Source organism: Phyllostomus discolor, chromosome 13 (genome assembly GCF_004126475.2).
Source record: "Phyllostomus discolor isolate MPI-MPIP mPhyDis1 chromosome 13, mPhyDis1.pri.v3, whole genome shotgun sequence".
Taxonomy (NCBI): domain Eukaryota; kingdom Metazoa; phylum Chordata; class Mammalia; order Chiroptera; family Phyllostomidae; genus Phyllostomus; species Phyllostomus discolor.
The window spans coordinates 22,016,193-22,159,060 of NC_040915.2; the positions used below are offsets into that span (position 1 = coordinate 22,016,193).

The following is a 142,868-nucleotide window of genomic DNA, read 5'->3' on the forward strand; positions in this document are numbered from 1 at the left end:
GGAGTCCTAGATCAGCTCGTAAAAGTAACGTGAAGCGCCTTCAGAGAGATGACTAGTCTGCCTGAGGTTCGGCCCCGGAAGCCAGAGCTGGTGAAGGTTGGGAGGTGGGGGAAGGAAGGAGCCACGTCTTACACGCTCACCCAGGGCCTTCGGCCTAGTCAGTTGGCACTCCTGGGTTTTCTCTGTCTCCTTAGAGCTCTCCATGCCCACCGCCACCAGGGCTCTTTGTCTAGGGATGCTGACAGCGCCCCCCAGGGACGGGTGTGCTACTAGCTGTCAGAGAGCTGTTGGGTATCCTAATGTGTTAATAGCTGAAACTCAGCTGTAATTTTCTCCTGAATCTGTCAGCATTTACATTCTGTACATTGTGGTGCTTTTTCCACCTTGTATTGTTATAACTGTAAGCTCCTAAGGGGCAGCCATCTGGTCTTAGGCATGTACCCTGCTCAGTGCCTGGCAGTGCCATGTAGTCTCAGGGTCCTAACCTTCCTTTCCAGTGATTTCTCCCATTCTTCGTGGAGGCGATGCTCCGGCCATTCTGCACTACTTCTGGTTCCTCTCGTAAGCCAGCATTGCTGACTCCGTGGCTCCAAGTGCCTCTCTTCCCTGAAGACAGACTTGCACCTGCTTTGCCCCTGTACAGATTCCTTGCCATCCAAGTCATTTTTTTGAAGACCCGGTTCAATAACTAATTTTTTCCCCCTAAGAGAAAAGAGATTGCAACAGGAGTGGGGAACTCGATTTGGCGGTTGATCTGGCCAGAATTCGAAGTGAGGACCAATTCATTCCCCTCCTATTCCCTTTCACATTGTCCCTCCTGTCGGGTAGTCTGTCCCAGTCTGGACTGCTAAGAAAACATGTGTTCCTGGGAGTACTCTATGCCTTCTCCTAGCTAAAAACTTCCACCCAGAGTTAGTGTGACTGGCATCTGTTCTACTACTGCATGAGGAGAACGCCAGCTCCTAGAGGACAAGGGCTGAGGAGTCGACCCCTGGGCCCCACCGGAAGGCACGGGCCGTGCACGAGCGGCCGTACAGGGTGACTGCTGTGGTCGGGTGAATCAGTGCACTCCGGTTGTCACTCTCCCGAGGGGCGCATGCCTAGAGGTAGGACCTAACCGAGCAGGTTTCGATGTTGGGACACTTCATGGTGGTGAGAATTGTTGGGAAAGGGGTGGGCAGAGGAGGGAGGAAGTCACCGGTCACTGGAGGCGCTCCCGTCCCGGTCTGAGTGATGAGTCATTTCTTTCTGACGGCGCCCAGTGTGTCCAGGGGGCTTGTGTCCGTGCGGGAGGATTTGGTGTGCCAATGTTTATTTCCGCTCACGGACCCACTCCGCCGTTCCGCAGCTCGTGCTGTTGCCCCGCCCCACGTCCATGCCGTGTGCTCCCCTCTCCCCACTCCCCGCACCCAGTGTCCAGCTGAGTCCTGTCAGTCTACCTCAGCCATCTTTCACATCTCTCCTCCCCACCTGGGTGATTTCGGTGGCCTCTCAGCTTCCTCGACCCCTCCTCACCCCTGCCTTCTGTGTACCCAGTGCCAGACCCATCCCACTGTGACGTGGCTCTGACTGCGCGTCCCGTGTGTGTGTCCTCTCTCCCTCCTAGACTGTAAGCTCCGACGGGCAGGATCTGTGTCTGAAACATCCTTGTATCTCCCGTAGTGCACATATCAATAAATACTTCCTGAATGAATGACATAAAGCCTTGTCTGAAGTGAAATGCTGTCTCCCAGATTATACGTAGTTTTCTTTCTAGGGGAATTGCAAAACATCAAAAGTTGTACGTATAAAGTTGGTTGAGTAACAACAACTATGGATTAACCACAGAGAAAATTACAGAAAACTTTAATTTTTTTTCCATTGAATCAGCATGGATATGTGTGTATGGATGGTTCAATAAATATATTTTTATATACATGTATCACAGAAATTTTACATTCCATCTTCAAACTGCAGAAATAGGTTTTTTTTACAAGCCAAAAAATAACTGCCATAACTTTTATGACTTCATGCAAAAAAGGGAAGAGTAAGGGGCAAAGGGGAGTTGGTTAGTCCAGGTTAAGAGTCCCATCAGAAGTAAAAATGTTACATTAAGGAAGCGATTGCTTAACACGCTGCTTAAGGTGGCAGCCAAACAAATCCTTAACTGCAGCATTAAGGCCATACCAAGTCTATACATATGTACAAAGATTTCCATATAAAAGACACACTGTCACATACTCTTCCGGGAAAGGATGAGGAGCTTCATGAGTAATTCTGACCCAGTTTTCCAGGCCAATTAATTAAGATTTCCCCAGGCTACTTCGAGCTCTCTTTTACTTTGGCTAGCTGTCAGTTACTGCTCTGTGGGCTTGTGACTTGGGTAGGCTGTAACGCAGAAGTGTGCATGATCTTGAACCTCTTCCATTACAGGTGATCAAGCACTTCTTAGCTTCACTAGTTCTCCCTGCCCAGCCCAGCATACGTTTCACATCTCCCTAAAGTGCTGGAATCACAGAACTTGAACTTCCCATTGTCTTACCTGTAACGGACTCCACAGCCAGTGCTGGCATTGTGAGCCGCAGAGTTACATGGTACCCTTCTGCTCTTTGGGGTTAAAAAACAATTTCTTGAATAGTTACAGTGAAATGAAGCAAAATGTGAAGTTTCAGGCAACATCCCCTGGAGCTGATGGAGGTTAACCTTGAACTTTCACCCCCTGTGTGTCATGACATTAAGTTGGCAGCTACCTTTTTGGAAAAAAGAAAGTGTACAATCATTTGTAGAAGAATCATAGCATGGGATTTACTTTTCTGCCTAAACATCAAATCGGGTCACTTTGGAGACAACGGATAGGTCTTTTGTGCAAATATCCAAATGGATGAAGTGGGGACAACCTGGGGGGGGGGGAGTCCTTTGGAGGTGACAGCCTGTTACGCAGAAGTCATTTACTTTGTCAAGTTAGGGTTGAGACTTGAGATTGGACGCTGGTTCTGTTGGTAGAAACTAGCATAAAAGGATAATCTTGGGTCCAAAAGAAAGTGACTAAGTTTGTGATAAATCAAAGACCCTTCTCCCAGCGACTGACTGAGCCTCTATTTGACAATGTTGTAATTCATTTTGAATTGTTTTAAATCTCTCTAATACTGCTTTTCATTAATGCTGTCTTAGCTCTGAGTTGGTTATCACCAGGAGCCCCGCTCATCCCCAGTTCTCCCTGGGCCAGGTTCCAGGTGTGGCTCCAGCGTGTTCCCAACTATGGCTGCAGGATAGTTTGGTCTCCTCCCATGGGTTCCCGGGGCCAGTCCAGTGTGAGAATGAGGTCTCTGGAGATGGCCTTCCTAGGGGAGGGGACCCAATAGTGATTTGGAAGCACTTCAGTATGTTTCAACACTTAGAAAGGGAGCAATCACGGTTCGTTCCTTCCAATCACGCACCAGCTGCTCTTTGCCCAAATGACACTAGTCATTTACACTGAAGTAATTCTCATCAGTTCTAGACAAGTGAGTTTGGCCAACAGGCTGACTGGGACACTGAGACCCAGACAAAGAGACATGGACACACTTGGGCAACATTACCTAGAGGGCTGGAAAGCATTACGGGTTTTGTCTTGGTTCATTTTCAAGTCTAATTACAGAAGTTGAAGATGTGTATTCAGTTCAGTTTTTCAAACTTCAGTTGGAGGCGGCTGAGGTCCCTTCTGTGTTTGACTTGAAAGTAGAATTTGGTTCTTCAGCTGGCTTGGTTTTTTCGTTCTGAGACCTCTGCACTGTTGGACATGCACGAGAATTGCACGGGGTGGGCCTCGTCTCTGCCCACTGGGCTCGGGACCAAGAGAAGCCCCTTCACTCATTTTAAGTGTCATTCGTGCTGAAAATGCTGTGATGGACTAAGTGTTGGAAAATTGAACCATTAAAATATGTAACAGTATGAATTTTAAATTCATGGGATAAGTTTTAAATTCAATGCTCTAAAGTGCATAATGGGAACACCCAAATTTTTAGCTTACAGACTATCCCCAGGACACCCTTACACACCCTGAGAGCATGGTGTGGACACCTTTGAATGAGGTAGGAATAATGTGGAGCATGTGGAAAAAAATTTTGAGTTAAGCAAACTACTTATTTCATATGTAAGCACTACATTAAAAAAATATTTGGGCCGATCGTTTACTAGGGTAGGTAATACTAATCTCTTTCCCCAGAAATATTTTTTCTAAAGAGTTTACCCAAGAAAGGTAACTTTCTGAAAGAAACTTCATTTTACCTACTAGCAGTGACTTGATTAAAGTCATATTGTCTTTTATTAAAAAATCATTTGGCTTTTTTACTCTTCATATCTCTTGTTCTCTATGGACATAATTTCGTGTTTTGAATAGAGAGAGACTCCCTAGGCCAATGGAGACGCAGCCGAAAACAAAAAGGGCATATGCGAGACTATGTTTTCTTCCGGGTCAGCCCTGTGTGGTGACTCTGTTCAACCCCGGGCAGTAAGGGCACTCGCACCGCCAGCTCCCCTGCAGTGACACCTCGCTGTGCCAGCTGTGGGCTTGCTGGTAGACCGCAGATAAGGCTCTGGGAGCTTTTCAGAATCACTGTCGACCAGCAGCCTCAACGTGGAGGCGCGACTCAAGCGTCCCTCTGTCGTCCCCTTTCCAGTGCCTGCCTAGCACAACCTAAAAACTTAACGTGTTGGGTTGAATTGGGGCCCTTGAAGATGGGAGTTTCTAGTGGGTACTGTACTCCTCTAAGACAAAGGAAAAGGTAAGTTATCCCCCCCCACCCTCCTCCCCGCCCCCAAATAAGCACAGGAAATTCGGACTCGGGCTGGGGGGTGTCAGCTGAGGGGAAGCGGGCAGAGCGAGCTGCTCTCCCACGAAGGAGGAACCTGTATTGATTGGTCTGTCTGAGAACTGCCGTACTGGGTCCCGCCCCCCTTGGTCTGCATCTAAGGCTATGACGGACTCCGAGTCCCTCGCTCCAGCCGTGCCTGCTGTCCATTGGACTTGAACCACGTGGAAAACCACTGTGCCCGTGCGTGCCCCTGGTTTTTTGCCTCCGTGTTTTCACTCACGTCGTTCCCTCTGCTGGAATGCTCTTTTCCCATCTGTCAAGACCTGGTGTGTTCCTTGAGGTACTACTCACTGCCCAAGTGGCCCTTGTGCCTTGAGACGTCCCATGGCTTATTTTCTGCCCACTTCATGGCACCCTCCTTTCTCTTCTGCGCTCCTCTCGTTAGTCACCAGTTTGGAATGTCTGTTGTTCCCAGGTCGTGCTTTATCCTACTGCCCTGCTGCTAGAGCACACTGTCTTGCCACAATTAATGCACAGCAGGTGATGGCTGGCAGGCAGGTGCAGGGAGATTAAAAACAAAGCTGATACAAAGAGTGGAAAGAATATATATGTATATTCTAGTCCTGGCTGTGCCGCTAACTATTGAGACCACCTCCCTGAGCCTCTACTGACTTGAACCCTGAAAGGCTGAGCTGCTTTCTGCATGCCGAGCATTTCGAAAAATCATGTAAAAGCAAGTGCGGAGCAGTTCCCTGGAAACCCACGGACCCTGACTCGAGGTCACTCACCAGACCCTGCAGAAAGAGCGCCTTTGTCTCACCAGCGTGTGGCGCTGTGCGGAGGGCCGGGCCCTCAGAGCAGCGGCTGAGAGACACCCTGGCGTCCCTGCTGTCGCTTGTGGTGCTGTCACACCCAAGGCCAGGCTTCTGGAGGCAGGTGACAAGACAAGGATGAGGCCAAGGAGGAGCTGCCGTACGCAGAGGCCTTGTCACGTGAACGGGCTGGCAGCCCGTACACGTCAAGTTACCTAGGGGATTGTTAGGAACGAAAGGACTGGGTGACAAGCAGCAGCTTCTACTTCACTTTTCTTTGGTGGAGGAGGGTAGGTCCATGCATTTCCCTGAAACTCCGTTTTCCCACTTCACGTCAAGAGCCGCTAGAAGGCCCCCCTTTACTGGAACTTGGGTTGTGCCGCCCATTGTGATAGGTTCACTTCTATGGGGTCTCCTGAGCAGGTGCCCCCTCTGTACCCGAACACCTGCTTGGGGGACATCGTTCCTTGCATTTAACCCTTTGAAGGATGAGTGAGACCACAATTCCATACACCCAGGTAGTCAACTGTGGGGGAATTACCTGTGAGACTGAATTCTCTCTCGCATCTTCCCATGTCTTCCCTGGAATTAGGGAAGTCGCTAGTTAGGGACAGTGCTTATCTTTGGTTCCCGTGCCTTGCATTGTGTGTAGTGGGTTCTTTGTCTTAGTTGAGTGAATGTTTTCAAGGGATTCCAGGCTGAGGAAAGACTTCCAGAGAAGGTCTAGCCCTTGCTCTTCATTCCGGCCAAGTCGGCGCCGCTCCAGCCACACCGTGATCTCCTCCGCAGGACGGCTCCCGGGGAGTGTGTTCCGGGCTCCTGCCCGCCCTGCTGCGCACCCGTTTCCCTCTCTCCCATGGTTCTGTAGCCGGAATGTCACCCTGCATCAGCTCCAAGTCCTTCAGGTGCCAAAAACCCGGGTAGCAGGCTCTCAACGTTTTAAGATGGTCGGATGGGTTCGTTTGTTCGTGACCAAGTGGTGAGAAGGGGAGGACGAAGGACTGTTCAGTTTGGTGCTTGATCAAGAGGATGTTTGATTTCTCATCTAGCACGAGAAAGTGTTCCTTGGCATTTCACAGATTGTAGCAGTTAAGGTTTTGTACACTGGAATGTACCTAGGCAAAAGGCTCCATACTTTTTATTAGCAGTTATAAGATTCCTTTAAGCTAAAAGGACTGACAGACTACATCGAGTACTTGTTTTTGTATTCAATTTGGGAGACAAGAGCTTTACAGGAGGGTAACCAGGGTCACAGGGCGAAATAGTTTGTCGAAGGTCAAAAGCAGGTAAGTGGAAGAGGTGATCACATCACACCTCTTTCCAGTCCTCCCATTGCTCATAGAGTCGTGTCCAAACTTCGGCAAGGCGTTGCCGTGGGCCGGTAAAAGAAACTTTCAGAGCCGTAAGTGCCCCCAACCATCAAATGAGAAGTAAGATCTGGGCCACTGTGGGTCTTAAATGACTTAATTTTGAGAGACTGACATAGAATAGGTGTCCAGTAGCAGTGCTGTGATGTTCACAATTCACGAGGTTTATTCACAGTCCGCTCCTAGTGCACGTGTGAGTGACGACTGTTTGTAGAGCTTGGTGTGGTGCCTCCTATTCAGCCGGTGCTCACATACCTGGGCAAAGGGGGTGCAGGCGCTTGGTCGGTGTAGTCAGGACTGGAATTGAGGTCAGAGCGTGTGCAAGCTCGGCGGGGAGTGTGGAGTGATTCACCAGTGAGAGAATCCTTGAGCGCGTCGTAAAATGTCACTGTCAGCTGCTCCGAAGGGCGGGTGGATTTGGCTTTGGGAAGCCTGTCTCAATTCTAAAAGGAAGCTCTTTGGTGACCTCTTCTGGTGAGCAGGAAGAAGTGATTAGGATTTCAGAGAGCCTGAGATGATGAGAAGGCTTTATTTACAGCCAGGGGTGGGGTTAGCATTCATGCTGTCATTTCACCTAGACATGGGGCTGGTGAGGTGGATATTATTGCCCCCAAACACAGAACGACCCTGAGGGTCAGAGAGGTGACGGTCTGGCTCAGGATGACGTGCTGTTCTTTGGTAGTCCAGGGGAGCCTCCTGGGCTGCGCCAGGACAACTGTGAGTGGACTAGAGGGAAGCTGAGAGGGTGGGACGGGGCGCAGGGCCGCTGTAGGGTCTGTGGGAGGTCCTGTTTCCTCCTCCAGTTAAAAGACAACAGAGAAGTGGCTCTAAAAAAGGAAGCACAGCCAACTTTGCAGCTAGGAAAGCCCTCCAAGCCCCACTAATCCAATACTCCCATTTTACAGACAGAAAAATTGAGGCTCAGAGGAAACAGAGAGGAAAATGGGAGAATTTTGCGGCGACTGTCTCTATTAACCACCCAGAACACGCAGTTACCACTTCACTCTTTGTTTTACTGTCTATCCATCCGAGGCCTTTTGAAAATGTCCCAGATTTCAGTCTTGTCGGGGCAAAGAAGAGGTGGCCAGTTATATGGTGATGGCACAGGACGCTGGTTTACAGTGTGGTTTCCATTTCCTTATGGGAAGTTTGAAACCTTCTACAGTATTTAAGTCTTGATTTTTAACTCCGGGAACAAGAACAAAGCTTCAGTCTGCGACATTCTCACGGATTCCGGGGCCAGGTGAAGGGAGAGGGGAGCACGTTTCTCATGTCACCCCGTAAACATTTTGAAGGGACTCCATTGATACAAAGCATAAATGCACCCCTGTTGGGAGAGACAGGAGCAGTGTTTCCCGGTCATAAAGAGTGTTTGTCGGAGCTGCAGGGCTGGGGAAGCAGTTTCAGGAACTCCATTGCCAGGGGGAGGTTTGGTTGGGGCGGGGGTGGGGCGGGAGCTGGCTCAGCTCCCGCCCCACACCTGCCGTAATATTTTTTTCTTTTTATTAGTGTAGCCCAGCTAACGGGATGAATTTAGATGAACCTCCCTAATGGTCTGGAGCGGTGCCACGCTTTCTGCCTGTAACCACGGCTAAATTAACAGGGACAAACAGGAAACTATTCTCCCGTCTTGCTGGCAGTTTGCTGTTCTGTTTAAATTCTGTCAGTGGGGGTGACGGCACAGGCCGGGAGGGGCTTGCAGGCACTGCAGGTCTTCCCTGGGGCCTCGGCCCTGACGGGTTTCTCTCTGATTCTTCCAGAGGCTCTGGCAGAGGGTGCCACACGCCTGCCCTGGAAGGTGGGTTCCAGCCTTCACAGGACGACACACAGGCTGAGGCACCAGAGCGGAATGCCCTGGTGTCGGACGGGACGCTCAGGTGAGCAGCTAGACTGACAGGCAAGTCCACCAGTGCCGGGAAGTGCCTTGACCTTGGCGGCAGAAAAGTTAAGATCATAATCTCCTTGCGGGCCAAGACTCCTGTTGCTTAACCTCTCCCTACCCGCCCACTGGCTGGCCGGGGTCGGGGTCTGAGTCAGACAAGGACATGGGGAGGCAGTGAAGCATTTCAGGGCATGTGCCCTTTCTTCTCCTTCAACCCATGCAAGTGTCCTATCCGGAGTTTGGCTGTGAAGATACTCCGTCAGCCCCGTTTTCACAGGGGTGTAAGCAGGCTAAGAAAGGCGGAGTAGCGTACCTATGTTTCACCGTGAGCCTGAGCCGGCCCCAGAACAAGGACCCACTTCTCATTGGCCTCCAGAAGGCAGGTGTGTTTGCGCAGGGCGCTGGGTTTCCGAGGCTGCATAAGAAAGCAGGCGAATCTGAGGAAAGGGGGCCGGACACAAGGCAATGCAGGTGTGGGATCGGGAGACCCCTTCTGTCTGGAACCTGCGTGCAGCCAGGGGGTCCATCCTCCCAGGGTCAGTGAGCTGGCGCTGCTCTGGAGCCCTGTGCACGATGCAGTCGTCTTGGCCGGGCCCTCTGGAGGGCGTGCTATTGCCTGGCCACTCTCTGCACTCTGCCTTCCAGCCCAGCGTGGCAGCGGGCGTTCTCCAGGGCAGCGAAGTTTCAGAATGCACAGGCAAGAGGAAGAGGAGGGACAGAAATCGCAGCTGCAGATGAGCCAGGAGCTCCCCGGTCTGTGTTAGTGCCCCTGCATCTCCCGCCCCCTCAGGAGTAAACCAGCATCTTCTGGCAGAGTTTAGTTTCACGAAATGAGACATAAAACTGATGAAACAGGAAACGCAGACGGAGGGAGGCAGGGGGAGCGGGGGTGGGGGGAGAGCAGAGGAGGGAGGAGGGACGGTCTGCATGTTAGCTGAGGCCTTAATGATCCTAAAAATCAGTGGGCAATAATTTCTACTTTGGAATTCATTTTGCTGTTCCAAAGAATGATAAAGCACCTTAATTATTGCTTTAAATAAACACATGGCTCTTTCGAAACAGCATGAACAAGCGCCCACGTATGAGCAGACCTGTCTCCCAACACTTGGCAGCTTGAGAAATCCTGAAGGAAGAGACAGCACGAAAAGCCAGTGGAAGCGTCACGGAGCCCGGGCCCTGGGGGTTCCAGACCACTGGGGCGGGGAGAGAGGTCTGCAGGGCGCTCCTTGGTGCCCCGAGGCCAGTGGGGACAGGCAGAAGGAAGTCGCTGCTTTCCTTCTCTTGGTACCGGGCTGGGGTGGGGAGGGCAGCGTTTCAGCGTTTTTTAAAAGTTCTTTGTATCTACAGGGGTTTCAAGCTTTCCAGGGATGTTCCTTCTATCCACTGGCATTTCAGGGAATGGAGACCAAGGCCTTTCCAACACCCACTCTTCCTTACACTGACACCAAGCGTGAAAAGCAAGCCTGTTCAATCAGAACAAGGCCTGTGGCTTTTATGCCGTCCTTTGGCCGGGATGAGCTCCTGTTTCCAGCTTCACAGAGCTGCAGAAAAATGGGAGGATCCTTATTTCAAACTTCTAAATGGGTTTCTGAGAGAGGGGGCTTCATGGAGGGGGGGGGGAAGCTAAATTGAACTTTAAGAGCATGTTTCCTGCTTGCCCGTTTAGAGAATTTTTGGCCCAGTTGGTTCATGAATAAAGATGCTTCCTATCAGGGGTGGAGATCCATTCACCCCTTCTCAACAGACCCGACCTGCCCCTCCGAGCACACGCTTTCTGCTTCACCTTAGGCCGGTAGGCTGCAGGGGAAACCAGTCTGCCTGCCTCCTCAGAGCCGCCTGCAGAGCGTGCAGACGGTGCTCCCTGACCGAATCGGGGAGCTGCCAGAGAGCGCTCGCTGGTCGTGCCAGCTCTGGGCTTCCAGCCGGACTGGCGAGCAGCTGCAGGTCCCAGGTTTCGACCCCAGTCCTGACGCTGAGACAGGCTGGACCGCCACTGAGCCCTCCGAGTGCCAGCTCTTCCCGCGGAGGAGGCAGTCACTGCAGACCGTGACAATTCAATTTCCTTCCGTTTCAGTGTGCTGCAATTAACCGAGGAATCTAATTTTCACAACAGGCTGACTTAGTGATGATGGCACCAGCTTGGCTGGGGCACCAGTCTGCCTGCGGTCTAACAACACAGGGCCTCACGAAGCCGTCTCTTTTTAATGAACGATGCTCATGAAAGTGGGAACTTCGAAGGAAAGGAACCATCTCTCGTCTTATTTTCTCCCCAGTATGAAAAAAACTAGCCTATGAAGAATATTGGTGAGCTTCTTAGAGGGATGCATTTCTTATTTATGGGTAGCTTAGAAGAAGAGATTCTTTGGTTCAAATGACCTTTTTGTCTTTCTAGACTTGAGCTAGAGTTATGCTCCAGGCACCACTCATAGGCACGCGTGCAAGTTCAACTTCCTTTCCGTTCCCGCCGTCCTTGGTCCCTCCCTAAAGCCTCAGCTAAGAACGGACTCTGGCGTGTGTGGAAGGACCAGAGGGTGGCAGAACTGAGCCATTTATTGTGGCTGCTCTGGAAACAAATGAGACACATTATAACCTAATAGGTGGGAAGTTGCTGGGATTATCTGTCTGCTTAATTGCTGTCCCCTAAATGTGGCTCCTGTGTCTCCTGAGAAGAGCTGCAGTGTGGGAGGCGGGGCAATCACCAGCCCCTCTATGCCGGGATCAGCTCTCTCTCCAGCACAACCACCGGTCTCTGCGTGTGCAGGTGCGAAACCAGTCGACCAGTCACCACACCTAAATCGTTGCCCCCCACAGTAGCACTGGGCATGCGTTTTCCTGAGGCATGGTATTTGCTGTGCTCAAACAGAACAGGAAATAAAGAGAGTTTTGTCTGTCCTCTCTGTTGGAGCCTCCTAACACATATTTGGCCTAAATTATCTAGTTTGATTTCTTATAATGATGAAGTCCATGTGACTGACGGCTGAACACTTGACATTGGACACGAATGGTAATGTCTTCCTGAGCACGTTCCATTCCTAATGCATGATGGTACCTTTGACTTCATAATGATGGATGTTTTTCCCACTGCTGTTCCTCGTCGATGAAGCAGAACAAGAGGAAAAATGAATCTGCAAATTTTGCAAAGAAGAAAGGCGACGAGAGCCGTGTGGGCCCGTGTACGTGCGCATGTTTACGTGCGTGTCTGCCTGGGAGGGTCAGAAACCAGAGCGACATGAGGCTTCTCACTGCATGACTCCCCGCTGACCAGCTTCAGCACACAGGACAGTCGGAGTGGGGAGGGCTAGAGGCCACCTGTACCACTGTCCCCGCTGTGTGTTTAGAGAAGCTAAAGCTTGGTCATTTAATCGCTCCCCCAGCACATTAGCAGTGGGCTGAAAATTCAGATTCGCCTCACTGCCAGAATGCATACGGTCACATTTTTTCCCCTCGAGGGACACTGAGTTAGGAGTAGCCTGAGAGCAGACTTCAGTGACACCCTCCTCTGTGTCTTAAAGAGATGATCCTGTTGTCTGTTGGATCCCATCAGCTAGACCTGGCAGCTCCTGGTGGGCCCGCAAGCTGAGTGTGGTGACTGAGGCTCAGGGACCCAGCAGAGGTTGGGCGAGTGGCCCCATGATTTCTCTGTCCTGGAGAGACGCCAGACCCCTCCTCCGAGGGGCCGGGTCTGAGATCTGCAGATCTGGCTGTTTGAGAGGAGGCAGGGCGTCAGAGCTGCTGGCTCTGGCTCCAGTCCCCGGTGGAGACCTGTGCCCTTGTCGCCTGACTTCCCTGGACTTCAGGCTTTCCGGATGCACACCAGCAGAGTAGGGTAGAGAGAAGGGCTTCTTTAATTTTTTTCCTGAAAAAATGATTTTTCCTTTAAGCAGAGTGAATAAAGTGCTAGTGAAGGGGCTATCAGCCTCTCCAGGGGCTCTTGCTCCACTTTAGAACTGTGGCTTCCTCCTCCCTTAAATAAAGTAAATGCAGTGCGATGAAAGGTGCCGAAGCAGCTCGGAGATGGAGGCTCTGGTCTTGAACTGGCAGTAGTTCAAGTCCCTCTCTGTAACTCTTCCTCCTTTAGGTGTGTGTGTGCGGTGGGGAAAAGGGTGGTGTTAGACGGGAGGCTCCTGCCCACCTGGCTCCTACCTGCAAATGCTTCTTAGGAAAAAGGAGTCCAGTGTCTGCCCCACACCATCCGAGGCTAGGATACAGCTTGGCTTCCTGGGCTGCACGGGCCAAGAGAATGGAAGGCCATCGACCTTGGAAACACAATGTAAACAGCTCTATCCTCAAGCCCAAAGCCGAATCCTTATTGGCTGCATAGTGCATTTTCTTGACCTAAGTCACTCTAGATCCCCGTCTTGGCCTGCTCTGTTGGCCTCTGGAGACATCGGCTATTGTGCATCAGGAGTGGGAGAAAGCTCCCTGTGGGAAGGTGCTTGAGGAAGGAGCGAGGCTCCCCGTGGCTCATCTCTGGTCCTGGCCCACGTTGGGGATGCTAAAGACACAAGCGAAACCCTAAGCCGCAGTACAAACTGATTGTCAGCTCTGTCTCACTGTCTAACTACTGCAATCCGAAGCCACAACACTGACGTTCAAAGGAAGAAGTGCGACCCCAGTCGCTGACCGGAGCAGGGAGAGTGCCAAAGACAGTGGTGCCAGCGTTGGGGGCAGAGTGGGATCCGCAGTGAGCGGGCCGAGGCCGCTGGACACAGCCCGCCTCGCAGCCTTCCTGCCTGAGGACAGCTGGGTCCCTCTGCGCATCTCCCTCCAACCCACAGCCCATTTCCTAGGCTCTCTTCCTCCTTCTGGGGGTGCCCTAGCTATCCGGGGATAGATCTGGCACTTCAGAGTTAGAAGGAAAGAGAAATACTTGTCACATGTTAAAGCTAAACAAAGCACCAAAAAGGAAAAAAAAAGACTTATAAAAATATAATGGGGTCATCTCCCCAAGCTTCCCACATTATTTGCAGTCTGTGAAATGTCAAAATATAATGAACAGACTCTCCACGCATCACCGTTTCCCTCCACCCGTATGTGTCTGAGCTGAGGAGCGTCGGCAGCACCCTCTCGCCCTGTGCGGTTCCACTCTGCAGGACCGCTCCGCCTCAGCTCCGTTCACCCTGCGGACCCCACCTCCCCAGGATGCCACCACTTGCAATTCCAAAGAGACATTCCAAAAAAATAGACATTTGAAAAAAGTGCATCTGTTCACAGTCTATGCATATTATTTCTTGAGATTATTACTTTTTTTTCTTTTTAACGGTAAAAAAGATTGCATATTGGCAATAGGATGAGAAAACCATGGTGGCCCCCTCTGGGTGGAGGACAGAGGGGCGGGTGTGGAAGCACAGAAGCGAGAGGACTCAGAGAGGGGCGGCGCGGTCCTGAGCCTTGAGACAGGAGGATCGAGGCGGGCTCGTCTGGATTCTCAATCCATGGGCCTCCGAAACGTCCCCTCTTTTTAGTCCTTTCTCTCTTCTCCACCCTTCCCGCTTCCTCACGGCATGCTCTGGCCGCCCAGCCCTCTGGAGGCAGAGGCGGAATGGCAACAGCGTTTTGGCACGTGTCCCCCTGGGCCAGATGGAAGACAGGCATGGCGTTTGGAGGGGCATGATGTGGGACACACCAGAGCAAGCTTATTTGTGACTGTTTCCACTCAGGGAAAAACTGTCCATTACTTCTGTGACTTTAAAAATTTAAGCAGTTACTAGGCGGATAGGTTAAGAAAAATCTTTTGTTCTCATGGTTTCGCATTAATATTAAGCGTGAATAGATATATATTACATTGCTCTCCTGCAGCTCTGGGGCAGACTGCACTCTCCTTCCAAACAGGAGAACCGCACAGGCCGGTGACTCCGGTGTTTGAAAGCTCTTCTCCCCCCACTCCGGCCCCCACCCTGCCCTTCCCCGGCCCCTCAATTCCTGCATTGGAAAAGCCCCCCGCCCCCACCAGCTCACCCGTGCGCAGATAGATAGTGCCGCATTCGAAGACTCATGCACCACTGCCTTTTGCTGTGCACAGGTAGCAGAGAAAGAGGGAGCTGTGTACGCTGGACCCTCCCGCTCCTCCCCTTCTCTTCCTGTGCTCGCCCCTCTCCGCCCTCTCCCAGCGCCCCCATCGCAGACCCGTCACTGGTTGTGGACGTCCTCCCTGCGGACAATCTTGTAGATGATCCAGTAGAACATGTTGAAGATGAGGAAGGCCATGGGGAAGCCGATGCGGGATATTTTGTCGATCTTCTTGGCCCTCTGGATGAAGAGTTTCCGCATCTCCTCCGGGGACTTGGATGGCGCGGGAGGGGGGTTGGTGGTGTTGTTGTTGTTGGCGCCCTTGACCGAGATGCCATCCTTGGCCTGCAGGCAGGCCGGGCCCATCCCGTAGGCGGAGAAGTTGAAGCGGCCCTCTCCGGCCTCGTCCTCCTGGAACAGATTCAGCATGGGGCTCTACTTAAAATAAGACAGGGGCTGGGCACCCTCCCTGCAAGGCACTCCCGGGGGGCCAGGCCATGCCCATCTGGCTCTCCCTGCCGCCCTGCACCACCATTCCAGGTTTCCGAGGGCTTTTGGCTGGCTGGGGAGTCATGCCTTATAGAGGGGCGCCTCTCGCCTGCCGAAACAGATGCAAACCAGGGGATGGAAACGTGGTGTGCAGTCTCGAGACCCCTGTTCAAGGGTTGCCTCTGTTACCTCGTGGCTGCACGACCTTAGGAAAGTCTTCTGTGAGTCTCAGGGTTTCTTTTATTTCATTTCTATCTGTAAGTGGGGGTAAGAGTCACCCTGCTATCTCAGAAGGTTCTTCTGCCCATCAGAGGTTTGAGAATGGCACGTACTCTGAGTGCATCATTATCAGAAATCCAGGGGGCAATTTGGAGAGATCCCCTGCTTTGCTTCTGTTGCCTCCTTGCTCCCTTCCCCCACCCCCTGCCCCAGTTCAGGTCTTCTCATTTGTGGGTTGCGGGGAGGGGGTGAATGCTCGGCGAGGGAGCAAGAGCTGTGGGCCTCATGTCCGTTGCTGAAGCCAGGGAAGCCACAGTTTCTTCCTACCTCCACGTTCCCACGCCCCTGGTGTCTGTGACCTCAGACCTACCTCCAGACTTGTATCAAGTCATCATTCAAGGCCATTCGTTGTTTGGCTCCAACTTACCTCGACAGGCCTCTCTCCCTCCCACTGTTTGCTTTGCTCCCCACCAGTATCATTGCACTTTATGTGCTGACCCCGCGCACCCCACTCCCTGCCTCACACCAGCTCCCGAGGTGGCCGCTTCCCCCGCCTTTCTCAGCCCCCCTTTCCCAGCCATGCTGACCGGGCCCTGATCGGAGACCTGGAGGCCCTATTACTGTCTGCTCTCGAGTTCCACTTTGTGTTTGTTCCGCGAGAGATCTGAGGTGGCCCCCAGGTCTCAGCTGAGGTTCTGATTCCGTGCGTGGCTCTGGGGAAGTTTTGTCAGCTCACGTTGCCCTTCCAGACAGTGGGAGCCCTCAGAGGGGCAGCCCTGTCTCCTGCTGGTCCCCATGCACAACGGGGCCAACCGAGCCACTGGGGCCTCTCCAGCTCGACTCCTGCCACCCCGTTTTGGGCCGCCATCTGGGCTTGTGACGACTTTCAGCCTAGTCTTCCTACTTCTCCCAGGTGGCCCCCACCCCAACCCTTCAGGGTTGTTATAACACAGATCTTACTGGGCAGCTTTTGCCTAGAACTTTACATAAGTTAACACTGACCTCAGGATAATTAAAAGCCTTATGTGGTAGACGGGGCCTTAGATTACCTGGACCCTGTGTACCTCTCGGGTCTCATCTGGTGCCTTCGTCTATCTGGTGTTCTGTGCTCCCATCGCCTGGCACATTTCTGTGCATTCAGAAGTGCCACGCACCCTCTCTTTAACTCCAGGCCTCTGTTCAAGTCCTCCTCCGCCTGGAGTGCACTCGACTCCAGCCCTGCTTCCAGCTCCTTCCCTTTCACTCAAGGAATTCCTACTCAGAAGCCGTCCCTGAACCCAGTGATAGGCTAGGTGTTCCTGCTCTTTGTCATGAGGTCCCCGTGCAGCCATGCCCACTGAAAGCTCTGAACACATTGCCTTCTGTGATTGACATCTGCCTCTCTCACTAGACTGTCAGCCCTGTGAATGCACAGGTGCAGTCTCTCATGGGCATCAACCTCTCAACACTAAGTGAATACAGGAGCAGGGCAAGATCACTGTATGCTCAGAAAGGGAGAAACTAGAAGGAGGAGGGCAGCAAGCTGGGTCTGATGGTTGCTTGTCACTAGGAATCTGCCCTTGCTGTAGGCTGCCATGTCGGGAGGTGTTTTTGCTGGGCTCTGGCTGTATAGGGGAGGCACCAAGTTAATTGTCTTTGTATTGGGTTGGCCAAAAAGTCCGTTCTGTTTTTTCTGTAAAATAAAAGACACTTGTTTCATTTTCACCAATAACTTTGTTGATTTGGGTGTTTTGAGTATGTCGGCTCTCTCCCACTACTGGTTTCTAGTGGGCAGAGGCCAGGGGCGCTGCTGATGTAGAGACAGCCCCACCACACAGAGTTCTTTGGCCACACAGTCAGTAGTACCGGGAGCCAGGCCACTTTTGACACGTTTGATCAGTCACAGCACCTTCTCCACACACGGCTCAAATCTTTTTTTGCGTTTCAGCTGTATTTTTACCTTTGTTGAAATAATAAGCCATAATGCACTGAAAATGTTGCTTATCTTCTTTCATCTTTAATATTAAAGTGGCTGCACAAAAATTCACCAATTTGATAGGTTTTTAAAAAATGCACACTGATATGATGGCTGTCACAGTACAACCTAACAAAGGTGTTTTGAATGAAGTTAAAGACAACTAAGCACTACTAGAGCCATCATATGGAAGAAACATAACAGACTTTTTGGCCAACCCAATAATTTTGGGTAAATTATTGTCTGCCTCATTTGCTGAGCATGGTAGTGGAATGGGTGGGTGAGAACTGTAGGCCCCATCTCGTTAGATGACTATCCATTTCACTTTGTAGCCAGGAGAGGGGCAATTCTCTGGACACAACCGAACGAAGCCTTCTATTCCTGTTATAACCAGCAGGTGGCAGGAAACGAGTGCCCAGCAGCATCTGGAGCTGCTTGGGGACCAGGCAGGGGAAATCCTGTCATCCTCTCTGGAGCCCAGGGAGGCTGGGACTGTGCCTGCCCAGTCCAGCTCACAGAGGCTTCCTAATACTCTGACTAATGAGGCCCTCCAGGAATTCGAGAACCAGATGCTTTCTGCCCAGCAAATGAGGTAGCTTGGGAGGATGGCGGGAGTTGAGGAGCCTGGCCAGGATCTCAGGCTCTGAGAAACTCAGGCACGCAGCTAGTTCCTCCCCATTCACCATCTGGGGATTAAAGTCCCCTCTGCCGCACTTCCTGCAGCCCCAGCCTGTGCACTGCCAGTGCCCAAGCCCCGCCAGAGTGGCCAACTCCAGTGGAAGCTCTTTCTGGTGAGTCTAACTCTGCGTCCTTGTAGGTCCTGACATGTGTGCCAAGTTCAGAGCTCTTAGGAACAAGGTCAGACTAATGTGAACACCTGCAGGGGACTGGGCAGGAGAAATGTGAACGATGAGGTGAGCCGGGCTGAAGAGCCTGTCCAGGTAGAGGGGCCTGCGGTCAACTGCGCAGGGCACCCCCACCTTGAAGGCACGTCCAGTGCGCCAGCACCATGTGGGATGGGCATCCTGTGGGGCGGCAGGCTGTGATTTTTTGAGAGATATTAGAAGTGTGGTTTTTAAGTGCTGGCACCTTATTCCAGATTTTTAAGACACTGCTCGTGAAATGAATGATATTTCCATGTTGAATTTGACTTTCCGGCTACTAGTTGTTGACCTCCACCTTACTATAGTTCTTATTTAAGATCCAATAATTGCAGGACTATTTTTACCCGCTTCAGTATGGAAACACTGATGGGTTGGTCGCAATGGACGCTGTATGGCTAGTGTGTGGGAGGAGCTGTGGGTCCTTGAGCCCCACCCCTGCCTTTGCGTCAGGGTCTCTGTGGTCCTGGTGACTGGCTCCTCCCCCCTGCCATCCTTGGCCCAGGAGGAGTGGCTGGGATGCTCTTTGAGAGCTCTTCCAGCATTGCAGGCTGTGAGAGAGCCAGTGCGGAACTGCATGGCAGAATCTGATGAAATCTGGGCAGCAGCCTTATCCACACTTTACCTGCCAGAGTGAATGCATCTGTTTTCCTCTAGTGTGTCACACCGGCAGGGATTTGGCAAGGGAGGAGGCAGCCTTTGGAAGTACCACAGGTCCACCCTCTCACACTTCTGCAAGAGGCTCCCTTCACATTGTAGCCTATGCAAATAGCGCCCCCTGGAATTGTGAAGTGCACAATCTAGGGGTCTGGTATTAATTATCTTTCAGCAAAAAGCCACTAGCCCACGGGGAAAAAGAAAAGTAAAAAGTAAATCTCAGAGACAGTTGTGTTTGGTCAGTTTCCCACTTAGACTGTTTTGGGAGTCAGAGGCTAGAAACCCAATGGAAGGGTAATGGAAGGACTAAAACTAGGGGTCATGTAAGAAGCGCTTTCTGGCTTCTGAAACAGTGTCCTCTCCCAATGCAGGACGTATCTCCCCTCCCAGGGGCACCTTCTGTCCTGGAATGTCTGCCTTCTGCCTGCGGTACACCATTAGAAGTTAATTAAGTCAGATTGCGAATGTTTAAGAAACATGGATGGAGAGTTATGCCTGCGTAATCATTCTAATCCCTGGCACTTGTGGCGGGAACGAAACTTAAAGCCACTCTGGAATCTGGTTTGATCCGTACCACAGCCCCCCTAATGCCAGCTTTAGTCCATTTCACCGAGGGGAAAGCTGGGCCTCGGGCGAGGCCAGCTGCAAGTCCCATACCAGACAGAGCTGAGGAGACAGGGTCCTTTGTCACAGCGCGGGGCCCTTCGGTGCAGCAGCACGGAATAGGCCAGTCTGAACCGTGTGGCGCCTTGGTGTGCGGCAGGCGTGTGGGGCGGCCCTGACAGGTCACAGCGTATGGGTTCTTGGTTGCCCTAATCTGCTGCTGGAAAAACTTCCGGCAGGCTGTCAGCCCGAGCCTTGGTTCCTTTGCTCCTCTGTCTACGTGCTCTACAGACGGCTCTTACGCATTCACTACGTATCAGGCCTGGTGTTGGGCACTAGGCATGTACCACTGAACAAGAGCAGACATGGCCTCTGTCCTTATGGAGGTTACAACTCCATGAAAGAGATGAGCATTGAGCAATCACATCACTGAATGTATAACTACGAGTCAAGGTGAATGTTCAGAAGGAAAGAAACTGGGTATGAGCAGAACACGGCCTTTGCTAGTGCACATAGCCTTTGTGCAAATCAGGGGCCGGCCTGCCCCTTGGGGGCTTGTGATTGGAAGCTTTTCCTCTGGCTGGCACAGCCCATGCCAGGGCACGGCTTACAGGGGAGGGCCTCGCTGGCTGGGGGCCCTTGTAGGACACAAGCTGTATGGCCACACTCGGCGGCCTTGTAAAGGACCCCAGTACAGGCCTGGGACCCTGGCCGAAGTATCAGGGAAAGTTGGCTCAGTGGAGGGCTGGACAATGAGCGGGCTGAGCCCAAGCGGAGTGCCCTGGGGAGCAACCCAGGAAGGGAGGAGCCAGCTTCCTGAAGGCCCGTGTGTGTGTTTGAGGAGCTGGGGAGACAGCTAGTGTGGATGGTGTCCCGAGAGCACAGGAGAGGGTGACGGGAAGCGAGGCCAGAGAGAAGCGTAGGCTCTCTGACCCTCGGGGAAGTGGTATGGACCAGGGTGCGGAGTCTGTGTGCTGCCTCAGCCGCACACTCCCAGGGGCGTTTGCTGGTTGGACCACAACCTCTGAGGTAGTTAGAAGAGGCTGGTGACTGTTCAGAGAAAATAGTCCTCTATTCAGTCCGTCAGGGAGAGAATCTGCACTGGGGGAGGATCTTGCTTGATGCCCCTTCCTTGGAGGTAGGGAGCAAAGGCCTGGAAAGTGGACACATTACCCGAACACCTCACCCTCTGTGGTGCAATTCCTGCCTGGAACCAAGCCCCCTGAAATAATGCGGCCCTGCAGAAAACACCAATAGATAGCCCCCAGCCTGCCATGCGCTGGGTTTCTAATGAGCCATTAGCTTGGCCCCGCCGGCATTTGTGCCATCAGCTCTGACTTCAGGCACACCCTGGTCATTTCTGTAGTGTTAGTACCGCTGAATGAGTGACTGCCTGCAGACCCAGTCGGGGCGTCATTTATGGGAGCGGAAGCTGGGACTTCTGTGACTCTCATTCCCATTTCCTGCCTGCCTCGCCCACTGAGAAGGATGGTCCAGTGAAACAAGCATCACCAGACAAGGCTGCCTGCTGGGAGCTCTTCCATGTACCGCCAGCTGTCCCTCCCTGGGTGGGGACCCAAAGGCCTACCTTGTGGTGTCTTCGCTTCCTGCGGAACCGGAGCAGCTCTTTGTGCTGCCGAGACACAAAGTTGACAGCAGCGTACTCGAGCAAGGCAGAGAACACGAAGAGCAGGCACACCGCCATCCAGATGTCAATGGCTTTCACGTAGGACACCTGGGCGGGGTGGGGGAAGAACACAGGGCGGTGAGTGCAGAGGAGAGGAGTGCTGACTGGTGGGATGGAACTCCCCTGCCCCCTCCCCAGCTGGGGCGTTAGGGAGGAGGGCACAGAGGAAAACAGAAGAAAAAGGCACCAAGAAGGCCAGACAGAGAAACCGGAGGAGCACTGGAGAGGGGAGGACAGAGTGCCCAGCACTGTTATTCAGGGGAGCAGAAGTGTTTACTCTGAGGGTGACAGGCAGGACGCTGCGCCTATGTCAATGTGGGGAATGCCAGTGAGAATCGGGGTGTGAGAACTTCAGAACTCACCCCCTATGAGAGCAACGAGAGCACCAGCAAAAATGGTCAGAATAAACTTTTCTCAGAACTCTGGTAAAGAGCCAAAGGCCAACAACAACCCTGTGAGCATTTATTTAAGAAAGACAGCCTGATCTTAGTAAGAACAAGCTTTGTAGTGTTTCAAAAAACAGCTTTGTTGAGATGTAATTCACATACCATATAATTCACACATGTAAAGTGTACGATTGAGTGATTTTTATACATTCACAGATCATGTGCAACCATCATCAAAGTCAATTTTAGAATTTTTAACACCTCAAAAAAAAGCCCCCTAGCAACTTCTAGCTGTCATCCCGTAGTGCCCCAGCCCCCCACCCCCAGTCCCAAGTAACTAGTAATCGGCTTTCTGCCTCTGTGAAGTGACCTGTCCTGGACACTTCCTGTGAGTGGGAGAATAAGTAGGACTGACTTCTTTCACTTAGTGCAATATTTTCAAGGTTTAGCTTAGTACGTTGTAGCTGGTGTCAGTATTTCATTTTTAATGGCCAAGTAATATTCCATCATGTGTATATATGACATTTTGTTGATCCATTCACCAGTCGATGGGCATTTGGGTTGTTTCTACCTTTTGGTTATTCTGAATAAAGCTGCTACAAACATTTGTGCACAGGTTTTTGTGTGGACATATGTTTCAATTTCCCTTGGGGCTTGGTGGCATTTTACATTGCCCCATTTCTGTCCTCCCTCCCCCAGCTCCACACAAACCTTGAAAACCAACAGCTTGCAAGCTCAGTGAAAACCAGTACTGTGGCAGCCACTGATGGGGCTTCTTCAGAGTGCCACTCCCAGAGAACTGTCATTATTTACGTAACCTGTGGTTTACTGAAAGACCTCTCTCACAAACCAGGCTGTCTCGTCTTGGCCTGACTTGTTGCTGGCCCACATGAATAGCCATTTTCCCAGGGGTGTTTGTTGAAAACAGTGACAATTATTGAACATCTGGTCAGTCTGAGGCTGGTAAGAGTTGAGGCAAACAATAGGTTGAGCCAAAGCTGAAGAGGAAGAGCTAGGGAATGAGGTGTCCACAGGAGGCTTGAGAAAACTCTGACATATTTCTGGAAGTCTATGTGCGTGCCCAGGGGAGGCCCGAGAAGGCCCTTAGGGTTCAACTCTGGCTAACCTCGATGTACTGAGCAAGCAGGAAGAAAGCTGCCCAGCTGGGTGCTGAAGTTGTGTCCTAATACACAGAGCCCCTAAACAAAGGCTGGGGAGTTTATAGGTTCAAGACATTCAAGAAAATCTCTGTTTAATTTTTAGCTAACCACCAAACTCACTTAGCGGAGACTTCAAGTGTCTCTACTTCCGCAGCTAAGAAAGAATACAGACATTTCAGAATTAGTTTAGAAAAGTTACTAAACAAACAATAGCAACAACCGATCACTAGGAAGAAAATCTGATTTTCAGAGACAGCACATTCAATTTTGTAAAATGTGTAATTTTCAACAACAAAAAATTATATGCAAAGAAACAAGAAATGGCCCTGTAATGGCCGAATGTTTGTGCCCTCCCCTCAATTCATATATGGAAATCCCAGTTCCAGTGTGATGGTATTTGGAGGTGGGGGCTTTGGGAAGTAATGATGCCACGAGGAGTGGACCCCTCGTGAATGGAATTGGTGCCTTATAAGAAGAGTCCAGAGAATTAGCTAGCTCTCCTTCAATCATGTGAGGATACAGTAATAAGTCAGCAGTTTGCAGCTGGAAGAGGGTCCTCATCAGAACCTGACTATGCTGGCACCCTGATCAGACAGACTCCCAGGCCTCAGAGCTGTGAGAAATAAATTTCAGTTGTTTATGAGCTGTCCAGTTTTTGGTTCTTTTTTTTTTTTTTAAGATTTTATTTATTTATTTTTAGAGAGGGAAGGGAGGGAGAAAGAGAGTGAGAAACATCAATGTGCGGTTGCTGGGGGCCGTGGCCTGTAGCCCAGGCATGTACCCTGACTGGGAATCGAGCCTGCAACACTTTGGTTTGCAGCCCGAGCTCAATCCACTGAGCTGCGCCAGCCAGGGCCAGTTTTTGGTTCTTTATTATAGAAGTCCAAATTGACTAAGACTGGCCCATTCATAGGAAAAACGCAGTCAAAAGACGCTTCCCCTGAGAGAGCCCAGATGTTGGACTTAATTGATAAAGACTTTAAATCAGTTGTTTTAAATATGTTCAAAGAACTAAAGGAGACCATGTCTAAACAACTAAAGAAAAGTATGAGAACAACGTCTCATCAAGTAGAACATGAGAGAGAAATTACAAAAAAAAAAAAACCAAATAGAAATGTTGGAGTTGAAAAGTAAAATAAGTAAAAATCCCACTGGAGAGGATCAACATATTTGAACAGACAGAAGAATCAGTGAACTTTGAAAAGAAACAGTGAAGTTTGGGTTATCCTGTCTGAGGAACAGAATAAAGAAAAATGAACAGAGCCTCAGAGACCGATGGGGAACCATCATGTGCACTCAAGTCTGTTTAAAGCAGGGGTCCCCAACCTCCAGGCCATGGATCGGTACTGGTCTGGGCCCATGAGGAACCAGGCCTCCCATCAGGAGGTGAGCTTGAATGTAATATGCTTGAATCATCCTGAAACCATCCTGTCTCACCCCCAGTTCATGGCAAAATTGTCTTCCATGAAACCGCTCCCTGGTGCCCAAAACATTGAGGACTGCTGGCTTATAGGATAGGAGACAGAAAGAGGCAGAAAGAATATTTAAAGAAACAATAGCCAAAATTTTCCCCAAATTTGATGAAAAACACCACACATCTAGGAAGCTCAATGAACTCCAAGCAGGTTAAGTGCAAAGAGATCCACCATGATCAAACAGTCAGGAGCCAAAGACACAGGGTCTTGAAGGAAGTGAAGGAGAAGCAACTCATCACATACGAAGGCTCATCAGTAAGAGTATCAGCTGATTTCTCATAGAAACTATGGGGTCTGGAAGGCAGGTGACATGAAAGACAGCCTAAATAAATGGCACGACATCCCATGTTCATGAATTGAAAGACTTAATGTTAAGATGGCAATGCTCCCCAAATTCACCTAGAGACTCAAAGCATTTTTATTCAAAATTCCTTTTTTGTTGTGCAGAAGTTGACAAGCTTATCTTAAAATTCATAATCATGTTCACATGGAAATGTTAGAACCCAGAATAGCCAAAACAATCTTTAAAAAGAAGAAAGTGGGAGGACTCACATGTCCCAATTTCAAAACTACTACAAAGCTATGGTAATCAGCATTGCAGTATTGGCATAAGGATAAACATATAGATCAATGGAATAGAACTGAGAGTCCAGAAATAAAACCATACATCTACACTCAGTTATTTATGACAAGAATGTAAATTCAGTGGAAGGAAAGAAATAGTTGTAACTAATGGGGCTGGAACATCTGAATATTTACATGGGAAAGTGTTATATTCCTTCCTCATACAACCTGCAAAAATCTAAATGCATCAAAATCTAGATTAAACTGTAAAACTCTTAGAATAAAATGTAGGTGTAAACCTTTGTGACCTTGGGTTACACATTAGTGTCTTAAATAGGATACCCAAAGCACAAGCAGCAAAAGAAAATAGATGAACTTGACTTCGCCATAATTAAAATTTTTGTGTATAAAGGCCACTGCAAATCAAGTGAAGAAACAACCCACAGATGGCAGAAAATATTTGCATATCTTATATCTGACAAGGGTTTAAAATCCATGATGCACAGAGAACTATGACAACTCAGCAATAAAAAGAGAATTACTCCAATTAAAAAGTGGGTAAAGGATTTGAGTAGACAATTCTCCAAAGAAGATACATAAATGGTCAATAAGCACCTGAAAAGAATGTCCAACATTATTAGTCATGAGGAAAATGCAGATCAAAACCACAGTAAGGTACCACCTTGTATCAACTAAAATGTCTATAATCAAAAAGACATAATGACAAGCATTGGAGAAGAAGTGGAGAAATTGGAACTCTGGTAGGATTATAAAATTGTATAGCCACTTTGGCAATAGTTTGGCAGTTCCTAAAAAATTAAGCATATAGTTACTATTCACCTCCAAGTTTTGTGTGTGTGTGTGTGTGTGTGTGTGTATGTGCCATATATATACATATATATGAGATGTATGATATATATATATGTGTATATACATATACAGAGACAAAAACATGTCCACACAATAACTTGCACACATATGTTCGTGGCATAGCCCGAATGTCTCCCGACTGAGGAACGGATAAACAAATTGTGGTGTATTTACATGATGGAGTATTATTCTGCTGTCAGCAGAGCGAACAGCTGATACCTGCTGTGACATGAATGAGCCTTGAGGGCACTATGCATGTATCATACGATTCCATTTCCTTGAGATGTCCAGAATAGGTAAATCCATAGAGCTAGAGAGTAGATCAGTGGTTGCCAGAGGCTGAGGAAGGGGGAGTAACTGGTGATAAGTATGGGGTTTCTTTTGGGGTGATGAAAAATCGATAGTGGCGAAGGTAAACAATTTTGCAAATATAGTAACTGCCAGTAGATTTTATGCTTAAAAAATAAAAGCAAATGGAGAAGACTGTGAGGTTGAATGTTAATAGCAAACGGAGTCAAATAGTGAGTCTAGTGTTCACAATGAGTGGAACATTTTTTGATAATTCAGAAATTTTAAATGAAGGTTTTCTATTAGATGCAATTATGGCATTATTTCTTTTTTTTTTTAAAGATATTATTTATTTATTTTTAGAGAGGGAAGGGAGGGAGATAGAGAGAGAACATCAATATGTGGTTGCTGGGGCTTATGGCCTGCAACCCAGGCATGTACCCTGGCTGGGAATCGAACCTGGGACACTTTGGTTCCCAGCCCGCACTCAAGCCACTGAGCTATGCCAGCCAGAGCTCGGCATTATTTCTAATTCAATAATAATTATTCAATGAATGTTAATTTTTTAGATGTGATAATATCACTGTGATCCTTATTCTTTACTGTCACAATGTCTGTAGCTTTCAAACGCTTGAGCAGAAGCTGCACCTGTCTGCCTCCTTACCCACCTACCTCTCTGTACACAGAGAGACGGAGATAAAGCAAACGAGGCAAAATGGTAACAACTGGAATCCAAGGGTACTGTGGTGTTCATCGTGGGTTATGTCAAGCTTTCTGTAATGAAGCAGAATGTGAAGTGTGGCACTAACTAACTGGACACTGTGCAGCGTGTCGCATTTGGCGTGAGGCTGGAGGGAATGTGGTGTGGGGTTCGGTGTTCACAGCAGAGCCAAACGTTGTGTTAAGTGCTGAGGGAATAAACAGGATGGGTCTGCAATGACAGCAGGGGAGGTGGGAGAAGGCAGTGCCTGCCTAGCATTAGAAGGAGCCCAGCAGAACGAGGCACCCAGCGTTCACAGAGAAGGGGGCAGAATGTGGGATCTCAGGTGTGGGCGAACGGAGGAGTATGAGGTGTTTGGCATTAATAGTAAATGAAGCAGAACATTATGTCTGATGTTAAAAGTGAATTGAGCAGAAGCTGAGGTCTAGTGTTAACAGTGAGAGGAACAGGATGGTATGTTTCTCTGAGGGTGACTGGAGGAGAATTAGCATTTGCTGTCGGTAATGAATGAAGTGGAGTGCCGTGCCTGGCGTCGGAGGAACGGAACAGGATGATGCTGTGTCTAGCGTGGAATGAAGGAAGCAGAATGCGTCATCTGGCATTACTAGTAAACAGAGTGAAATGGGGTGTCTCGGGTTAACAGTAAATGGAGCAGCCTATGGCTTAATAGTTAAATGGTGAATGTGGTGTTCAGCATTAGAAATATAAGCATCGGATTGTGGTATGTGCAGAAAAGCATAACAGGCATGAGGCTGCTATCCTATGAAGGACCTGCTTGCAAGGCTGGCCCTTGGATGACATTTGGGAACTTGGATTTGCGGGGGGGGGTGTGTTCCCACTTTCTCTAACTGATCAGTGTGCCTTGATTCCTTGTACAAACAACACGGTTTATGCTGATCATCTGCTGTCCTTCCGGGACTCTGGAATTCTGGTTTGTGCCAGGCACCCAGCACCCAGTAAAAACCTTTGATACTAAATCTTAAATGAGCCTCAAAACCATTTCTCTTTCTGTCTCTCTGGGCAGAAACATCTCAACTTGAGTTGCCTTTCGTTGCTGGGGTAAGAGGGTATTCTACGTGGTCCTCACGGGCGGGAGGGAGCGGGCAGAAAAGCCTGCCCTTGGGTCCCGCTGGCCACTGCGTGTGTCTGTTTCCCGTGCCGTCCAGCTGTGCGTCCTGAGTCTTCACTGTGGGGAGCCTCAGCCTCGAGCACAACTGTGTGTGGAGACCGTGAGTCCAATCACATCTCCGAACATGCGGGTGGACTTGGAGACCCCAACACAAAGTATCTCTCGTTACTGGTGAAAGGGGTGGAATGTGGTACTCAACGTTACAGTGAATGGAGGAGGTGACTGTTAATAGTAAATGAAGCGGAATGTGTGTTTCATGTTGGCAGAGAATGGAGCAAAACCTGTGCTGGTGACTATCTCCTTCACTTTTTCTCATCTTTTTTTTTTTATGTGTGTGTGTTTATGTTGAATATAATGTCAAATCTGGAGGAAAGGTTCGAGGGATCATAGTGCTGGATCCTACCAAGTGTGGCTGATGGAGACATAGTGGCCAGCTTCTCGTGCTGGCCTATCTCAGGCAGGGGAGGGAGAAGAGCATCCTCCCCACCTGTGCAGGTGTTCTGTGCACCCGGGAAGTGGCACTCACCTTGGGCAGGGAGGCTCGAGAGCCAGAGCTCTGGGTGGTCATGGTGAGCACAGTGGTGATGCCCAGGCCCACACGGGCAGGTGCGGCATCCATGTTGATCCAGAAGGAAATCCATGAGAGGATGACAATGAGCAGGCTGGGGATGTACATCTGGATCAGGTAGTAGCCCATCTGTCGCTCCAGGTGGAACCGGGCCTCGATGCAGGTGAATTTACCTGGAAGACATCACGGTGTGAAGGCAAAACGGCCTAGTGGGTAGGACTAAGATTCTGGGGTCAGAACAATCTCAGCTGTGGTCCTGGTTCAGTGCAAATCCTAGCTGTGTCCTTACACAAATGTTTGAATCTCTCTTTGTCTCACTTGTCTTGTCTATGGTAAATTGGGGAGGATGACGATGACAATAATAATAATAGCAATAGTAATAATAATAAGCCTACCTTACATGTTTACTGGTATGGTTACCATGGTTACTGTGATGTGGGAATGAGATGGTGCCTATAAAGAATGTTGCACAACCTCACACCTCGTTAGTGCTCAGGAATGCCAGTTGCCATCATCCCCATCGTCACAATTTTGTTGCAAAGAGTGGGCAGAAGTGCACCGTCCACTCCCCTTCTGCCACTTCTCTTCCCCAAACATGACTTGATCCTGTTCCTTCCCTTTGCAAAACCTGTCTTTCCTTCCTTCCTTCTCTCCTCATCCAAGAAGGTCCCCCTTACCTGCAGGGAAAGTTCAGACTCTTCATTCTGCCCCTGGGGATGGAGGGTGGAGCACTACCTGTTTTCCATCCCATTTCCCTTCTTTCTTCAACTTAGTCGCCACCACCTACACTCCATCCCTTGCCTGGAGCCTGTGTCCACACTTGATCATGCCAATCCCTCCGCCTGGAATGCCCTAATTCCCACCCCCACAGGCAGCCCAGGAAACCCTCCTCCTCCTCCCCCGGAGTTTTACACGTGGAGTCTCCCCCAGAACAATGCCTTTCCCCCTGTGTGTTCCTTCAGCCCCGAGGTGGAGAGCTGAGCTAGAGAGAGGTGGTGCCCCCCTCCCCCTTGTCACTGACACTATAGTGGTTGTTTCCCAGCTTCACTGCTCGCTGACTTCCCTGCAGCCTCCCGGCCTCCCCCTGCTGAGGTCTGACGTGAGCGCTCTCTGTGCCTGGGCCCTATCCACAATGCCAGCCCCTCGGGGACAGAGACAGCTTGATGTCCTCCTCATGGCGGCTCTTCCTTCTGCCCGAGGAATCGGGTCCATTTGAGTTAGGGGCACTGCTGCCTGGAACGAAGACTGTATCTCCCGGCTTTCTTTGTGATGAGTTGTGGGCTAAGCCCATGCTCCTTGCCCCGGGACTCTCAGGAAGAAAGTGCCAGAGCCACTTTTGGGTTTCAGAGAATATTCTCTTTACCACTGGTCATAAACACACAGTTATGCCCACTGAGACCACCTCATATGATCTGTTGAAGCAATGGTTGAGTGAATGTTTGCAATGGCCTTTGGCCCCGGGGAGGGTGTGGGTGGGACCCGAGGGGCGGTGCCTCGCACCCACCTGTGTTGTAATGCTTGGTGCAGTATCTCAAGTCCTTCTCCTCCTTCAGGATGAACTGGGGCAGGGTCAGTCCATCTGCCACCTGCACCGCTCCCTGCTCCTGCCACTCAAAGATGAGGTCGTTCATGGTGTATCCAACTGGGATGGGACCAGAAGAAGGAGCAGTCACCACCCAGGGGCACTTACGTGGGGCGTGTCAGGGTTGGTTGGGGTACAGACAGAGGCATCAAATGCTCAACAGATTCATGAAACCATGTTGCTCTCCCTCCCCACAAAGGGGGTTAAACCTGGTTTAGTTGTTTACATTTACCCCACTACCCTTCTCCCTCTCTTCCTACCGCTCCCAGTGCCCTACCTTAGCTTGCCCTGTTGCCCCCTTCCCCTCACCTCCATGGTCAAGTTCAGCTGACATCTGCCATTTGTGCCTGTGCACTATCCTTGCAAGCTCCCTCTTCTGCCCACAGCAGACTCTCCTCAGGGGAGTGACTCTGTGGTTTGCTTTTGTGGTGGGACTGTCACTTGGGGGTGGAAGCGTGGGATGGTGGCTCAGCAAGACCCGGTAGACTCTTTGCCCCAGGACTTTGACCCTCGAGTGGAGTCAGGAAAGGTTTCAGGGTTGGCCTGTGCTGATTCCCGTCAGAGGCGGTGCTCCAAGGGGCGCGTTTGTTAGCTTCTGCTGCCTGAGTGCTCTGCCCTGGCTTCTGCACTTTTGGTTTCTCCTACAAGTCCGGGAGGGACCTCCATGTCCTTCCATTTAATTATACTTTAAAAATTAGATTGCTCTCTGGGTTTACCAGCAAAGAATCCAGCTACCTGTGTCCCCGCACCGCCACCCCCCCGCCCCGGCCTCGTCAGCATCCGGGTTCACTGTCTGTCCACCCAGCCTTCTCCAACGATGCCCCTCCCTCCCAGTCAGAAAGAAGCCCTCCTTCTGCCCTGAGGCCACCATGCTTGGTGCTTCTAATAGCACCCATCCCTCTTGCTGCCCTGTGCTAGCCAGTCATCTCTCTGCCCTGCGGGGCTGAGCGTGCCCATGACCTCCAGGACCATGGCTCATTAAAGCGATTTCTCCTGCCCTGCTGGAGAGCGTGCTAACGAGGGACACAGACCAGCCCCTCCTTGGAGAATGCTGCTGGTTCCTGAGCAGGGCCTCAGCCTGTATGAGGGGAGCTACACTTCCAAAGCATCTTCCAAGAGCTAAGCCCCTCATCTGATAGGTTGAGCTGCTACAGGAATCTCCTGGGGGCCCAAGGTCAGGAGCTGCTGTGTGGGGATGTCTGCCAGTCCCGAGGGTAAACGGGGGCCTGATCCGTTCTTGGGGCCTCAGGCAAGGGACTCACAGCTTTCCAGTTGCATGATGCACGTCTGGACATCCATGGGGAAGTTCTTCAAGTCCATGGGGCAGGCCAAGGTCAGGGTGATTCTGGGAAGAGAAGGGAGTCGAATGAGCAGGGCCAACAGACCAGGGAAGCTGTGCCTCCATTCTTATGACCAGAAACCAGTCACTAGGAGAGGTCAAGGGGTCAAGGAGGCCCGGGGGAACTAGGGTTTTTGGAACCAATGTTTGTATATTCCCACCCTTCAGTTATGTAAATGGAGATCAGTAGGTTGCCTAAGGTCACACAGAGTCAGGGGAACTTCTGTGTTTCCTTGGAGTCTGTCTGGCTTTGGGAGGCCTGCCTTATCTAGGTGCCCAAAGCTCTGGAGGCCAGGCCTCCCCTCCTCAAATCCCTGCTCTTCTTTGGAGACTCAGGTAGGAGCAGAACCTGAATTTTTCGCTGAGTAGCACCAGGCCTCAGGCATTCTCAGGGGCACCGGCAGCAGGTGCCGTGAGTGGTTCTTGGCTGCCTCCCTGCATGCCCTAGGCTCATCAAAAGTTATGTGCAAAGGTCTCCTGCCTTCTGAGTGTCCAAACACAGCTGGCTCACACCTGCGGGCTCATGCTGGGGTCAGCTGGAAAGTGGTGGGCACCCCAGGCTCCTGGGCTAGCTGTTGACTTTGGGTTGTTCCACCCTTGCAGAGGGCCGCAGCCTCAGACCCGGAGGAAGTCCCCTCGGCAGAACATGAGTCCTCTGGAGAGGCTTCCCCAGTGTCCCAGCACCTGCTGCAGGGACTGGAGGGGAAAGGCTCTCAGAGCCTTCGATCGTAAGGCCCACTCCCTCACTTGACAGGTGAGAAAACCGAGGCTCAGAGCAGGGTAGGCAGGGACTCCTGTAAGGTCCCACAGCAAGCTGATGGCTCAGGCAGGATTTAATACCGTGTCGCCCAGCCTTGGGAAGCTGGGCCATGTGTTGTCTGGCAGGCTTTCCAGCACTGCTTTCCTGAAAGGCGCCGGGTTGGCCGCGATCTAGTGGCACTCAGTGCTGGCACCTCGGCTGTACACGGAGAGGCCCCAGCCCATGTGGACTTCCTCCCTCCAGCTCACACCCACGGCTCTGGGTGTGGGTCCCTTTAGGCACCAAGTAGGAGCAGGAGGGGGAAGGGGAGGCAGAAGAAGGGTGGTGGAAAGTGAACACAGTTGATTTCTGAAGAGAAAAGCTCCCAAGTGGGGCAGCTGTCACACTGGGTTAATTTCCTGAAGTCGAAGGACCTTGGGAATACCACTTTCTGCTGATTTGTCCTTGCGTCAGGCTGCATGGGGGCTTAGCCTCACGAAACTAGCCTAGCAGCTGCAAAATCCAACCAGGGTGACCTCCCCTCACAGACCTCCGCTGGCCACCACCCAACCCAGCCAGCCAGACATGGCGGTGGTCTCCCAGGTGAGGAAGGTGAGCTGCCTCTGGTTCCTCCCAGGCTGCCCCTCGGTGGAGCTTCCATTCCCTGTGGAGATTTCTCAGCACCCTCTCCCACTGTCTGCCCCGCAGTCACATCTGGGGATCAGGGCCTGTGCGCCCTTTCCCACGGGCCTGGGCATTTAAAGCTCGTCTCCTAAGGGAAATTGAAAGATTTATTCCCCCCCAGGAGCTGGAGTGGGAGGGGGAATCATTTAGGACCAGCACTCCCCTTTAAGCTCTTTCAAATAAAAGCGTCTCCATTCATTGGTCACATAGCTGCATGGCTATTAAACCCCATGTGCTTGCTCTTTGAGGTGCTGAGTGGGCGTCAGATTAGCTGTGGGAACTTTGGTAAGTTACTTAAACTTTCTGATCCTTACTCGTCTAATCTGCACAATAAAACCTACTTTGTGGGGCTGTTAGGAGGATTAGACATCCTCTGTGTAAAGTACCCAGCCTGGTAAGTCTGTTCTCAGGGAACGGTCATCTGTGAGAATCACGTGGACATTGGTCATATTCTTCCTGTCCTGGGGGAGTAGGCTGGGAGTTAGGTGGCGTGGGGTAGCAGGGGACTGACCGTGTCTGCGGGGAGCTGGGGACGGAGGACCCAGCTCCCTGGACTCAGTGGCAGGCAGAGAGGCTGGAAAGCACCTCCGGAAGAGGCACAGCCGCCTCGGCTGACATGGGTGAGCAGTGCCTCCGCCGGGCAGGCCCAGTTTTGGGGAGGTTGCTGGGACTTTTCAGGTTTTGTGCCTTTGCTCCTGATATTTTTTTTAACAAAGGTGGTAAGAACATTTCACTCGAGCTCAGCCCTGGTAACAATCACTGGAGTGTGCATGTGTGCTGCTGACGGCCGCCCCGAGTGACAACGCAGGCCGCCAGGGCCCGTTCTGTTCGTGCGTCTGCCCGGTCTTGCTGTGGGCCATCGCCCGGGAATCCTCTTTCCCCACCTCGTCTTACTGAAACTCTGGGTGAGCTAGGGGCCTAACCCACCCCCCCTTCTCCCAGATGCTTCCTTGATCTCCCTACTTACAATAAACCACTTGCTCCTAGGACCTCCCACGGTATTCTGTTCTCACTTGCTGAGTGTGAGCTGCAGAGCTGGCTCTGCCTGTTTGGCAAAGGTGTCGGGTTCCCAGGGCCCCTTCGCCTCTGTTTGACCCCTCCCTTCGTGCGTGCACCCAGAAGGCAAGGGGCAAGGAGCTCCCCAGGGCCGGGGTGACAGGCCTCCCGGGAGCTCACCTGATGCTGTAGAGGACGTTGCCGTTCCGGGAGATCCTCAGCAGCTTGTTGTCCGTGGTGATCTCGTGGAAGTGCGCCCCCTTCTCATTGGCAAAGAACAGGTCAGGCTTCCAGATGGAATCCAGCATGGAGGGGTCCAGGTCCAGAGAGTCGTCTGGGTATTCGTTGTAGGCCAGCCGGGGGTCGTTCCACTGCTGCCGCAGGAAGATGTTGACCCGATAGTCCTGCGGGCAGGAGGCAGGGCGGTGGGGTCAGCGCTGGGCCTGGGAGGTCCATCCTCCGAGGCCCACGTGCCTTCAGCCAGTGCCCCCCCCAGGCCCCTCTGGGGGCTCTAATTAAAGTGGGGCTGCAGCGTATGTGGGAGTGAGACAGAAAAGTGGGTGTACCAGGCCGAGTCCACGGGATGACGAGTCAGCATCATCCTAGGACATTCGCTAGCCGCCCCATGAGTGTATTCACCTCTGAACTGAGATGATTTCAACCTTATTCTGTCTTTTGAGAAGTTAAAAAAAAATAAAAGGTTCAGGCTGATGTCATAAACACCTGTGTTCATCCTGTCAACATTTTCATCCTGTGGTCATTGTTTTTTAGGTGAGAAAGGTAATACGTCACAGATAAAGTTCAAGCCTCCTTTTATCGTGAACCCCACCAGTGGGGCAATTTTCGGGGGCACTCAGTGGGGACAGCCACGGGCCTGGACAGATTGGGGGGACACAAGGACAGACTAGAAGCTGATGCCTGGGCGTTCAAACTATTTTGCCTAAAGAGGACAATTTTCAAGCAGTGAAGGGAGGGTGAGTAAAAATTCTACAGTGTTCTTGCTGGTCCCAGGGTCCCCCCACTCTGTTTTCACGCCAGCCTTCTGTGACCTTCTGTGTGGTGTGTTGACCTGTGTGGGGAGAAGTAACCCGAGACGCACTGTGGAGCCACGTCTATCTGGGTCCCAAACTCAACGCTGCGTGAGATGCTTCTGTGGGGCTACAGGGTAGCTACTCCGCTGATAAAAAGAATTCACGATGCCCTGGCTGGTGTAGCTCAGTGGATCGAGCTCGGGCTGTGAAACAAAGCATTGCAGGTTCGATTCCCAGTCAGGGCACATGCCTGGGTTACAGGCCACGGCCTCCAGCAACTGCACATTGATGTTTCTCTCCCTCTCTCTCTTTCTCCCTCCCTTCCCTCTCTGAAAAAATAAAAAAATAAATAAATAAAATCTTAAAAAAAAAAGAATTCATGGATCAAACAGTTAAGGGGAAGGTTGGGCTAACACAAATGCAACAGAGTTCTTCATCGTAGGATTTCCCAGAAGTCAGCTCAATGTGCTAATGACCTGTGTGTCTCCCAGGAGGGGACTAGGCTATGCAACACTTCTCTGGTTTATGATGGCCACAGAACTCTCTAGTTTGCGCACGGTGCGTGTCTTCCACAGAACATAGGTTAGGAATTGCTCGCTCAATCAAGACTCCTCCCTGCTCCCGTTTTCCAGTTGGAGAAACTTAAGTTCAGAGAGAACTGTGACTGGCGCAGGGTCACCCTGGAAAGTCAGAGCCCAGCTGGTCCTGGCACCAAAGTCCCCACTTCTAGTGAGGGGTCGTTTGAGCCCTCGAGAAACTGGGAGTCCGTTTAGGCCTCCAAGGCTGGAAACTGAGTCACGAAATTAAGAAACAGTTGCAAAGACAAGTTTTTAATTTTGTGAGTTAGTTTTAATTTTCTAATTTTAGGGCATTAGAAACCTGGGTTCCATGAATATCGTGATACCTCGCAAGTAGGATTTAGGGGATATCTGAGTTTTCCCAGGAACAAGAGCATGGCTCTCTGTTGGAGTCCCAGAAGAATTTAAAGTTCCCAAAGACGAATACCCTCAGCTCAGACCCAACGTGAAATGCTCTCCTTCAGGAAAGAAGCTCCAGTCGTGAGCACCTGCTCTGTGTGCCCCCCCCGCCCCCCCCCCCCCCCCCCCCCCCCGCCCCGAAGGTGCCTGGTAAATGGGATCACGCTGTATTTTCATTGGGGTGCTGCTGCTAAATGCTAATCACTCCTAATCTGTCACCTGCAGGGCTGAACCGAAACAAACAACCCTCCCCACCCTCTCTCTCACCCCCCCTCCCGCGCCCCCGCGCCCCCGCAATCTCCTCCCACAGCACACGCCTCGTTCTGTTTGCCCACGGAAGCAGCGACAGCTTCCTAAGTGTGCCAAGGTATTTTCCAGAAGGGCTCTATAATTTAACTGAGGCGTCTCCCTGCAGCCCCATAGACAATGATGTTTGGTCTCATCATCTCCTAAGTCCCACTGGAGGGAGTGTGGAGGGAGAACTTCAGACCAGCTTGGAGGTGACTCTTCGGGGTTTTGGGCTGTTGTTGTCGACGGTCACAGCCAGCTTCCGGTTGGGCCCCGTCGGACCGCGAGTCAGAAACAGCCCCCTCCCTGGGATCTCACAGGGAAGCGCGTGCGTGTATGCGCGTGCGTGTGTGCGCTTGCGTGTGTGCGCTTGCGTGATGAAGCAGGGGCCGGCCATGTCCGAGTAAACGGACTATAGATGGCCGGGCAGAGAAAGCCTTCGGACCCTAAACCCCGGTGGCACTTCTGATGTTCTTGCCAGCGACATGTCAAGCCTGTTTATGTAACTGGTGGGAAGGAAAGAAAGTGGCATTTCTTACAACGGTCTGTGAGGCAGCAGGTGCTGCTCTGGATACTGCCACATACACTTAATCGTCAGCAAAGCCCCGGACGTCAGACGTTCAGAGCCCCATGGTAAGGGTAGGGGAAACGGAGGCTTCGAAGGCTTGAGGAACGTGTTGGAGGCCCGGAGCTGGTAAGCGGCAGCGCTGGGATATGGACCCACGTCCGCCTGACCCTCAGGGAGCGAGCACCTGTTTCAGACGGACGGACCACGCGTGCAGGGAGCCCGTCCCGTGTGAGGGTGCTCTCTCACCCTCACGGCTCAGGTAAATTCCGCCCGCTCGGCTTAAGCCTCATCCCCTGCAGGAGTCTGGGTGCCCTCAGGCTTCCCTGATCTCTTCCTTTTCTGATCTCCTGGCAAAAGGGAATCTCGGGGAACATTTCATTTAGCACTTCCTCTCTGTGCGTGTCTCCTCTCCTAAACTTGATTGGCAACATTTGAGAGGATAAATTTGAGTTTACCTTTCTCCTGCACCGTCCCACTGACTCCCCCCATCAATGCACCTAGGAGCTACCCAGCACCCAGGAGGAGGAGGAGGAGGAGGGGAAGGGACAGGGGCAGGGGGAAGGACTGAGGAGGAAGAGGAGGGGGAGGCAAAGGTAGGAGAAGTTGGAGCAGGAAGAGCTTCCATCATTTTATAGCTGGAAAGACTGAGACTCGGAGAGGGAAGGCATTTTCTAAGGTCACGCAGCAAATCAGTGAAGGGCCAGGGATTAGAACCTGAATCACTTCTCTGGTAAAAGAAGGAGTTAGGCTAGGTGGTCTCTAAGAACCCTTCCAAATCTAATAGCTAATAGTTTTAACTAGTAGCTAGTCGTTATTAATTTGCTTTTTCAAGAAGACTTAACTGAGCATCTAGTCAGTGCCAGACACTGTTCTAGGCACTGGAGAATGTCCTGGGAACCAGAAGAACATATCCGTGCAGTCCCAGACCTGCAGAACCGAGTCCACAGTACCCCGAGGCTCAGGTAGGGACCAAGCCCAGGGTGCTAGGCAGACAGAGGAGACAGCTCCCCCATCCAGACTTGGGGTGGTAGTCAAGGAAGGCTCCAGGAAGACACGGTATTTAAGGTGAGGCCAGATATGGTTGAGTCAAAGCAGAAAAGCATTTTGGGTAGCTGCCACAACATATGCGAAGGCCTAGAGACAAAACAAGCGTGCCGGTGCCGTGCTTCGGAGAGGACAGCGAGTGAATGTGGGGGTGGGGAGGGGCGGGAGGGGGAGCAGGCAGGGCCCCTCATGCCATCTGAGGAGGGTAGACCTCATCCTGGGAGTAATGTGCAGCTCTGAGGAGTTTTAGCTAGGGAAGGACACTGTTTACATTTGCATTTTATTTCTGATATTTTATTTCATTTTGTAATAGAAGAAGGACTGCATTTGTTGATTGTAAACATCTATTAGTCTGGTATACAGTGGATACTTTAACATGCTATACATCATTCGACACTCACAGCATCACTAAAATTAGCTTATTATCTCCATGTTGCAGTTCTTCCCATCTTACAGTTGAAGTCATTTAGGCTCAGGATAATTAGGTAATTTTCATAACGTCACAAAGAAAATAAGTGGCTGGGTTCTTGTCCGTACTGCCACTGAAGAAATGCATCGTGAAGAGTGCTTTCACACCAAGTACATGTGTGCAAACACACGGTGTTCTTTCGTGGACATACACAGCCTCTGTTTTGTTATCACTGCTATTGTGAAAATGTTTAATTTTTTCTTATTATAGAAGTAATGCATGCTGATTGCAAAAATATAAACATACCTCACCGCACAGAAGGAAAAACCCTGCAGGGTCTCATAGTGAAATGACTAACGGCAGGTGAGGGCGGGGCCTCGAGCAGGTGCCTGGGCCTTCAGGCAGCCCCACTTCCCCGGGGCAGCCACTGCCTGAACAAGCTGGGCCATCGACTGCTCCCTCCTCCCCAGTGAGCAGCGGCGGGCACTGCAGTGCGGAAGGGATCGATGTGATTGGTGTAATAGCCCGAGAGCTAAATGCTGTTTTGCTTACTTAGCCGTTTACTCATGCAGCAAAGGTGTTCGACACGGTGGGGTCCATGTTCAGGTTCACGGCCCCAGGCAGCAACACTGGAACCCTCTGCCAGATAATCTCAGGTTCTACCTCTGGTAATTGGTTTCTAGGTCTCAACCTCTCAAGGGTGGCCCACCTAAGTCTGAGGTGGAAGGGATTTCCGGAGTTCTGGTTCAACAGTTTTTAGCATTAGCTCACTGATCTTGCCTCTGAGATTCCCTCGTGGTCTGCCTTCTGGAAACTGGACAATGGTCATGCTTGTCTGACCAAGGTGGAGAGTTCATTCATCCATTATGTTATTCTACAAATATTTATTGAGGGCTTCCTGCGTGCCCCCCCTGCCCCAGCCACAGAGTGTCTAATTTCAGATTCTAACCCTGCCCGGTAAACTTCTCTAAACTCAGTATTGTCTTGAAATAGCATGAGGTGCTTTAGTGTGAAAGAGCTAAGAGCCTGGTGAGTGTGTTGGTGGGAAGGGGCTGGGGAAGGCAAGATGTGTGCCCACTGCAGTCAGAATCAAGAGACACTGCCCAAGAGGTGACCAAAGAACAAGGTGTTTATACTTTCCTTAGCTTCAGCACGCCAGCTCTCGAAGGGGTGTGTCTCCTCTAAACTCAATTCAGCTCTACAAACATTAGGCCCAGAGGGAGTACAATCATGGTGGGGGCACACAGTCTTGATTCGTACCCCCGCAGAGCTCAAAGTATCTAGCAGGCAAGGTCAGCTGCGGACAAAACCATCTACCGTACTCACCGCCAGTGATAAGCGTCCTAAGAGGTTGTAACAAATAGCCATTAGATATCGTTCCCAAGTCACCGAGAGACTTCCAGCCAGGCTGGGTGACTCTGGGAAAGCTTCTGAGAGCCCGTGGTGTTTGAAGTGGCCCTGTCAGTCTGTTTCGTCCTCCTGCAGTGAGCTTCTCTAGATCTGGCGTTGTTCTGAGACGTGAGTGAGAGCTCGTTCCAGCTGGAAAGGAGGCCAGCGAAGTGTGAAGAGGAAGGACTGGGGAGGAGTACAGGCTCAGAGCAGAACGGGACACAAGGACCAGGGTGCAGTCTCTGTGCTTTTAGGGCCAGGATGTGTGGAGTTGAAGGTCGAAGGACTCTCATGCAGGAGGCAGAGCACCAGCACAGGTGTGTGGGAAGGGGCGTTCAAACAGTTTAGCTTAGCTCAACTGTTACCATAAAAGGCCCCCCTTACTGAGGACCTGCTGTGTACCAGGCAACAAAGTGCTGCACAGTTCAGCTCCTTTTACCTTTAAAACAATCCTACGACGTTGGTATTTTCAACCGAATTTCACGGATGAAGAAGGCTCAGGGAGGTTATGTAATTGGTCCAAATTCACAGTTGGTCAGCAGTGGGGTTGGAATTTGGATCTGGTCTGTCTGAGTATACAACATTTGCTTTCTCAGCCCCTCCACGGAGATGATGCTGTGACATGGATGTGAGACTGGCCATCCTCCACCACCAAACTGGGGGCTTCGGGCTTTATCCTGTGGCCCGTTGGGCACCGCCAAAGTCTTAAGCAGCAGGGCTTATCCCAGTTTAACTTCAGAAGGTCAATGCAGTAGGAATGGCTGTGCCGTGCTGGAAGTGAGCAAAAGCAGGCGGGGAGACCTGGTGTGGGCTGTTGGGAAGCAGTTCAGTCGGGAGACCGGGAGGAGCTAAACCAAGGCAATAGGAATGGAGAGTGGGGTGGATGAGCAAGTCACAGTTCTTTGTGATCATCATCATCTTCATCATCACTGCTAGAGAGAACCTTGGAGACCTCTGCCGCAGCTTCTCCATTTCACCCATGGCCCCGAGAGGGAAAGGGATTTTCTCTGGCCGCATAGCAGTTCAGTGGCTGAGGTGGGGCTTGCATACAGAAGAAATCTGGACCGCTACCCCACCTCTTTTCCTATCCACTTGCATGCCTTTGAGGGCAGAGGGGAGAGCCAGCTGAATCTGCCTCCAGGCAAGCGCTGCTGTCCTTGGAGAAGCTCTAACCTAGACTCAGCTCTGACAGGTTTGGGATTCAGATGCATGAGAGCAGATTCATCTGTGAAAGCCAGGGGCTGGGGGCAAGCGGAGTGGAGGGTGCCCAGGCTTGGGTCAGGAGCTGCTGCCTCCTCTCCCTCCTGCTGCCCTCTTCTCAAGCACTGTCCCAAACGTCTGAGAGCCAGAGGTGTTGCCTCTAAATGTGGGCAGAGTCAGCCCCATTCTCCGCACAGCCCTGCGAGGGGACGGACTCACGGACACGTGCCAGCTACTACACTAAGTGCTTTAGCGACCCCCTCTCAAAGTTCTCACAGTGACACTATTCCACAGATAAATGGAGGCTTTGGGGTATTTAGTGCTTTGTCTAAAGTTAGTGAAAGAGCTGAGGCTGGAATCCACAACTGGCTGATTCCAAAGTCCTATGCTTATACATGTGTGCTGCATTCTACTTTTCAAATCACCTTTACATTAATTTTTTCTCTGCAGTTTGACATAGAAGAGAAGATTCTCAGAACCCTTTGGACAAATGTTGAAACTAAGGCCCTAAAAGTTCAAGTTCCCATGATGAATTACTTACTGGTAGATCCAGAATTGGTAATAACAGTGCAAATAATACTAATAGACTGAGACTTTACCGCATGCAAGGAATGATGCTAAGAGCTTTATGTATGTTATTTTATCTTTACAATAATCCTGGGATCTAGGTTCTATTATCATTCAAGTTACTCAGAGGTTAAAGAACTGTTTCTAACATCACACAGCTATAAGTGGCAAAGCTGGGATTTGAACCCAAGATGTTAATGCCAGAGACCAAACACTTAACCACTAGATCACATTACCCAGGGTCTCTAAGAATTGCACCGAGGGATGGTTTTATGACACCTTGGGGCCATTGGATAATGCCTTTGGCTGCTGTTATATACCTGTGGGTTGGTAGAGACCCACATCGAGCAGGAAGTATTAAAAAAAGCAAAGCACAAAAAGCCTCTGCCCCAGACCCGGCAGTCCACTGACACTCCTGCCTCAGTCCCGCTCTGACCCTCAGCTCTGACCCCTTGTCTGCTGTGCACTCAAGTCCAGTGCTGGCGGCTCCCCAGAGCCTGACTCACTGCCTCCCTGGCTCCAGATGCCAGCTCTGCACCTCGGTCCTCCCCTCAGCCACCACCCTGCCTGGTGCATTCTCATTTGGGTCTCACGCAATCAGAGCTGTATTTGTTGTAAAGAACGGTAGATGGTTTGGACCAGTGGAGCTGAGCATCTCTGTTTGTCTCCAGGGGATCACTGAAACCCAGCATGAGTCTAATAATTACACGAACATGCTAATAGCAGCAAGTTTTATTGGATGCCTGACATTTGCTTGAACTTTATATGCATTGTATCTCTCAACCTTTCATCAACCCAGCGCCCTGGCTATTACTATGCTCGTTTTAGCAGGAAACGGAAACTCAGAGAGGTTAGACCGAGGTGAAGTGTCCTGTTTAAAGTTCCAGAGCTGGGAGGTGCTAGAGCAGGGGTACGAATCCAGGACTGCCTGGTGCCCAATTTAGCCTTCTTGTGACAACTGCCTCCCTATCCCCACCCTGAGTCCTTTTTGAAAACCAAGTTCTGGGTGAGTGGGTTAAAGAAGTGTAGTAGCTGTTGACACCCCACTGAACCCGTGTGACAGGTTGGCTCATGCAGATCCTGATAGTATCAGGTGGAGAACTTTGGGTGAGGAAATTGAACAGTAGGGTGGGTTCACACTGGTTGCCAAAGGTTACAGGTTGAAGGGCGAATATTAACCTGGAAAGGGGACAGAGGACAGTGCCGGCAGTCCAGGGCACAGTGGCGAGATGCTAACTAACCTGGACCTGTGGGAAACAAGCCCGCCCTCCGGGAGTGGAACTGGCGGCAGAGATGAATAGGTGGCAGAGGAGCTGGGCGAGGCCCCGTGTCCATTGTAGTGACCGATGTGCAGCCCCGATGATTCAGGACAGGCACGTGCTTGTAATCGAGTAAGTGGAATCTTAATTTATTTTATCGTGTCTTGTTCAGAGACTGTCTTACAAACACGTGGGAGGCATTCATTCAGTAGTATAAGAACGGGCAGTTTGAGGAGCAGGAATTTGGCAGCTGGTAATCTGGCGTCACCTGGGGGAGAGGGCACCCTGTCTGGGGGACGCCAGCTTTCCTGTCACTGGGATGAGGGCTCCGGTGTGGTGAGGCTGGCACCGCTTCTTAGGCGTCGCTTTAAAATGGCCTGGATGGGCTTTCCTTCCAGACTGTCGTGTTCCTCCCGTTCCAGGTGTGTCAAAAGCAACTTTTGACTGGCTTCCCTGATATGCAGGGAGTGGCAAGGGAGCGCTTCCACGGGGGGCAAGAGCATCACTCTTACTAGATCGGAAAGATCCATCATAAGTTAAAATAGCTTGGCAGCCCTGGTCACCCCCTTCAGTCTTTTGTGGGTTTGATTATCACAAGTCAGCCTTCCTGGATGTGACCTGATGGAGAGCCAACTCTGGGCTGTCACAAATCCACCGTGGTGACGTCCCCCTTGGTGGTGTATTGGGAGAGGGTCATCCAGCAGATGTCCCAAGACAGCCTGTAATTTCGTTTTCTCTCTGAACAGACTCCAGCGGCATTTCTGAGAGCTCTGGCCTTGGCCTTCTCGTCGTCTGCAGTTTAATAGGGCTGTGTGGGGTGTCGATCCACATGTAACCGGGTGACTTTTAAGAGGCCTTCTCGTGGATCCCCCAACCCACGAGTGTAAGAAGTGACCTAGCATTAGCCGTGTAGACCGACCGAAGGTGTAGCAGAAAATGCAACAACAACAAAGAATCTCTTAGATTCTTTGCAATCTCAACTGCAAAGAATCTCAATAGCAACCAATCCCCCCAAGAATCTAAAAATAAGCCTAACAAAGAATGTATGAGGTTTTTTTTTTAAGTTTTTTGGTTAAACTCTAAAACTTTACTGAAAAGCATAAGGGCATACTTAAGTAAATGGAGAGACGCACACACCATGTTTATAAAATATTGTACAGATATCACTTCTTCCCAAATTAATCTGTAAATTAATCTGTAAATGGTCTATAAGTTCTGAGGCAATTTTTATAGGTGTCCACAAGCTGGTCCTAAAGGTCTTGTGGAAGAGCAAATGGGCTGAAAGAGTCAAGAAAACCTTGTAAAGAACAGAGGACTATCTCCACCAAACTTAGAAAGACACCTCGAAGCTGCCCTGATTGACACAGTGAGGTATTGTTGCAGAACCAAACACCCAGAGCAACGGATGGGTCGGTATACTGAGACTGGACACAGATTAGACACACACGGGGGTTCAGTCTATGGAGAAATTAGCATATCAAGTCAGTGGGGACATAATGGCTACTTAAGAATGGTGTTGGAAATAATCAGAGAAAAGTAAACCACCACCAGATATTTTACAGAAAACTAAACCAAATGGATTAAGGAAGTACATGGAGAACAAAGAGCCTATAATATTGTTCCAACTGCCCAATGCAAATATGCAAAAATGCTCAAGTTCACTAGAAATCTGGAGTGAAAACTAAAAACGACAATGAAAAACCATTAAAAAAAAATCTCATCTGGTAAAATAAAAAGTAAGTGCAGCACCTCGGGTGGCCAGGACAAAGAGAAGCACGCTGTTCTAAGGAGAGCAAATCACTGAGCTTCTTTGGAAGTAACCTGGGCAGTGACACCTGTGAAAATACTACAATGAAGTGTGTGTTGTTTTGGTAAAGTAACTACACTTCTGGAATATATCCTAAGGAAATGGGCAAAGAGTCCCACAGATGAATAGTCATTTGTAAATGAAAAGCTGCCTAACCCTAAAGGTCTGTCAGAAGGGTGGTTAAATGCCACGAGGGGGCGTCCAGGCCACAGAAGTTTACAGGTGGGCCCTCCAGTCTGGGAACTTCTATCGAACATGCAGGAATGATAATGACCCATTATGCCCCCAAATTTGGCGGTGAGCGGAGAGTTAGGAATGAGGTGGACCTATCTGCAGTGGTGCGGACAGAGGCCAAGGTGGTGGAAGTGAGAAAGCCAGCTGTGCTGTGCGATCCTGTCTCTGCAGAGGTGCGTGTGTCCACAGGTGAAGGTGTGGTCACAGAGAGGGCTGAGGAGGATGTACACGAGGTTGATTATCTGCTCTCCTATTCCTCTTGTCTTTTTATTGGCCTTATTACAAAGCTTGTTTCCATCTATCACTCATACACTTCAAAAATGCGCAGAGTTCTGCTGTCCATGAGCACACCCTGGAGAGGCTGTCACTAACCCTGGTGTCCTGGCCACAGTGTGCCCGTCTCGGTGCCAGGCTGGCCTGATCCTGGGTGAGAGAGGCTGCAGCTTCTGACCTGGTAATGGAAACGCTGGGATTCCTGCCCAGAGGATGCCAGCACACACGCACAGGCACACACTCTCTCTCATTTGTTTGCGTATAGTTCCACATAAATTGCCGCGACACACATGACCCTATATGCACACACTCGCCTGTATACCTGCACACGTGTACAAACAGACTCACACTCACATTATTGGCTCATATGTGCACACTCTTTCACTCATTCACATATATTTGCATGCACATGTACACATAAAAATATGCTGACTCATGCTGATGCATACTTAACCAGGTGCTTATATATTCACAGATATCCATCCATACACGATTAAATACATGAAAATAGGTACACTCACTCTGAACTACTTTAGCATGTTTTTACATATATATATATATATACACACACACACACACACACACACTCACACAGATACATGCACATTCACACTTAAACATATTCACTTGTACATTTATAACCAGGAATACACATACTTATCCCTATACATAGTCATACACATTTCCCTTTGAGGTTACATGTCCAAACATGTTCGAACTAGCATACACATATACACATGACTATGTGCACATTTGCATAAACAACCCCACAACACACACATATGCATCATACTGCACAGACACACAGCTGTTGCGGTACACACTCATGCACACTCATTAATACACATGTCCAGACAAGCTGGGTGGTTCCCTGCAAGTTCTGCCAGAGAGGCTGCCCTAGGGCAGGAGCCTCTTCCTGCCTTTTCCTCATGCATTCCTGCTCCACCTTCAAGTGGTGACCTTTGTCTGGCTGCCTAGACTCCAAGAAAGTCCCTGGAAAGTTCGGATGAAGGACAGGCAGCCTCTGCCCTCCCCAGGTCTGGAATGGATCGAGAGCCCCGCTGCTTTGCTGGCTGCCTGTCTCTGCTCTCAGGTCTGGTGAAGAAGGCCAGGCCCCGGGAAGCAGACAGGCAAATGCAGGGCCTCCAGCTGTTACGGAGCTGCTAGGCACTGCTGCTGCTCCTGCAGAGCGAGCGCAGCCTGGGAGGGTTCTGACACTGGGGCTGTATCCACATTACTGGGTAGGGTCCAGGGGAGAGAGCTGAAGGGAGTGGAGCCCTCGGCCACTGTGTGGAGCACCTGTCCCGTGCTCCGTGACCTTGCTCCAGCGGTGCCCCCGCTCCAGTCGTCAGGTTCCCTTTCTATAGAACGAAGAACTGGCTGAGACCGTTTAAGGTGTTTGCCAGCTATGAGATTTTGAATTTTTCTTCTCCCCCTAAATCATCTACAAAGCAAATTAAACACATGTAGATAATTAAGGACCCAGTGGGGGAAAAATCACGGTACTGTGGGTGCGCAAGCAGGAGAAGGGCAACTCCTACTTTCTAGGCTGAGGTTAATGAGTAAGGAGAAGCCCGTCAGCTGCAGGCCACGCCCGAGACAGCACCTCATCCCCAACCCTTCACTTCCTGTCTAAAGACAATTGCTTCCCCCCCTTCTCTGACCCCAGGGGGCCTTCTGCTCTGCACTCCACTGGCTGGTTGTCCCTGTCATCACTGTTTGCCATTTCCCCCTGAGGTGTGCTGAGCCTGGCATGATGAGACTGGGTTTCCACTTTGGGTAGCACTTAGGTTATTGTGAAAGTGTGCTTCGTGGGCTGGTGGGCCTCCAACTTCCCGAGCCTGCTCTTTGGTGTGCCGGTGGCATGATGCAGAAGGAACAGTTGTCTGTGGTTTAATCCCTGCTCCGTCACTCACTGCTCTGTGACAGGTTGTCTACAAACCCCATGTTCCTTGGCTGCCTAGTGGAGAACGTAGGGTCTGCCACGTCTGCTTCACAGAGCAAGACCCAGTGTTTGGTGAAGGAATCGGTGAGAGAGCGAGGGTAAGGTGTGTTGGAAATTCTCAGTGCGTCTCATAGCAATAGCTGATGTTCACTGTGTGCGTGCTTTGTGTCAGGCCCTGCACTTGGTACTTGCTATGCAGCAGGTCGCATGGTGGATGCTATCAGTATCCCATTTTACAGGTGAGGAAGCTGAGTTAGGTCCCCACCTTGCCCAGGTTGCAGAGCTTAGCCTCAGATCTTGTCTGGGTGTGGAAAAGTGTCCCAGTTGCTACACTGAGCAGGAAGCCAAACACAGCAGCAGAGTCTGGGTGGGTAGACAGAGACCTGGGAGAGGAGCAAGCTAAGAGAAGTCTCTGCCGAGAGCTCACAGCTAATCAGTGGTAGCTTTGAGTCTTCAGTGTCCAGAGTCTCTATCGTCATCATGTCATCATCCTCATCTTCCTCCTCAAAACATTTAGAGCATTTCCAAAGCATTTACTGTGATAGACACTGTCCTGTACATAATAACTTGATGAGATCAGTATGTTCATCACTGCTGGGATTTTGCAGATGAAGAAACTGAGGCATAAAGGCATGAAGCAAATCAGCTCCTACATTTAGTGAGCTCAGGTCTATGTGAATCCAGAGCCTGGGCTTTTAATCACCACACCAAATAAGGGCAAACTGCCATTCTTTCCAGAATCATGTCAAGGAAATAGATTTGTGTGGCTGTTTCAGGGAACCAAGTGGGAGTGGTGGGGGAGCCCAGATATGCACACCTGTCCTCAGCTAACCGAGTTCTTTACCTGCTGGTCCCTGATAGGGTTTGATAACTATTCACCATTTTGGAAGAACGGAGGGGCTAACGCTCATTGCACAAAGACTGTGAGGAATACAAATGTCAGTGCACCTCTGATTTGGGAGGGAGAAGAAGAGCAAGGGCTCATTAGGAGCTTTTACAAGCTATCCATTCAAAGTGCATAAAAACATGGCGGGTTGACCTGGATGCCCAGTGAAAAGCAGCCATGTTTGTCCCTAGTCGACAGGTAGGATCGTCTCCATTTGGAGATAAGGGGCCTCATTTTTGGGGTGTTTGATCCATTGCCCATTGGATGTGGGTAGGGTTTACTTGGCTCTATGCAGACACAGATGACTGTGTGGTGATTCCTGAGGGTAAGCGGGGAGGGGGAAGGCAGAAGAGGGATAAAGGGGGGAGAAATGGTGATGGGAGGAGACTTGACTTGGGGTGGTGAACACACAGCCTACTATACAAAGGATATATTTATAGAATTGTACACCAGAAACCTGTATAATTTTATTAACCAATGTTGACCCAATAAATTCAATAAAAGAGCAAAAAAAAGGGTCTCTTTGAAAAAGGATGGATTTTGGACCATTTGCCTGTGACCTACAGAGCTCAGTGACTTTTGCCCGTCTGGGACTGAAAGGTTCGATGTCATCTAATGCTTAGGACCAAATGATGGTTTGAATTGACAGGCAAGATATCTGATTTGGTTGACTTTAAAAGTTATTGAGAACCTGTTATGAAATCACTGCGCTAGCTGCCTGAGGTTACCACAGGAAACGAGTGGAGGTTCTGGACTGCAGCGCACTTGCATTATAGTGAGAGACAGGAGGGACCAATGAGCAGACTGTGACGGGGGAAGTGCTATTATGGAACTGTAGGGAGTGTCATGAGAACAGGAGGAGGGGACCCATCCTAGTCTTGGGTCAAGGCCATAGGTGAACTCACACATACATGTACACACATGTTAGAGTGTGAAGTCTTCCTGTGGAGGTGATTTGAAGCAGAAACTTAGAGGAGAAGAGGACGGGGTGAGGGAAAGGAGGCTGCGTGGCTGTTCCAGGCACCGTGTAGAACCACCACCTGTGTGGGGAACTCGAAACAGTTACCTTTGTTCTGAGTAGGCGGTGAGAGAGGAGAGATGGAGCCAGGCAGAATCGGGAAGGGCCTTCTCAGCTTTGCAAAGGGATTTGGGCTTAATGCTGAAGGTGAGGGGGGGAGTCCTGGGGAAGTGTTAGAGCCAGGGCGGGGCGTGGTTAGTTTGTCTTGTTGAAAAGCCATTCTTTTTGTAAGAAAGAATGGATGGGAATGGGGGGCAGGATGAAAGCTGAGAACTTTGCAGTATGTGAACAAGCCACGTTGGGAGCCAGAACTAGACCAGGGGCAGGGGGTGTCCAGAAATGGATGGTTCAGAGGACTTCAAGGATGTGGCCTCTGCAGGACTTGGTGACTGGCTTCTTCTTTTTTCTTTTAAAAAATTTTTTTAAAGATTTTATTTATTTCTTTTTAGAGAGGGAAGGGAGGGAGAAAGAGAGAGAGAGAGAGAGAAACATCAATGTGCAGTTGCTGGGGGTCATGGCCTGCAACCCAGGCATGTACCCTGACTGGGAATCGAACCTGTGACACTTTGGTTCGCAGCCCACACTCAATCCACTGAGCTACGCCAGCCAGGGCAACTGGCTTCTTCTTACTCCACTCATAAAGAGAGGCCTTAGTTATTTTCTCACAGGTCACTCCCTTACGGACAGGCAGAACTCATTATTTTTGTTTTCAAGGACTGAGAAAAATATTTTAAAGTATCATTGTATTTATTTATAATTACTAATATCATATTTTTTCCTTTTGGAAGTTTGAAAAATATAGAAACACTGAAAGAAAGAAAATAAATTTATCCATCAATTTATGATATAGGAGTAATGGCTATTAGCATTTTAGTATTTTTCCTTTCAGCCTTTTTTGTGGTGTTATTGGTTTGTTTTAAACTTTTCACTATGGGACTTTTTAAATACACGCAGAAGTGCAGAGTAGAGTAGAATCAACTCAATATACCTCTTTCAGCCTCTGTAACCAGTCTTCTGGTATTCCGTAGTTGAACTTGAACCTTAAAATTCAAGGAGGTCTTTACATTTTCTTTTCATCTAAACTTTAACCCACTGATAGGGTTTTGTTTCTGGAATCCTGGGTGTTTGGCATATGTGGGCCCTGCCAGCTCTTTGGCCATTTTCAGATGAAGGTCCTCACCTAAAACATCCATGAGGACAGTAAAAATGTCCAATCGCTAGACCACCGCAGACCTGAGAACAGATTCCCCACCTCCTTGGGGAAGACCAAAGCAGAGGGTAAACATTTCAGGGAGAGAGACATCCCCAGCAGGAAGGAGCAGCTTGTGTTTTGACTCACTTACCATAGTTGTCTCAGCAATGGAGCCAAAGCTGTTGATGAAAATGTTGCAGCTCACGTTCACCGGGGGACCTGCCAATCAAGAGAGATCCCCCGCTTAGCTCTGTAGTCATGAAGAACCCCACAGGACAGGACTCGTTCTCGGAACACTGACTTCAGGGTTGGAGACTCCTTGGCGAGGAGGCTCCCATTTGCCCTCCACCCCACCCCCGAGCATCTGGGACTCCCAGCCACATCACTGAGCCAGATTCCCTGGTCCCCAAGTGAGCACCAGGTACAGAGCACCGGAGTCTGAGCTGAGATGTACTATCATTAACACGGGATGATTCATCATCCTGCCATATGGTTGAAATCCCTTCCCCAAAGCCCATCGGCCGCCTTCTGATTTTCGGCTGGAAAGTATTTACGGCTACATTTGGAGGCCATCTTGGGAATCACAAGGAACAGCAAGTTCCTTGCCTTGAACTCATGAACGAGGAATGATCTCCGGAAAGGGTGTTGATGGGAATTACCGGCTGAGGCATCCAGAGGGAACCTCAGGCAGGTTTTTTGCAACCTACTGCAAAGGTTAGGAGAGAAGTGGAAGAATTTTTGCTCTTTGGAATCATTGCTAGAGGGACCTCTGTCCAATTGAAGCTAAATATCTTCATTTTATGCTATTAATTATAGCAGTTAGAATTTATTGAGCATTACAGGGTTTGCTGCTGGGCTGAGAGTTTTACTAACATGATCTCATTTCGTCCTCTCTCAACGTGGTTATTACAGATGAGGAAATGGGCTCAGAGAGGTTATTTACCCTCAGCCACGTGGCTAGTGAGTAGACAAGCCTGAGTTTGAATTTGGACTTATTTAATTCCAGAGCTGGTGGTCTTAATGGCTGTACTTGTAGAAGAGAGGTTCAGAGGAAGGATGCCGCAGGCTCAAGGTCACACAGTGCTAGAATCCAGGGTTTTAAGCCCTGGGCCTCCACACGAGCTGACAAGAGGGCTAGCCTCAAATAATCAGAGCAGAGTGGGCAAGAGCGATACAAACAGTAGGAGCCCAGGTACAAGAGAAGTTCCAGAGAGTGAGGTATTAGGGAAGACCTCATGAAGGTGATGACCTTGAGCTGACCTTGACAGTGGGTCAGACTTGGATAAGGGGTCATAATCCTGTACATGAATATTGCAACGTGCAGTTTGTGAATTTTTCAGGCCCACTTCCTTGTTGATCCCCATTGAGGTTGAGGTGAGCAGGGCAACTGATTTAGCCAGCAAGCCGTAGAGCCAGGACTTGGACCCAAGTTTTCTGATTGGGGAAAGAAGAAAGCAGATGTCCTTGTGTTCCGTGACCAGATCTTCTGTGTCCCTCATGAAAGAGTAGCCCAAGCATGTCACCCAAACTCAGCCAGGATTTCCTTCTTTTCAGAAATCAGGGCAGGGCTTGGTCTTGTGGTGAGAACACAGGACCCTGGGTTTTAGACACAGCTCCAGTGCTCGCCGGCTCTCTCACCTCAGGCACGCCCCTTTCCTGCTCTGGGCCGCAATTTCCCTGTCAGTCTGGGGGGTAGCTCTTCATCTGGGCATCCCTCTGAGCTCCAGTGGTTTGGAACTCCCTTGGGAAGCTATTCATTCAAATCACAAGGTTATAGGACTTCAGGGCTGGAAGGTTTCTTAAAGGTCACCTGAACCTATGCACAGACAGGGCTGTCTGCAGCAGAGTCACCCGGGGAACGAGTTAGAGTGCAGAGTCCTCGGCCCAGCCCTAGAGCCGGCGAACCCACATCCCTGGAGGTTAGCCCAGAATCTCTATTTTAACGAGCTCCCTGGTGGTTCTTGTGCGCAGCCGGGTTTGGGAACCACTGCTGTAGACCAGCCGCCATTCGAGCTCAGCGCCGGAACAGCTCCAGCAGTGGGGAACTTCCTGTAGTGTGCCGGGCGTAACGCGCACCCCTGTGTGATGTGCACCCCTGTTTCTGGCCTGAACTTTCAGGAAAGAAATCTTCTGTTTAAATTTTTTAGTTCAATGATTGATTCACTTATTTATATTTAGAAACGAAACCGGTTATATTTAAAACCAGGGTGTTATTTTGCATACGGATGTTGTTATTACTTTCGAGAGTTACACTTTTAACTCATAAGCATATGTAAAAGACTTAAAAACATATAGGTATGGAATTAGTACTGCCCATGTATAATGCACATCCTTATTTTTTCCTCGAATATCTGGGCAAAGAAGTACGCGGGATACGTGGCAAAATACGGATGTTTCGTCTCGAGCAGTCCTTTCCGTGGTCAATGGCTTCGCCTGCTAAAGAATTTTCCTAATGCTGCGTGGAGGCCTGCCTCCTCATCACTTCCACCCAAACAAAGGCCCATTAAGTTTTTTTCTCTCATTTAGATTCACACCCGGGTTTTTCTTTCCATTTAGCCTCTTCCTATTAAGATGCCCCAAAGAGTTACGGCCCATGCCCTGAGTGATGTGCACAGAGCCCCCACCTGCCCCTGCAAATGTCTGGTGCGTGACTCCCCTACAAATTAGGCCCTGATTTATGTTTGCGAGAGGGCGCCAGCCGCAAGGACCCCCAGGGAGGTGAGCTTCATTGACATAAATCTGAAATTAAATTATCCTCAAGAAAATTACAATCTGGCTGCCTTTGGCAGCAGGGTAATGTATATATTTCATTAAATATTAAAGTTTAATTTTGCTTTCGTGTGTATGTGTTTGCATTGGGCCGTGCCCCTGATCCTGGGAACCATTATCCTACACAGAATCTTAGAGAAGATACAGAAAGTCAGAGCTGGAAGGGCCTCATCCTGCTGGGTCACGCTACAGATGCGAGAACAGAGGCCCCACTGCGTCAGGAATTTACTCTGCGTCACACGTATCCGGTGAGTGACCGAGTTATAGAATCGAGTTTTACAGTGGGCACTGGCCCTGCGTTCTGCAGACCGAGCCTGCTGCTCCAGCCACCCGTCTGTACTTCAGCTGAGTCAGGAGCAGGCGAAATTTCTGGGGCCTGACGGAAACCACTGAGTGGTTAATCGCCCCGGAGGTTTCAAACAGTGCAGGCCTCTTCCTATCATGTTGGGGGCACGGGGGCCTTATCAGGAGCCCTGTGGTTCATGTGGGGCTTTGGGGAATCTTCTCCGTGTCTGAGTGGAAGTGTGACAGGACAGTGTGTGTTGGGGGGGCTCAGGGGACGGAGGTCCCCTCCTCATGCCAATGTTTCAGCAGATACATGGCTTCCTAGGAACCTTGCTTCCCAGGAACCTTGCTTCCCAGCTCCTGGTGGTGGGGTTCCAGGGAGCTGCACCGTGCTTGGAGCCTGACTCAGAGGGGACTGAGGGCTTCGAGACAGTGCAGGTTGCAGGAGGACTGAGATTGTCTATTCTGTAGATTTGGGCCCCGATGTTTGGCCTAAGGTGGTCAGAGTGAGCCCGGATTGAACGGTTTTATAGCCTGGGTGAAATTTTATTTTTTTAAAAAAGATTTTATTTATTTGTTTTTAGAGAGAGGGGAAGGGAAGGAGAAACAGAGGGAGAGAAACATCAATGTTTGGTTGCCTTTCTCTTGCCTCCCACTGGGGACCTGGCCTGCAACCCAGTCATGTGCCCTGACTGGGAATCTAACTGGTGACCCTTTGGTTTGCAGGCTGGCATTCAATCCACTGAGCCACACGAGCCAGGACTGAGATTTTATATTTTTAAGTTGTTCACTGCCAAGTCAGTCAGTCAACAAATAAATAAGCAAGTAAACAAGTAAATAAATGACTAGCACTAGATAAAGAATTGACTCAGAGCGGCTAGCTGGGTTAAATAAAGTCCCAGCAGCCTTGACAGTGTGACCTGGGAGTCACCTAACTGCTCTAAGCCTTAGCATAGTTGTTGGTTCATTTACTCACGCATTCATTTATGAAGGGGTTATCAAGGGCCTTTCATGTGCCACGTGCAAATGTATGTACAAAGGATAACTAACACGTGACCCCTGGATGTGTGCACATTGGGCAAATGAGTCCCTCCTTTGTCAGAGGACCAGACTAGGGCACTCAGGATGGAGTTCTGAGAGCGACCACCAGGGGGCGCGGTGGACTGGAATGCCTGACAACTGGATGCGACCTGGTGTGGGGATGGGGGTGGTGATGCAACCTGGTGGTCAGTTCTTTACTGTATTTGATTTAGCCAATGGTGTTTCTAAAAGGTGAGATTTAGCTGCCAACTTGGAAGATTTCGCAAAACCCCAGACTCAGGTCTTACCTTGGAAGGCCTGCTGCTCAGGGCCTATCTTTCTACCTGGCAGCTACTGCCTGAGCTGAGAAGTGGCTGCCCAAGACTAGCCCTGTGCTTTTCCATTTTCTTTTCTCATCTTCGTCCTGCTTCATTCGTGTGCCGTATCTGCCTGGTCCCTCTGAGTGTTTGATATTGTGACCCCGGTGAAGGGCTTGGGCCCTTACTGTGACAGCAACCTGGGACCTGACTTACCTGTCCTCGAGGGGACCAAGGTTTATGTTAACGATGCTGGAAAGTGTGGCCTCAGGAGGGTGGTACTGGGGGACCGAAGGAGCCCCGAGGTAAACAGGGTGGGAGATGGGCCCAAAGGAACCTCAGAGCATCTCCCAGAGCGTTTTCTGTGTGCAGAGCACTCTGAGAAGGGGGCAGAGGGAGCAAATATTCAGGAGCTGTTGCCAGCTGTCACGTCCCTTGTTTGGTTTTGGACCTGAGCCAGAAGGAACAGTGAGGAAGGACAACGGGAATCAGGGTTGATGAGGAGGCTGACAGTGGGTCCGTGACATGAGGTTTCTGCAGGGGTGCTGGGAGGAAGGCCAGAGTGCACAGGCTCCCAGAGAGGCTGTGAGGCTGCACCTGCAGAGTCCTGCTCAGCGGTCTGAGATGGTCACAGCCTCCCCAGCACCAGGGCACAGCAGGAACCGGTCCCTCTGGTTACAGATGTTGAGATCTCATAGGATTGTAAGGACTAAAAGAAACCTCTCAGGTCACTTAGGTGAGGGTTTGTAAATTGGCTCCCCACAAGGCATATTTGGCTCACAATTATGCTCTGTTTGAACATGTATATTTTAGGAATCAAGGAATTTTGCATAAATGTTGATTTCTGGCTCTTCATGGAATACTGTGGAGCACTGGGTGATCTGGCACATGGGGCTTACATTCCTGTTGGGCAGCTATGCGCTGGGGCTAAGGAGATGCTGTTGCTTTTAGAGGGCCTGCCTTCTACTTCTCCACAGTCTCCACCACTCCCTATTGCTTTACTCCTGGCTTCCCTCACTCATTTAAGTTACCTGCCTAATTCCTGTACACATTTGAAATTGTGACTCTGACTTAGACTTGAAAGCTTCAAAATTATTTGTTAATCTCTGGGAACTTTTCAGGAGATGAATTTTAGTTGAAAGCCTCTTACCTAAAACAAATACAAGTGGAACTGCTTGGGAGAGAGGCCAGGTGAGGTTGCTCATTGTGCCCTCTGCCTCTCTTTTTTGGGGCACATGGAGGGGGCCCTGGAGCATTTATGAAGTTTAAAGGCCACAGATAGAGCCAACATCATCCCTGCAGAGATGAGGAAACTGAGGCCCAGAGAAAGGAAGAGGGCTATCAAAGTTCAGAGAGTATGTGCCTGAACTAAAACTTGAACCCATTTCTTTATATTCCACATTGTCTATCTGTCCATCATACCAAAGGTAGCAAATAGGTTCTAGTTCATATGCTGACTCCTGGCAACCAGAAGTATTGTTTGGTTGGGCTTGGTGGGGGAGCAGACTGAATTGATTAACAATGTCTGCCTAGGGCAGAGGGAAGAGTGTGAAATTCCTACCACGTATTTACCATCTGTGTCCAATACCATGCTGTTTGCTTCTTAATCTAGGAAGGCAGGCGCCTGGGGACCTGGGAGGAATGTTTTCTCTACCTTTAAAGTTGGGCCTGATCCTGGCATCGTATCCAGAGGTTCTGCCCATGAGCTTATCCAGGAAGTCCGAGGGAGACATAGGCTTGGGTGCAGAGCGGGCAGCTTCAGCCTCCTTAGAAGCAGCAAGGCTGAGGAGGGAGAGAGGAAAGCAGAGGGTTAATGATGGCTCTTTCTCATGCTGCGGTCAGATCTCAGCCTCGCCTAGCCTTTGTAGAACCACTAGAGTGTTCGCAGCCTGAGAAATGGGTAAGAGCAATCCTCAATGAGGTAAGGCTGAGGGTACAGCTCAAATATCAGCCAGCATGGGATCCTGGCAGGCAGCCGCGTGTGTGATTGTTGCTGAGAAGCTGCTGATCTCTGGGGATCAGACACTTGGCTGCTGGTCTCCCTGGGGGAGGGGACCGAAGGGTTAAGCTCCTGCTAGGCCCAGCCCTGTGTTTCGTGTGCCTGCACCCCCCTGGGTCCAAGAACAGCACCTCCAGAAAGAATCTTAGCGATCAAGTGGTTCAGGCTCTCCCCAAAGACTCTCTTCGGAATCAGTCACTAGTTAAAAGGAAGAAAAGTTGCATCCGGGAACATGAATCTAATCAAGCATCTTCACCCGAGGTCCTCTCAGAACCTTTAACAAGCTTAGACGCTATGCTTATGGGACTACTATCTCATGAAACACACACTTCGGAAAAAGCTCAGGTGGGAAACGTGGGGCACAGCTGGTGGAAGGGACCGACCCCCCCATTCCCACTCATCAAAGTGGTTTCAGATTCTTATTTGTACCATTGTGTGAATTGCTGATATCTAAGAACATGCAGATTTCTGGAAGAGTCAAAATGGGCAGCTGAAGGGCTGAAGAACAATCACTTAGGTTGCTTTGTGCAAGTGAGCTCTTCTCGTCCTGAAATGATGCCCAGGAGAGAGCTGGGGGCTGGTGTACCCTGTCATGTGTGCTGAGGGGCTGGGACGTGGGAGGCAGTGCATGTACAGGAACGTGCGCCTTCGCGTCACCGGGTAGGACATGGTGTTCCCATTCCCCAGGACTGGGGCCCCCGAGCCATCTTGTGTCCCGGCCCCTGTCCTCTCCCTGCTCTGCCCCACTCAGCAGGTCCTGGCTGCACTGCCTTACAATCCAGTTCCTTGTGTTGTGTCCCCAAGACCAGGAGTCATGGTGTTCGTATTCGTTGTTTGTTTGTTCTTTCAATCTCCTGCTGTGCCTACCATGGTGTTTCAAACATAACTGGTGCAGAGTAATTGCACGGTGAATGAATGAGTGAATAATATGCTCCATTAATGAATCAAATATCCTGGTGAGTAGGGTATTCATAAATATGCATGTATGGATCAACAATTTAAAAATAATTAGACTATTATACCCACTAATGAAAAAATACTGAGAGCCACTTGATATTCCTTTGAAGATGCAGAAGGTATTCCAGGATTATTTACACACTCGTGCTTAGTGATTTGAAGGACCCGTATTCATAGAATAAGAGCTAGTTTTGATTGACAGGATGAGGGACAAATGCATTTTACTGTTTTTGTGTGCGTGACCGTGGGTGTTTGTGGGTCTGTGTGAAATGGGTAGGTTTCCAGGTGTGATATGGATGCATGTTCTGTGTACAGGGGGTACATATGTATGGATGTGTGGGGGTTAGGGTGTGCACGAGGGTGTTTGCAGATGGATAGTGGATCATGTCCCATAGATTTGTGCGTGCAAACCTGTGAACAGCTGGGTTCATGGGAAAGGGTGCTGTTAGGTGTGAATTTAGTGTGGGCATTTTGTGTGTATAGGCAGGGTGTATGTCTACATGGGGTGCAGGGGTGACTGTGTGAGATGACTCTGTGGGTGCATGTATGTGGTACGTGTATCGCATGTGTGTGTCCCTGAAATGCGCTGTGCAATGTGACATGGAACAGGGGATTTGGAACCAGTGCCATCTCACACTGTCTGTGTGGTCTCGGGAAAGTCACTCAACCCCTCTGAACTTTAGTTGCCTCACATGTCAAACTAGTTTTACACAAGGAGCAACTGAGATAGTACAGGTAAAAGCAAAACAAAACTCCTAGGACAGTTCTCGGAACGGAGCAGACCTTCAACGTGTTGTCTTGTTCTTGCCTCGCTCTGCATGTACGTGTGTTTGAAGCGGTTCAGAACCAGTCTGGGGACTTCTTCTGGTCCCACTGCACTTTCAGTTGCACTGTGGACCCCATGTGGCTGGGAAGTCCTGCCAGAAGCCTCCCACGGCCCACAGGGCAGAGACACCGCGTCCCCAGCCTTTTCTCCATTCAGCACCAAACTCATGGCTGCTCTGCGGCCCCGGTGAGCCAAGGGGACCACAGGGAGGCACCTGGTGATTCACGACTTCTCAGCAGAACTGGCTGGATAATCCACCGTTAACTGTAACTTACTTCTCGAACCTCTCCAGGAGGGGCAGTGATGGAGCTTTCATTAGCTCCCGTTCTCTGTCCAGCCCCTCCTGTCAGATAATGAGATTTGGGAACATCGCACCCCCTCCCAGCAGTTACTACAGTGCAAGCCATCTCTTGGCCCCAAGGCCTCTTTCATCGGCCTGAATCCTATTAGGTGGTGCATCGAGAGCATGAATTCGCCCCGAATTATCCCTTACCATGTGCTATTAGCAAAATGTGCCATTTCATGCCTGAATCCTCCCCAAAGCTGCAGAGTCCTCTGGTTCTCTGAGCTCACACGTCTGCAGCCAGGCATTTGCCGTCTGGGCCACTGGCCATCGACTCACTACAAACCCTGGCAGGGCCAGCTGGGCTGGAGGGGGGAGACTCTGAGAGGTTAAGTAATGGGCCTGGCGTCACACAGCGCTTTAATGGCAGAATGAGTGAGAACACGTTTTCAAGCGTGGACTCGCCCCATGCTCCCGTCTAAGGGAAAGCCTTTTATGAATAGCGGAGAGTGTAAATCGTGATAGCTGCTCTTATTACTAATTGTTTTCGAAGCTTGTTATGTTCTGTTACATCCCAGAAAATCAAAACATCGGTCTGATTTCCAGCAATCCTGATGTACACAACTCTGAACGTATCACTTAAAGATGGAGCAGAAATAGTTGTGAATTACCGAATGACCCTGTGTTTTGCTGAGTGATTGACAGGAGAATTCTCTGAAACTCTGAGATTCTCTCTCCCGTGCACCAGGTATGAATGGCTCCTGAATTGCCTTGTTTCTTTGAAACTCACCCTTTTATGAAAGGGAACTTTCTGTTCCACGACTCACAAGTGACAAACCAGTGTGATGTGCCATCACAGATAACCATGGTAGTGAATACAATGAAAAAAAAAACCTAAAGGAGGAGTTTGAAATTTGGTGTGAATGCTGTTGTTCCAGAGGAAGACCATCAAGTGCTGGGAGGCATGAGAGACGCGTTAACTCCCCCAGACTTTCTCCTTGAGCCAATGAGAAGAACGGAAGGAGAACTGGCCGGATAATCCACCGTTAACTGGGTGTGACCCACCTAAAATCCTTCCCATCTCTTACTGGCCTAGTTCAAAATTTCCCTATTTTTCTTCTTTGTGAAATACAAAGACTCCATTTTAATGTCAAAATAGCCACGCCCCTCCCCTTGACAATCGTGCGTGTCTGCTTGTGTTTGGGCATTTGGCAGAGAACTAGTTCAAGGCCCCGCCGTGGTACATCTGCGCGCCGGCGCAGAGCAGACAGGCACCGCCAGGCCCTTGCTGCTCCGAGACCAGCGAGTGCTGCCTCTGCTGAGCGCAGACATCTGCTGACAGACCGGAGCTGCTGGACAGAGGGGCCGAGACACGGAACATTCGGTCGTTAGGATTTGCTGACCCTATGCAAGTATTTGGAAACGATGCAAATTGTTCCAGGGATTATTGCAATGTCCCGCAGTGAATCAGACGGGGTTTAGACGGATTTGATTAAAAGTAATTTCCAGAAAGATGTGAGGTCTCCTGGGACCAAGTGACCTGCCCCTTGCAGAGAAGGCTTAGGACGGTAGCTGACTGGGTGGAGCGTTACATTATCCGTCACCTTTTCGTTAGGGGACCTGTTACACTGGGAGGCTCTGGTCCTTGAAGGACCTCAGTGTTGACTCCCCATGAACAGAGACCTGGGAGAGCCCAGGCGTGAGCTCGACACAGTGACGTGGGTGCTGTGTGACCTCCTGTGAGTCACTCCCCACTTTGCTTCCCGTTTCCCAAGCTATACAACGGGGGGCTTAGAATAATCTCTGAGTCCTTCCGGCCCAAATCATTTCGTTAGTCTGTAGTATGCTTCCTTTTTTACTCATCTGGCCTCAGGATCTGAATTTGTCTGGACTCCTCTGAGGGAACGGGGAGTGTGTTCCTGTCTCAGTCCTCCCCCCCCCCCCGCCCCCGCCCACGCCCACCCCTCCTGTCTCCAGGTTTCTCGCCAGGGGGCCACCTCGCTTTTTGGGGATTTGTTGACAGAAAGGCCGGATCAATGCTCAGATTCTCGTTCTCCAGTTGCGACATCAGTTGGAAATACGGAATCAATATGGATCCGTCCATCTGAATTTCCAATGAGCTGGGGGCGGTGATGGCGCTGGGGAAAAACAGTTTCAATCACACCCAGTTGCCTGGCACCCTGCCCAAAACCATGCTGGGTCAGCAGAGGGGGTCCCCCCTGAGATTCCATCATCTCAGTTCACCAGGGCGGAGAGTCGGCAGTGGGGAAAGGGAGGAAAGGCATGGTGAGGGGGGGAGACAGAGCGAGAGGCTGAGGAGTAACAAGGGGTGGGGGACGTGTAACGCGGCAGGAAGCTGGAGGTTTGGCTGAGAAAGGAGGGCCGTGGGGGCGTGGGGGAGGAAGAGGCGAGTGGGACAGCGGAGGGATTTGAGGTCCGGCCAGAGCTGCGCTCTGGGCTCCAGTGAGCAGGGGAGCCCGGCTGCACTGGGCGGAAGAGTGGGGGTTTCCCAAAGGCTGGTGGAGAAAGTGGCTTTTTACAGTAAAGCTTGCAGGCTGGGTGTGGAGTTGGCCTGGAAGAATAGGGGGGAGGAGTGTTTTGGGTAGAAGGAACAGCACGTACAGAGTGTAGAGGTGAGAGAGGACTTGGAGAACTGAAAGTTTAGTGTGTGTATGGGGGGGAGGGGGATAGAAAGGGAGAATGAGAGAGAGAGAGGGAGAGGGGGAGAGAGAGAGCGCGCGCGCGCAACGACACTCGGCGAGCAGGGCATGCTGAGTCCATGGGGTTGGACGGAGCAGGGGCTGGACCCCGGGCCTCTGTCCTCACAGTGGGTCTGAAAGTTAATGGGAGATTATCCTTCCCTAATCCCTTTGCAGTAGAAACAATCCATCTGGATTTCTCAGCGGTTTCTGGTCAAACGGAACTGTGGCCAGGCCAGGCCGGGGACACGGGCCCTCTGAAGACGCCTCCAAGGGGTGTGTGCCCAGCGAGGTTTCCAGGTCACTTGTCCTCTGACTGGGGCTGGAATAAACCTCTCCTTGGCTTTGGCAGAGAGGCAGCCCAGTGAGCTGGTGTTTATGCTGTGCACAAAGTACCTGGTCAACTAGTCAAGGTCGTTTGAAGGTCAGCCCTGGGTTTCCGTGGGCACCTACCTAATCCACAATTACGAAGGTCACTGTGGAATACAGGGAGAAACCCTGAGGTGGGGGCTGAGGAACCTGGGGGTAGTCTTGGCTGTTTTTCTAACTTTCTGTGTGGTCTCGGGCTAAGTCTTTTTCCGGGATGGTTCTCAGTCGTGTCTTCCGTGCAATGGCAGTTTTGGATTAGACCCAGCACGGAAAGCATTTCCCCTTGAGTGCCCACCCGAGTCTGGCAGTGGCTGCTCAGAGAGGGGCTCTGGGCTCCGACTCAGCAGGAAAGGGTAGCAGGATGGGCCGGCAGTCTCTGCCAAGGGACTACAGTGTAGTGTGGTGGCTTGTCTCATCCCTGTGGGTCCTCCAGCTCTGAAAGCCGCCGATCCTTCTGATGTGTTAAGCACCCACTGTATAAGGCACCGTGGGGGAGACACAGATAAATATGTCACTGCCTCCGTGTGGGCGGAGTTCGAGTCTGTCTTGTTCGGTGCCTGGCGTGGAGCAGCGATCGATCACCGTTTGTTGATGAATAGCCTCTGCCCTCTAATTGTTTATAGTTCAGCAGATAGACTAGATTAGGTGCAGAAGCAATTCTAAGGGGCTGCCATCCAGTCTAGGTGGCATAATTGGATTGCTCTGGTGATTCAGAGAAGAAAGGCGGTATTTGTGGGGAGGTGGGGACATAAATCAGGTAATTTTTCTGAGTTTTATTAATTAAGCCTTTGCACAGGTTTAGAAAGACCCAACATTTGCCACTGCTCACGTTGTGAGTTTGGGAGAGAAAGCTTCCTCATGCCTGTGGGCTGTCCGGGGAAAGGAAGGGGGAGGTGGTGGGAGGGCGTCCTAGGCTCCTGGGAGGCGGTGAGGCTAAGTGAGGCGGGTGCTCTCTGGCCTTGGGGACAGAACCAGTTTCCCTGTCCCTTGCTCTGACTCCCAGGGCCTTGCAGCATGGGCCCTGCTGGTCAGCCTCCGCTTCGCCCTTGCGTTTGGAAGTGGTTGCATCCTTAGGTCAACATCTGGCTTTCCCCAGCCAGCTGTGCAATTTGGATTTTATCTGATTGCAGAAAGGGGCTTAGGCTGACCCCGGAGTGCCTGACATTTTATTACTCTCACTCCATGATCTGCTAAGCACCCCTGGGAGCAGAATGCACAGTTGTCATGCTCTGAGCCCAATTATCCCAGGGAACAAGCCATCCTCCCCGCTCCTGTCCCCTCTCCCACAGCCATAGCTGCTTCCTATCGGAACTCTTATCTGGGTAAAAAGCACATGCATTGGAATACGATTCTTTACCACAGTGAGATACAAACTTGGATCCTTGCATCTGGTTCTTCCCCTGCCCCCAGGGAAGTCTGATTCTCTGGGGATCTCTTATACTCCTTACCACTACTTCCAGTCTGTTCCTCTGGCCAGCTTTCCGTCCACGGACTCTCCGGCTTTATTTTATGAATCCCCCACAAGGCAGGGCCAGGAGGATGGTGAGGAGAATGAGGTGCCTAGCAACATTTAAGGAAGCTCTCATTCTCAGGTTTGTACAAGTGGCAGTCCTGCACTTGCTGGATCCCCCAAATGAGTGCCTCCTTAACTTTGTGTCCTGATTCACTGGGTACACTTGCTGCACCCTAGTCCTGGCCCTGCTACAGCATCACAGGCCTTCAAACCCAGTCTATCTAGGGTAGCGTTTCCTGAAGGTGGTCACCCGGAGAGGGAGTCTCTACTTCTCACAGCCTCTCATTTTATTTCCAAAAAGCTTCATTTTTATTTTCTTGTCTGGTGGCAAAAAAACCCCACCCCACCTTTATATGTCTTATCATTTTACCCAGCCTGAGAGGCAGGGATGTCTGTCCCCAAAATTAAGACACATGTGTCTTGATCTGACTGTGGCAAACCACACTGTATTTGGTTAAGTTTCGTCGGTGTTTCCTTCTTCTCACTACTCCTCACTCCATGTGCATGTTGCAAGGCTGGAATCATGGCAGTCCTAGGTTGTCAGGTGTTTTCTGCTTCAAGCTCAACCTTCGGCTCTCTACCTTCCTATCTCGTGGAATTGGGGCAATCAGGTGTCATGTAGACAAGACCCTGAAAGAATGATTTTTGCAAGATTCATTCCAGGCTCTTAATAAATACAGTTCTCCTGGAGCACAGAGCCTGGCCCACACTCAGGGATCAATATGTGTTTGTTAAACGGGTGCTAGACACCTTGTGTTCGGGAGGAAGTTGAATTTAGCTGTGCAGGTACTTGGCATCGGTGATATGGTTTCATTTCTGGCCCCAATGCCTTAGTCAGTCCCTGGGGGAAAAGCACCTGGTGTCCCCTGGGGAAGCCCAAGGCAGGAGAACAGGAGGAGAAGGAGCTGTTCTGTTTCTTTTAAAAGCATCTATAACCCTCCACGGAATGACCTACACAAGTGGGCAAGGTCCAACCTTGGTGCATAAACCTTACACATCAGCCCCCTTAGCATACTCATTATAATTCTGCAATGACCTCCTCACTTTGCCCTGACCATCCCTGCATGTCCTCCTTGGGGAAGTTTTCCTGTGCCTCTGGCTTAAGCCCGTGGCCATCAAGAAGGCCCCCAGATGAGTTACAATGGGAGGAGCCCATGGGGACTCTTCAGAGGCTTGAGTGCGGGAGAACAGACCTGTGGGTGTCATCTGCCCGAGTGGAAGCTCCTAGCCAGCCCTGCATAATCAGCATGTGCCCCTCGAGTTGGGCAGGGGAGCAAATGGCTCTCATTACCTCCAATGCGGCTTTCTTTTTAATCAGATAAGTCTCATTGGAAAAGTACATCTTTACAGAGAATGGAGCTCAGGGCTTCTGGACTAAAAATTTAGGGGAAAAAAGATTGCATTAATCAGCAGGGATCGGTCACTTGAGGTCGCAAAGAGCTGGGAGTATAAATATCGAGGAGAATTAATAATAGGCTGAAAACAGATAAAGACATGGTATTAGCTAATGATAGTAATAGCTACCCTCCCCTTCCTACTTCCTGTGGGCCGGTACTTGAGATACGTTAGGGTATTTAATCTTCCCCACCGTCCTGTGACGGTGATCTCATTCCCGCCCCGTTGCAGGTGAGGAGGGCAACACCTGCATTTTTGGAGGTTTGGCGGAGGTCCTGCAGCCCGCAAATGGCAGCACTCGCCAGTTGGCAGGTCTCCACAGCCCACACTATTGACCGCTGCACCTGTGGACTCTTCTAAGTGATAGCGATTTGCAAAGTCCCTCTGAGGAGCTGCTTCGGCTCATGACGTGAATGTTTGCCTGGCTCTTTGGAGCTACAGGGAGAATTCAGGGAGCTCTGCGAACAGGAAAGTGTGGGCTGACAACAGGGCATGACCGGTGTCACACCAATAACACTCTCAGTTCACACGGCACACCCAAGCCCTTCACTCAGACCGTCCCCGGGACAGCATCTCCACGCGCAGGTGACGGCTCGGAGGCTCACCTGCAGGTTAAGAGAGCTGCTCAGGGTCCCGGGTGCAGAGCCACAGTGTGACGGAGGCCTCCAGGTCTGCTCTGGGGCGTCTCCCGCTTGACTATCTCCAGTTCCTTCCCAGAGGGCAAGAAGGGAGAGGGTGAACCCTGCTTTTTGTTTCATTAAATTTATGGGGTGGCACTGGTTGATAAAATTACACAGGTTTCAGGTGTACAACTCTACAACACATCGCCTGTGTATTGTATTGTGTGTTTGCCACCAAACCCTTCTTGATTATTTATTAAGTCGTCTCTCAGAATTTCTCTGTGGTCAGCTCGCCTTTCATTTTATTTTTCTCCATCTCAGTTCACTCGTCTTGAAAATGTGATCTGCCTTTGCCAGTGGCAGGCGCTGTCTGAATGGCAGAAGCTCACGGTGCCTTCACAGATGCCGTGCCAATGAGTGCTTCTCCTTCTCAGGTCCGTCAACCTTTGCCATTGGCCAGGTGCTTTGAGGCAGTCATCGTCTCACTGGAGATAGCATTAATTTATTACTTCACTTATTTGCTTACTTATCCAAAATAGTCACGGTGCCTGCTATACATCAGAGATAGTGCTAGGTGATTGAACAGGGCATGAATAATAAAGTAATAACAGCTAGCCCCCGTTGAGGGGTTGGACAGTGCCAGGCATTTCACTAAGAATTTTTTTTAATAAGACATTTACCTTCTTTTTTGTTTAAAATTTTATTCATTTTTAGAGAGAGGGGAAGAGAAGGAGAAAGAGAGGGGGAGAAGCATTGATGTGTGGTTGCCTCTCATGAGTCCTATACTGGGGACCTGGCCCGCAACCCAGGGACGTGTCCTGACTGGGAATCAAACTGGTGACCTTTTGGTTCGCAGCCTGCACTCAATCCACTGAGCTATACCAGCCAGGGCTCACTAAGAGCTTTATCTGTGACATTTAATCCTGAATAGAATCCTGTGGGTTGGGTATCATTTATTTTACTGATGAGGAAACTGAGGGTCATAGAGGATAAATAACTTATTCAGGTGCCCCTGACCCCACAGACCTCTCTGTCACCTGCGTCAGTAATGAATACGTCAGAACCCTTGTTTTCCAAGCACTCCCAAACTAATAGAGGGAAACCTATGTGAGGACAAGGAAGCACTGGAATGTCTGGGCCCTGTTAGAGGACAACGTATCACCTTCCCCTCCCAAGTCTATACTAGTTCAAACCCATACTGAAAAATGAGCCGGGTTGCAGTGAACCTGTAGAAAACGCATTAGCAAAATGGGCTATTTAGTCCCAGAGAAAACGTGTTTTCCTAAGACGTGAAGACCACCCGTGTGGTCTTCAAGCATCCAAAGGACTGATTCGAAGGAGAATGTTGAGAAAATAAACCATCCTCACTGGGCGCTGAGGGACAAATGACTTTAAATTGTGGAAAGAGCAACTTGGCTTAAAATCTGAAGCCGCCTTTAATACACCGACTCCTCTTCAGACTGAGAACACTTCACTGCGAGTTGAGAGGGCTTAGCTGAAGTGGGCATTTGTATGTAAATAGAGAATTTACAGGAGCTTGGGGCTCTAATCAAGCTCTAAGTGGCTGAGCCCTCTGCCATTCCTGAATCCTCCAGACAGAGAGCTGCAGCTGTGCTCAGTGGGGCGGAGCTCCTCTGTCTCACTCACTCCGCAGGTTCCAAAGTCTTGGGGAAGGCGTAGGCAAAAGAGTCTTAGAATTATGGGTCCTGGTCCTCTTGTGCATTAAAAAAAAAGACATTTATTGAGCACCTGCTGTAAATTAATGACTATACCCTAACTCTGCAATGCCAGGAGGGGTGATCGTCTTCATGTTGTAGGTGAGGAAACAGACTCAGAGGTTAACTGACAACAATAGCAATAGCTACCGATGGTTGCGCACTTTCTAGGTGCCATGCACAGCGCTGCGCCACTCACCAACTCTATGAAGAAGGCACCATTTTCTTGTTAAAGATTTTATTTATTTATTTTTAGAAAGAGGGGAAGGGATGGAGAAAGAGGAGGAGAGAAGCATCAATGTGTGAGGGAGACAATCAGTTGCCTCTTGCATGCCCCCAAATGGGGAGCTGGCCTGCAAGCCAGGCATGTGCCCTGACCTGGAATCGAACCAGAGACCTTTCACTTTGCAGGCTGGCACTCAATCCACTGAGCCACACCAGCCAGGGCCCAGTTTCTTTTTTCTTTTTCAGATGAGGACACTGAGGCCTGGAGAGGTTAAATGACCTCATCAAGGTGCTTGGGTGGCAGAGTTGATATGTGAATCTAAATGAGGTAGAATTTGGCATACGTTTTGAAGCATCTGTTCAAATGTTGCTAAAACAGCTCACTCAACTTGAATGTGCATTGTTCTAAGTCCCTGCTGCTCTGTGGGTTAGTACAAGCTTCTATCGGGAGTATTTACAGAGGAGAACGGAGGAGGAGGGGTGTGAATGAAACTTGTATTAATGAGATGAGAGGAAGATAGACAGATGCTGTGGCCAGTGCCCCTTCTTGGTTTTGGGATGGGGTGGGGCTAATGCCCAAGGGGTCTCAGAGGTTCCTGCTGAGTCTTTTCTTTTCCTTCTAGGTTTGTTTTCCTCCCTACCCTGCACCTCAGGATCCTCCAGGTGCTTCACTTCTTTGTAGCTCATGGGGGGACCAAGCAGGGGCCCCCAGTTCCTCTGCCCCCTGCTTGTTGTATGTCACTGAGGCAGAGAGAGGCAGTCCAGGGATGGGACAAGCTGTGGGTGTGGAGTCGGGAACCCTGGGTTTGACTCCGCCTGTTCTGATCCTTTCTCCTGCAACCCTGAGCAAGCCCTTTATTGTATTTAAGCATCAGTTTCCTCATCCACTGAGTGTAGATACCTCCTGTCCTAATTTATAAATTACTATTTGAAATCATGTTGAAGACAGCATAAGACACTGCACAAATGAAGACCTATTTCTGGACTGAACCAGGGGCATGCTCCGGGGGAAGCGCACGGACTCCCAGCAGGCCCAGGCTCAGCCGTGTGCCAGCTGCGCAGCCTCGGACACGCTCCCCATCCTGCCTGCCTTGGTGTCTCCATCTGTTAGGCGGGGGCGACGGGAGCTGCTCTCGTGGGGCTGCTGCAGAGCAGAGCCCTTCTTTCCAGGGTTGACTTGGGTGCCTGGTGAGTGGTAGGTGTTCGATATGATTGTTAGCAATTGGGAGAGAATTGGTGGTCTAGCCTCTACGACGGGGGATGAATATGTGAACTTCTAGAGGCTTCTTTGTGCTCTGTGCTGGAATCTTCAAGGACCCCCTCTCACACCTGGAGGGGAACCACAGCGCTCTCAAGTAATCACTCTTCTGCGTTCTTAGTAAGCAGCGCACTAATGGTGTTGCTTTGGCATGTCAATCAATAGGATTAGGGTGAGCCGCTGGCAGCGGAGCAGGGGTTGCTGCTGCGGGGACAGGACTGTCCAGTAGCGAAAACTGTCCCTCGCACGCTGGCTGTCCTCAGCTCTGGTTCTCTCAGCCCTTAAAAAAGTAACACTTTCCTCTGATGATTAAAGCTATAAGTGCACATTGGAAAAATACCACAAGGACCAAAGAAAAATGGACATCCCACGGCAGTTTCACTATCTAGATGCTATTGCTAATATATTAGTAAATCTCTTCTAGTTTTTTTCCTCTAAAGATTATAATCAATTTTTTCCCTGCCTTTTTACAGAAGACTCTAAACGAGCACTTTCTCTTGTTATTAAACCTCTAGAAGCATGATTATAAATGACTGCCGAAGTCAGTGTGTGGCTGTGTTAGCATTCATTGAGCTGGCCCTCCCTTGATGATGGGCACGTGTATCATTTTCAATTTTTAGCTGCTATCAATTATGCTGTGAAAACCCCCTTGGTCACAAACCTCTGCTCATGTCCTAGAAGCAAAATTTTGCTGAGTCAAAGGGCATGAATATTTCTAAGGCAGAAAAGCTGTATCTGTGTAAAGGAGCCCTCCGCCCAGGCCAGCAACTCGGCTCCTCATTGCAAATTCATTCTCCAAGAGGCGGGGTCTGCCTTATGAAGAATTGTTTGTATTGTACATGGTCGATCCTGCATGGTGCTATATGCTTTTTTTAAAATTAAATTGCCCTGCCTATGACTTCTGGTTGTGTCCTAATCAATTCCTTATTTCTGAAAGTCCTTACAAATTATAAACATCCCATGTGAGAGAGGTAGGGTTGTATGGTAGACACCAGACTGATGATTGTGCCACACGGCTGTGTGATCTTGGGCAGGTCACTTACCCTCCTCAAATCTGCTTCTCGGTGGAGCGAGGGTAATAACGGTGCTCCTAGGATTGGTGGGGTGAACGGAGCAAAATACGCGCCAAGTGTTGCTACAGTGCCAGGCACTCAGAAACCATTCTGCACGTTAGCCATTAATACCAATAAAAATTAAAGCTTCTGTTCATAAGGGTCAAACATTCTTCACTAAACTTTTATGCCAGTCCAGGTTACACCTTGCCCCTCTAAAGAACCTTAGAAAAATCTAAAGACTAAAGGGGTCGAGTGGCAGGACGCACTAGCTGAGAGCTGTGCGCTGTGCTCCGAATCTTGGCTGATTATTTATGTTCTATCGCAGGTCCTGCATTTTAAGAGGGATATTAGCAGGTTGGAGTGGGCCCAGAAAAGAACAGCTGGGCTGGTAACAAACCTGAACTTGACCAGTAAGGAATAAGTAAGGGCTCTGTGGCTGTTCAGCTCAGAGACTTTTTTCTAGACAGAGAAATATATATATATATATTTTTTTACAAATCCCTGTTGGGCTGTCATGGGGAAGAAGGTTTCAACCTCATAAAATAACGTTCCTGAGTACTTACTATTTGCCAGGCACTGAACTAAGCCCTTTTCAAATACGACTTATTTTTTCCTCCAGAACACTTTACGAGGTACATAGTTGTGTTTGTACTGTACATATTAGGTGACCCAGGCACAGATGGCAGAAGCGACTGGGCTGAAAGTTCAATGGCTTGTAGGGAGTGGGGTAGGAATGGAACCCTATCTTTCTGGTTTCATAGTTCAGGTACCTTCAACAGCCCCCTGACTTGTTCTAGGTGACCAGGGAAGGCGGACAGGACTTGGAAACAGCGAGGCAGCTGCCTAAAGAAAGTGAGGAGAGACTGTTTTGACCATTAGATCCACCCAGCAGCGGAAGAGCCTGCCTTGAGACAGCGGGTTTCTTGTTGCTGGAAGTGTGCATGTACACAGGCTGAATTGTTTGCAGCGTGCTATCCAGGTGCACCCGCTGAGGAGGGGGCTAGTCTTGTGACCTCACAGCTGACTGGTATGCCCTTGAAAGTTGCTTAACTTCTCTTAGCCTCGGTTTCTCCACCTGTAAACTAGGAGTACTTCATTCCAATTTTAAGATTGTTGAGAAGACTAAAAAATCAGATTAATCGCTGAGCCAACAACCTGGCATTCAGCAGTTGCTCATTGTATGTTGCGTGAACAATTACCTACGGCCTGGTATTTGCACCTGTGGCTTTCCCTTACACGGTGACGCTCTATTCACTTCTTCACTGGGGTCAGCTACAGATCTGGAGACACCACCTGTAGAGCTGGAATGCTACCCCTCTTCTGCAGAGGCCGGCGTCTACCACCTTCTGGCTCCTCGGGCAAACGACAGGTTGGACTTTGAAACAGGGGCAGTGAAGCATAAATGAAAGGATGTTTAGACTGAAATGTTAAGCAACAGTGCAGGTATTATTGGGAGAGAGTTTAGAGCCATTTCACCCTAGTGAGCAATCATCAGGTGGGTCTGAAGGGCCCACTCAGTGCCTGGCATGGCTGGAGGTGCTGTCTCTGTCCCTGTCGTTGAGGGCCTTGGGGTCTGGGGTGGCTCAGGCAACTGTGAAAGGAGAATGGGGCTGAGAGTCCTTCTCCTGCTAAATCCTTTGGCACAGGGCAGGCAGGGAAGGGACGCTTAGAAGCAGGGGGCTGTGGAAGATGACCTTGGGAGTTTCTTTCCACCCTGGGGTTTTCTCCGTTTGGTGGTTCCCAGGACCGAGTCCTCCCAGGCACCATGCGGTAATGCTGCACTGCCAGCTCCCTCGGGCACATTTCTTCTCCAGTCCTTCCCCTGGGGAAAATGCTAATCATTGTTGTTCCTTGTCAGACCTGGATGGAGAACTGGGCTGCATCCTCCCTCTTTCCCCTTCCTCCTCGGGGGCTCCTGTTCTTCAGGCATCAGCCACGGCTCCCGGCTCCCGCCAGCCAGCGGGACCCGTGCAGTTGGCTGGCTGAGGATAAAGCTTTTATTGTTGCTAACTCCTGATGTGAGTGTTCTTTCCTTTCAACAAGACAAGCGGACTCCAGCTGCTCTGGGGAATGCCATCCTTTCTTCCTTCTCTCATTAGCATTTGCTTCTTCCCACCTACATTTCTCTCCCCTTCTGGTTCTCCACCTCCTTCCTTTTTCTTTCATTTGTTTCTGAATCCTAGAAGGATGGTGCTAAAAGAGATCTCAGAAGTCATCTAGTACATCCACCCACCCATTTTACAGATGAGGATACTATGCTCCAGAGAGGGAAAGAGATACGCCCAGTGAGTTCTTGGCGGAACCCAGAGAAGACCTGAGTGGAGTGCTCTTCCCTCTTTATTTTTCTCCACATCTCCCCCTTATTCTCCCTCTTTTGTTTTCCCCCTTTCTATTTCTTCTTTTTTAAAAAACAATTTATTTATTTATTTACTTTTAAGGTTTTATTTATTTATTTTTAGATAGAGAGGAAGGGAAGGGGAAAGAGAGGGAGAAAAACATCACTGTGTGGTTGCCTCTTGCATATCCGAGGCATGTGCCTGGATTGGGGACCTGGCCCACAACCCAGGCATGTGCCCTGACTGGGAATTGAACCAGCGACCCTTTGGTTCCCAGGCTGGCACTCAACTCACTGAGCCACACCAGGCAGGGCTATTTCTTATTCTCTTTTGAAAATATGTCCCATCCTGCATTTGTTCTAAAAACCCAAGCCTAATATAATTCTGGCCTTCCATTTCCCAGGGACAGTTTCCGTTCAGCAAACTGACTTCAGTGGGAAAGCAACTTCCCTTTGCTCAGAAAATTCTTCGAAACACACCAGTCTCAGCCTCCAGCCTGGTTTTCACTTGTTTTAATCCACTGGGCACTGGTTCAGATCACTGCAAGTGCCTTTTTTTCTCTACCTGGTGCAGGTTGTCTTTTATTAAGGTGGGCTCCAGGTTTGATTACATCAAACCTCTGCTCTCTGACATTCTTTAAAAAAATCTATTTTTCAGCTTTCAAAAGATATATATATTTGTAAAACATTCAAGCATTACTGGAATATATTTTTTTAAAGATTTTGTTTATTTATTTTCAGAGAGGGAAGGGAGGGAGAAAGAGAGAGAGAGAGAAACATCGATGTGTGGTTGCTGGGGGCTGTGGCCTGCAACCCAGGCATGTGCCCTGACTGGGAATCGAACCTGTGACACTTTGGTTCGCAGCCCATGCTCAATCCACTGAGCTACACCAGCCAGGGCGCATTACTGGAATATTTAATGCAGGAAGGAAACATCCCCCGTAGTCTCATTTGCAATAGATAATCACATCTATAAACATTTGGGGTCCATTTCTCTGGACTTTTTTTCCCACATGAGAACAATAAAACACTTAAAAAGTAAAAATGGGATCCTACTATGCATTTTGTCTTGCTACTTGCTTCCTCTCCCACCCAGCCCCGCATTTAGTCTTTCGTTTTGGATATTTCCGACTCTTCTGCATGGAATGAGGCCACCTGCCTTTGGGGCTTCTTGGCCACGAGACTTTGGATGAATCACTGCTCCGCTCAGGGTTTCTGTTTGCTCATCGATAAAAGGGAACAGCCCTCTTCCACCTCCCCTCTCCTATGCTTAAGGCTCTAGTGGAAGTACAGGCGCCCTGGGGCAGCCGCTAGTGGACCATTCTCTGCCCCATTATCCTGTTTTACTAGGTTTATAGCACTGGCCGTGGCCTGAATTCTGCAGTCTCCCAAGTTGTTCCTTTGTTCGTTCCCTGCTCTAGGAGTTGAGTTGGGTGAGAGCCGGGACCATGTCTATTCTGCTCATCACTGTTCTCTCCCCAGAACTTAGAACAACTGCTGGCATATAGTAAGAATTCAGTACATATTTTTGGATAATGAACACATTATGAACACATTACTCTCAGCTGGGCTTCCAATGGATGAGAGGCCCGTTGGAAGGGAAGAGAGCAGAGCAGGCCTGGGCTGAGCTTGGAGATTGGTGGACAGCTGGTCGATCCAGTGCCCTCGAGCTCCTCTGCACCCAGCTTGCCTGTGCGTCAAGCCCTGTTCCTCTGCCTGCATCATTCTCTCTTGGCACTCTTTGCCACCTGGTGAATTAGTCATTCTTTATGGCTAATTGTCTTAAGTGTCCTGACTCCTAGGAAATCGTCTTCAACTTTGTACTGTCTCCCCACCTCCAAGCAGGGTTAGTCAGACTCTTCTTTATGCTCCCACAATGCTTTGCACCTCTCCCTCTTGAATACCAGTAATCATGGCTTTCCTGCTTTGCACAGTTGCTGTGTGCCACGTGCACTGCTAACCCTCTGCATGCCTTCTTCCATTTCAGCCTTTAGTGTGATCTGTCAGGGAGGGATAATTATTGCTGCCATTTCACAGAAGAGGAAAACTGAGGCTTAGGAATCTTAAAAACAATCTTGCTCCAAGGCATCCAGCTAGCAAGTTGTGTAACCAGGACTCCGGATCGTCGTATCTGGCTGATTCCCAAGCTAGAGGCTTTAACTGCTGGGCCCTTTGTGAGCCAACTTAATTTGAGAATTATGCAATGATGGCTGGAAAGACCCATTGTCTTTACACAGTTGAATCTTATTTCAGGGATGGAAAAACTGAGATTCAGTTGCAAAGTCAGAGCAGGGCCCGCGGGGGAAGGAAATCTTGCTCTAAGCTCTGGGCCATCCAGTTTGAGGCAGTGTGGGGAGGACATCTTCACTGAACCTTGTCACCCTCTCGTTCAGGAAGTGTAGCTTTTTATACTTGGAGGCATAGTCAGCAAATCCCTCCAGGCCCCTTCTGTCTGGGCATGATGCTGTCTTTCCTCGGCTCCTGGGAGGGTTGTTTCAATTCTGCCAGATGGTTCAGGTCCCATCAAGAAAACTATCTCCAATAAGGCCCATGCTTTCTGTCCAATCACAACCATTTTAGAAAGTCTGCCTTGTCCCACAGAAGGGGCCCCTCTGTAGACCTAGGTAACGGTGGGGAGCGGCCTCATCTGCGATGGCTCAGATGTTTCGAGGGGCCCAGAATGTGGACATACTTGGCCACCCAGCGAGGATCAGGCTGAACGGTGACTGAGTCAGGGCCGAGCTGCCGCGTCTAGCTCACTGTCACTGTGACTCATTTCTTGGAGCAAAACGGGTCACAGTGAGACACGGCAGTGATTTGGGTTGGCAGGGGAGAAGCCTTCTGATCCTGGGCTTCCGCAGAGTCAATAAGAGGAGGATAGGAGCAGGCACATGGGGACAAAGCAATTCAATTGCACAAGCCCTGAATATCTAATATACATGAGCCACGGGATGATACTACCTGTGAGGGGGATGTGGAGCAGTTAAAAGCCCTGGGTAGCACCAGAGTATGTGTCCCTCGTCTTCTTGTTGGCCTTTCACAGGCACCGAGAACTTCATTAAGTTCCTAGTCATTGAAGAGCTTGCAATTCTGCAGGAAAGTTAGGGCACCTAAGTGTATGCAAGGCCGCTTAGAGCGAACTGAGTATAGAAAGAGAAGCCTACATTTCCAAAGGGATTTAGGACTGAGAGTCCCGCCCAGTCAGGGGTAAGGATGGTGGCAATCCAGGGGGCTCCTGTGGAGAAAGCAATGCGAGGGGTGGGCCTGGAGGCTAGGGTCCCAGAGAAGTGGGGAGGGAATGCCATTTGCTAAGGGCTTGTGCTCCGCTCAGAGAGAGGACTTCAAAGGCGGGTGTTTATCTGCTTGAGCAAGGTGCTAAGATAATAGCACAGGGAGGTTGGTGGGCTTGGATCCACAGCTTGGGGCATGTCTTTCATGGTGGAAATGAGGAAAGGGGCTTTTCTAGAGGTGTGGAGGGATAGACACCCACATGAGAAAGTACAGAGGTGAGAGTGATGGCACGTCACAGAGACCCGTGAGAAAATCTGTTGTTGGGGCTGGGAATTGGAAGAGGAGCTGGGAATGGTGGTGGGGGCTGGACTGCATCTGGCTGAGAGTGGTGGTGTCACGGTAGAACCTGGCGTTTGCAGCGAGAGGTGGCCCAGATGCAAAAGTGACTGAGGTAGACTTGCGTGTACAACGCCAAGGTATTGAGCGAAAAAAGGGAAGGTGCAGAATGTGGTGTGTAGTACAAACCCATTTTTGTAAAACAGGAACAGCTCACTATTGTAGCAAAGCAGTTAAAGGCTCTCTGAAGCCAGACTGCATGGATTTCCGACCGGCCCTGCTGTTTCCAAGCTGGGCAATCCTAGGAAAAGTATTTTAGCTCTCTGTTTCCTCGTCTGTAGCCTCATCCATAAAAAGGGATGAATAATAGTACATACTTTATAGCATTGTCCTGAGCATTGCATGGGTTAAAACGTATTCAACTTTTCATATTCAAGATATTAGGCATGTAGTAAGCACTCACGTTTTTGTCATTATCCTGCTATTAAGATCATTTGCAGATATGAATATCAGACTGTTTAAGTGATTTACCCCAGGGAGTAAGATTTCTCTGTATTTTAGTTCTAAACATATCTCCCTATGTGGTTTAAATATTTGATAACAAACACGTACCGTGTTTATTATGTAAACAAACAAACCAGCAAGTTTATTTCGGGAGCTGGTACTAGGAGACACAGACGTTTGTTGTATTATTTCCTTCCGCTAGCAGCAGGTCTGCTGGGGGCGCACCCAGGGACGTCCTTGGTGCCCCTCAGAGGGCTCTTGGAAACAGGTGTCCGAGGCAGCACCGCCTGGTCGGACAGCACCACCTCCCACAGGCCGTGACTAAGTGCCACCCACGAAGCAATGGTCCTGAAGGAGAGCTAGCCCAGCCCTCGCTGCCTCTCTCCAGTGTGCCCCCCCGGCCCACCCCGGCCTGGAGGTGCTCTGAGTTGGGGCTGCTTTGCGAGTGGCAGGCCTGGAGCTTGTGGTGAGGCCTCCAGGGCTGGAGGCCGGGCGGCTTCTCCAACCTCCCACACTGAACAGGCAGGGAAACTGGGTACACGCAGTCCTGTGTGTTTGGGGTTAGAGTGTGAGGCTTGGGAAGGTCTTCGGTCTAAGTACTAGGGAGTAGCAATTAAATAAAATTAATAACAGACCAGAAGATGTGCTGTCCTTCTTCCTGACCTCCCAACTCAATCAGAAGTTCTCTCCCATAATCCTCGACAGCTCTTCCAATGTAGTGACTTCGGTCACAAGGCAGGTGGGACAGAGAAGAGAGGACGGGCTGCAGTCACCTGTCTCCACCCTCAGAGCCCCAACCATGTAGCTCTGGGACAGGGTGGTGGTCAGCACCGTTTTCCTCCTACATGAAGGATGGAGACCGAACACTCATATCTAGTTACAGATGTATGTTAACTTCATTCGTGTCTAGACCCACTTGCAAGCGACTAGCCCTTGACAATCTGGAGAGGCAAACTCTGGCCCCTCCCCCTCATCCAGTTCAGTCTCCACCCTCCTCCCTGGTTCGTTCTTGGAGTAACCACAGTGGTGCAGTAGGTAAGCGGTGGTTAAAAGAGTGTTTCCTGGGGTCAGACCTGTCTTTGAATCCTGGCTTTGCCTCCTACTAGTTGTCTTGCTTTGGGCAAGTTACACACCCTCTTTATGCCTCAGTTTTGGTACCTGTAAAATGGGAATGTAATAGTGCTTACGTCTAAGGACTTTTGTGGGCTTAGGAGATGAAGCATATAGTTGTTAGCACAGTATATACTGTTGAATAAACACTCAATAGTAACGGTTATTATGAGTAGTCAAGGTTGCAGCCAAGGCTGAGATGGAGCATTATGAAGAGGGAGGGAGGCAGGGAGGGAGAGTTCTGGAAGAAAGGGGTGTCCACCTGAGGTGTCTATTAACACCGAAGATGCACGCGCTGCGGGCCCAGCAGTCCCAGCCCTTGTCCTCCTTATCTGCCTGGACAGCGGTCACGTGTGTTCACAGAGACGTAGGCGCCCTGCGATTATAGCCACACTGATTGCAGTGGGAAAGTTAGAAGAAACGTAAATGCCCAGCAGCAGGGCGACGGCTGGACACAATGGGAAATCCATGGCAGAGTGGCCTGCCACAGTTCAACGTCGGAGGTGAGCTGGGAGCCCCAACGGGGCAGCTGCCCCAGACGTGCTGGCACGCGCGCAGGATGAACCACAGAACTGTGTGGGCAGTGTGGCTCCATGAAGCGACAGTATACGTATTGCAATAGATAGCACATGTATTTCGATAGAGTCCAGTATGTTTCAACATATGGGCATGTAACTACTGGAATAGATATATCACCATTTCGTGTGTGTGTAAAAACAAAACAAAAGTGATCAGGTAAGAAGCTCCTTAAATAAATAAAAGCTGGGATGGACCTGGAGATCATTATTGAAGGGGATTTTAGGCTTACATCTAGTTTTAGAACTTAAAAAAGAATGTGTGCACGTATGGTACAATTCAAAAGGATCACAAACCGAGAAAGAAACACCCATCTGGCTAAGAATCGGAAGGAAACGACACTGTCAGAGCAAATTCCCAGCTCTTCTCCCATAGGCCTCTTTCCGCCCCTGCAGCCCACTGGCAGAGGGGAAGGCTGTTCGCCTCCTGTCTGTGCCAGCTCATAGGGCAGCAGCTTTAAGAGGAACACGTAAAGAGGAATGGGTGTGAAGCATAGAGGGCCAGGGACACACATGGACTCCAGCTTCACGGGGAAGAGGCAGTGTGGCTGGCCAGGGGGAAGGTCTGCATTGGAATCCTGGCTTTACTCTGAGATCAACAGCGTGGTCTTAGGAAAGTCATCTTTCTCCTCAGACCCTCAGTTTTCTCAGCTCTCAAATGGAGGTCGTAACTGCTGTTTTGTTTTTCTCAAGGTGATTGGGAAACTTACATGGGGTCGAGGATGTGAAACTCTCTATAAACTGTGAAGTGCTCTTGTCCGAGCGCCGGCCCTCGGGCCTGGCAGTGAGGACAGCAGCGGCCTGGCCTTGCCGCGGTCCTCCAGAGCCGGGGAGCGCTGCAGAACTGAGCCTGTGGCAGTGATCATGCAGCTGTCAAAGGCCCAAGGTCAGAGCAGTTACCCTGCTCCGCGGGTAGGATCCTAACATGCTTTGGCGGACAGGGTGATAGGTCAAGGAGGTAGAGAAGAAGGGAGGACAGGGGTCAAAGTTGGACAGACAGTGGATGGGCAGCAGCCTCTGTACATCCGGTAGGGCGAGGGGGGCCTCTGGTCATGCAGGGATGCGGGTGCACTGTGCACGGGAAGACTGGCCTGCGGGCATCCTCAGAGAGAGAATCCATGGGTTCCCAGCACCTGCCTCTTCCATTTGTCCCGACAGATTCTTATTGTGGTGTCCCAGGGTTCAGAGCCCATTCTCCAGGCGGCCCTCTCTTACGCAATGTCACCGCATGGGAGCTCCCCACCGTGGGAGTGAGAGCTTTTGGGGCACTAGGACTTCAGGGGATGTGGATCACTCTCCGAGGAGCCCTTCTTGAGGGGCGTGCTTGTGGCTGGAGGGGGGTGGCCAGTGTGTGAGAGGGCTGAAGGAAAGTGCAGTGGCAGAGTCCAGCCACATGGACTTGACAGGAACACGTCTGGGGACATGCGCAGTTGGGCCGGGTTTTAGGAGCTCTGCCATTCCCTCTGTAACCTGGGGGGTGGGGGAAGTCATGTATCCTCTCATCTGCAAAATAAAAGGGCCCATCAGAAGCCCCCAGGCAGAATGATTTGGAGCCTTGCTACTCACACCTTTGGTCCCTGAGCAAGAGCATCAGCTGGGGGCTGTGAGTAATGCAGACTCTCAGGCCCCACCCCCATTCTCCTGGGTCTGACTCAGCACCTCCATGAAGTTGGGGAAGCACTGACTTACAGACTCTCACGAACATTCCAGGTCTCCTGGTCCCAATCCAGAGAGATTCTGTGTCAGTAGCCTCGTGTGATGGTGGGAAAGTGCGTTCTAGGATTCCTCATGGCTAGATTTGAGAACTGTTGAATCAGGGAATGCCCTACGTCTCTGTGATTCTGTTGGTACTTAAGACACCGAAGGAAAGTGTGGTTCTGTGGGGTAAATGAGTGGACGATGGAGGGTGGACCTGGCGAGGAAGGGAGCAGAGGCTGGTTCTGTAGGTGCCTGTGGGCTGCCCAGGACATGAAGCGGGAGGCAGCGCTGCCCATTTCACGGCTGGGATTGACTGTCAGCAGCTCCCTCTTAAGATGGCAAACTCATTCAGCAACGGACACTGGAAAACAGCCGAATTCAAAGGCAGAGAGTGGTAATCTAATTGCACTGAATTAGCCTCGGGAGACTCGGACAATATCAACTTCAAAAAACCACAAAGGGATCCTTTATAAAGAGATTCAAAAGCTTTGGGGCCTCAGCTCCCCTCAGAAGGGATTGCACTACAAAGCACACACAGGGCTCGGGTAAGCCCCTCCCCGCCATCTCTGGGCATTTTCCCCTTCCAGTGTGCTTTCTGAATGGACTTGCTGGCCAGCCGTAGGGTGTTATCAGTTGTACATCAGGGTTAACAGGGGGTTGGTTCAGGAGAGACAGCAGGAGTTCAGGGCCGAGAGGCCTTTAGCCATCCCAGAGGTCCATCCTGTGAGCACCACCCGTGCCTGCATGGCCATGGACCAGTGCATTTCCCGTTGGTCCTTCTGGCTCTGACAGTCTCTTCTTCTGAGGGTGTTCTCATTGCACACAACCAGGCTCTTACATAATGGGGATGATTTCATTTCAATAATCCTTTGTTGTATGGTGTGTGTGTGTGTGGTCATTGCCCGTTTCACAATACAACCCATTTTAAAGAAGAAAAAGGTATGAGTATGTGTTTAGAGCATAGAGATCTTACAGAGATCAGATGGTAATTTGGAAATCAGGAAAGGAGGGAACTTAAGTATCATGAAGATTTGCTTCTGATCTGCGTTTTGTTTACTTTGTTGTAGCAAATTACAAATCTCAACCCACAAAAGCAGTTCGTATTTCTTCTATGTCCCTCCTGGAAGGTGGATGCCCAGTCTCTGCTTGCATACCTCCACTGACAGGCACCCTCACTACCACTGAGGTGGCCTCTTTTGCCATGTGACAGATCTGCCAGATAGTTTGAAATGACATCAAATCAGAATTTGCATAAATACATTAAAAATTTAATCTATCCATTTACTTCAATTCTTCTCTTGGAGCAATCAGAATAAATCAAATCTAATGTTTTCTAAATGGGGTCCCTGGGTACCTAGGGTGTTCATGAAACAGTAATGAGGACTCAAAATCCATCTGAAACATTTCAGAGACTTTAACAAACTGCATATGTAACACTTCTGACAAGGCTTTATGGACGAACCGAGAGCATCGTGTGCCTTTACTTTTGTTTTTTCTTTGGTCAACTCAGTATGGTGTTTGTATTTCTGCTTATCTTATGGTGTTTGTATTTCTGGCAGTTATGTATGCCTTTGATTCATAGAAGGAAAATAAGTTATTTATGAGTGGGGTTTGGTAAACAAACATTTAAAACATAGTCTTTTTGTGGGAGAAAAAGCCAAACAGAATCGTTGATAAAAAAGTACAGGACACTTGGCTCTCCCTCTCAGGCCATTCTTGAGACCTATGAGAATGGTGATCAGGCATCCTATTTTCTCATCATATGAAGCGTTTTCTGGGGAAACTGACATATTTATGGGACGTGTCAATAATTGTTTCTAGGTTGGGGTAACTCCCCAGAGAGTGAAGGTATTAGTGAGGTCCTGAATTCTTTCAGATCGCTGAGCCTGAATATAATTCAATGTTGTTCTTTCTTATAATAATTAAAATATGCTGATGGCTGTACCCAAAACTGTTCTATTATGGAGGAGGTTGGAAGAACATTGTCCTTGGCTGGCAGAGCTAACAATGATTTTAGACAAAATGATCTGTGCATTTCCTTCTCTCTTTTTTTGGCTGGGGAAACTGAGGCCAGAAAGGTCACAGAACCCTCTCAAGGTCATGCCACTCGCTAAATCCTGGATCCCAGGTCTTCTGCCCTTTGGACCAAGGCCACTTTGTCTAAAGCGGCAGAAAACCTGCAGAATAGCGTCGAGATGGCCAGACGGGAGACAGTGCCATCCATCTTAGAAATCATTCTGGCTTCTGTCCGCTGATGAAGGAAATAAAGTTAATGACGCCCACATAAATGTGGTGCTGTCGCAGGGCGCGCACAGGCTGGCTGAGCTCTGCGGGCCCTCTGAAGAAGGAGGAAGGTTTTGATGTAGCTTTAAAGGGAGCCGCGTCTCCCCTTCCTGCAAGGACAGGGACTGTGGCATCTGTTACCTCTGTCTCCCCTGTGGAGTGCCTAGTTTTGGACTGGACACATGGGCACGTGATACATAAATGCCTGGTCAGGAAATGAAGGCAGCGTCAGCAGTGAAGCGGCTTCATCCTGAGCCTTTGTGGGCTCGGGCCCCTGTCTCTCTTCAAGACCTCATGCGAAGCTGGAGGGCACTCAGAGGTGTTGGAGTCAGTCATTTGAGTTCATTAGTAAGAAAACTGAGTCCTCACAGGGGAAAGGGACTTGTCAAAGCCATGCTGCAGGGTGGGGGCAGAGCTGACTCTAGAAGGGGCTCTCAAATCACAGCCTGGCCACTCTTCCACTGCACTACGTGGTTGCGACCTCTTTCCCAAGGTGGTCTCCAAAGCAAGTTCCCTAAACACCCCCTGAAAGTTCATACCAGTTTTGCAAATATGCATGAGGTATGTGCCAGTGCATGACTCTGTTTACTACCTTAGAGTCCTTGTCCAAGCTGCCCCATGGGAACAGAAGACATAATGGTTTCTCTTTCTCAAGGTTCCTAAGCGCCCCCAAATGGGTAGAGAGACATTTTGATTAGCCCTACTGAAAACCTGCCCAAGGGGCTCCTTTCCTTAGGAAAAAGTCCTTGACCCACTTCAGTAGCTCCTAGACACTTTCCACAGTGCCCAGAGTGCAGCGGCAGGTGAGACTCAGGAGGATACCGCTATGATCCAGGAGGAAAGACCCAGGTGGTCATCTGGCCCGCTCAGCAAGCTTGGAGACCAGGAAGCCAGAGGGGCCACCTCAATGGAAAGCACATTTACCTTTCAACTGGGTAGTTTTTCAGGACCGAGATATGAAAAAAAAATATCTATTTGCCATGTTCCTCTTGACCCTACTGAGCGAAGAAACATTTTCCCTTCAAGGTTTGGGTGACCTTTCTTAGCAAGTGTGTGCCACATTCAGTCCAAAATCCTGAGCAAGGGACCATTTCCTGGGATGGCAGGTGACACTGGCACATAACAAAAAGCTGTCATCTTTGGGGAAACTACCCATGGCTTAGACCTGGTTTATGTCCTCTGCCTTTAGTCCCTTCTCGACTTAAGCTAGGCCTCTTTTTGCTTCCCTGGGATGCTTATGTGTTTCATGAGGGGCATTTTCTCAAGGAAAATAGACTTTTCTCATTATAATTAGTGCATCAGAGCAGTGGATTCAATAGTCGTTACTCCATACCAGTGGTTCTCAACTGCAGGCAATTTTGTCCCCCAGCCCTGGATTTCTGGCAGTGTCTGAAGGGGTTCTTGGTTGTTACGACTGGAGAAGGGGTGCTCTGGTGCCAAGGATGCTGCTAAACATCTTACAATGCACAGGAAAGCCCTCCTAATGAAGAATTGTCCAGTTCAAACTGCCAGAGGTGCCAAGATTGAGAGACATGGTTATTTACCATGGGTCTGTTTGAGTTACTGAGGTGAGGAAATCTGGGGGTTACTCTGGTCCTTTCCCACCCATAAGTCTCTGTAAGGGCTTTGGGAATCAAAGCAAGTTCCCTTTGTTTTAGAAAGGAATGCATTTCTACCATTAAAAAAACACCTCTTTGCCTATTATTTTTGACCAGCCTGGATAAAAACCCCTATCCCCATTAATAAGAATAAAGAGACAAAATTTAGGTTATTCTAATATGTCGCTCCTAGAATTTTAGACCCATGGGCTTTTCAAATATCAAAACAGGAACTTCAACCAAATCACCTCTTTTTACTTGTGGGGACCTAGCCGATGAGTACCGCAATGCTGTCTGTCTCCCAGGACCCCAGTCTCTGTCCCCCTCAGCTCTTTCTGAGGCCTCGATTGTTGGCGCCGGGTGAGGTTTCTGCCTTGCGAACTCTGATTGTTGTTGTATTTGTTTTGCTGTCATCATTGCCATCTCGCTGGTTACGTGCTGATGCAGCAGCACTTCTGCTACTGAGTTTTCCTTTTCTAGCCCCCAGGTTTCCCCAACAAGGTGAGCAGCTGTCATCATTTAATCTATGGAGTACCTGGGTGCCTGAGGTGATTGGATTGGCTCATCCTAACTCAACACCTGTCCCTTGGGGGAGGAGGGGCTATTCACACAGAACCTTCTAGGGAGCTGTCAGCCCCCGTTTACCCCCACATGCATTCTGTGGAGCCCCCAGATTTTAATGCTTCCTTACTTTTCACCTAAAATTTAGGAAATGAGAGAGTTAGAAGTGACCATGCCAATTACACAATGATAATACTTTTCCTCCCTATAACCCATTTTTTTTCACCTCTATGAAAAATTGCTAAGGGTATTTCCCTAGTTCAGTTCTCGTTTTTATTATTTTATGTTTCAGGTTATCTCTGAAACAGCGTTGACTCCTCAAATGCTGAAGCCATTTCTGTGTTTTGAAAGTGCAGCGGTGCCAGCCCCTTCCTAGCCCTCCGTCGTCACGACTCTCTTTCCTTATAAACACATGGAGCCTTAGCCCAGCTCCATTGTCGCTCACACACATCCTGACCCATGTAGGGGAAGCCGATGCGGAGTGATGCTTCCTGATAGGCCACCACCAGTTTGCTTAAAGTATTAACATGGTACATTCATAACCTTATCAAGATGATTACCAGGCAAACCTTTTAGACTGTGCTTTCCTTTTGAAAGACGATGTCTGGAAGAATAAAATCAAACATTACGTACTATTCATCGAGAAAAAAGGAGTTGGGTGGGGGTGATGTGTTTGGTCTTATTAATTTGCTCTTTAATCTCTCTGGTTCAGTTCTGTCTCCATATGCCAAACAGAGACTCAATTTGCATACAAATGTTACCAAGAACTCCACCTCCACAGCATTTTACAGTTCTACTATGTATGAAGGGGAGAAATGATTTGGTATGGTTAAATTAAAAGGGCAGAGGATACTTTCTGCCCTTTCCCCCACCAAGTTGCTACATTTCACAAGGCCCTGGATTGTTGCACTTTTTTTTTTCATTCTATCTGACTCCCTGGCTATTTGCATTCTGAGCTGTGGGCAGGACTGTGGCCTATCAAAGGATTATTTGAACTGGAGATTAGAAGCTTTAAATATTGGGTAGCTCAGAGAAGGAGAGGGGTCTTTTCTTCATCCCAAGAGAAAGACATGAAGAAAGGCTTACATGTAGACCCTTACAGTCTAGGGGGAGGTGTCGTTCATGTAATAGTCCAACCGACAGTTAGTCAAACCAACCATTCATATGCAGAGTTCTCTACAATGTTAAAAAAAAGCCCAAATCCAAGAATTATGTACTGATTTATGACAGGGGAGAATAATATTTGATTGTTACTTATTTTAAAAAGCAACCTAGCATAGGTTTTTCAGATGACTGTTAGTCCTTTGCCATGGTAAAACATGAGAGGCAGGCATCTAAAATGAGGAAGATTAATGATCCCTGCAGGTCATGGAAGAAGGATAATTTTTTTCAATTCATGTAAATGGAATTTATCATAACCACCTCTGAAGATGGCATCATTCACCCACTTTCAAAAGGACTATCCATTTCAATGCTTCTGAAGAGGCGATTTTTCACTTTTTGCTTGTACTAACACAAGAATGCTATGCCTGTTGATAGAGAATTTTAACCTGGGAGAAAATGGGTGGGAAAACTCAGCTACTGAGTCAGGGATAGACATACATTAAGAGACAAAACACAAACAAGAATTGCCCATCAGTTCAGGACCTTCATCTAACAGAGTTTGGAAAGGTGAGCAGAGGAGAGGAGAGAGTCAAAGTTTCAAAAGGGAGATGTTTCCCAGAATCTGTTTCTAAATGGATCCACTGTGTACCCGAGTTCAGGACTTTACAAACTGAGGTCATCACACTATCGTTTCCAAGCACTGAGCCTCAGCAGCACACTTCCACAGGCCACAGAAAAAGAAAACAACAACAGCACAAAAAGGAGAGAAAATGAAATGTTTTATGTCCAGTGAGTTCCAGTGCAACCTCCCCCGTCGCCGCTAGTTGTCACTTGGCTCCCCCAGACGGGGGAGCTGAGGTTTTCGGCACTGCGGTTAGAGAGAATGCAGTCCTAATTAAACTGAGTAACTCCTCAAGCTTCCCCTTAAAGTCCCCAGCTGAGCGAAAGCCAATATGCAGGGGGGCTGGGGGCCATCGATGGGGCGGGGGTGTAGCAGGCGGAAGGGCAAACAAATCACGAGAAACAGGCAAACAGCTGCCAGAGCAACGACTGTCTCAGACCTCCACGCACAAACCAGACACCCTGCGGGCGGGGCTGGGGAGGGGGGAGCGGGGGATGGAAGGACCCGATTGCAGCGGTATACGATACCCCTCCCCCCAAATGAGGGGATCACGGACAGAGTCAGCCTCCGTGCTCCTTTCCCCCATTTTCATCAGAGCGATGTGGTTAGTAGAAAATTGCATACCTGAAGAATACAATGGTCTCCCAAAGGTAGAGTCGAAGAGTATTGAAGCTGTACATTTTCAGGTCCTTGTGCTTTGTAGTCCACGAGTTATGGGGCCAAAAATGTTTCAAATTGGTACTTATAAAACCAGGGAGCGCTATTAAAAAATAATCCAGATGCTAAGGGGAGGCGGGGAAGCGGGTACAGAGGGGAAGCCCCAGGGGAAATTGGAGCCAAGGGGCTGTAGGTACCGCGGACAGCAGCCGCCGCGAAGCGTTTCAGCACCGCGGAGAGCGTCCAGCCCTGCTTTTCGGGAGCGCGAAGAGTATTGCTGTTTGTTAAACTCCAGCGTGTCTGTTGGCTCCCTGCGGCGCTGGGGAGGCACGTTTGGGGGTGGGTATATTTTCTTTTTTACCCGTTTTTCTCTTTAAACGGCCAGCTCCATGCAAGGAAAAAGAATCTTCCGTGGAGATCAGAGCGCTGGCTGCGGACTGTTAGATTGGGTGAGCATCTTGGGTAGAGTAGGGTTTAATGCCCCTGGGCTGGCCTGAAGGGGGGATAGGGGCGAGGGGAAGCGATGGACGGTGCTGCCTTCAGTTAAATCCCGGAGAATGTGCCAGGCTGGCGCATCGCGACCGAGTCCCGGAATCTCCTTCCCCTGCCTGTGTGTCTGTCTGCTGTCGCCTTGTGATTCCTGTTCTCTGGTCCCCGCCGAATAAGTTACGATCGCTGCAGGAAAGATGTCCCATCGCTCGGGGCTGCAGACGTGAGCGAGCTCAGGGCAAGTTTCAGGGGCTGCTAGGGTCCATGGCGACTCCCAGGGGCTCAGGAGCCCAAGGCTTCAGATATATCTTGGTTTTCCGAGCTCACCCATCTTCCTTTGGCCAAGACTCCTTCAGATCTTCAGAGTTTCTTACTGCATTAATTTAACAAACTGGCGGCGTTGGGGATTGAAGGGGGGGCAGGCGATGGCTGATGGGAGGGGGTGGAGAGAAAAAAGGGGGGAAAACTCCTTAGTATCTTCAAACCCTCCCACTCCAGGTGCTCATTGGCCAACGGCAGCAAAAACCAGATCTTTTCCCAGCGTTTGGCCAATTGGGTGTTAGACTCTGGGTTGAGTTTAACGCTTAGAGTGCTGGATGAGATTGTGTCTCCCTCTCCTTTGCGTGGGAGTGGTGAGGTGGAGGAGGTTATGGAGTTAATCTCTCGAGGTCTCTCAAAACAATGCATTGTTTTTTTTTTTTTTAAAGAATGTAGTTGCATGTGAATAAAACAAACCTACAGGCCCCAGTTCAGACATGCTTGTGGGCTCAGTTTATTACCTTAAATGGGAAGAATTGAGCCAGATCCAGGAGTTTCTTCAGAGCTCTGAAGTTATAATATTTGGCCCCAAGAAAAAGGAGAGGTTTCCAAGAGAAGCCTAGTCAATAAAGGAAGACATTCTTCTCCCCACTCTCTCCCCCAGGGCCACTGCGGCAGGAAAATAAAGGGGAAATTCCTTGAGCAATTTCCCGCTGTTCTGGCCTCACTGCTGGCAACCGTCTGGGAGATAAGGAAGACATACCATCTTCCAGCTGCACAGAAGACAGTTGTATTGACATCTCACAAGCTGGGGAAACAGAGCCACAGAGAGTTGTGGCCTGCTCCAAAATAATGGTAGAGCCAAGCTGTACATACAGGTATTCAGTACCTACCACTCCCATTCCCTGCATTTTCTTTCTCCCGCTTCTCTGTTTTCCCACCTTACTTGGGTCTCGGAAACCAGCTATACATTTCACTCCAGAGCTCAGCTGGGGAGGTGGAGGTAATCAGATTGTCTTCAAGCTCCTGGACTTCAGTGGATTAATGGCCTCTGCAGGGTTTTCTGGATGATTTGAACTGGCTGGGACTCCGAGGTCCCTTTCTTCCAGCCCATTGAGACTCTCCCTGACTCAGTTGCTTTAGGAACTGCTTTTGAATTGTTGGGGACTGGTTCTCTATAAAATAATTTTCAACAGTCCAGCTTCCTCCAAGCCCAGGCTTTTCCCCAGAAAAAAAAATCTGGAAAGCTTTGTTCACCAGCCTCTTCCCTCCCATAGGGTACAGCACACCCCGCATTACTCCCTCTTTTATTGGCTCCGATGCACCAGAACAGTAATGAGCTACTTAGAATTTCCATGAGGTTCTGACTGAAAAGAAATTTTCTTTGAAGGTGGGTATTCACATGAGTCTGATACAAATTTGTGTTATGTATCTACTGATCACTAACCTTTATTAGCATGTCTTCTACGTGCCAGGTATTAGTGTGCATGTCACATAATCTCACATACTTCTTACAGTCATGCCTTGAGGTAAACATTATCTTTGTGAATGTGTTTGTATACCTGTGCGTGTATATTTGTGAGTATGCTTGGGTGAGACAAGCATGTCTATTTCTGTGTATGTAAATTGAGTTGTAATTTGTATTCTGCCTAATTATAATGAATGTAGGTGCACATGAGTATTTGTGCATTTGTGTGTGTTGGTAAACGGGTGTCTGTCTACATAGGCATACAGGGTGGGGCAAACGTGGGTTTGCAGTTGTTCATATGGAAAATAACATCATTAATAAGTAATAATACCAGAATGAACTCTGGGTTTCACAACTGTAAACCTACTTCTGCCCCTCTCTGTGTATGTATTCATCTGTGTGTGCCATTATTGTGCCCTGGAGGTACCGAAACAAACTGTGAGCTGGCGACTTTGTCCTCGCTCCTCCCCTGGCTGGGAAGCACCTGCACAGGCAGGTGTGGATGCAGTGTGGAGACGTCACTTTCTTTCCCTTCTCTTTCAAGGGGTGCTCTGTGTGTGTGTGTGTGTGTGTGTGTGTGTGTGTGTGTGTGGTGGTTTTGCTCTTTGTGGGTGTGAATGTCTCCAAGGCTATGGCCTATGCAGGTGATTAGAGTGAGTATTACCTGAGACTAATTATTATCTAGTGGGCTTCCTTTTAATATGAGGCTGCTACTTTTATTTAATCAGCACACACGAATCAAGCATGTGCCAAGCTTTGGGGATGTGACAATGTATAAGATCAATAGTACTTTGAACCCCTGGACATGCAATCACTTCAGAGGTTCAGTGGACAAAGTTTATCCCATACCTCACGTATTTCTCATGCCTATAAATAGTGCATGCAGGTCTTCCAGTCCTGTGTGTGGCACTGTTGGAAACAAACAACTGTAGCCCTGGTTGGGTGGCTCAGTTGGCTGGAGCGTTGTCCTGTACATCAAAAGATTGTGGGTTCGAACCCCTGTCTGGGCACATTCCTGGTTGCAAGTTTGATCCCTGCCTGGGGCATGTATAGGAGGCAACTGATTGATGTTTCTCTCTCTTCCTTCTCCTCTCTCTAAAATCAATTTAAAAACATATCTTCAGGTGAGGGTTTACATAAAGAAAGAAAACAAACAACGATAGGCTTGGAGGTCAGGGATTTGTGTTCTTATTGTATCTCTGCCTTGAAAAGGCTGGGTGATGTGGGACAAATGACCAAAATTTCTGGGCTTAAGTCAAATGAGGACAGTAATGCCTACTCTTCTCACCACATGAAGCAGCTTAAGAGAAATGGTGTTCAGGTCTGATCTCATTGTGACTGCCATGCTATGAAACAGAAATCTAAGTGGAAAGGAATGGACTGGCTTCTGCTGAGGGTCCATTTCTATTGGTAAGTATTCAGTGTGGCTTAATTCCGATACTTGACTGGCCCCTTGTAGGTCCCAGTAGCCAGATTTGAATCCTGCTAAATATGGATAAATTTTGACACACACCAAGACTCACCTTATTATTAGAGGAGATTCATTCCTTCATTAGTCCAGCAGACATTTACTGAGCATTTATTATTATGTGTCAGGCACTGTTCTAGACACTAGGGATACAGCAGGGAACAAAGTAGGCAAAATCCCTATTCTAATGGTGTGTGTTTTCTAGTGGAGGGAGACAGAAGATAAATAAGTGAATTATGATACATTATAAGGATCGGAAAGAAAGAAGCACGGTAACGGGCCAGGGAGTGACACAAAAGGGCTATTTTATACAGGATGGTCAGATCTGGAAGTGCCTTCTGAGGACTCATTTGAGCACATGACTGAAGGAAGTCAGGGAATGAGTCATGTGAAGCTCAGGGAGGGGAGGGAGAGCTTTCCACGCAGTGGCAAAGCACATGCAAAGGCCCCGAGAGGGAAGTGTGCTTCGAGTGTGCAGGAAACACCAAGGAGACCAGTGTGCTTGGGGGGAGTGAATGGAGGAAGAGTCCCGAGTTGGAGAAGTAGTTGGGGGCTAGGTCATGTACTACCTCCTGGACACAGTAAGGAATTTGGGTTTTATTTTGGTGGAGCCCCACTGGGGGGATGTGAGCAGAGGAGTAACAAGATTTGACTTAACATTTTAACAAGACTAGTCTGGTTGCTGTTTTTAAAATAAAATAAGTGCAGAGGGAAGGGGCAAAATGAAAGCAAGGAGGTTAGTTAGGAGCTACTAGAGAAAAACCTATGTGAGAGATTCGTTTTTCTTTTTTAGAAAAGATTTTATTTATTTATTTTTAGAGAGAGGGAAAGACAGGGAGAGAAATATTTATGTGCGAGAGATACATTGATCAGTTGCCTCTTGCACACCTCCATCTGGGGACCCAGCCTACAACCCAGGTATGTGCCCTGACTGGGAATTGAACCAGCAACGTTTTGGTTCACAGACCGGCACTCAATCTGAGAGGTTCTTACACACTGCTCTTGTTCAACACTTTTATTTACTGAAGAGGAAAATTATATCCAGGCAGGCTAAGGGACTTACCCCTTAGACTAGCAGCAAAATTGGAACAAGAATATAGGTACCCTAATTAATTAGGGCTAAAGGGCCTTTTCACTGTATTTTGCTCCAGCTAAGATGAAGGGCATGCAAGAGAAGGCTGAGGGAACCTCTGAGGGAAGGGACTCTACCTTGCTTCTTACTGATATACCTGTATCTAGCACTTGGCACAGGGCCTGGCACATAGGAAGTGCTCAGTAAATATTTCTTGCAAGGATGAATGAGTTGAATAAGTGAAAGAAGAAAAAAAGGTTCATGGAGAGGGCCTGAAAAGAGGAAAAGAAGAGGAAGGAATAGTGTCAATCAGGCCAGATTACACTGCTCCCAGCCAGCTAATGTAATCAACACAATGCCAAGCCTCTGGCCATAACGAAGTTCACAGAGGAGAGTGCTGGATACGTCAACACTGCTTTGACAGGCTTCAACGACACTTTGTAGAGAGAGATGGATATTTGGAGCTGCCACATAACTTGCCTGATTGTGCTGAAGCACGATGATGAATATAGGTCTGAAAGTGAGACTATGGAAGAGCCTTTGGTCCAAGGAGCTGCCATCCTTTCCTAACCCAACTTAGAGATTCACTTGCTACCTTTTTTTTTTTTTTTTTTGGTATTGTGAAGATAGTCTGTTCTTTGTGCTTTAAAGAAAGGACCTCAGAACCACTTGGGAAGTCTCAGCGGCACCAGGAGAATTTTCAGTCATAAGAAGTAGATGCATAAAACCCTGATAGACTGTCCCTCACATTTTACTGCTTAGTCACCCAGGGGCCAAGACAGTGGCATGACTGGCTTGAGGTGTCGCCACAAAGCTGAATCTAGATCTCGGGACTCCTGCCTCTCAAGGCATGGCTCCCAACCCTTTGCTCAGAGACCTGAAGTAAAGGAAGAGGAAGAAGGATCAGGGAGGAAGAAAAGCTTCATATCAAACTGATTGGACCTTGGCTTTCTGCTCACAGACTCTGCAGTATTTTTGCAGCAAGGTCTATACTTGTCCTCTGAGGTCTAGCAGCTTGACATCCTCATGAAACTTTCAATGATCTCTTCGCGCTTGATTCCCATCCTTCCCTCACACCGTCTCTGAGCCTTTCCCCCACTTTCCTACCAGTCCGCCCTTAACTCTTGTTTCATGTTTATTCAGTCAGTTCCTCTTATTGGGCCTTTCATCTTCTTTCTCTACAAGGACTTTTGATATGAAGAAGGTTTGGCAGAGGACTTTTTTTTTCCTTCTGAGTTTTCATTAAGGGGCTCATTCCTTTGCTTAAAAAGTACATACATCCTGGCTGGCGTAGCTCAGTGGATTGAGCGCGGGCTGGGAACCAAAGTGTCCCAGGTTCGATTCCCAGCCAGGGTACATTCCTGGGTTGCAGGCCAGAACCCCCAGCAACCACACATTGATGTGTGTGTGTGTGTGTGTGTGTGTGTGTGTCTGTCTGTCTCTCTCCCTCCCATCCCTAAAAAATAAATAAATAAAATCTTAAAAAAAAAAGTACATACATATTGAATTCTGGATGCATGCCTGACCTTGGGCTGAGGTTTGTTCAGTTTTTCACAAATATTTATTAAGTACCTTCTCTGTGTTAGGAACTACACACATGAAGCACAATCAGTGCATAATCAGTTTTGCTAGAAGGGAGGAGGTGACAGAAAGAGGTTCCTGTACGGCATCTTTAACATAGAAATACGCTCATATGAAGTGCCTCCACTTCAATCAATGATTTATAAAATGCATGCATCCGTGTCACGATACAGAACATCACTAGCACTGGAGAAGCCTGCCTCATCTTCCCTCCCAGTCATTATCCACTGAAGGTGTTTACTATTTAATTTTTATTACATCTATTTTACTTGTTTTTGACTAAATGAAATTATCTTTGTTCATGAGTGGGACTGACCTATAACTTTTCTTTTTAAGAAGCTCTTTCAGGTTTTGGTTTTAAGATTGTAGCGGCTTCATCAACAAGCTGTGAATATTTTTTCTTCTCTACTCCTTAGAAATGTCTATATAAGATTGTAGTTATTTCTTTTTTTAAATGTTTGGAAATATTCATATGCGAAGCCATCTGGGCCTAGGTGTTACTTAGTGGAAGGTTTTTATTTATAAATTCGATTTATTTAAAAGATATAGGACTACTATGATTAGGTATTCTTCTTGTGTTGGTTTTAGTAAGTTGTATTTTTTCTAGACACTTAATATAAATTTCCATATGTATTTGCATAAAATTGCTATAATCCTCTTATCTTATTAGTTTATAGAGTCTGTAGTGACATCTTTTTTATTGTCACATTGGTAATTTGTGTTTTATTTATTATTTTTTCTAGGGGATTAGCCATTTCATTGGTCATTTCAAATAACTATTTTAAAAGTTTTTTCTCTACCAGAAATTTATTTTCTATTTCTTTTTTTCTCTCAACTTATGCATTTCTTTGGGTGGGGTGATTGATTTGCTTGTCTTTTTTTCTGGCTTTTTGGAAATGGATGCTTAGATAATTAATTATTAACCTTGAATATACATATACAGAGAATATATATATATATACAGAGACTATATAAATACAAACATTATATGTATACAAAGAATATATAAATACAAAGATTATACATACAATCTTTGTATTTTCTCCTTGGCTTTACTGTAGTGACATACCATAAGTTGTTATATTTTCAATATTATTCAGTTCAAAATATTTTTTAGTTAAAATATGAGATCCTTAGAGGTATTTTGAAATGTATTTTTTAGTAGTGTCATTCCAAGGTTTCCAGTCAAGATGGAGGTGTAGGTAAAAACAGTACTTGGAAGCTCCCACAACCACATCAAAATTATAACTTCACTACAGAACAACCATCATTCAGAACTGCCTAAAATCTAGCTGAAAGGAAGTCCTTAACCAAGGATATAAAGAAGAAGCCACACTGAGGCTGCTAGGAGGGGCAGAGATACAGACCAGGCTGTCCCACATCCACATGTGGCAGATAAAGACTGGGAGGGATATCTCAGTTGTGGTGGTCCCCCACTGAGGAGCAAGGGGTTCCAGCCCCACATGTGGCCCACAGCCCAGAGTTTCAGTATCAGAAAGAGAAGTTCCCATAACTTTTGGCTGTAAAACCAGCAAGGATTGTGGCTGGGTGAGTTGGAGGGCTTCTGGAGTCCCAGGCATGGACTTACTCGGCATCATTCCCTCTGAGCTGCAGCACTGAGGGGAGGAATTGAATTGTCTGGCATCAGGGCAAGAGCTGGAGGGGCAGCTTTCTCCCCAGACAGAAGTGCTGGCAGAGGCCATTGTTCCTTTTCCGAGTCCTCCTCACAGAGCTGGCAGGCAGGTGCCATATCTGAGTCTCCATCAACCTGGCTATCACTGTTCATTAAATCCTGGTGATTCCCTGAGACACCACCACCCAACTTATAGGCCTACACAGGCTCTTTCTAGTGACTTTTCCATACAAATGGCCAGTCTTGGTTCACGCTTCAGACTTTTCTAAAATCTCGAATAAGTAGCATTGGCCTCAGCATGCTCCATACCTCTCACTAAGTGACTTCAGGCCCGACACCAGTGACAGTGGCCGTGGTTCATAGCTTGGCCTCTTCTGGGCACCTCCTCACTCAGCGCAAGTAGCAGCCATCTGCCTATCACTTTGTAGTTAATGCCAGGAGGCCCTGGGCTGATCACAGGTAGCAACTGACCTTAGCCTGTACCTCCCTGGAGGCCCCAGAGCCTGTGCACCCAATGGACAGCTTCAGACCACATTGAAGCACCCCACAGTCACCTCCAAAAGTGACACACTCAAGGGACAGACTTAGTGAACACCAGAGTGCTGCAGAAGTAAGTCCTGCTGGAGCTGGGGGGTACTCTGTACAGCTGATCCTCCACAGTTGTCCCAACAAGTTCTTGCAGCCAATTGACTTGGGGGTAAATCCCTCACATTGACATGCCAACAGCAATCAAAGCTCAACTATAATAGGAGAGGGTACACAGTCCATTCAAGGGGTGCACCTGGAATGGCCAGCTCAGGTCAAAGGGGAGGCTGTACCACTGGACTCTACAGGACAACTACTACATTAGACCACACTATCAAGCCTGGGAGACATAGCAGCCCTACCTAATACATAGAAACAAGCACAGGGAAGCAGCCAAAATGAGGAGGCAAAGACACAGGTTCCAAGTGAAAGAATAAGAAAAAGAACCAACTGAAATGGAGGCAAGCAAACTAACAAAATTTTAAAAAATGGTTGTAAGGATGTTCAATAAACTTAGCGAGAACTCTAAGAACATAAAAATGACATGGAAACCATAAAAAAAAACAGTTGGAAATGAAAGATATACTAACTGAAGAGTAAATTAGAGGGAGTCAATAGTAGAGAAGATAAAGCCAAGAAGCAAAGCAGTGATTTGGAACATAAAGAAGCAAAAAACACCCAATCAGAACATCAGAAAGAAACAGGAATTAAAAATAAACATACCGTAAGGAGCCTCTGGGACAACTTCAAGTGCACCAACATTTGTAACATAGGGGTGCCAGAGGAGAAGAGGGAGAACAAGAAATAAAAAAACCTGTTGGAAAAAATAATGAGAGAAAACTTTCCTAACCTCATGAAAGAAATAGACATACAAGTCTAGGAAGTACAGAGAGTTTCACACAAGATGAAACCACACCAAGACACATCACAATTAAAATGCCAAAGGTTAAAAACAAAGAGACAATCTTAAAAGCAGCAAGGGAAAAACAGTTATCTTCAAGGGAGTTCCCATAAGACTGTTGGCTGATTCTCAAAAGAAACTTTGCAGGCCAGGAGGGATTGGCAAGAAATATTCAAAGTGATGAAAAGCAAGACCCTACAATCAATATTGCTCTACCCAGCAAAGCTATCATTTAGAATCAAAGGACATATAAAGAGTTTCCCAGGCAAGAAAAAGCTAAAGGAGTTCATCACCACCAAACTAATATAACACGAAATGTTAAAGAGTCTTTTTTAAGAAGAACCCCCCCATAAAATTAGGAACAATAAAATGGCAATAAATACATATCTATCAAAAATTGAATAAAAAAATCAAAATAAGTAAAACAGCAGAACAGAAACAGATTCCTAGATACAGAGAACATTTTGACAGTTGCCATACAGGAGTGGGGTGTGGGAGGATGGGTGAAAAAAGGTGAAGGGATTAAGAAGTACAAATTGGTAGTTACAGAATAGCCCTGGGGATGTAAAGTACAGCGTAGAGAATGTAGTCAACAATATTCTAATAACTATGTGTGGTGTCAGATGGGTGTGAGATTTAGCTGGATGATCACTAAGTTATATAATGTCTAATCACTGGGTGTATACAAAATTAATATTGTATGCCAACTATAATTGAAAAATAAAAATGATTTTAAAAACATCTTGTAAGTTTATAAAGTTAGGACCTCTATCATTGGATTGTGGAACTATAGTTGGAGTAGGCAAATCAATTAAAATACATATTGTATTAAATATGAGTATATTTTTAAGAAACACAATGAATTTGAAATTCATCCTGTTTTTTTTTTTAATTTTATGCCTTGTTTTCTAGTGTGTTTTCATCAGAAAAGATAAGAATATATGCAATATGTATTGTGGCATATTGCAATGATATGAAGGATTGTTATATTTTGTTTATATAAAGACATCATAACCCATATTGAGATAAATACATATTATTACTCAGGTTTCAGGTTCTTCAACTAGTAGCAGATTACACAGAAATGTCTCAATTAACCTAATCTTTCATGCCAATCTATGGTGCTTTATATTTTTGAAACAGATTTTTTTTCAAGCCGGAAAGTAATCCTGATTATAAGTTAAGCCCCTTTCAAAGCTGCATGAATTCTTTGAGACCAAGATAGTTGTATTTAAAAAACAGAAGCAGCAGGTTGGATTGTGTGACTAAGAATGTAACCCTCATTTTTATGAAATAGATACAATATAATATATTCTTATGTATTCATCCACTCTTAGTGTTGTTTATTGATTCTTAATTTTTTTGCAATTAAAAGGTTCAATGTATATAGGCTTATATGCAATAAAAATGTGGTGCTAAAAAAACAGTGCCATTCCACTCTTTTCTGCCTTATTATATCTTTGAAAAGTCAGCCAGGAGTCTTATTTCTGATACTTTAAAGGCAATGCATCTTTTTTTCCTGGTGGTTTTTAATATTTTACTGTCTCTGTTTTTTTAAAAATTTTTTATTGTTGTTCAATTACAGTTGTCCTCATTTTTACCTCTATTACTCTCCTCTGCCCTACCCACTCCCCACCTCCTACATTTAACCCTCCTCCCCCAGCGTTGCCTTTGTGCATAGGTCCTTTATACATATTCCTTGACCTGACCCTTCCCCTCTTTCCCCCGATATCCCTCTCCCACCTCCCCTCAGGTCACTGTCAGTTTGTTCTTTATTTCAATGTCTCTGGTTCTATTGTGCTTGCTTGTTTCTTTTGTTGATTAGATTCCACTTACAGGTGAGATTATATGGTATTTGTCTTTCACTGCCTGGCTTATTTCACTTAGCATAATGCTCTCCACCTCCATCCATGCTGCTGTGAAGTGTGGGAGTTCCTTCTCTCTGCTGCATAGTATTCCATTGTGTAAATGTACCACAGTTTTTTGATCTGCTCCTTTATGGTACTTTCGGGCACTTAGGCTGTTTCCAGCACTTGGCTATTGTTTTTCATTAGTGTTATATGATGTGCCTAGGTTTGGTTTTCTTTTTCTTTTTCCGAAAGAACCAAACACAATTTATTTTACAAGTAAGTAGGAAAGATTGAATAACAGGAAATTTTATCCTAAAATTTCTCCATAGGCATTTTCTCACCGGGCTGCCTGTTATTGATTGAATCGGTCCTGTCAATGGCCTTCATCATAAAGTCACAAAACATATACAAATTGTGTCATTTGGTTAAAGAGTCAAGTTTTAAGATAATGTTTCCATTTTTGTGTGCTTTATAACAATTCTCTAAACACATTTATTTATGCTCCTTGTCCAAAATCGTTCAATTAAATTTTTCTTCTAAAAATAGCTTAGAGCAAGAGCATCATTTACTTCACATGTATTTAGAAACAGAACTCATCCGACTTCAGTATTCCGCGGAGGGAAAAAGTGGTCCAGCCGAACACGTGTAGCAGGAAGTTATGTTTTCTGTTTTGGCTTCTCTGTGTTAACGACTAGAGAAAACCCTTTGCTGTTTTCATCTCCATTTCAACCCGATGGTATCAATATCCCTTTCTTCCTATGAACCTTGATCGGGCATCTAAAATTGATCTTTTACATTTAAAAGATGAGTATTTCCAAGCTTTTGGCTTCCTTTCTTCTAATGCGGCAGAGGGGCTTCTCCTTCCCGCAGCGCACAGTCTCCTTGCAGCGGACCCCCACGTGGGTCTGCCGTCCTGCCTCCCGCCCTGGGCGGCCTCAGTCCGCCTGAGCCTGCCATGCCGCCCAGGTTTGGTTCTCTTCATGACTGTTCTGCTTGGGGCTCAGAGAGCTTTTTGAATTTGTGTCTTGATGTATTTAATCAATAGTATTTCTTTAGTTATTGTTCTCCACTCTCTTCATCTGCAATCCCAGCTTCCCATATGTTAGACTTTCTCCTCGTGGCCCCCTGTCGCTTACGCTCGTTTCTGCATTTTCTGTTCTCTGCCCCACTCCCTTCTGGCGTCAAGCTGGATCTTTTCTTCCCTTCTGACTCATCTCTCTTCTGTTGTGTTTAATCCGGTTTTACACGTACCTACTGCATTCATTTCAATTAATTCAATTTTCAGGCTAGCATTTCCACTGGCTTCTCTTTTCTTTTAAAAAAAATAGATTCTCTGAAGAAATCCTCCATCTTTTCATCTATTTTCTGGAACACATTAATATAATTATTTTATATTCCTGCCTGATAATTTCTAGAGCCTGGGCTATCTGTCGGAATGTTTCCACTGCCTGATATTTTATTTTATTGGATTTAGGTCATTGTGTCTGTACTGACATGCCTGGTACCTTACACTGAATATAAAAAATCTGAGTGGCTCTGAATCACGCTATCTTATAGAAAGGATTAAATTGCCACCTGCCTGGCAGAGGATGGACAGACCACCTTGATCCAGCCATGGAGTGAGATGATTTGAGACTTCGTGAGGGACGTCTGGTTTTGATTGGTCTTACTCCTTGGGCTTCACCCCTCAGTGTCCCAACTGAAAGCCGGTGCCATCCCTTTGATCGGCTCCAAACCCCAACGTCTGTTTCCCTGACTCTGTGGGACTGTTAAAATCATTGCTTAGCTTTTTCACCTCTCAGCAGCTGCTTTGTCAAAAAGAATCTTTATTTTATTTTTGTAACGAAGCCTTCCCAGATCACCCTCCCTGAAGGAGGGTGTTGTTTATTATTATTTTTATTTTTGTTTACTGTTGTTTATTACTGTTGTTTATATTATTATTTTTTTAGATATGCAGGAAGCTTCCCTTGTGCCCTTCACCCAGTTTCCCCTAATGTTAACATCTTACATGACGAAACTAAGGAGGCAATATTACCTCTAGCTAAACTATAGAGATTTTATTTTGATTTCTCCAGTTGTTCCCTTATCATTCTCCTATGGTTCCAGGATCTAGTCGAGGATGTGACATAACATTTAGGCATCAGTCTTTTTAGTCTCTGAACCTTGGAAGATTCTCAGTCTTTCCTTGTTTTTCATGACTTGAACAGTTTTGAAGAGTGCCGGACAGGCATTTTGTAGGACATCACTCAATTTGAGTTCATGTGCTTTTTCCCCATGATTAAACATAGGTTATGAATTTTGGGAAGAATCTCACAACAGAGAAGTGCCCCTCTTGTCACGTGATCTCTGCGGGTACATGATAGCGCCACGATTCATCCCTGTGGATGTTGACCTTGATCACCTGGTTATGGTGGCAGCTGGCAGGTTTCTCCACTGCAGAGTTGCTAAGTCCAGCTGTCAGTCAAGGAGAGGAAAGTTAGTCCCACCTCCTAGAGGAGGTGATCCACGTTTGCTGGGCTTTCCAGGTTCTCGCCACAAACACGTGCATCTGGGGATGTGGCAAATGCCCTGCGGGGAGATTGCACGGGGGGTACTGGGCTCCCTTCTCCATGGTTCCTTTTTCTGTGGATACTGGCTCCTCGGTTTCTGGCTGCCAGTAACTTTTTATTTCATTTTTTAAAAAACTTGTCCTTCAAGCCCAGCGAAACTTCTGTGAGCTCTAGACCACTGCTTCCTGTTTCGACTTTTTGTTCTGCAACAACAATCCGGAAATGCCCCAAGTGAAGCAAGCACTGATTTAAGACCTAATTCAATATGTTTTCCTTTCCTGTGGCCCTTCAAGTCAGGGCTGCCTGGCTGCTCCCCATGGCCTTCAAAGACCTGATTTTATTTTTGTTCCAGTTTTTATAGTTATTCTCAGCAGGAGGGTTTGTCAGATACAAATTACTTCTTCACAGCCAGGAGGGCTCCCACCCCTGCCTGCCCCGAGCTGCGCTCGCTGCTCTCCGCGGCGGGCTCACGTTCCGCCTGTCTTTCCATCTCTCCTTATGCTGCCCCAGGGGCCCGCTGTTAGTTTTCCTCTTCGTTTCTTTCCCCAAGCATGTTTCTTCTCTAGCCCTTACTTCTGCTTTTATACCCTACCCACAGTCCGTTCTTTGCCCAGGAGCCAGAGTAATCGCTAAAATATCAAGTCTTGGCATGGACTTCCCTTCACCCACAGGATAAAACACAGTTCCCCACCCCAGACTCATGTGCTCAGCCCTGACCTTCCTCTCCGACCATACCTCATACCACTGTCCCCTTATGTCACCAAACTGCAGGTGTTTTCACTTGTCTTTGAGCTCAGATCTTCGCATAATTGGCTCTTGTTCTTCCTACCTCAGTTAAAGTGTCCCCTCCTCAGGAAAGCCCTCCCTGACCACCCTCTCCAAAGTATCTCTGCCTCACTGCTGCCATTCATTTAGTTTTATTTATTTTTGTATAGCAATTATCGTTATTGAACATTTTTTTGCTCCTTTACACATTCACTTGTTTCACTTCAGGGTGCGTGCCGCACAGGAACGGGGGTTCCTCCCCTGCACTGTGTCGTCGGCGCCTACAGTAGCTCTCGGCACACAGTGAGCTGAAACGAATGAGCGAAGTCCTCCAGGATTTATTTACCATGTGACATGCCCTGTGCTTCATTCTTTTTGATGCGCTTTCTCGTTGAATTATCGCAATAACCCCATGGAGAGTCCATCACGGTCTCCAGGTTACGGAGGACTGATGTGCAAGGCCTCTCCGTCAAGCGTCTTGCTCAGTGCTAGCAGGCAACTGGTGCCACCGGGGAGTAGTCCCACACCTGCACTTGTAACCCCTCACGTCATTTTCCGGACTTACCCTGTGTAGTGTACTCTTGAGGTTATTTCTTACGATCGGTTTGGCTTTCTATTAATTTCGCATGTGGCAACTTCCTCTCAATTGAAGAATAGTGTCCTTGATGAGAAAAATGATGGCCTCATTGTAGATTTCCCTTTTGGATTTCCAGCAGAAGAGTTTTGAGAATACGCTCAAAGAATGTTGTTTTTGCTCAACCTGCACCCGTTCGTCATTTTTTTTTAAGATTTTATTTATTTGTTTATCAGAGAGGGGAAGGGAGGGAGAAAGAGAGAGAGAGTAACATCAATGTGTGGTTGCTTCTCATGTGGCCCCCACTGGGGACCTGACCTGCAACCCAGGAATGTGCCCTGACTAGGAATCGAACCTGAGATGCTTTGGTTCGCAACCTGAGCTCAATCCACTGAGCTATGCCGATCAGGGCTGCCATTCGTCATTCTTCTGGTAACAGCATCTGGATTCTCCTCGAGGGACACCCCTCACCTCATCCACTGTCAGTTTAGGTGGTCTGGGTGGGCTTAGCCCGAGACCCCCAAATGGGAGGGCTGCTTAATCCATAACCCCCAGCCCCTGAACGGGGACTTGCTCAGGAAAAGGCATACAACCTGTATCCATCCAATCACAGTTCATTAGACTTTGTGCATTGAGGATGGAAATAGAACTCATTCTCCTCCTCCCCCCAAAACAAAATCCGAAGGATGAAGCCAATGGTGAGGCCGTCACAAGAGCAGGAGAGACAGCTTCCCAAGGGCACTGCCTGCGCACCTGCATCCAGCCCTCCTCAAACCGTGATCTCCGCCAGCCTTTTTAGTCAAGTGGATCAATTAACTTGTTTTGTACTTAAGCCAGTTAGACCTCGCTTCCCTTTACACCTGTGAGAGCCCTGATTCACACAGTGTCCCCTGAATGCCTCTTGACGGTTGACAGACTCTGTGGACGTGGAACTTGTACCTCACCCAAGAGTGTGTCTGTGTATGATGATTAGAGGCAAAAGGGTGTCTCGTGGGACCTTGTGGCGCCTCTCCCCACGCACCTGCCGTAGCTCTCCGTGTTGGGCCCATGAGGGCGGGAAGACCGGCTCTCCTCTCTCATGTGGTGGTAATAGCGAGCCAGGGGGAGTGGTTGCCGAGGCTGCGATATCAATTAGTGAAGCTCTAACTGCAGGAAAACCTCTCAGGCATGTCCTGAGTGCCTTAATCTCTCAGTGGGCCTTCTCCTCCAAATGCTTAGGTGGCTGATAACGTGTTTGAGCTGTTGATCCTTTCTTTGATCACGTCTTATAGGATTATTCCATAATGAGATGGTGCCGAGGAACTGGGGTTGCTCCTTGGTTGCCTTGGTTCACACTTAGGCCACGTGGCTTCACGCCAGCAATTCAGTTTTCTCTCTTTTCCCTCTGCTTGTGCTGGGGGCTCTCACCAAAGCATGTGTCTTCTGATTCCTCCAACTCTCAACACACTGTGCAAGTGTCAGAGTGGTCTTCGGGTAGGAAAATGGGGTTCAAGAACTCCATGCACACCAGGGCATTTTCCTCTCATTACTGTATTTCAAAGCCCCTGCACCGATCTGTATGGAAACACGGGGTAGTCAGGGCAGGTGGTACCAGTTCCATTGTGCTGTACAGATGAGGAAGACCAGGTGCAGGGAGAGATAGCCACAGCGTTGCAGGTCCATTCCAAGCCCAGCACTCTCATTATCACACCACCCACGCCCCTCTGAGCTCCAGGTTCTTTGTTTGACAGTCGGTGGTCAGTGATACTTCAAGACCAGGCTATGATACCTCTCTTCTTGTCGTCTTCACACATGACCCAGCTGGAAAAGATCTCTCCTCTGAACCCGCACGTCACTCTTCCAGGTATTTTTACAGTGTCACAGTTTTGTATCTGGTACTAGAATCATTTGTGTGTGTTTTGTTTTCTGTCCTAGAGCTTAAGCTCCCTCGTCTGCTCAGCACGTAGATTGCCCAGTGTTTGGTCTATGGCAGGTATTCCGGCACTGTTTACTGAGAGTGTGAAGAAGTAAATAAATGCCTTAATTTGTGTGTGGGTGGGGGGATGGGGTGGGGTGTGGGGAGGTAGGGGTAATATATCTGAAGGGACTATAATTGTTGTTTCCAAAGTTCCAAAGAGGATCGTTGGGTAGGAGAAGTGTTGAGTTTGCACTATCATCCCAAAGGACAGAAATGACCAGTGGGTAGACGTCTTAGGGAGACATACTTTAGTTCAGTATAGAATATCCGGTAGCCAAAGCTCTTAAAAGGTGAAGGGACTGTCTTGTAAGATGGCTAAGGCCTGTGTCGTTGAAGGTGTGAAAGCAGGTGCTGCTCCTGGGTGATCACTCGGTGAGGGGAGTGCAGAGGCGAGCCAAGCCTCTTAGGAGGAGTTGAGCTTCTAGGTGCTTCTCCTGCACACGCAGTAGTATTCAAGAGATCTTTGGTATAATTGGCCCTGGGAGCAAACCTACTCAAAAGGCGAATCCTCACTCATTTGTTATACACACAGGCAGTCGGTCACAGTGGCTAAGAACGTGGGTGCTGGCGTTCAAATTCTGGCTCCCCTGCTTACTAATGCATGACTTTGGCAAAGTTCGTTAACATCTCTGAACCTCAATTTCCTTATTTGTAAGGTGGGAATGATAACAATGCCTGTGTTGTTGGCATGTTGTGTGGTCATGCACACAGAGCTCTTAGCACAGCGCCTGGCACAGAGAAAGTGTCCCATTGTTGCTGTGGTTGTTAGTGCCACCACACCCCTCTCTCATCATGATCCCTAGTCTGTGTCTATGACCTGCATGTCCTGGGGGCTGTCTCAGTCCTTCCCTCCTGGTAGCATCTCAGGCCTCAGGCAGAAGAGGTGAGGGCAGGTATCTCAGAGACCCCAGGGCTTGGGCCTCTGAGCAGCCAGTTGACAGCTGATGGGGAGGCTGGAGATCTGAGACTTTGAGGTTCCCGGCCACTTTCCAAAGCCAACAAAACAAGATAAAAACACAATGTCATTCCTCCCTTCCCTTCTGGGGTCCTGGCTGCTGGCCCTTGTGAAAAACAGTTTTCTCCTGAATTTCAGAATCAAAGGGTCTGTATTTGTTTGAAAAGCTTACTGTCTAACATGGGGTTCCCAAAAGGCTGATGGCAGTTTCTTCAGTTCCCCCCCAAATCCCTGACCTGAATTTCCAGGGCCGGGGATATTAGTGCATCAACAAGGCATGTGCCCCGGGAATAGAGAACTCGTCCTTCGTTTAGGGAACAGCGAGAGGAGATCTCAGGTCCCCAGCACACCCCTTGGGTGACAGCACAGTGGCTTCCAGAGTGACTCTGTCCTGCAAAGTTTGATATTTAATAAGGATGGAACAAAGTTGACTCAAAGACTCTTACATAAACGCTTTTATGTAAGTGCCTTGATAAAACATTACTGCACATGGTAGGCAATTAATATGTTTTATCTACTTAATAAGAGTATCATCTCCACTCTAAAGAAGGGAAATGAGAAAGTGTTATCACGTCCGCTTTGAAGATGCACGGAGAGGCCCAGCCGCTCACCTTCCTCAGTTGGGAAAGGACAGAGTTGTGCCTGGAAGGGAGATCTGTCTGACCCCAAAGCCTGGGCATTTATGGTGACTCGCGATGCCTGTCTTCTGTTAGGAGGGCTACTGGAGAAGATTTATTATTTATATGGAACAAATGTAACAAAACACAGCTGTGGAAACCTCAGACACGGTAACACACCTGCACGGGAGCTAATGTGTGCATCTGCACGGGTAGCACCCGGGCCGCCCCTGCGCGGTGAGTGTTCACACCGCTGACATGCAGGAGGGGGAACAGGCTCCAGGAGGCCCAGCAGTCTGCCCAGGAAGCAAAGCGAGGGTGCAGACCCTGCTGCTTGAACCGTTGGCTGGGGCACTTCCCATTGCGTGACAGTTCTAACCCTACAAGAAATAAATTTTAAAAATTGTCCTCAAAATATACCTTCTTTAGTTGCTTTCAGTGCTTTCCTGGTGTCTCTCAGTGGTCCAGCAAGCTTGGCAGGTGTGTTCTGCAGCCTGTGTTCGTGATGACTGGCCTGCAGCGAGGTTCGCCTTACAGCAAACCAGGAGATGAGCGTGCAAGATGGGGTGGGGCCAGCTGTTCCCACGGGAGGCTCAGCGTCCATTCTCCTGTATTTCGTTTTTCGTCCGGCCCACCTTCCCGGTTCCTTGAGTTGCTAAGTTTCTTTTGGCCACTCAGGTCTCTACCCTGGTGCTTCCTTGGGCCTTCCCTTCCTAGTTATTCATTCAGTCAGTACCTTGCACTAGGCCAGGTAGTTGCCTGGGGAAGAGTTGATCTGAAAACCGGTTACCCTGCTGTACCCCTTCCTTCCCCAGTCATTAGCTCTTGCCCCAACCCCACTTACTGGTACCCATCCAACCCCCAGGGACCTTAGCGCTCATACACGAATTGTGTTGTACAGATGTTTAGGATAACCTAAAGTGTTTCCCTTGTGACACAGGTCAGCGTGAGGATGGGAAAAGGTCAATGACAAGTTCTTAGAGATGAGAAGAGAGCTTGGCATTGAGGTTAAGAGATCCGTCTTTGGAGTCAGATAAGTGTGTCCAAGTGTCTGGCCCTTTGTGAGCCATGTGACCTTTGGCAAGTTAAATGACTCTTTTGGGCCTTGCTTTCTGATCTACCACATGTGCCTAATTTCTAGGGTTATTGCAAACATCACAGGAGATAATTAATTTCAACTGTGTAGCGCAAGCCACACACTCTTTTATTCTTGTAGTAAGTGCTGAATAAATGGCAGCACCATTAACAGGGTAGATAGGACACAGATAATTCAAACCCAATGCAGGGAACATGTTGTAACGACTGCAGCATCCTCAGTGCCCAGCGAGGTGCCCGGCACAGGGCTGTGGCTCCAGGTCTGCAGCTCTGGGGCACTCAGGTGACTGCTCTGCTTGCTCCGGGGCTGTGCTATGCGCTGGGTGTGCATGGTGTCATTGAATCCTCCTGACCACCCCGCCCGACCCGGGTATTTTGGCTCTCTCACAGATGTTACAGATGGTGAAGTGGGGGCTTGGGAAGCTTGAGTCATGCGTGATCACATGGGCCACTCCAAAGATGAAAGACTTATAGGGTCAGGGTTTGAAGCCAGTTATACCTGACTCTCAAGCCTGTGCTCACTTGCTCATTTAATGAGTGATTTATTCATTCGGGTGACAATCTTTGACACTCTCCACTGGCGGGGGTACCAGGTTTAGTGCCAGGGATGGTAGGGAAGATGGTACACTGCCCCCCCCCAAAGGAATTCAAGGAATTCATTGTCTGGGGACTGATAGCCTGTAACATGGGGATGGGAGGCAGAGTGCCACAGAGAGGGAAGTGGGGGCCCCGGGTACACCCCAGAGGCACTTGACTCCTGGTGGGGATGGACTTCAGTCTTCGGAGATGCGTGCCTGGTGGAGCCCTGAGAAGGCCGAGGGTATGCAGGGGAGCGATGAGGAGCGAAGCTGGAGAGAAAAGTGGAGGCCACACTGGGGGAGGGCTGCAGAGCCGGTTGGGGAAGGGGGAGGGAGGGGAGACCGGCTGAGTTAGAGGCTAACACAGATTTGGGCGTGTGGGTGCTCGCATCCCCAGCGTGCTTGCTAGAACATGGAACAGTCACGATGACTTTGTCACGTTTTTGTTTTTCTGTGAGAGACTCTTTCATGCCAAAGGAAGAAGCTGTGAGTGCCAGCAGGTGGGCGGGATGAGGAGGGGTCATTTTAGACAGTGGGAGTTCTGGGTCATCTCACATCAGACGCTGGGTCTCAGCTCTCTCCTCCCACTCTCTCCCAGGAGACTGTGAGCGTGGAATGAGATAAGGGGAGCCCCCTGCAAGCCTCGAAGCCCTCTGTTCCCTGGTGGGGGGGGTGACTGTTGCTGAGGAGGTGCAGGGATGGGCCTTGTTTCTCTGATGATTTGCCAGGGGCTGTCCTGCTGGTCCTCTGAGCTCCTGGGAAGGGCCCTGCTGGGCATTTTCTGCAGCCGCTTTGCAGCCACGTTGCTTTACACTGTTATGCACCAACCCGGTGTGAGTTATCGAGTTATCGAACACTCTGGGAGCCCTGCAGGTGGGAGGCAGCTCCCTCAAACTTCATCTGCTCCTGTGTGATTCCACTGCCGACCATAAAGGAAGAGCAGTTCCCATATTTATGTATGGTTTTCCAAATAAAGGTGAAAGCAAGCAATGGAGCACATGGTGCTCTGTTCTTTCTTTTCAAAAATTACCTTCAAGGCTGTTCTATTCCCATTCCCATTCCCTCACCAGTTCTGAGCGGTGGAACACAGTTGGTGACCCTGAACTTGTATGGCGTGGGTGGGGTGAGAGCAGGGCCGTGGGGTCTGGCATTGAGAGCACTTGGCTCGGCACCAGAGGTCCTCACTGCAACCAGCTGAATGAGACCACCTCCATTTTCTCCTGGGATTAGAGCAACTCTGTGTGGCCAGCGGCAGTCTGCCATGGTGGCTGGGGAGAATGCCCGTCACTGGTTAAGAAACAGGAGGACGATCATCAAGGCTTACATCTGCAGTTTAGTATTTGAAACATTTTGCAGCTAGGCAGGCAAACGGGCCCTCAGTGGTGCAAAAGTCAAGAGCTATTGGTCCTGATCATTCTGCCTGACCCATGGGCCTTCGCTAGGGAGCCTGGCCCACGGCTCCTGGTCTCTCTTACACAGAAGAGCCTAGAAATAGAACCTGAGCACCCACCGTTTCGGGGAACACTTGGGGAAACCGAAGGGTCGTATCGAAAACCTGTTCGTGGTATTCCAGCCACTCACAGTATAGAAGCCACACCTCCTTTTTGTCTCATGTCCAGTCACTGTCTTATTCAGGCAGCCTGGTATGTTCTTCCTGAGTTTCACGTCTGATGAAACCCTAGGCGTTATCCAAAGTCCGACTGAAAGGCCACATGCGCCCGTAAGTTTTGTCCTGCAGTCTGTCCAGATGTTTCTCTCCTGCTCGTGCAGTTCCCAGAATGTGGGCTCCCTGAGCCTGGTGGCTGGGAAGGTGGTTTTACATGGACAAAGATGAGGAGCTGAAGCAGGGGGTGAGAAAGTTGTTTCCTCTTCAGCGTTTCTGACTATGTCAGGAAGCAGGCCCCACGTTGGTGCCACTATGACTGGAACACCTTTTAACCATGTGCCAGTTTCTTCTTTTTTTTTTTTTTTTTCAAATAAAGGTAGCGGGCAGAGCAGACCTTAGGCCCAGAGTGTTAGGCAGGTGGCTGCAGGTAGCTAGAATTTTAATAGCAATCATTTAGTTATATTGTTTTTATTTATGTTCAGCTTCTATTTCTGGCAAGTAACATGGGTTTTTCATTGATAAAAGGTATTGTAACACTAAAAAAGAGATTATTTAAGTCAAAAAGTGAGGTGGTAGGGAAAAAAAACAATGAAATAATAGCAATTTCCTGCAGTTACGGCAAGTGTGTGGAGGTTGTAATGCAGTGATTGAACTTGAACTGAAACGAATTCTCTAGGAGCAGAATTGGCTATGCCTCCTTCTCTCCCGGGCCTGTGAGTGTGGGGCTGTGCCTCATTCACGCCTGCGATGTTCTACTACAGGGCTGGCAAGCTTCCACCCGTAGGCCAAACCTGGCCTGCTATCTGTTTTTGAATGATCCACGCACTAGGAATAGTTCTTACATTTAAAAAAAAAGGCTGTAAAAAATCAAAAGAATAATATTTTATGACACACAAAAATTACATGAAATTCACATTTCAGATCTCATGTAAACACAGCCGCCCCTGCTGTCTCCGTGTCATCGATGGCAGAGACAGCACGGCCCACTGGCCTGTAGGGTTTCCTGTCTGGCCTTTGCCGGAAAGTTTGCTGACCACTCTTCCAGAGGGTTCCCAGGCCCGGAGTCAGGAGGCCTGGGATTGACCCCTGACACGCCCACTTAGTCACTGGGTGACCTTGGGCAGATCCACTCCTATCTCCAGGCTTCAGCATTTCCATTTATAAAGTGGAGCTAAGTATAGCACCTGCCTCCCAGGGCCGGTGTGCGGCTGGGTGCATGTGACTCCACTTCACGAGTGTGGACGCATTGTAAAAATATGCGGTATTTTTATTCCCTGAGTAGTGATAACTTCTGTAAATAGTGCACACTCATAAGTGCTGGCTCTAGTCCCTCATATTTTCAGTGGGAGCTGCAGGTCTGTTTTTAAGCTAAGGAGAGTTTATGTGCTCCATTTTCCTGCTTCTAATATTCATTGTCTTGCTTTATTCCACTGTTTTATTTTCTCCTCACTGGCAATTAAGAAACACTCCCTCCCCGCTTTTTCTTTTGAACTTATTTGTCCTGGACCTTGCACTCAACTGTACCCCAGCCTAGGATTCCTCCTCCGACTGGGTTTCACTTAAGGCGATGTTATCAGATCAGAAGTGAGAAAGCATTTCTCCTTATTACTGCCCTAGACCTGCTGTGTGCTGTGAGAACGTACGGAACTTCTCTTTGCCCTTTCAAATAGAAATCGAGCATAAGTGTGTGTGTGTGTGATAGCACATGGATGAAAGATGCGGAAAGAAATTGGCATATATTGAGCATTAAATATGTGCTAGGCACTGTTCCAAAGCATTTTACATTCACCATCTTGTTTGATCCTCAATAACAAGAAGGAGGTAAGGTTATTATACCTACTCAGTAGATTGGGGGCTGGAGCTGCCCGCCCAAGGTCCCCTCGCAGGGAAGGGCTGGTGCCGGATCCTCTCCATCCTGGCTGCACCAGAGCTGGTTGGCTCAGTCGGCATCCTGCTACCCCTGCCCAGCAGGCCTCCCCTGGCTCCCTGTCTGTGCTTCTGGCGTCATGCTGTCCCCCACCCCAGTCCTTGTGACACTGCATTGTGGTTGCCTGTGTAGCCCTCTGTCTCCCAGACCAGCTTGTAAGGCAGCGCCTAGTTTTCCCGGTCACCGCTGTATCGTGGCACCTGGCACGGAGCGGGTGCAGGGTGGTCGCCCGCAAAGGCTTACTAAATGGGCGAATGAAGACATGAGTACAGTGAGCATCTATTAGTTCCAAGCGTTCACCTAGAATCGAAGGGAAAGAAAAATGATACAGTCATACTTCTCATCAGCTGCAAACTTCTCTACTGCTAAGGAAGTCTTGGGGAAAAAAAGGGATAAGGAAGCGGAAGAGCCCCAGATTTCATTTCAGCTGGGAAAACAAGGCAACAAGATATATTATTTAATTTGAGAAAGCAAGAAAAATGTTTCCCACCATGTAGTTCTTTCCAGTTAATTCAGTGTTTTTCCAGTTTCGGTGTTCTGTATTTTGTCCTTATGGTTGTTGCCACATTTGTGAACCAGCTAGAATGTTATTAATTTAAAAAAATCATCCCACTTAAAAACATACATATATTTATTTTAAAGGAATTTTAATAACACTACAATAAATGGGAAGCCATTACCACTTGCTTTAACGAGTAGGGGATATGAAAGTAAATATAACAAAAATAAGAAGTAATTACATCCCCTCAGATTCTGCCGCCTGCTAAAAGGCGTGCTTTTTTTTTTTTAAACATTGTATTTATTTATTTTTAGGGAGGGAAGGGAGGGGGAGGGAGGGAGGGAGAGAGAGAGAGAGAGAGAGAGAGAGAGAGAGAGAGAGAGAGAGAGAGAGAGAGAGAGAGAGAGAAACATCAATGTGCGGTTGCTGGGGGTTATGGCCTGCAACCCAGGAATGTACCCTGGCTGGGAATCGAACCTGGGACACTTTGGTTCCCAGCCCGTGCTCAATCCACTGAGCTACGCCAGCCAGGGCTAAAAGGCGTGCTTTTTTGTTGCTGACGTTGAAAATGATGATTAAGAAGCGGTAGGACAATGTTAAAGACATGCTAGCACCAAACCGAGGCTTTCTTTTTTTATAATGAGAAGAACCTAAAGAGATGGGGAGGACCTAACTTCCCCCTTAAGTGACTCAGTGCGACTGAACGTGTGGCTGCCCCACCTGAACTTGCCTCCCGTCCCGTCCCACGTACGTACAGGACACACTCCACAGATGGAAAACGCTAAGTCAGTGGAAGCAGGCCTGCTCCCTCCGCGCGTGGCATCTTAGACACGTCTGCCGAAAGCTCTCTGGCTCTTGAAAAGAGACAGGACAGTTGTTTCTTCCCGTCTCCATTGACGACTCTCCTTCCCAGGGAGGGAGGAGGACAGAGGGCAAGCACGCTGCCCTGCCCGTGGCAGGGCCCCTCCACCCATGGCCACCTGTGCTCCGAGGCATCCCAGGCTCACCCTGCCCACGCTGAGAGCCCGGGGTGAGCGGGGAAACCCAGGGCGTCCGGAACCTCTGCAAACGAGGCAGACCTACTGCAAGTCACCTCTTCTGCCCTGAACGTCTCAGTCTAGTGAAATCTTTCTCCTGCTCCAATTCGCTCACTGCAAAAACCAACATAATTTATCTTCTGGAGGGCAGGGTGCGGACTTCAGCCTGTTTTTTGTTTTTTTTTTGCTCAAGCAACGGCTCAACTTGTCACTTGAAGAAAAAGTAGGGGGTAGGGGCTGGGAGGGGAGCCTAGAGAACGTTGGCAAGTTGCAAGTTTGAAAATAAAAACCAGCACATGCATTATCTGAAAGGTTGGGGAGAAAGGAGATTGCCTGCCTTAGCATTCCTGCGAGAGGCAGCAAAGGAGATTTCTGAGTCCGTGTTTGGTTTGCCCTATTTCTATCAGAATCAGAGACTCCAAACGATTTTACAAGTCTTAGGATCGGGGATCCTGGAATTCTGCAAGCTCCCTCAGGAGGGAGGAGGGAGCTAGTATTCACGGAGCACTTGCGAGCCTGCAGGGCACAGGGCTCACCCCCGTTGTTATCTCAGCCCCAGTGTCCCAGCCGGAGCGCAGAGGAAGAGTCGGCCCCTTTCACACACCGGGAACACGTCGGGCAGGGCCGCACGGCCTCTGAATAGCAGAGCCAGGGCTGAGCTGGGTTCTGATTCCAAAAACCTCTGCTGGCCGTGGCCAGGTGGTTCCGCTGGTGGCGGGTTCCGTCTCCGGTCAGGGCGTGTACGTGAGGCAGCAGATCCACGTTTCCCTCTCTTGCTTTCTGTCTCTCTCTCAGTCTCTTCCTCTCCTTTCCTCTCTAAAATCCAGAATTAAAAAAAAATATCCCTGGGTAAGGATTAAAGACAACAACACACCCTCTACTGCTCTCCAAGGATCACGGGACAAAACCCAAGATTTAGAAGGGCCCTTGAGGCCTCTGTTTAGTGTTCCGCCCGCAGAGGACCAGCTCCGGGGGCCCCAGCAGACTCAGTCAACTCTTTGTCCTGTGGCGCCAACTGGTCCCAGGGACTAAGGATAATTGTCAGTGGGCTTTCAGTGAAGCGGGAATCCCCTTTCTTCTCTGCTCTCCCCAAAGACCCCCTTCTCCACTGACATCTCATGGAAGACCCTCGCCGTGGGCTTACCATCCCTAGTTTCCGTAGCCCAGGTTCCCAGGAGCCTGGGCATTCAAGAATGTCGTGTTGCATGAAGGCAGACCGAGACAGGATTGTTTTCTTTTTAAATCAATAAACACTCCAGGGGTAATTCCATCCCTTTCCTGCTGCCAGGAGTTTTCAAAGCCTTTCCCCGACCGAGGAAGTTACTTATTACAGAGCAGATGCGAGGAGTCCGAGGTGATTTATTTAGGCCGTCCAGGAGCTAAAGGCCGATGTTAGGTTAGGCCAAAGGTGATCATGTGCTGGGGCCGGCAAACAGCTTGGCCACGGCACTAGAAAGTCACAGACCTCTCATTAAGGGTCTGTGCAGATGGTGGCACCCAACCTCCGTGCACGCGGTGGGTTTGTGTGCAGAGCTGGGGACTTGCTGGGACAGAGGCCAGATGGCTGGGATTTCCCAGGCTGCCTGTCCAGTGAGTGATGGTTCCCTGTCCAGCCCTGCTGGGTGCTTCAGGGGATGCGTCTGGTGAAGAAAGGCTGGAGGGAGGAGCTCTGGGTCTGGTTCTTTGTGCTAGTTTACTCTGTTCTCTTGGTCAAGACCTTCCTCTCTCTGGGCCTTAGTTTCATTTTCTCTATGAAGGCGGTGACGGCACTGGCCCTTCCAGATCGTATAGGCCCTGAGAAAGAGAAAGATGCCCGCACTCCGTCTCCATCCTTTATCGGACACTCGGGATGCGCCGCCCTGGGCCAAGCGCGGCGGCCCCAAGCTTCCGCTGGAGTGAGCAGGACTGTCGCATCCGTTCTCCAGGACCTGCTCTCCTGCCGAGGGGCTGTTGTAAGGATTGCACTTTACATCTCTCAGGCATTGAGAACAGAGCCTGGCATCGACTGCGAAGTCAGTGAGAGCTGTTCTTGCTGGGACTGTATTCATATTTTTATTACCATTAGTGTGGGCTGTGAATCGTGTGGAGAGGGAATATCAAGTTGGGGCGGGGAGGGATGAATCAGCAAGGCTTCCTGGAGGAGGGAGGCTTTCGCTGGTCCCTGGAGCCTGGGAATTTCTAGGCAAAACGAAGGATGAAGGGAAAGGCCCACAGTGGAAATGCTGGGGACAGTAAAGTGCCCAAAGGGAAATCCAGCTCCAAATGCTAGATTGCTGAGTGTGCCTTTTCTTCTGGAGCCCGGGGGGTGTGGGCGGGCGTACTCATTTGTTTTGCTCCCTCAGGAACGGGCTCTCCCTGACTTTGTTTGGCAGGTGGGGAGGGGCGGGGTGGAGGAGAAAGAGAGCAAGGGCTTCTCACTCGGGCAGACCAGACCTGGGTTTGCATCCAGCTCCGCTCCTCCCTGGCAGCTGGACTCGGAGCTCAATTATTTCACCTCCTTGAGTCTCAGCTTTCTCATTTGTAGGACCATTGAGAAAGGATTTACACGCAGGGATCTCTCTTCCTCTCCACCCTCCTCACCCCTCTCTCCCCTTGGCCCCCTCCCTCATCCTCACCCATCACCCCTTGGGAGGGGGCCATCTGTTGGGCTGCTCCAGCGCTGGCTGCCTGGGCACCTCTGGTCGCTGACTCTGGCTGGGTGCCCAGGAGATGGTGCCGGGGAGAGAACTGTCGGTACCACCGAAACAGGACGAGGTGGATCCACAGACTCGGAAATGTTCTAAGTGGCTCTTTAGTATGAGTCCTCACAGGTAGAGCAGAGAGGTAGTTTTGCTGTATTTTTTGTTTTGCCCGTCCGGAATGCCACTCAGGTGACTGTGTGAGCAGCTCAGCTCTGTTGCCATCTGCCTACCCTTTTATACATGTAAATGTGTGTGTATGGAACCTGCCTCCCCCATCCTTCCACTTCGTGCACCCTGATCTGGTCAAGAGGGCACAAGTGACTTGCCCAAGGTCGCAGTGGCCAGGCAAGACCACCTGGGCCTCAAACGTGGGACAGGGCTGGGATGGGAGGAGATACTTTGCAGGAAAAAGGGAATTTGGCTTATAGGTAGGGTTGATTTTTTCTTAGGTTGTTTGAACTGTTCAGTCCACAATGAGCTCTCCTCTTTGCATCATGCTCACAGCATCCTGCGGATTGGATGCTTCTCACCATCCTTTCAGGCTTGGTGAAAAAGAAAAAAAAGGGATCACAAGCTCTGAATTTCCCCGAGAACCTGCGGCTTCTGCTCCCCAGCCTCCTTTCCAGGCCCCTCCCTCGGGCGAGTTTTTGAACATGATGAATTGCCGTGGTCAGCGCCGTGCCCAGGGGAGCCAGCCCTCGGCTCCTCAGCCAGCCCTCCGCGCTCCCGCAGGCCAGCCTGCTGCATGCGTCCCAGCGCAGACGCGGTCGCTGCGGCTGCGTTTCCTCTGTCCCAATGGAGGCATCACAAATCACCGAGAGGGACATGTCCACTCCCCGGCTTGGCAGAGCGGAGAGAAGAGGTGGGTGTTGCAGAGTCGGGAGCAACTGCTTCTGGTGACCCAGGGCTGCAGTTACCTCCACTGGATTGCTTCGGTGTTGCAGTGTTTCTTGCAGGGATGAATTCAGCTGGAGGCTGTGCCACAGATATGCCTGGTGCCCTGGTCCCTGGCCCCTAGGCACAGCCAATGCCTTGCTATCCGTGTAGGTATTTCAGCAAGCATTTGCTGAGCCTCTGATCTCATGCTGCATGAAAGGGGGGATTCAGCATTGGAGGACAGGTTCTGACCTTGTGTTCTTACATTCTATTTGAGGGGCATGCACAAAAGTTATAATGTTATAAACCCATGGGAGAGACAGCACCAGGTAGCATATTAACCCACAGAGTGAGTGTTTATTGACTGCCTGCTATATGTAGTTTATCGGATTATTATGGTTGAAGTTCATTGGTCAGTGGACTCAAGGTGTCTGGAAGAAGGAAAAATCTCTGCGGGATGCAAAGTTTTATCATTTTTTCTAGTTACTGACATTCTTCCCTGCCATGGTGTTGAACACATTATGTGGAAACCTCATTGTCACCCTGTGAAGGAGGGACAGTCGTCATCCCACTTTACAGATGGACCCGAGGAGCAGAGAGTCAGGCGGGTCACTGGCTGGGAGGGTCAGGGCTGAGACAGAGCCCTGGTCTGTTTGACTGCGAGGCCCCAACCCCTAAGACCTGGCTCTTCGTGGGAACCCAGCTGGAAGTGGAAGACTAGGCAGTGCCAAGGGGAAATGCCTCTCGTGGGCTGAGAATCCCCAGAGGTTTGAACTTTCTCAACTGTTTCAAGCTTCCTTTTTATTCCAAAGATAAAGAGGCAACTGATAGCAGCGTAACCTTCCAAATGCCCCCTGGCAAGGACGTTAACTTCTCCATCACTAAGCTTGCTCCTACAGAAGAACAAGCGAGACTCCATCTTCCCAAGCCAATGCTCTCCCTTTGTGCTCTGCAGGCCTTGGGCTGCCTGGCTCCCCGCTTACTACCTGCGTGGGGGTAACAGAGGCGACCTTCCATGGTGTCCTGCAGATTAACTAAGGTAATACTGAGTGGACCATTTTTAGAGAGTGCAAACAAGTTAGCTCTTCTCAATTACTATTCTGTACATTATATTTTGCTTTAATTTTGATTGCCTTATTAGACTCTAATCTCCTCAAGGTACTTCTTGCCTCTCACAGCCTAACATTTGGCCCAAGACACAGTATGAGGCAAAAATGAATGAATGTCTAAGGAGGTGCTTGCGGACTTGTATCAGCCAATGCTGAGCAGGAGCTTCGTTAACAGCGTCCCGTGCTCTAGTCAGTTGTATTTTATTTGCTTGTTTATTTTTTTCCTCTCACTTGCCCACTCACCAGTCATTGACTCATTTCCCACTAGAGATGAGGAGTGGTGCCAGGAATTAATTTTTTTTGTAGTGGAGTGTTAAAGAATACAAAAAAGTTTAGTGAGAATGGTATAATGAACTTACCGCCTGGTTTTAGCAATTGTTGACATCTTATTAATCTTGTTTTAACTATTCCTCTACTTAAAAAAATGAAAAAATTTAAAAAGAATTTTATTTATTTATTTTTTGGAAGAGGAAAGGAGAGAGAAAGAGAGGAAGAGAAACATTGATGTGAAAAATAAACGTCAATTGATTGGCTTCCATATATGCCCCAACTGGGAACCTAGCCTCCAACTCAAGCTTGTGCCTTGACTGGGAATCAAACCAGCGACCTTTGCCTTGCAGGATGATGCCCAACCAACTGAGCCACACCAGTCAGGGCTACAGTTTTTTTCCTCCCCAACTGGAGCATTTTAAACACCAGAATCATGTCATTTTAGTTGTAAATACTTCATATCTAGCTTTACCTGATAAAAACAAAAGTTATTGTGCCTCACATTTACGATAATCCGTTAACATCATCCCGAACTAGTCATATTTAAATTTCTCACATTGTCTCATAAATTGCCTTTTAATAGTTGATTTGTTGAACGTGGGAGGCAGGGGTGGGTAGGGCGGGGGAGAGTCATGGGGGAAATGGGGACAACTGTCACTGAACAACAATCAAAAAACTAGTTGATTTGTTGAAATCAGGATTTAAACAAGGTTCTCACATTGTATTTGGTAATTATGCGACTTAAGTCTCCTTTGCTTTCGGATAGCGTCCCCCTGTCCCCACTCCGTAGTCCCGTTGCCCCGTTGGAGAGATTGGGTCTTCTGTAGATGTTCACACTAGGGATGCAGGTGCTTGCTTCCTGGTGGTGGTTGGGTTGTCCTCTTGTGCCCCGTATTTCCCGCGAGGCGGTGTTAGACGGTCTTCAGGCCCAGTTGGTTAGGCTGGGTGACCGTGTAGTGCGTTCTTCCTCTCCAGAGACACTGGGTCACGTAAAGTGTCAGGCTGCCGTGATTTCTGTGACTTCAGCGGGCCCCACCTGGGCAAAGCTCTCTGTCAGCTCTTCACCTAGTGTGTTTAGTATTCACTGGTCACCTCATTCACATTTGTCTTTTCATTGGTGGTTGCAAAGTGGTGACTTTCTAACCCTTTCTTTCCTTCCAGGGCGTCTCCTCTTTTGTCTCCTTTTCCTACCCTAACCTTTTATAATATCCAGCACCCTTCGCATGCGAACACGTACAGCGGTTCCTAAGTTTAGCTCATGGATTGGAGTTGGGCTGGCCATGTAAAAATCAGTGGGGATCTCTATGAACACATAGGTCCCAGGGTTTCGCACCTGTGGCTTCTAACTCAAAGGTCTGGGAGAAGGATGGGGAAGTGTTTTCAGTTTTTAAATCCAGTTGCTAAAACGCAGCCAATCCCAGGGCAGTGGAGGTTTTAAATCTGTCACCCCTTAATGCCGGGAAGGACGAAGGTTGCCACCATGTCCACATGTCCTTGTTTGATGGGGCACCAGCCTGGGGACAGCAGGGGGGAGAGAAGCTGGAATGAACCGGGGATGCTGAAGCGATGTCGTGGCTTTGCCATGATGCCCCTCATTTGGAAATAGGGCTGCACTTTCTTTTGCTGACCCCAGTCTCTCTCATTGCATGAACCTCAGAAACTTCCAATTGCATTAATATGTTATTCCTTTGTGCCTCTGCCCAGTCTAGATCTAATTACTCTGAGCTGTTGGGACTTGAGCATGATGACAGAGGATTTTTGAGGCTTACGTTCAACATGTGACATTCAATTACCACTCCCCAGGAGGGCAGGGGTCAGCCAGGCAGGGAGCTGGTAGGGACAGATAGCTTTTCCAGATAAGCATGGCAAGGGACTCGGTTTCTGAAGGGATGCACTGGTAGTGCTGCCTCAACTTCAGTGCACGTTTGTCCAAAAGCAAATCCTGGGGTGGAACCCGGGAAGAACAAGCATCTTTAACAAACTCCCGGATGATTTTGGGGCTCTTTAACAAGCTCCCGGATGATTTTGGGGCTCATGGACCTTGGGGGGGGGTCACTATTACGGGTCCTCAACAGCCTCTGGAGACTGGAGATTCAAAGGCATCTGGAAAAGCAGACAGGGTTTGGAGCATGTACTGACCTGGGAACTGGGAGACCAGGTTCTCACCCAGGTCTGTCGGTGACCACTGAGGGATCCTGGGCCGGAGCTTCTCCTCCCCAGGACTTGCCGGCCCATGTGCAAAACACGGGAGTCGGTTAGACCTGTGATTTACTTTTTAAAGCACTAGACTGCTGTTGCACTCTTGATATTTAAATGGGTCAAATGGGGACTGCGCTGTTAGTAATGGGGGCGTGGAGCCAGCTCCCTCAGCTTGGCCACTTGCTTCTCCCATGAGATTTTGGGGCCCTTGCCTCCTGACATCCACACCAAGCCCTGGGGCTTTGTAAAATCACGGGAACTACGGGCCTTGGCAGTGGCTCAAGTTTCTTCTCTCACAGTCAGAGTTTTTGGATTCGATCCTTCTGTACGTGAGCACGGACCCAAGCCCCAGGCTGCTCTCTTTGCGTGAACTGAATGAGAGAGTGAGAATGCCGGAAGGCAGCGTATTCTCGGCCCCCTCCCCCGAAATCTAACCTACATGCATTTCTGATCATGATGGACGTGGGGGGTGAACTCAGCAGGGCTTTCTGAGTTCCTGCTGTAAACAGTGCATGGTGCTGGGCATATGGATGGAATAAGGTAGATACAGTTCCTTTTTTCAATAAACTTGCCTTTTATTTGGGGAGGTTCTGACGTGAAAAATGGACTAATTAACATATGTGGGAGTATGGCATACAAAATTGGTGCTATAAAGAGAGAGAAGAAAGTGCTGGGGAATAAGAAGTAGTATGCACACACCTATAGTTGTTTATCAGAAAACACATGTGTTAGATCTATTATGGACACCCAGTTCACATTAGTTTAGGAAGAGATCTATCGGACCACAGGATTAGGCATTTCAGGGATGTCTCCGGCTTCAGGCACGACTGGATCCAGAAGCTCAAACGATGTCGTCATGGCTCCTTCCCCATTTCCTCGATCAGCCTTCCGCTCTGACTCAACCTCATTCTAAGGCGGAATTGCCCTAAATGGAAGTGGCATAACAAGTCTCCCAACAATTCTTGGCTTATTGTGATCTTTCATCATGAAACTCCGGAGGGAGACCAAAGCCCTCTCTTTTAAAGTGTTCAGGCTTCAAGTCTGAGAGGCTCAGACTGGGCGGGAGCTCCCTCTGAACCATCTACTCTGTGTAGGGGACGGGAGAGCTCTGCTTGGCTAGCCTGAGTCACGTGACAGCCTCCATGGGGCGCAGGTGTGGTGGAGGTGATGGAAGTGGGGACTTGGGTGCCAGGATCGCCCTGCCACAGCTGTATGGGCAGGGTGGGCTGTTCCCTGGAGGAGAAGTAGGCACGCAAAAGTGACAGCTGTCCACCAAAATACAGAACTAAGAAAGAGCAAAATCACTGGTAATCTAACGCTGAAGAGGTTCACGCACACACATGAAAAATACTTAGGATATTTTCAATGAAAAAAAAAGCATGACAGAAAACAGTTCATACCATAACATCCCATTTCTATATTTTAAAAAGTATGTGTAGTCTATTTGTACATGTACAAATATAGATGCTTTGAGAGTATAAAGAATAAATGTGCTAATTTTTTTTTGTACAGGGTTTTTCTGCTTGACAATTAGGAACATTATTCCTTCCTACACTATTCTTCTTGGGATCATTTTTTGTTATAAGGTGGTTAGAAGGATTCAGCTGGTGCCTGAGTTCCTTCCGGAGAGCTGGGCAGCACCAGGAGCTGCCACTGGGGTCTGCTGTCCCAGCTGTCCCAGTTGTCCTGCTAACCCATGTTTCAGGTCACAGCATGTCTACCGAGCATTTCCCTTTTGGATCCTTCCCCATGGGACGTGGCCGCTCAGGTCCCATGCAAGCGTGGGGAGCTGAGTGGGACCTCAAACAGGGCTGTATCGACTACTGCTGAAGCAGGAACCTCGGGGCCCAGGCGTTTATACATAGCCTTTGTCTCGGCAGCCTTGTGCAGAGTCGGTGTTTTGGGGTCCAGGCAGAAGAGATCGGGGACAAATAAAAGCTGCAGGAACTGGCTGGGGAAAGGCAGGTTCCGAAGGTGAGGGTTGGGTTTGGGAATGACAGTGTGAGTGCAGAGAAGTCGCGTGCACGCCAAGGGTTCAGTTGTCTCATTCACCTGGTAGAGCTGTTGCAGGTGACACAGCTGTAGGTGACATGGGGGAGGAGAGGGAAACATGGGGTGACCCGAAATGACTGTTGTTTGCTTTGAGCTCTGAGGTGCCCTGACTAGACTTGGTGGTGGCCCTGGGCACAGTGCCTTGGTGACAGTGGAGGACCTGTCAGGTCTCTAGCCTGTGTCAGGCCAGTGGAGGGCACAGTTTTGGTGAGACCCTCACCTGGTGGCCATGCAGAAGGTCCCCCAGGTTAGTCCTGGACCTGGGACACAAGGAGAGCAGCTAGAGAGGGGAAGCTGGGCACTGCTCCTCCGTCTCTGAGCAGGGCCTTTCAAACTGGGAAAAAAATAGGTGGGCTGTGGGTCCCTTTCCTCAGAGGACATTGCACCCGGCTGGAACAGCACGGGGCTTGCTGGTGCAGGCCCCAGGGGCGGGACTCCGGTCCTACTACTTGCCTGTGGTATGGCTTTGCACAAGTCACTCTATCTTTCTAACCCTCAGTTTCCTCATATCTAAAATGGGACTAAAAATAACATCTACCTGATAGGCTCCCTGGAGTTATTAAATGAGGTGATGCACATAAAAATGCTTAGCATACTGTCTGCCAGATAGCAAGTGCTCCGGAAGAGTGGGTGATGCTGTCAACAGGTAGCAGAGATAAACGCGGCCCCGCCTGCGCCGTCCTTGGAGCAGAGGAAAGAGTCCTGCCTCGCCCTGTCCTCAGGCCCATCTCCCCGCCTTTGCTGAACGGTTAGGCTGCAAGGAGCGTCGTTTGAAAGCCGTGTTCTAAAACACTGTTTGGTATCATCATACACACACAGTTACACGGAGGGAAAAGAGCGGGCAGCCAGCATGTCGAAGTGGGACGTGCACGCAGCCAGAACTGGCGAGTCCTGCATCCCAGTCTGCATTCTGTCCTGAAGTTCACGATGAGACTTAGAGATCCTTCCCTTCCTGGGGCCTCAGTTTCCCCATGTGTAAAATGAGCTCTTGGATGGCTGGACTTTATGCTGTTCCCTGGTGCTCTGAGAGCAGTAGTTCAGCTGTGATCAGTCTGATAGTTGAGGTTGTACATAAGATTCCTTTTGAGAGTAGGGGCCACTCCTTGTCCCCGGCTGTGCTACTTGCTTTGTGAGGGTTCCTGCAACTGTAGCTCTGGTTGACATGGGATGAGACACCCAAGGGCAATTCCATGTTTTTTTCACAGCATCATTAGGATGGTGGCTCTCACCATCTTAAAGATGAGCCAAGCGAGACTGAAAATGTTCCAGCAACAGGGTCCAGTGCCCAGCAGCTGACCCCAAGGCTCCACACGTAGACTGGGTTCTCTGCCTTCCACTGCTCGTGTCCCTCCACTGCTTGGCCTGTCGTGACAACTGGACCTGCGCTTTATACAATGGAGCTGCCATAGGCTGGGTGAATCCAGGGTCCTCTATAAGCTTGCCATCGTCAGATATCACCACCTTCCTGTGCTCACATTTCAGACACATTTGTCATGAAGGAAGGGCAGATAGACATCCAGACTCCGTTTGACCTTTACGTCTCCTCCCTCTGATGGGCTCTGGCTGATCAGCTGCTCTTTGGGGAGCTGGTGGGTCGACATGGGATTGATTGGTTTTCTCTGCAGGGGTTGGGCCTTGGCCCTCTCCACGCCTCGGAGCTGAGGAGGTCCTCTGAGGTCCGAGAGCCTCGGACAGAAACGGGAGCGTGGATTTGTACAGCAGGGTGAGGGCACTGCTGTGTCTGGACCCAGGACAAGGACAGGGTAGCTGGTGAGGACTCAGACGCCCAGTCTTTGGGACTTTGGACAAGCCCCCCAGTCTCTCCAGTGTCAGGGTCCCTGGATGCTCTTGACAATCACATGAGAAGTTAGATAAGTCGATAGAGACTCACTGCCCCAGGATTAGCCCGCACGGGACGTTTTGGCTCAGGAGCCATTGTGCTGCAGTGGGAAAGTGTGCACTCTGGGTCCTGTGCCCCTCGATGTGAATCTTGGACCTGGTGCTTACAGGGGAAAAAGTGCTAAGGTAGCTATGAAACCCTGGGCAGACTACTAACCCCCCCTGTGTCCCAGTTTCTTCTGAGAAAAGGGAAATAATGATGCCAAACTTGCAGGATTATCATAAGGGTTGGAATAACCAGCTGGTCTGGTGCCTGTCGTATAGTAAGTACTCAAGATAGTAGTTTTTGTCATTGACACGAAAGTGCTTTATAAAATAGAGACCTACGGGCTTATGAGGGCTGGTGGTTATTGTACTGGTTAACAGGATGTCCATTCCTGCTGGACCAACTGATAAACTAGCCACCTCTTAAAGAACAAAGGATTTTGAATTTTGAATGGGATAGAACCTGTGAGTTTCCCTGGTGGTTTTGTTTGGTGGGATCAAGGTGGTTGAATTTTGCTATGAGCCAACCAATCATTGAACAGAGGAGCCGAGTCACTCACTGCCGGAAAAAGGCCGCTTAGAAAAAGACTTGGAGAGGTCTTCGCTGTTTGGGGGCAAGCACATCACGAGCCAGTATGCGAGCTAGCTGCTGACAAGGGGCTCTCAGAGCGCATTAACAGAGGTAGTAGGCCTAGAACGAGGGAGGAGACCGTCCTTCTTCATTCTCTTCTGGCCGGGATACCCTTCGAAATCTGGGCTCTGTTCTCTGAGAGTCCCACAGTCAAACCTGAGTCTGTCCTGAAGAAGGTGATTGAGGTAGGACAGCTTTGGGGACCTTGCCAAGCGGGGAACAAGAAAGAGAATGAGATTTTCATCCTGGAGAAGAGACATGTTGGGGTGATCGGTGGCTTTAAACCTCTGAAGGGCTGCCACGAGGGAACGGGACATGTTTGCTTCCGTGGGCATCTGGGTCTCGGGGATGCGATGGGGGAGGCATATTCAGCCCAGTTTATGATGGCGCCTTGTAGCCAAGAGTCCTCTGTGATGGAGCTGGGCCACCGTAGGAGGTGGTGCATACCCTGGCACTAGAGACGTTTACACCGAGGCCAGCCACAGTGAAGCAGCGTGGTGTGGAGGCTGTGAGAGCAAGACGTAGTGCCGGGTCTGGTTCAAGTCCTGGCTCTGCCACGTACTAGCTGCGCGGGCCAGGAAGTAAACCTCCCCAGACGGAGTGTTCCTACCAGTGAAACGGAGACAGTGCTTATCGTCCCAGATTGCAAGGATTAAATGAGACAATATAGGTTAAGCCCTCACCAGTCGCCGGCATAATTATTTCAGATGCCGCGCTCCCCGGGGCTTCTCCCCACTCCAGGTTCCTGGGCGTCTGTGAGTAAACAGGCTGGGGCTCCTGCTCCTGCCTCGTTCTCTTTGGTTCTCCACTTCGAACCAATTGCTGCTTCACCGCATTTTGTTAGTCACATAACTGCGGAGAAAGCCGGCCTGGTGTGATTGTGTTTAGCGTTTCTTCCTCATTAATTTAGATCTTCTTCCCCAGCTGATGAACATTTTTGCTTAGCAGAAGTTCATTACTTCTCCCCTCCCCCACTCATTCCAGCGACGCAATTTAAACAACACTAATCCCGTATTTAGTGAGAAAATGGAGTTTTATAATGGGAAACACTCACTTTGAGCGTTAATCTCTTTTTCTTCTTAAATAGCATTTTTTTTTTCAGATCTAACAATGAATTACCATCACTTGTCCTGGAGGAACATTCAAGAGGGGATAATAGATGTAGGTTATGGAGTTTTAGAGTCAGAGCAACTCTGACCCAGCCACACCCCCCTCCCTGTCCTACAGGTCGGGCACTGGGGCCGCCAGGAGGCTGAGTTACGGTGCCCGGCCAGCAGAGTGAGTGGCGGGGCTCCTGCCTCCTGCCTCCTGCCTGGCGAATCTCTTCTCCCACATCCGCGACGCGTCTCACCTGCTGGGGTGGCAGCAGGCTCAAACTGTCCCCCCACTGTCTAGCCTGCACCTGGCCAGTTTTTAACTTCACTGAAGCCCACTGTTTTCTTCTGCAAACTGCCCATATGGTAGTAGTCTCTTCCTTGCAGGCATTAGGGTTAGGAAAATATAAGTAAAACTATTACAACATTGCTGGCAACTAGAAGGTATAGAAAGGGTATTTGTTGAATGATGTATAATAAGGTTGTTACCATGAATAGTTATTATTCACCTGACTGGCTCCCATGTGCTGAGCCCCCCATATGAGCCTTTGTGGTAGGTATGTCCCTGCTGTTAGGAGATCTCTGGGGCTGTTGTAGTTTCCCAATTTCTGTCTTGATTGTTACCCCCAAACAGCATCCATTTCCTGCGGGAATTAGCAGGGAACCCCTTCAAATGGAACGTTCTTGGGGGTCTGTTTGAGGACAGCAGGGAGCTGGTTCCTGGGAGATGCCTCTTATTGCACGGTCGGGGGCAGAGGGGCCCCTCAGAAGGGGTGGGGGCCTGGCAGCTGTGGGAAGCAGAGGAGGGTGCATCGCTGCGGCCCGCGAGGGGAAATTGGGCTGATTGGACCTTACACCAGTGGGTCTCAACCAGGGATAGTTCTGTCCCCGCCCTTCCCCCAGGGGGCATTTGGCAATGTCTGAAGACATTTTTGTTGTCATAGGTGGCCAAGCCTCTCTGTGTGTGTGTGGTCTTGTGGATAGAGACGAGGGACAGCGCTAAATATCCCGAAGCGCTCAGGATGGCCCCCACGACAAAGAATGACCTGACCTCAAATGCTGATAGTGCTGAAGTTGAGTTGTCCTGCCTTAGGCCAACCTACAGTCTGATCTTCACGACAGATTGTGAAGTCGGAGGAAGGGAGCTAATATTTAATAAGGATAATGGGACTGGCCTCTTTGGTGCCAGGCATTGAATTAGGCTAAAGTTGGGAAAATAGATTTTAATCTGCATGCCAACTCGATCAGTGCAGAGGGTCTTCTTTGCCCAGGCTATTGATGAGCCTCTGGGCTCAGTGGGAAGGAAGGCGGCCAGTGGTTGGGCCCCAGTCCTTCCTCTCTTCAGCTGTGTGGCACCGGGGAGTTCCTGAGCCTTTCTGGGCCTTTGTTTTCATACTTACGGAATGCCAGTGCTAACAGTATCTACCTCACTGGGCTGGGAGGGTGGAACTAACGGGCACACCTAACACAGCACAGTGCCTGGCCCCCTGCTAGGTACCATCCGTCCCCTCCTCACCACTAGGGGCATAACAGGCTCATCATGTATGTACCATCCTTGTTCCTTGCCAGTTGTGTACAACGTCCTACTTAAGTAGGCAAGACATGTGCCATTGGTCCCATTTTTAGGAGGGGGAAATTCTGTCTCACGTTGCTCAGAGAGTTCAGAGCAGATGTTCAGAGGGTTGAGTATGGGGGAGAGCCTGCATAGGGCGTGTCGTCCTCACTCACGAAATACTTGTCAACCAGCTCCATCCCTGGCCCAGCTCAGAGCTGTGTGCACAGATCCCCGGGGATGGCTCTTCGCTGCACATTTGTACTGTTCAGATTTGCCTGAACTGTGTCCTTGCCTTCAGGGCACTTGAACGCTGACCTGCCTGCGAGGCTTCTAGAAGAAGAGGGAAGAGGAGCCATGGAGGCCAGAGGGTCACATACAGGCGGCCCACACGTGGTCTTATTTTGTTGTGGGGGTATCCCGTGCACTTATTTTTCAAGTTTGAATTTGTGGTCCACATTAAAAAACATAAAGATAGCAAATACAAACTTCAAGTCTCAATGACTTTGAGAATGAGAGTTGGTTGTATTAGGCTCACCTTAGTAAACCAAGGTGGGAAGCCACTCCTCCCCTCCGATGCCAGACTCGCTAGTTTTCCCTGTTCCACACCGTGCCGCAATGCCTCCTCAGCACTGAGCCGAGCGGCAGCTGCCATCTGCTGGCTCACACTTGGTCTGCTTCACTTGTTTCTGTTGCCCCCCTGCCCTGCAGGCGCAGGAGTTCGCAGCTGTTTGCACAGAGCTGACTATAACTACCCCTTACGTTCCAAGCATTTTCACATATGTTGACCTGCACTACCCGTGAGGAAGTGAGGGCGGGGATTATTGTGCCCATTTCCCAGATGGAGAAATCGAGGCCCAAAGTCCAGCCACTTGCCCAGTATCACACAGCAACTTCAGTGCTGAGTGGGAATAGTTTTGTGTATGCTCAAGCTTTGGATTTGGTTTGTAATCAACTATGAGAACATGGAAACATTTTACTTTCTTCTAGAGTCCTCTGGTCCAATAGGTATTTTTTTTAAAAAAAGAAAGAGAGACTACAGTTTCCAGATTTCATTGATTTCTAAAACTTGCCCAAAATTGGGGTACCCAAGCAACAAGGTTTTCAACTTTGTTGTCAGCTTTCGTTTTGCGGGTAAGAATATTAATACCCCAAACCAAGTACCATCTGCTACCTCCAGCATTTTATAAAAGACAGAAGAACATAGCCCAGGATGAAGGATGGTCTTTTTCAGGAAAGGTGCCTTTGCATACATACAAACGTCATTAAGCATTTCCTTATTTTTTCGCTTCACTGTAGCAGATGCAGAGACTAGCTTTTGGAGAAATCACTGGGCTGGGAGAGATTTAAGCTTACTCATTCTAGACCTTCCCTTTTTCCAGTGCTATATATAGCGAGAGCCAGTGCACCAGCCCCACCCCCAAAGAGACATCGGAATGCCAGACTGCCTCCCTCCGCCCCCCACCCACCGTAGGTCATTTGGGCACATGTTCTCAGGTCTCTGCTCTGCCCCTGGTTCCAGAGCCTCTGGGCTCAGGGAGAGTAAAGAAATCGTCTGGTCCTCCTTATGGAAAGGTTTTTCAAGAGCTAGGAATTAATTCCTGGTCACAAATGGAGCTTCCGCTAAGGACAACCCTGCTGAGGGCTCTCCATGGGGTGACACATTGGGCCTGCCTGGCGTCAGAAAATGCCAACTCTGGAAACCGGCCGCAGAAAATTGGAGAAAAATAATCTGTAAACGGGAGGTCAGGAAACAAGTGGCTGAGTTCCAATTTTGCTACCCATTTACGGTGCAACCTTGGAGAACCTGCCTCCCCACTCTGCGCCTGAATTCATAAGGCAGAGGGATTGGACTGGACAATTTAGATTCCCTCTTTCTTCTGACAAGCTGGGATTCAATCTAATTCAATTTTTGAAATCAAAATATCAAAGGGGAAGTCCCTTAAAGGTCATCTAGGGGAAGTACCCTCGGTCTGCTCAGTTCAATGCCAAGGAAAACTCCTCAGCCACAAGATGTCCTGCCTGTCCCTCAGAGCAGAGCTTTGCTCTGAGCGGCAGGGCAGGGCCGTGGGGTGGAGGGATTACCCCGTGCAGCTCTGGAAGGTGAGGAGAGCGCCTCCTGGTCTGGTCTGAACTCGGTCTTCCTGCTTCGCTGGGCTGCAAGGCTCTGACCCTGTGAGGAGTCTTCTCTTTCTGTTCTATTGCTTAGGACTCCTGTTCACCTTTTCTTTTTCTTTTCAGCTAGGGGCAAATTATGTCGGCCTCTGTGGATTTACATCCCTGCTGTGCTTTTTCCTATGGCGCTCCTGGGGATGAGGGATGGGAAAGTGGGGTGCCTCTCACTGGGCCTTAGAATAGAAGGTGTTCGAGGGACGCGCAGAAACTGTTCGGTTTGGATCCCCACCTGAAGCGAGACTCTCTCCTGGTACCTTCCCGTGCAGGGTTCGTGCAGCCTCAGCTCAGCCCCTGAGGGGCCCGCTCTGTGTTTTGGCATGACACTGAGCGATGGTCTGTTCACTGAGCTGCAGTCTCCCACCTGAGATTTTTTTTTTACCAGTTGTTTCTGGTTCTGCCCTCTGCCGCCGCTCTGATGGAACCTGTTTCCTTCCCAATTTTCAGGTCGGCCTTGCCCCTCTCTCTCCTCTCAGCTCAGCAGTCCCTTCACCCCTGAGCATGATATATTGGGTTGGCCAAAAAGTCTGAATGATTTTTTCTATAAAACGAAACATACATTTTTCATTTTCACCAATGACCTTATTGATTTGGATATTCTTGGCTTCTAGTGGGGAGAGGCCAGGGGTGCTGCTAAACATCTTCCAGTGCATAAGACAGCCCCACAGCAGAGAATTATTTGGCCAGAATGTCTATAGTGCCACAAACCTTCGCAAACGGCTTTTGACAGTTCAGTCAGTCACAGCACCTTCTCCACACACTGCACAAATCTTCTTTTGTGTTTCAGCTGCATTTTACCTTTCTTGAAATAATAAAGCATAATACACCAAAGATGTTACATGTTTTCTTCCATCTTCAATTGTTAAAATGACTGCTCAAAAATCCATCAATTTGGATAAGTTTATTTTTAAAATGCATGCTGCTGTGACAGCTGTCATCATACAATCTAATGAAATTGTTTCAAATGAAGTTAAAGACAACTAAGCACTACTAGAGCCATTGTGTGAAAAAAATGTAACAGACTTTTTTGTCAACCTAATCATTCTAGGCTTCTCACCACTCCTCGGGCTCCACCCTAATTTACTCATTCAATTACTCATTCAGTAAATTTATTTTAACTTAAAAATTTTTATTCATTGAGTTTAGAGAGAGGGAGAAGGAGAGAAAGAGAATCAGAGAGAAACATTGATTACTGTTCACTTATTTATGCACTCATTGCACCCTGTATGCGCCCTGACTGGGATCAAACCCACAACTTTGGCGTATTGGGACAATGCTCTAACCAACTAAACTACCCTGCCAGGACCTCAACAGATATTTATTAAGTGCCTACTATGTGTGTGCCAGACCTTGTGCTGGGCACTGCTGATGGAGACCCGGTTCCTGGCTTCTGGAGCCTGGCGGGAAAAACATACAAAAGCAAATAATTCTGAAGTTACATTGGGTGGGTTTAAACTCCAGCTCCACCACTTGCCATTGGTGACGTTGACCAAGTCGTTTGAACTTTTCGGTCCATAGTTTCCCCATCTGTTGGATGGAGGCAAATAATAATAACTTTCATTTACTAGGAGTTAATAAGCGAGAGTGCTTAGAATGAAGCGTGGCCCATCATAAACACTGAGAGGACGTGAGCTATCATTACTACTGCTGCAGTTGAGCAGAAGAGATGCTGAGGTGCATGGTGTGAGGGATCAGGGAATCAGAGAGAGCTTCACTGAGGAAGGAACATTTAAGTTGAAGCTTGCAGGGTGAACAGGAGCTGGCCAGGTGAAGAGAGGGAGAGGAGTGCAGTCTAAGCAGAGGAGACAGCATGTACAAAGGTCCTGTGGCAGGGCAGGTGCTGGGCATGGGGCAGGAGCTGGAAGCAAGCCAATGTGGCTGGAGCTTAGCAGTGGGAGATGTGGGGCTGGAGCAGTGCCTAGGGCTGTGTGGTGCAGGCTTCACGGTCCTTGGAAGGGCTTGGGTCTTCTAAGAGCGATGGCCGGCCATTACAGGGCTTCATGTGTTGGAGAAGTGTGGCAGCGATTCCGGCTGCTCTATGGATTCTGAGTACATGTGATACTCTGGGTCATCCTGTCTTTTAATTTGTACCCTCTATTCTTTATTTTAAAAAAGATTTTGTTTATTTTTAGAGAGAGGAAGGGAGGGAGAGAAACATCAATGTGTGATTGCCTCTCGCATGCCCCCTACTAGGGACCTGGCCTGCAACCCAGGCCTGTGCCCTGACTGGGCATCGATCCAGCGACCCCCTGGTTCACAGGCCAGGGCTCAATCCACTAAGCCACACCAGCCAGGGCCCCTCTATTCTTATTAGTATATAAAAACCCAAAAATCACATTCATTCTTTGGGCAGTTTTATAGAAACAGTGACTCATATTCAGGGTCTCATTCCAGAAGGCCCCTTTTTCACATACTGGTCTTCAAACTCTCTAAAGAATTGCCTGATAGAATGTCACCAATTGCAAAGCTTAAAGTATTATCCAGAAGACTGAACATCCTTCAGGCTGGAAATCTTTAGATTACGAGAGCACAGACTCCCACAGACTGGATTTAGGTATTGTGACAGGTGGTGGTGGGTGATAGCTTTGGGTAGGGGACCTTCATATTGTCCCCAAATCCCGAGGTACTCCTCGCCCTCTGCTCTCCAGGCATGGACACCTGCGACTGTGTGCCATTTTGGGATACCCAAGGACACCTTTGAACCAAGACTCTCAGAGACACAGTTCTTTTATGAGGCACCATGCCCTCATTCCTTCCCAAGAAGCTAAAGCCCTGCTCGGAGTGTCTCCTCCTCCTTTTGTCGGGGGCACCAAAATAACAGGGCAGGAGTCGGGTGGATTGTAAGCGACCTGCTGACATCAGAGCAACAGATCAAATAATTCATTTTCTTCTAAATCCGGATTATGTGGCTGTAACTCCCAGGACCTATTTTTAGTGCCCATCAGTCTTGTTCTGGTTGTGAGCATTTGTTGAGGTGTGCACACAAACACACGCACACACATACTCAAACAGCAGTGGCTATGGGTGTGGATGCGTGAGCAACCTCGACAGCAGTACACGCCCAGCCCTGCGCCCGCACAGTGTCTTAAGTTTACTCATAGACTCGTGCAACCCCTGCGCCCCCAACAGGCCTGCCCTCGGAGCTGGAGAGGTCACTTGGCCGTCCCCTGCTTTCTCTCGGGTCTTGGTTAACTGCCTGCTGCGTGGTTAGGGTCTGGCTGCTCACAGGAACGTTGGTGGACCAGCAGGGTGCGCGTCACCTAGGGCCCCTTAGAAATGCAGAATCTCAGCCCCACCCCAGGCCTCCTGCTCAGAGTCTGCCTTTCCCCAAGAGCCCCTGGTGATCAGTGTGCAGTCAGAGTTTGAGGGGCTCCGGGCCAAAAGGTTTGCCTGCCTCGGCGAACACAGCAGCGGCTCCGACCCGAGCAGCTCTCCTTTCGTGTTTCCTGCTCACAGATTCCACACGGAACTTCACTGAAAGAAAGAGCTCCCTGGCTGGGTCACGTGTGGACACAGCCGCACCACACTGTGCTGGCCCCCAGGCTCTGGGACCTCGGCCCCTCTCAGAGCCACCTCCGTGGCCCCATTTTTCCATCTGGGACATTTTCACATATTCTTCCCATTCCCTGGAACTTTCTCTCTCTCCTCCCCTCCCTTTGCCTGGCTCAATCCCTTACAGCTTTCAGATCTCTCCACTTAGACTATCCCTCTTGCAGGCTCCCAGGTCACAGTGACTGTCTCTTCCCCAGATCCGGAGCCATATGCTCAGTGTCTGTCTACCACCTCCAAGAGACTGCAGACCCCGCCAGGGAGGAGTCATGTCCATCTGGGTTCCTGGGTAGGCAGTGAATATGCATGGAAAGAAGGAATGATAATAGGTGGCTTACTCAGAGAGGCCATTCATTCATGCAGAAAGCATTTTTTGAGCATCTACCAGGTGCCAGGCAGTATATGGAGTGCTGAGGGCACCCAGAGCTCGTTCCTGGGTCCTGACTGCAGTTGCTCACAGCTGAGCAGGTGGAGATGGACATCAAACCCTTAGGTGCAGGCAGTAGCCTATGAGGGTCACAGTGAGACACACAGGAAGAAGGGGGTGATGGGACCTCGTCCCTGAGATGATTTGTTACTATCCCAGCTGGGGCTCTGGACTCCTCGGCTTCTCTCTCTCTAAGCACTTGGCTGTTCCAGGGAGCTTTCTCAGAAGGAGCCCTTGGCTCGGAGCACGTTCGAAGTCTTGATTGTGAATTCTTAATTTCCATGGGTAAATTTCTCAGGTACAGCTATTGATTTTTAAAGAATAAACTGCTATGCTTCAATTTCCTTTTTCAATGCTCCTCTATTTCAATTTGCTGGGGGTGGCTCCTTGCCCTTCATTTCTTCCCAGAGGTCAGACGGAAAAGAAACCCAAATGTAAAGACAAAGCGAGGGCCTGAAGAAGGCAAACTTCGGACAGGTGAGGCAGTTTCTTCCTGCCTGCCCACTTCCCCCTTTCTTCCTTCCTTCCCTTCCTCTTGTTGTCTTCCCAGGCCTCAGTATTGTCCATTTCCACACATCACTTACGGTGCAATGGAGCAAACAGCTAAACAAGCAACCACAGCAGATAGTGCTGTGTACTCTGATGGGGAGGCCAGTCTCTCTGGGAGTATCTGTCCTAGTGTAGAGTCGTGACATTTCAGTGGAGAGCTGGGGGATGAATACATGTAGAGGAAGTGTCAGAAGTCGAGGAAGTTGGGGAAGGAAGGGAGGGAGGGGAAAGGGGAGATGGAGTGGTGAGAGAGCCCCAGGCAGCATGTGCACAGACCCAGAGCAAGGGGACGCACAGCATGGATGGGGGAGCCGAGAGGAGAGCTTGGAGAGAAGGGGCTTGTGGCAGGCAGAGAGAGGCAGTGGCCTTACCATGCAGGACTCAATAAATCACCCTAAGTGGTTTGGACTCGATCCTGGGCCAATGGGGAGCTAATGAAGGGTTATAGACTGAAGAGTGGAGTGATCAGACTTGAGTATCAGTAAGAGGGCTAGTGTGGAGAATGTGTTCATGGGATGAGTCTGAGGGTAGGGCACCTGGTTAGGGGGCTGCTGTAATTGATCAGGTAAAAGACAATGGTGTTCTAGATGGAGCAATGTCGACCTGTGCTCCAGAGACTGGGCTTGCCAGGGCTAAAGACACCTTGACCCTGACCCAGCTCGGGGAGCCTTTAGGCTGTGCCACACCTGTGCTAAGTGCTTCATCAACGGGGTCCATTTACCCTGTGTACAATACCGCCAGGCAGTTTTACCTCCAGCTGTCAAAGGGGACAAGAACCCGTGCCTGGCAATACCAAAATAAGGTGCTGCTTAAGAAAGGGCTTTGAAAAATGTAAGCCCCACTCACAAGGATGACTTAAAAAATATTTGTTTAATTACAGTTGACAGACAATATTATAATAGTTTGGACCAGAGGGTTTGCTCATTTTGAGAGTCTTTGTCATGTCAGGGAGTTGCTAAACTCATTCATATTTATTTTTTATGTTTATGACATAGTCTCTTTTGTTATTTTATGCTTCCTGTTGTTTTATTATTTTCTGTGTTTTGTGGATCAGATGCTGTTTTTTTGCCTGGTGGTGTTGAGTTGTTCTATTCGATTACTTTGTTATGAGAGTAATATTTAATTTTGTGCATCTAATCTTGTCAAGAGCAAACTCGCCTTTGCTGTAAAACAGTTAGGGCACTTTCAGTGACTTCTGGTCTCCTTGGGCACGTCTCGCTCTTTTTAAACGTATTCTTGGGATTTAGGTCTAGATTATTTATGCTAACTTACTACCTTTTATATTCTATTCCCATAATAATTTTTTTCAATTGCTGCTGGCATACAAGATTGTATTAGTTTCAGGTGTACAAGATAGCGGTTAGACATTTATATGCCTTATGAAGTGATCACCCTGATAAGTCTAGCACCCATCTGACACCGTACAACAATAATATGATTTCACATTGTTTTATCTAGAAGTATCATTATTGAGATTCGTTTCTTATTACTTTTCAGTGTTTTCATTTATGTATTTTTAGAGAGGGAGGAGGGAGAGAAATCCTGATGTGTGAGAGAAACATTGACTGATGATTGCATCTTGTGTGCCCCCAACTGGGGACCTGGCGGAAACCCAGGCATGTGCCCTGATCGGGAATTGAACCATCAACCTTTCGGTTCTTAGGCCAATGCTCAATCCACTGCACCACACCAGCCAGGGCACCTTTCAGTGTTTACAGTCAATATTTTTATACCATTAATCCTCTATTTCTGAGGTCCTCCTATTTTTTTTCCTCTTCATTTCTTTCCTCTCTCGGGTATACCTTAAAATGACTTTTTAAAAGGGAACACGGATAGCATGTTTTTCTGAGCTCTTGCCTACCCGGTACAAACAGGCTGAGTGTGGGTTATAATTCATTTCAGAATAGGAATCTGAAAACTGCTTGATGTTTGTTCCTTCAGAGAAATTTCATTTTCTTTAAATTGCTGCATGTGTGCAGCATTAAACCCTATACTCATATAATTTCTAAAATTTCTTAATGTGAGGATGGATTTTGATTGAATTGACCTGGAAACCAGTGGACTTCTTCAACCTGTGTTTTCATGAGTCTTTTCCATCTGTGTGCATTTAATTTTTATTTTATCTTTGATTGTCGCTTCGTTTTCTTTTCTTCTAATGCCACTTTCAGGAATGCTATCTATATGTTAGCTTGTTAATTTCTTCCAGTTTTCTTTCTTTTTTTAAAAATTTACTTTACTGATTATGCTATTACAGTTGTCCCATTCCCCCCTTCACTCCCCTTCACCCTGTACACCTTCTCCCACCCACATTCCTCCCCTTTAGTTCATGTCCATGTGTCATACATATAAGTTCTTGGCTTCTGCATTTCCCATACTACTCTTACCCTTCCCCTGTCTATTTTCTACCTACCATCTATGCTACTTAGTCTCTGTACCTTTTCCCCCTCTCTCCTCCTCCCACTCCCCTGTTGCTAACCCTCCATGTGATCTCCATTTCTGTGGTTCTGTTCCTGTTCTAGTTGTTTGCTTAGTTTTTGTTTTTGTTTTAGGTGTGGTTGTTAATAATTGTGTTTGCTGTCATTTTACTATATGTGTTTTTTATCTTCTTTTTCTTAGATAAGTCCCTTTAACATTTCATATAATAAGGGCTTAGTGATGATGAACTCCTTGAACTTGACCTTATCTGGGAAGCACTTTATCTGCCTTTCCATTCTAAATGAAAGTTTTGCTGGATAGAATAATCTTGGATGTAGGTCTTTACCTTTCATGACTTGGAATACTTCTTTCCAGTCCCTTCTTGCCTGTAAGGTTTCTTTTGAGAAATCAGCTGACAGTCTTATGGACACTCCATTGTAGGTAGCTGTCCCCTTTTCTCTTGCTGCTTCTAAGATTCTCTCCTTATTTTTAATCTTGGGTAATGTAATTATGATGTGCCTTGGTGTGTTCCTCCTTGGGTCCAATTTCTTTGGGACTGTCTGAGCTTCCTGGACTTCCTGGAAGTCTATTTCCTTAGCCAGATTGGGGAAGTTCTTCATTATTTGTTTGAATAAGTTTTCAATTTCTTGCTCTTCCTCTTCGCCTTCTGGCACCTCTATAATTCAGATGTTGGAATGTTTAAAGTTGTCCCAGAGGTTCCTAAATCTCCCCTCATTTTTTTTGAGTTCTTGTTTCTTCATTCTTTTCTGTTTGGTTGTTTCTTCCTTCCTTCGGGTCCATACTATTGATATGAGTCCCAGTTTCCTTCCCATCACTATTGGTTCCCTGTATATTTTCCTTTATTTCACTTAGCATAGCTTTCACTTTTTCCCCTATTTTGTGACCATACTCAATCATTTCTGTGAGCATCCTGATTACCAGTGTTTTGAACTGTGCATCTGATAGGGTGGCTATCTCTTCATTGCTTAGTTGTATTTTTTCTGGAGCTTTGATCTGTTCTTTCATTTGGGACATTTTTTTTCTGTCCTTACATGCCTGTTACGTAGTAAGGGGTGGAGCCTTTGATGGTCACCAGGGTGGGGTAACCCATGTTGCTGGGTTGTGATGCTATATGTGAGGCAGGGGTCCGAGAGGGAACAATGCTGCTTTTTCCAGTCTCTGCCAGTTTTCAGTCATTTCCCCCACTTCCCACAAGCAAATTAGGCCCTTCTGGTGCTGATTCCCAGGTGGGTGGGCTTGTGTACATTCTAAGACCCTGTGGGTCTCTCTGACGAACTCTCCTATGAGGCTAGGAGTTTCTCCTGGCACCTCAACCCCCACAGGTGTTTTCAATCAGTGATTTGAGGCTTTATTTCCTTGAGCTGGGACTCTGGGTTGCACAGTCTGTCTTGTTTCCCAGTTTCACTTGGTTTATCTGAATGCGAATGTGGGACCAGATGAGCTGCACCCCTCTACAATCCACCACCTCACTGGGTCTGCCCACTGCCGCCTTGCGCACCCAGGGTCCACCAGCCGCCCTGCTGCGAGCCCTCTCCACCCAGCTCCCCGACACTGCCCCTCCTACTGGTCCGGATGAGTGTGTCTTCTTTAACTCCTCGGTCATTGGACTTCCATACAGTTCAATTTTCTGTCAGTTCTGGTTGTTTTTTTTATTTTTAAATTGTTGTTGTCCTTATTTTGGTTGTGTAAGGAGGTGCAGTGTATCTACCTATGCCTCCATCTTGGCCAGAAGTCAATTTCTTCCAGTTTCTCACGGTTGGAATCTTTTGCCTCTCTCTTTGCAGTTGGGAGAGCACTCACATTACTGTCGTGATTTTTCTGCTTTATCAAATCTGCTTTTTTACTGCGTGTCCTGTATATTTTGATTCTGTGATTATATTTTTAGTTTTCATAAAATCTTTTTTAAAAATTTGATCCATTTTTATTTCATTCCATCCTTTATCTCGCTGGGTCATATTGTATTTGTTATCTTTCCGAATCGGCCATCTGGCCTCATGGTTTCCTGCTTATTTCATGGATGCCAGATCTCTGTGCTCTGGCGAGAACAGAAAAGAGTTGTTGGGAATTTTCTTCTGTATCTTGCTGTAGATTATTTGTGGGGTCTTTAGGATAATCTTCCTTTTCCTTGTTCTACATTGTTCCCCTCCTCCCCAATGCCTGTAACTATTTTTTTTAACTAGTTATCCTTCTAAATATTTCAATGTTCAAGGCCATGGCCTTCCCCTGCCCCCACCCCTCCACAGCCCTGGTCTGAGTGTGTTTGTGTGGTGATGGTAAGCTTCACAGCTAGAGGGCGACACGATGAGAATCTCTCCCCATGTGACTTCCAGTTTCGTGAACATTCATCTTCAACAGCGATCCTCAACTGAGGGTGATTTTGTCCCCTAAGGGACATGTAATAATGTCTGGAGACACTTTCAGTTGGTACAGACTGGGGAGGGGTATGTGTGCCACTGGTATCCAGGAGGTAGAGGCCAGGGGTGCCGCAGACACCCTACATTGCATGGGATACTCCAAACAAGAAGGAAGGATGTGGCCCCGAGTGCTAATAGAGGCCAAACTGAGAAACTCTGACCCACAACACTCTGTCCTGCTGAGGCAGCCTTTCATCCCAGTCTCCCCACGTTTCTTTCTGATGCTCTGACTCAGCGGAACACATGCAAAGTCCAATTTTCAGCATATACAGAGGTTGACCAAAGTAAGGTCTACAAGTTGTGAGTATGTGAGTTTATCCTTGTTATTATTTATTAATTATATTACTTATTCGTATTACAACTATAACCTTACTTTTGCCCACTCCTGTATGGCTACCAGAAATCCCTTTTTATTTCTTTTTCAGATTGAATTGTGTTATGTGTAAGAATGACATGCTCTAGGATGCAGTTTACCATGTCCAGCTCTCCCTGCTCCGTGCCCACAGAGGTGCTGTCCTGCAGAGGAGGGAGCAGCGGGCACTGGGAGTAGCGGGGTGACAATGGTGCATCAGGCAAGGGCTTTGTGCATTCATTCAGCCCTCTGGCAGATACTTGTTTACTGTGCCAAGTACCAAGTACCCTGTACCAAGCACTGTGCTCCAGCCCCCTCAGAAAGCTGTGTCCGTGTGACAGCGAGGTGGCTGCGCAGTGGTAAGCTGTCTCTGAGCAGATCCTTTATGGGGTTTCACGAGACAAAGCCTGGCTATCCGAGATATGGCTTTAGTAAACTCTTCTCTAGCCACGTCAGCTGCCTCACAACTAGTAAACATTCCCACTGGATTTGCTCTTTGTTTTTCTCGTTATAAATTTCTGTGTTTCCTCTGTCTTCCGGATATTTTAGTGGCAAGTTGACAAAGGCTGCCTCGGGGCTAATGAGCAGATGCATTTCAGAGTTCGGTTTGATTTTGAAGAAGTACCTATTATGTCTCTCCTACCAAACTCTCAGCTCCTTAAAAGTGGGCACTCCATTCTGTTTGTCTTTGTAACCTTCATGGAACCCTGTACACAGTGACGTGGGGCAACTAGTTGTTCAGTGCTCAAATTTTATCTGCATTCGTGATGGAAGGACTGGAGAGAATTTACCACGTTTCTCTTTGGAATTTACAGTGTGGCTGAAGCGAGCATCCCTGATCGGGCTTGAGAGATGGGGGCTGTAGAAAACCTGGGCAGTGTTGCCTGCAGATCCAATACGGACATTTCCACTGTCATCTCTGCAGAACATTTTAAGCTGCTTTCCCCAACATCATCTGCAGAAAAGCCCGTCTGAGGGCCAGCAGCAGCGGTTACAGCTGCTCCCCTTTTGTATTTTATTGGAGAGAAGCATATTAACTCTAGGACCATCTGGCCAATGAGAAGAAGCCAAGGCATCCACCATAAATATGGGGACAGATCATCTTTAGATAGCCAAAGAACAACCTCTTTCTTCGCTCTTGGCTGTGTCTGAAACTCCCTCCCTTTGTGCGTGAGCCCTGCAGCAATGACACCAGAGGCATGGCACCTGGGCCCCTCAGGGAAGCGTGGCATGGGGACATTATATAATTCAGTGGGCTAGACAGTCTTTAGGGCATGTCTGCAAAGCACTAGGGCACAGAAGCTGCAGAAAGACATCAGGCAGGGTGAAGGGCAGATAAACCTCTTTTCCCCAGGTGAAGGGGAGAGAGCACACCTGGTTATCCCAAATACCACCTTTCTGTGCACTTCCCTCTGAGAGAACCTGTTTAAGGGCCCATGGCTCACGTCCTGGGCCCCAATATCCATTTCTAAGTACTTGCCCTAGTGGGTATGATCTTGGGCTTGGGTTTAGAAGTCCTGGTTCTGGTCCTGACTGCCACTCATCAGGTGTGTGGCCTTGGGTGAACTCCTTTTCCCTCTGTGGTCCTCAGCTGTGTCACGTGTAAGTAAGGAGACTGCATAGAGAATGCACAAAATTCTCTGCGACATGGAGGGGCATTTCCTGTCATTGTACATAAATGAGTTTTCAGTCAGCAGCTTTGGCGGGCCGGTGAGAGCTCTGTCATACTGGCGAGCAGGTGCAAGCCCAGAGTCCGGCAGCTGCAGAACCCATGTCTGAGCAAAGCTGCTTCTCTTGCTCTCTCTCTCTCTCCAACTTTTTTCCTTCCTTCTACCCCTAGCACATTGCACACACGTGTGACTCCACCCACTGCCTCTTATGCGCTGCCCTGCAAGCCCCTGACAATCCTGAGTATGCCTGGGTCCTGACCCTGTCATTTTGATTTTTAAGGACCAGAGTTATCCTCACATGGTAGGGTATCAGGGGCAGTCACCATTATAAAGATGAAACTATTATTATAATAATGACATTATGGTAATGACTATCATTTACTCTGAGTACTTACTCTGTGTCAGGAATGGTACCAAGGGCTTTACTTAAATAACCGACCCTAATAATGGCCAGCACTTATTAATGCTTAGTATGCTCCAGTGCCAGGTGCTGTCATAAATACTTTACATATGTATCAAATCACTCAGTCCTCGTAGCCAGCAACCTGTTTTTATTAGCCCTTTAGAGATGATAAAACTGAAGCACAGAGACGCTGTGACTTCCTAAGGAAACAAGGTCACACAGGTAGTAAATAGCAGAGCTGGGCTTACACCCACAGAATCTGGCCACGGAGTCCCTGCTTTTACCCGCTGCATCGTACGGGCTCCATTGTCTTTTTTAGTTCTTCTCTCACCCCCCTGAAATGTGTCGAATCTAATTGCCCTTAGAGAGAGGAGGTAACTTGCGTTAGGTCGCACAGTTAGGGCTTGGATTTCAACTCAGGTGCGTGTGACTTGAAGCCCAGCTTTCTAGTCCCTGGGTCTTGTCAACAAATTCTGCTCTGCCAGAACACCCTGCCGGACAGCTCTGCCTGGTTCTGTCAGGCCACGGGTCAGATGAGAGGCTTGAGGCCCAGAGAAGCGAAGTACCTTGCTCAAGGTCACGCAGGACTCCCTCCCTGCTTCCCTCTCCAGTTCCTGATCACTCATCCACACCTCACCCTGTGGCCCAAAGAATGGCCACCTTCCGTTCCACACTGAGAGAGGAGGCTAGACACGGGCATATTTATAGCAGCGAAAACACAGTGACGGACGTTCTCACTCTGCTGTAAAGGGCAGACATGAGATACCTTTTCTGGGGGCAGTCTGATAAAGGGAGAGGACACGCGGAGACAGCGGGTTCCCGGGTGGGAGGAGAAGGCGTGATGGATTGTGGAGAAGGCGGAGGCTGAGGCGGCTGACGTCAGACCTGCCGCTGCACTTTAACTGGGGACTGGCCTCATTTAATGCATACCTTTTCTGCATTGAATCAATTTCTCTCTGTACATGTGGGTTTCCTGCAGCACAGAGACACTTCCAACCCGGCCTCATTGCCAAGAGTCCAGTTTCCACCCAGAGAGGAGGGAGGGGGTTAGATCTCAGTCCATCTCGTTGGAGGCGGTGGAGCAGCCCCAGCCCCTTCTGAATGCGGAGGCAGCCGCATGTGCGCCGGAGGGGAAGCGTGGGTTGGGTGGCTGCAGGGATGCGTCAGATGGAGGTTGCTGGGCTGAGGTTGGGGTCGAGGGCAGAGCCGAGGCCCCTTGGCCCCCATCCACCGCCCCCAGCTTTGCCTGTCAGCCCGGTTGCTCCTGGTCCAGGAGGAAGCGGGGACTGGGCACTGCCCTCCCAGCGATGCCTGGATTGGAAGAAGGGAGAAAGGAGCGTCGCAATGCAGAGGCAGCTAAGGCGGTCCTCTGGGCTCTCCTGCTGGGGCGGAGGCCCGCAGAACAGAGAAGGCGGGTGACCTTCCAGGAGCTGGGCAGCTGGGCAGCAAGGGCAGACATTCAACCCATTTTCTTTTATGGGGTGGGAGGTAGGTTGGGGGTGGGGTGTCACAGCATTATTCCCATAGAACCGGGAAGACTCAGAATGAGGCGGAGGTCAGGGATCAGGCAAGCGCTGATGATGTCAGGAATGGGTGACCTCCAGGACTTGGGTTATTGGGGCATTTTCCCATCACCATAGCGACCCTGAGGTATTTTAGACTGAAGGGTGGGGGAGGGGGACAAGCATCCTTTCTGTTCAGGGGTCTGGGAAAATAAAGTAAGTGCCTAGGAATTACATTTGCAGTTAAGAGGATGGGGTTTGCCTTCCTTCCACTGCACCAGTGTGCTGTGACCTGTGCGAATCGTGTTCCGTCCCTGCACAGTGTGTGATGGGAGTACCTGCCGCTCACTTCCCTCGCAAGGTCGACACCAGGATCAAGCAAAGCTCGTCACAAACAGGGTTTGCTGTAATGTCGCAGTCCTGGCAAACCCCACGCCCTGCTCCCCGTGGACAGCTGTAGGGCGGCTAATAGAGAGGCCTGAGGCCAGAGAAATCCCACATCTCCCGGACCTGGGACCCAGCTGTGCCCCTCACGGGGCATTTCTCAGGAGGCCTTGTACAGGTGATGACAGAGCCAGGATGAGTTGTCCGGGTCACACGTCATGATGAGCAGCGACTAGAATCCCAGACTCCAATTCCTGGGCTGGGGCTGTACCTGCAAGATAATATTGCATAACTGGTGGGGCTTTCAGACCAGGGCAAAGATTTCCATGTGCCCCTGGCACAGTCAACTCAAGTGATTGATTCTCAGAGGCACTTGATGTTAACCCATAACTGACAACACGATTGACCAGAAAATGGGCAATAGACTTAGGGAGGAGTAGAGCTGAAGGAGAGTGCAGCTGGCCCAACCCCCTTATTTTCTTGTAAAATTGGCTGCTGTTTAGTTGCCTACTATGTGCTTGTGCTGTTTGTATTAGTTAAAAAAGATTTTATTTATTTTATTTTTAGATAGAGGGGAAGGGAAGGAGAAAGACGGAAACATCAATGTGTGGTTGCCTCTCATGCGCCCCCTACTGGTGACCCAGCTCACAACCCGGGCATGTGCCCTGACTGGGAATTGAACTGGTGACCCTTTGGATTGCAGGCCCGTGATCAATCCACTGAGCTACACCAGCCAGGGCTGCTGTTTGTATTCTTTAGGGGGATCAGCTTGTGCAATTCTGTGAAGCCAGGATCTTCATTCTGTCCTCCAGCAGTGAGGAATTTGAGTCATAAAGATGTTACGCGGGGCATGAGGTCATACAGCTAGACATGGAAGAGTCAGAAAAGGAGCCCAGGTTGGGGACACTGTTGGCCCAGGTTATCCAGCCAGTGACAGAGCTGGGCCAGCAGTACAGAATTTCAGAGTTGGAAAGAAATCGAGAGCTCCTGAGCATCAGCCTCCTCCTTGTGTAGATGAAGATGCAGAGGTAGAGAGATGAAAAGGCATCCCCGGAGTTCTGCAGGGAGCCACTGGCAAGACCGGGGTGCTAACTCAGGCCTCCCAGCGATGGGTCGGCCAGCACCCTTTCTCTGACCGAGGCTCCCCTAGTCCAGTTCCGTGAATCCACCACTCAGTCACTTTCCTAAGAAATTAGAGAGGAAAAGAGAACTGATAACATCTCCCCTCTAAGGACCCATAGGAGGACTGTTATAATGGGGAGTCGCTGGGCCAACAGTGATTGTGTGAGCGGAAACCCCACCACCCACTGTCAGTGGGGAATCCCATCAGACACCCACCTATGGACCCCGCCACCGCCTGCCTAGCTCAGACAGACAGAACAGCTCAAAGCAGAACAGTGACAGAGGCGGGCATGACAG

At 49.0% G+C, this 142,868-nt stretch overlaps 1 protein-coding gene across 2 annotated transcripts; it reads right to left on the reverse strand.

The window, feature by feature from the left end:
* Positions 1-14,801: 14,801 nt before the first annotated feature.
* GLRA1 (glycine receptor alpha 1) lies at positions 14,802-86,752 on the reverse strand. 2 transcript variants are annotated; one of them, XM_028528436.2, is made up of 9 exons: positions 85,807-86,752; positions 55,966-56,093; positions 50,072-50,139; positions 34,014-34,237; positions 31,338-31,420; positions 29,998-30,135; positions 28,452-28,666; positions 21,234-21,380; positions 14,802-15,253 (listed from the first exon to the last, which is right to left on the reverse strand). In XM_028528436.2, the coding sequence occupies exons 1-9, from the start codon at positions 85,860-85,862 to the stop codon at positions 14,963-14,965; spliced, it is 1,350 nt and encodes a 449-aa protein (XP_028384237.1). In that variant the 5' UTR covers positions 85,863-86,752; the 3' UTR covers positions 14,802-14,962. The 2 variants fall into 2 exon arrangements, with proteins under 2 accessions (XP_028384237.1, XP_028384236.1); XM_028528435.2 differs by having other exon boundaries at positions 14,802-15,277.
* Positions 86,753-142,868: the final 56,116 nt, after the last annotated feature.

Excerpts from the sequence above, each read along its gene's own strand:
- GLRA1 (XM_028528435.2), bottom strand. The coding sequence starts at position 85,862 with ATGTACAGCTTCAATACTCTTCGACTCTACCTTTGGGAGACCATTGTA. Across the intron at positions 31,421-34,013 it reads AACGTCCTCTACAGCATCAG|AATCACCCTGACCTTGGCCT; the intron begins GTGAGCTCCCGG and ends TTCTCTTCCCAG. Across the intron at positions 15,278-21,233 it reads GGAAGCGAAGACACCACAAG|AGCCCCATGCTGAATCTGTT; the intron begins GTAGGCCTTTGG and ends TATTTTAAGTAG.